Here is a 128,092-nt window from a genome sequence, read left to right as displayed (position 1 = left end):
AAACTGAATCATTGTATAATGCAATTCGAGGGATTTGATTGGCTTAGCGGCCATGGTATATGAGCCATTATACCATGGCCGAGAAATGGCGACCATTAAATTGTCTTCTAGTTATTCTTGCACAGCGAATTCAGTAAGGTCTAGCAACATTTCTTGATCGTTTTTAATAAAACAATTATTCCACTTGCGCTTGTTGGATATGAGATGATTATAGCCAACTCGGCGCTACGCGCCTCGTTGGCTATCTATCATCTCATCCAACGCGCGCTCGTGGAATAATTGTTAATTAACCATTGTATTTGCTATACTTGAAATATTCTGATATTGAAATATTCTATGTAGATTGAAATATTCTAATGTAGATTAGGTTAGTTCACGCTTATACACACGACCACACAAGCTTACAGTTTTGAAAGCCATTGTGTTTAAATAAAGATTATGTATGTATCTTAAAATATTAACCCTTAAAGCCTCAATAGAGACGATATAGACCAGCACAGGTCTAATTTAGCCTTACAATATCAATACTTGTTCAAAAATGCAGATAAAGGGAATAAAGGAACTGATCACCAACTGTACAATGTCGTGATTTTTTTAACACGTTCTCCCAACTAGTACTGTAAAAAATGTAATAAAAACAGTGGGAGATTATAGATGTTGATATTGTAGTTACAGGGTTGAGTATGTCGCTGGGAAACCCTCTACTACACTACTGTGCCTACTTCTCTGCTGTCCTGTCTTACAAGATTACACTCTGTACTTTGGTAAGAAGAAACATCAACCCACATAGATCCTTTGCATAAATGGCACCTAAATTTGAATAACAATACTTTATACATCCTAAGCCTCATATTCATGTGAAAAATCCTTTGTCTGGAAACATAAACACGAGGCTTAGGATGTATCAAGTGTTGTTATTTAAATTTGGGTACCATTTATGCAAAGGGTCTATTGTCTGTCTATAGGTTTAGGTAGAAATATATTGAAAACTGGTATAAATAGGTTTCTTGGAAATCTCATCAAAGGTTGAAAATATCCTGATTTTTTCCCCTACATATATGGTAAATTCCCTAAATATGAGAATGATGCATTCTCAATAAGTGACACATGCATACTCAGAAAAAAAAATCTGAGCGCTCCTATCAGGAGTCAAACCTAAGACCTAATTACTAGTTCGGATGCTCTACCACTGAGCTACATTTATTCACCAGACTTAAAATATTCCATCATATTTATTCCATTCCCTAAATTATATATTTGTAGGTATCTTAATTTGACAGCATGTAAGTCATTAACTTCACTTAAAGATAATTTTTAATGTAAATTTAACGACCTATATGCGATCAAAACAGAACATGCAACAAGATACGGTTTCATTATGTTCATACTGATAGTCAAATATTGACAACTGGTACTTTACAGTAACAGTGCATACAATAATATTTTCAATCCTGACAGACAAAATTGCTGACTTCCAAAACTCAACAACAAGGCTGATAAGACATTTTATGATTTTCTACAAATTATGCATTTAGTCACCGAATAAATATACTCAACTGCCCTTTCTGCTCTACAGTGTATTTACCAGTAAATGTAATTTTAATGATCAGTCTCAAATTAATAAAGTCTACTACACTGCTGTGCCTAATTCTCTGTTGTCCTGTCTTGCAATAATACACTCTGTACTTTGGTAAAAAGAAACATCACCCCACATTGTTTGTCTGTAGGCTTAGGTACAAATATATTGAAAACTGGTGTAAATACATGTAGGTTTCCAGAAATTCTCATCGAAAGTTCCAAATATCCCAATTTTTTCCCCTTAATATCTGGTTGAATTCCCTAAATATCTTTGTAGGTATCTTAATTTGACGGCATGTAAGTCATTAACTTCTCTTAAAGATAATTTTTAATGTGAATTTAATGACCTATATGCAATCAAAACTGAACGTGCACCTGATACAGTTTAATTACATTCATATATGACTCACAGTACTTTACAGTAACAGTGCGTACATGTACAATAATATTTCCAATACTGACAGGCAAAATTGCTGACTTCCAAAACTCAACAACAAGGCTATAAATTTTATGATTTTCTACCATGCGATTAGTCACTGAATAAAATATACTCATAGCTGTTTTTTCTGCTTTACAGTGCCTACACTGTATAACAACACTTTACTTTTAGCAATAAGAATGCAAGAAATATCTTTAATATAATTTTAATGATCAGTCTAAAGATTAACAAAGTCAATGCCTTAAAAAGTAGCCACCAATGTCATAAACATTTTTCTTCTTGTAACACGTGTATATCTGCCTCTGCCATATTGGATTACTGGACAGCATTAATATTGTGGGATACATTGTTCCAGAGCAAGACCGCTAGATAAAATATACTATTGCTGGCTTGGACCAAAGCTAAAATGCTTGAAAAAGGCTGAAATTTTGGGCAAATCATTGAGACAAGTCAGAAAACCCATGGAGTGTGCTCTAACAGTCCTGAATATTCCATAGCAATATCCTGACATTTTCTAAATATCCCAGGAACTTATAAAATAATATCTCAAAAAACATCTGGATATTTGTGTCTAAACCTACATGTATCTGTCTGTATACAAAAGTAAAAACGAGTACCACCAAACAGCTTCAACACAGGATTAATAATAACAATATTATTATATCAACAACAGTATTTAAATAGCTGGCTGCAGTTGCTCAAAGAGCGGATAACTTTATCCAGTGGATAAATCACTATCCAGCAGATAAAATGTATTAGTTTGAGTATATTTTATCAGATGGAAAGTGACTCATCCACTGGATAAAGTTTACAGCTCTTTGAACATCTAGGGCCTGGGGTGCATTTCTCAAAAGCCCCTAAAACATTTCAGGCCCAAAAAACTATTTTACAGGCTGTTGTTGCCTGCCAGAAATTTGATGTTTAATTATTTTGAAAGCTAAAAACATAAAAAAACCACATGGCGCTAGTTTGTATGAAAAACTAACACCATTCAGTAACAAGCAGATTTGAAAAAATAGTTTTATAGCCCGGAAAATTTTCAGGAGTTTTGAAAAACCGACCCCGTGAATAAAACATACCATGGATTAAATCTAAGAAGTGGAATAGGTATACACGTGAAGAATACTGTTACAAGGAGAAAGGATTTGCGGCCCCACACATCAGAAAGAGCTCCAATTAAAGGTGCACTAAGAAATGACAAAATTCCCTGAGAAATAAACAAAAATAAGTTCCACTATTAATAATCAGACTGCAAAAAAAAAAGGGAAACTTTCAAATACTTTGTGCTTTACAGCCAATCTATGTCATGCAAGACTGGTATTTTTGAAATTTGAATGAGGTTTTGAAATTTACATGTCAGTTTTGAACATTGCCAGTGAGATTTCAGAGTTACCGTAGAAATTTCCCTAGTTTACTGATGGTGTAAAGCTGTGAATTTTTCTTTATATTACAGCATTAAAGTATTTCAAAAATGACAATAATTGTTTGCAAAGTATTTTGAACTTTTTTTTTTTTTATTAAAGTGTCTTTTACGGAAAGATTTTCAGAGAAATCTTCAAGATTCCATTTCAAATGCTGGACATTTACAAAGAGGATTCTTTGAATGTAAAACAAATTATTATTTATGGCTTGACATTCATATTTTCCTTTGCTCCAGATTATAGACACGAGTATGTGCAAAATGAAAAAAAATTAACATTAACCTGGTTTGATAATTTCCAAGCCAAATGCAAATTTAAACCACATCAAAAAATAACATGTTATGTAAACAAAAATGTCCTACCTTGATCCCTTGTATTAATCCATTCATTAAAAAAGTGTGTTCTTGGAAAGTAGTATGTAAAACCTGGGAAAATAAATTATTGATGTAGAAGAATTAATTAATGTATGTCTTGCCAGTGTTTTGGATGATCTTTGTGGATAAGTTGAATGGCTGGGAGCATCTCCCACCCCCTCAAGCCAATGTTTTGATTTGTACCCATGATAATAGGCTGTTTCTCTAAGATAAATTAATATGGCATAAACCTTATTCCAAATGGCCACCATTTCAATATTCTTTTGTTTGCATTCAAAAAAGCCCTTCTTACTTCATTCGTGGTTAAATATTCTTTTGATTTTTGAGCTTAAGAATGAGATAACAGGATTTAAGAAGGGCTAATTTGAATACAACCAAAAGAATATTAAAATGGTAGCCATTTTGGAATAAGGTCTATGTTTTTCAGTTGTTGAACTTGGATGCTCTTGAGTAAGAGGTTTTATATTTTATATTGTTCTTTAACAGCAAATTAATTTTGTTGTATTGACCCAGAAGATCAATATGTTCACTGTAGCTAAGTTTCAGCGTAAATATTAACAACAACAAAATAAATAGAAGTTGACAAAATCAATTGACAAGGTGATAACTTGAAAGAAATGTGTTTCAAAATTGTGGGCAAACCGTCCAAGATAAAAGGATTTGAGAGGTCAACCAAGGAAAGGATATTCTCAACAAAGGTTTGATTCTAATTAAGGTGTTACAGTCAAATAATTCCAACCTTGGCAAATTATTTGTCTGCATTTATTAAGATAATAACAAGCAAAACACTAATTTATAATGATAAGCGCTCAACCTCCCAAGGCTAAATTAAATACATTTCTTGTAAACAGTTACCGCCAAAAGCTGCATGATCTCTAAACAAAGGTATTTTCCCCTCTCATTAATAATCCGAAGTAGAGTAAAAGGTGTATAACAAACATTGCTTATGGCACTGTTCAACTGCTTTCATCTGAATTTTCATGCTAAAAGATTTCCAATTGCAGACTCGAAGTTACAACTTACAATTTTTTACTTTACAATAAGGCAAAACAGTACTACAGCAAAGCACAGTCTGATAGCTTTCATCTGAATGATACACGTTTTCAGGATTTCATCCACTGACTCAAAAGTTGGAACCACCTAGTACAGCATAACAAACAACACCACAGGAAAGTACTGCTCAGTAGCTTTCATTTGAGTAGCCCCACACTTTGAAATGAACATTTAAACATTAAATGAATGCACTGCTCAGTAGCTTTCATTTGAATAGTCACAAGGTATGGTTTTGTCCACCAGTTCAAAAGGTTTTCTCAAAATTTCAACATTTGGCAAATCACTTGGTAATTCTCAAAGACAGAATACAGCGTGGAGAAAATTAGTATGCATAACTGTGGTAAACACAGCTGGGGGCAAATGGAGTCCTCTAAAGTGATGACATCACAAATTGTTATTTTATCACAGAGATATCTGATAAAAGAACAATAATTATTGAAAATGTCCACTTGCAAAAAATAATATAATCTCATTGCAATAATTTGGGGGATGAGATACTGGCATTTCTTTCCCCTGAAGAGTCTACACAAACCCTTCCAAATTTGCTTCAGTTCTAACCTTGGTTTCGAACAAACTAAAGGTAAAATTAGATGGGTTGGTATGGAGTCAACAGAGCATGAAAGTGCCAAATATCTCACCCCCAGATTGCACTTAAGTACATGTAATATGACTTTTTGTGACATCACACTTTTATGCAGGAAGGGGTGCATAGACTTTGAGCCAAGAAGTGGGGGTATTCCAAAGCAATGAGATAATGCAATTATTCAAAATTCCAAAAATTCAGTCTGAATGTGCGTGCTTTTGATTAGACGCTGCATTACAAGACCTCAAATGGGACACTCTAGAAGGTCATTGAAACAAACACATTCTCAAATTAGCAAGGAAATGTATTTATTAATCAAGTACCATAGTTTTTACTAAACTATTTTAAATTTAATAAGGAAGTAGTCCCAAGGTCAACCTGGCAGAGCAATTTTTTACATGTACCTTTAGTTAGCACTGAATCGATGAAGAAGAAATTATTTTTATTACAATGGTAGTATCGTAATTTCTTAAAAATATTTATTTTTAAAGCAGATAGGATGCAGAGCTTCTCAGATAAGCACAAATTGCAGCGAGAGGATGTCCGTGATACGGATTTGCTCGTTTGATAATGGACCATTTGATTGTGTAACTGGCGCCATTATCCTTCTGGTCCCAGATGTATTTGGAGAGAACAGTGTCATGTTAAATTATAACTCTACAATCTCCAACAGTACAGTCTGATGATCGCTTAGTGCGTGAAACTCGAGTAACTGTGTTACATTTTCTACACAGTGTATCTTAAATTTATATTTCCCTCTGCATGTTTTTGCACCGAGGACTTTTGTAGTCAGGGCTTCCATTGATAACAATATTTTGTTGGGATCACCCTGACTAAAAAAAAAAGTATTGGTTCCGTTATTTTTTATTAACCAGGGAATTTTCATTTAAACACAACAAGCTTACAAGAATATGATCACACCCCATCTTCAACTTACTGTTAGCATTGGTGACGTAAGAAGGCCCCAAGCAAAAAATTCTAGAAAGATGACCACTGTTGCATGGTAGACACTTGGCTTTCCAAATCCCTGAAAAATTAAAATCGATAGGCATTACATTGTATTATGAACAGATAAGCACATTAATAGTGTTACACTAATCAAGGTCATTTTTTATACAACTTGAACTTGAATATTTTTTTAGGTTGCATTTACAGAGTGTGTGCCCACCACTTCATGAAAACACGCGACCTACTGTACATCTGATTTTGTATCAAATATCCCATTTTGTCAGTTTGAATGAAAGTTAGGTGACTTTTCATAGCTGTAACTGTCGACCAGAAACAAGTTTAATTTGACACATTTTTTCTAATACAGTGTAACCTAAATTTATAAATACAGTACGGACACCTCTCTATATCAGACAGTTCACTTGGTCCTGGAGCGACCAAAATCCATATAAAGCCTACCTCTCTAAAACGGACACCTCTATAATACGGACACTTATTCCTGTCCCCTTGGTGTCCGTAATAAAGTGGTTTCACTGTATACTAAAATGATTTATCTCAGCAAAGACTAAGGCCCTGTTCAGACTAGGTGCCCTTGCCGGAGCTCTGTGCCCAGGCACTAAAAAGGACGTCGTTTAGACTCCCAGGTGGCCAAGGAGCAATCGTTTTCTCCTTCGTCAATTTAGCGCCCGCCATTTTGTTTGCTGTATCGTAAGGAGGCATGAGGGAAAACGTGGGAACTGACAAAATCCTAATCACACCAGTGCCTGTGCCCAGGAATGGTGCCCGAGTACTAGCTTTGGAGGTAGTGCCCGTGCCCGGGCACGGTGCCCAGATTTTTGCTTGGGCACCGACAAAAGGCTCTGTTGAGACTTGTGACCGTGCCCGAGAACTGGGAACCAGCACCTAGTCTGAACGGGGCCTAAGAACAGTTTCATTGTTTTATTCAAACTCTAGTTGCTGCTGCAGCGAGGGAGCCTGAAGCGACCGAGCAAGGCAGCAACTCTAATCGGCACAGAAATATACTTATGGGGCCTTGCGAGAGCTTTCTTGCAAAATGCAAAGGATTGTGGTCGCGCAAAGATCAAAGGAAAAAGGAATTGTGGTTAATTTTGTGGGCACCACAAAGCAACGCGCTGCTTTGCTTTTTCCAGTTTCGGACAGAGCAAGGGAGAGAAATCAAGGTGAGTATTTTTTGTCGTTTTGAATGCCCCTGATTTTGCGGAATGTTTCTACTTCGTTTATATTTTCTAAACTGAATCTCTTTTAATTTCAGAACGCAATATATTTGCAATTTCAGCGTCAGGTATATCCTCGAGAACCCTCGAGGTAAAAGTGAAGGCAAATTCTTGAAAGTTGTGTTGTTGATTACGTAAGCTTATCTGCGTTGATTATTTCCAACTTTGTTCATTTTTAAATACAAAACGTAGGCACTCAAGCTACGTACTTACACTATAATTTGAACACTACCTCATGCGAAAAGCAAATAATGCATACAAGGACTGTATTTGTAGAAGAATCATTCATGTTTAGCCATGTTTTAGAACTCTCGAAGCCGGCCGCACCGAAATCGCTGAGACAGCGTATTTAATTCCAATCGTGCAATCTTCTGATTATATTTTTTTCAGCAGGGCAAAACTGCATTTTAGCTCAGCTTAAGTCATGAATATGTGAATAACAAACGCATTTCAAATGTTTTACTGGATGTTAGTCGTTTTCAATGACATGCTTGACATGTAAACAACATTTTATTTTCTATCAGATTTTTATTTACTCGAACCATTGTATTCACTGCAAGGTCAGTAAACTTTAGTTTTCCATTGCTTCGTTTAGTGTGAATTTTCACACTTCGTTCTAAACTTGATCACTTGGTGCATGTTTATACGCCTCGTTCCAAACTTCATCTCTTGGTGTTTGTTTATACGCCCCGTAAAACAAAAGCTAGATTCATTATCTCACCAAATAAACAAGTGCAACAGGAAACAACATTTCAAATGTCCGATATTTTTAGCCTTGTATGTCACGCTGTTTCACGGGTTTTATGTAATCACTCTAATAGAGGGCGTTTTAGAAACGCTCACTACTTAGTAACAGTAAGTATAACTCAGAAGTCTGTTCCACCGTTAAGTAAAATCACACTACAATTTATTGTATATTTAACAGTTTCAAACAAATACAATTGTAAGTTCTGTTTCCTTTGTACTTTCAACATGTCATTAAGTACACATTTCCGTTGTTTTACACGTTTCTTGTCATCACTCTGTTTTCCGGTTTCAAATGAGCACCATTGGTCATTTTCAACTCTTTCAACCTCCCCTTCTTATTCTCATCATAACAGCAGTCACCTGCCTCCCCAAGGCAGCATTCACTGCCGTTCCGGTATACTAGTTATAAACAATATTTACTTGAGCACTAAAGCTTATGTAAAGTTCAGTCTTTCAACTGCAATTTTTGTTTTTTTCTTTACAAAGCACCAAATGACTTGCCATACTTTATCACAAATTAGGCCAAGGCATGTTTTTTCCCGGTGTGGTCATGCTTAACCACAGCTGATAAAGCTTCCTAGAAGTGGTTGCTTAGGGATGGTCAGTTAGAAGAAAACTCAGCAATAATATTTGACTGGGAAAAAGGGGAATGGGATTATGGACAAACAGCTGCTCACAAGAGGTGGTTATAATGACGATGATGATGATGATGATGATGATGATGATGATGATCACTGATGATGATGTTTATGATGATGATGACGATGACGACGACGACATGATGATCATTTTAGTACCACCCAAAAATTGGGGACATACTAAACAAACTGAACAAAAACATTTTTAAAAATCTCAACTGGCAGGAGGCTTGCCAACTGGCTATTTACACAGTGCAGCCAAGGATTTGAACAGGGGAAAGTTAGGAAAAAAGTCCATTTGGTGGTCAGAGAGGGGATTGAGCTCGAACGCTCTAGAGTATAGCTGCACCTCACCCACCCCTCCCCTCTTCGTTCTAGAGGGGTAGACTAGATATAATACACACTAAACAAAGCAACAACAAGATGAGAGCATTAAATTTACAAGTAGGAAGGCTTGCAATAATTTCCTTAAAGGGGAAGTCTCATGGGGTTTTTGACCTGTTTGGTTAAAAATGGTGAAATAAGACCTTCACAATGACATAGCTACAAAACAATTTTAGAACAATGAGAGGAAAGAGATCAAATCAATTCTTGAAAAGAGCAACTCATTATCTGTTCTAGCGCATTTTGAAAACAAAAATGCAAGAAGTTGGAAAACTCTAGCCTAACACATTCAAGTTTCAATTCATTACTACCTACACTGTCTCTGGCCAGAGGCACCAATCAACAGTTTTATTGCACTGGGGTAATAATTTATAACAAAACTAGACAATTATTTTATGTTTCTGTTGACAGATGAACATTTTTGAGTTTTGAAATGACATCAAATTCGCATGTATGCTAGATAACAGAGATTAGGAGTTTTGGACAATGATAGCTGCTTTAATAAGCATGAACAAACTTATAATTCTCAATTTGTAACACTGGAAATTGTCTTGTTTATCAGAATTTGGTCAAAACACCAGACACACTGCTTTCTAAATTTAGGTTGCTGAAATTTTTGCTCTCAAATTACTAAATTTTTGAACAAATTCTTCAAAATTGTTAATCTCCTTTATAATTAAGAAGATAAGCAGAAAATCCAACAGATCTAAGAAGATCAGTTGGAGAAAATTATATAAAGAGATAAGAAAAAGAAAGCACAGTAAGCATATAAGTGAATTTCAAAATAAGAAATGGATTGTGCTGCTAAATAATTTATGACAAACTTTACAATGAGGGCCAGAAGAAATGGAACCTTTAATTTTAGCTACCTGTGTTAAAGAGCAACAAAGGAAAGAACACAATGTACATGGAAATTACCTCCTAAAATGGCTGAAACGCCGTTAGAACTATTAAAGATGATCGATGATAAGTGACTTTAAAGAGCTATCGACTATAAGATTATCTGTATGTTGTTTACACAAGAATCTACGTAAGCTTATACGTTAACGTGAACTGTGCTTTTTCTCGTCAGTATAGACTTTTTATGTCAGGTAAATTGAAAGAGAGGTCTTGATGGGATAACTATCATACTAAAACAATATAAAATAATTTCAATAAACGCTCAGTTACTCTGAATGTTCACAAATTAAAGGAATATTTAAAAACACGCAAGTATAGATTTCATTTCATTTCGCTGACTTCGTGGCTTGTAGATTTTGTGAAATATTTCTTGACAGCAAGTGCAGTACAAAAATCTCACTATGATTGACGTTAGCTTATAGAGGTTACGTTATATTTCCAATGCAAAACGTGTTACACAACAAGATACAACATTGAAACTCAAAACGATTGTTGTAAAACCTTACCGAACCAGTGCCCTCTCTGGAGTCTTTCGATCGCCATTTCCTCGCTCCCGTTGAAGGAAGAGAAACGAGTCTCTTTAGGCGTTTTTTTCCAATTATCACCTTATGCATCGGAGGAACATTTAGGACAAACTGTTTCTTTCTAATTACAATAAAATAAGAAACAAATTATGCATATATTCCTTGGCTTTTTTTGGTGATGTCCCTCTTTCATTTACAATCAGGCCACTGCGCAGAGCATATGTTACAATGAAACACCGCTGATACGCTTTTCGTATCCTGGGCTCTATTTTCCCAGTGTCCCTTGCGCACGTCCGTCTCTGAGCAGCCGAGACCAACAACATTCGAAATGCATGCACCAGCATTTTGATTAAACCTGGAGATCGCGCGCGGCAATGTCTTCTTTTCCTTGCTCTTGGGTGACAAGAGGAGTAAGTGGACCTGTCCCCGCACCGAGGTATAGTTGAAATATATGTTTTTTTTATTTTACGCGACCCACTGAGATACATGTGCGCGAGCTTCGGAATTTGCAAACTAGGGCACGAGCTTCTTAATTTGCAAACTAAAGAACATCACATATATATCTAATGCTAGATTTATAAGTTTAATGAGAGAAGTAATAAAAAAATGGGAAAATATTTGAAGTAGTGGATGAGAAGGTTACCTGTATCTATTTATTAATTTATTAATTAATTTATATTAATTTATTTATTAGATTAATTATTTATCTGACCAATTATAAAATTAGAGAAAAAATTGTTTCTTGATCCTGTCATATTATATCAACAAAAAGGTTTTGTTTTCAGGATCGAAAATTTATGTTCAAGCCCAAGCTTTTGATTCCTTCAAGGAATCATTGTCAAGTGGTGTTGGACGTTTTTGTCTCATGATAAAATATCATGCGAAAATCATTTATTTAATGTCATTTCTTAAAACCAATTCCTATTATAGACTTGGTCAATTTCCTCTTTTTAGTATAACTTTTACGTTTAGAATTTTTTTGTTGTGGAGTTGTTCTTGTCGTTGTTTAGTCCTTCACTTCATCATCTTTTAAACAAATTTTAGTTAACTTTAATTCAGCTTCCACTGATTTTCCAGGCAGGGCCATGCAGCTGCTGTTGTTGATAAGAAGGTGTATATTTTTGGTGGTAGCAGTGGTAGTGGTTTTGGAGGACAACATTGTGATTCCACCAGTGAACCAGTGTACTTGAATGATCTGTACCTTCTTAAAGGTGTGAAAGATGTACTGTCCTATGTAGATTTTTTTTAAATAAACTGTCAAATTACTACCTGCTGATGGCTGGTAGCTTTTGTTTATAAGAGTATACAGACAAAAAAAGTGACGTCAAATGTAAATATGCACACACTTTCTCAATGGAAAATAAAGCCAATTTCTGTGATACTTTTTCCATATCAATGTAAAAACCAAATTGACTGCAGTTCTCTATGGTCTGTACTCTTAAAGACCAGAAAATTGCTGTCAATTTGTTAAAAGTCTTATATTTTACATTTGGTCTTCTTTTAACTTATTACCAAAACATACATGTCACCCATTGTTGATGGTGGTGGCGGTGGCCTTTTTCCTGGTTTCTTTTACTTTGTTTGCTTGTTTTCTGTCTGTTTTTTCTTTTTGTTTTGTTTTCATGGCCAACCATTATGTCCTTGAAGATGTCATAAATAAGCGCAGGTTCTTTTCCTCAAATACATGCATTACAGTAATTACTGCTCAGCTGTTTGTGTTACATGCCATCATGCTATTGATGTGTGAACAAGCACATCATGAAACCAGCTCATCTTGTTTTAAAATATGTCCCTGGAAGTAATTAATATGATTAAATGGTATATGCATATCTCATTTCATTTAATCCCCCATGGAAGACCTAATGGGGAATATTTTCTTTTCTTAGTTGGATTGCAGGTAACTTGGGAAAGAATTCAGCAGCTGGGAGACATTCCATGTGCCAGAGATGGACACACCTTAAGGTTTTAAGTTGACATAATTGTCTTATCAAAAATGATTTACTAGCTAAAGGCAAAGACAAGTAAAACCTCGCATTAAAAACTGATGTTTTGGAGTCATCATAATGCCATTGTCAAGCTGATGATTATTTTAAACAAGTATTCTGTGAGTTTAAAGTAGCTTCCGCTAAATTGACAAACCAACCTTGACAATGGCATCCTGATGACTCTGAAACTCCATTTTTTACTGCTGATTTTTAACTTGTCTTTGACATTAATTTTGTTTCTAAAATAACATTGTTTGTTGTTATTTTATAACAAGTGTAATGGGATGCCACACTTGTGACAGAAAGTTATAGTAATTTATTTACCCTTTGACTCCCAATATCAAATAATAAATTCTCCTATCTTGTCCCCCTATTTTTCTTATAAAAGTACTGGGGAGAAGTTATTAAAAAATCAAGAAAATTCATCTTGGGTGATCATATCCTTAATTCTCATGACCTCAGGGGTTGAAGAAGCATTAATATTACAAGGAGAAATTTGATGCTGATCACTGTTAGGGCTCAAAGGGTTAATAGATAGTTGTAGCAAAAGGCAACCCTCAATCCACTTTACGACAACTAGTACAACTATCAAATGTTTTTATTACAATCACTGCATGAGCCTTAAACATACACTTCACTTGCATCTCTCTTAGATCTCCCCATTATAAATACATGTAAGCCAGACTAATACGTTTTTATATCTTAATCAGTTACACTAACAGTACATGCCAACTATTCACGACACCACAAACTGTCATGTGTGTTAGCTCATGCACTTACACTGTAAGCTTGTGCAACTTACAAAACGTTTTACTAGGTTTGTTAATTACAGTATCGCTGAACTTACATTATATCAGATAATTTGTGATTTTTGCGATAATCCCTTTGCCATGCAACACCAGGTCCATCTTTCAAGATGTATGGATGCCAACAACCACCTCTTTTCTATCCTAAGAAATTCCATCACTGATGGTTTGTTTAATTTTCAGTGCTGTAGGCTCTGTGCTTTATTTATTTGGTGGAACAAATTATCCAGAGTCTGAGGAATGCTTAGAAGGACTATATGCATATGACATAGGTAAGACTTGCATGCTAGAAAACACCTTGCAAGAAGTTCAGGGACTGAAAATTATACATCTTTTGTTAATTCACCAGTGCCCAGTTGTTCAAAGCCAGATTAAGCTAATCCTGTGTTATCATGAACTTTGATATGAGTACTATTTAATTACTAATCGGCAAAGGGTTTTCTCCAAGATTTTTACCCCTTCAGTTTTGAATGACACTTTGCTTTAACAATACGTTAAAATTAGCTTTCTAAAACAAAATTTTAAGAAGTGAGATGGTAACCAGTTAACTTTTAATCAGGGATTAGCATTAATTGGCTTTCAAACAACCATGATCACATTTCTTTCATTGCTAATGTATCACATGTGAACATTAAAATCTTAGCAGTTATGATATTTGTCACACAAACCTAGTTATTACGGACACCCCGATAATACTGACAGCATCTAAATCCCTGACAAAAATAGATTACAGACGTTTGACTGAAATAAGTTCCCACTACTACGGACTCTCGCTATTAAGGACACTAACTCGCAGTCGCGAGGGTGTCCGCAATAAAGGGAGTTGACTGTATTAGTTGTGCTTCCTATGTTGTACTGACACTTAGCCCTCACTACAGGAACTGTGTCCTGGGAATTGTGCCCCACGCAAGGTCGGCAACCCAAAGTACTCGGACATTCAACTGCTGTTGTGGGAGACACGTTATATGTATTTGGAGGGATTTATCGAGGAGATGCAACTAATTCTCTTTATATGCTTAATACAGGTAAATGGTTTCCACATCATGTGCTAATTTTTTAATAGCATCAAGGACGGTGCCTACTTTTTTAACTGCACATGCGTTCTGCGCATCTCAAGATACTTGGGTTTCCTATGGGTGTTGCCTACTAATACGGGGATACTTTAGGCGGTTTAAAACTATGCAGAGAAAGCAGAACTTAGCAAGTGCTTTTCGTATCCAAAAACATGTTGGGGGTGACCATGCATTTTTCAGAGATAATAAAGCTTAATAAAGCTTAATAATTTATTGTTGCTCGATAAATATAATATCTCTAAAAAATGCCCCGATACCTCCAATTTTCTTTCTGGATTCCAGTAGTCCACACTAAGATCTGTTCTTCTCGTATAGTTATAAACTGTGCAAAAATACTTTGGTATTAGTAGGCACCATTCTTATTAAATTACTGCTAACATGTGATGTTAAATTAGCGATTTTGTCTGGATGGAATGGAGGTCTTGGGCAGGTGTAAGAGGGGTGTACATGTACATGCACACGTGTGTATAATTATGTGTATTTTGGTATAAAAGGGGCCTAGCTAGGCCGTTCTCACCTTCAGTTGTCAATCAACCATCAGAGTGTAAACAATTGACAAACAACATCTGCCTTTTTAATCTGCTTTTACTGATAAAATTGGCTTAGTTCTCAGAATAACCCTTGTTAAACAAACTACATCTTATATTGCTGTGGTGATATTTAAAATTTTGAGACATATATATTTCAGAGGACGCTTGAGTCAAAAACTTGCCACAACTAAACAGCATCTAAATTTGCATCTCTTGCCTGCAAAGGTGTGAAATGAATGGGGGGCTTGCCCTTTTATAGTGGAACTTCTAAAGATTAAAACTAAGCCACTGCAACGTGACCTGTTTCTCCTCCATTTATATGACTGTAAGTTATAAAGTTTGGTTTCTTTCATTGTTGTAGGGAACTTAACTTGGACCCCTCTAAAGGCTTCTGGAACACCACCTCCACCCAGGTAAAGTATTAATGGTGTACACTATTTCACTCTTATTATTTAAGGCTCGATTTCTGCTGTTCTCTCGGACGCAGTTTTCTTGTTCATTTTCCCCAAACAAAGTTGATACTGTAAAAAACATTGCGCATTAGTTATTGGAGGTACCTCTCTTAGTTCTTGAAAACAACCTCACTTAGTGGTTCTTAAAAAAAAACAGAACAAAAAGTGCATCTCATGACTTAATACTTCAGTAGTCAGTGCTATTAAGTTACTGTAGGGTTAACCTAGCATTCAACACCCACGACACCTTTACTGACCACAGGTAAACATTCAACATCATGAAAATATGTAAATTGCAGTTGGTAGAAGTGCTTGTCATGACAGTTTTTTTAACATGTAATAAAAAAGTAAATCACTACAATCAATAACAGCCTTGGATCTTTCTTTTTTTATTAGTCAAAGTTATTTTGTTTGTCAACTTGTTTGCTACTGTTTCATTTATTTATTTATTTATTTTTGATGTATTTTTACATGTATGGTTTCAGATGTGACCACGCTTGTACAGTGACTGGTGAAAAGTTTTACATCATGGGTGGAAGTGGAGGAGTGAAGTTGTGGTTCAATGACATGCATATCTTTGATACCGGTGAGAAATTTCAAATGATGTTACAAGTGCATTTAAAATAATTTACCAGTCAAAATTTTGGTTTAGATTACTGGTATTAGGGGTAATATTACCCTTCGACCTCCTGCCCTTCTGGGTATATGCTATCTAGACAAAGAACATGGATACAGCACATGTCATACCTAGAATATGACAGTACAGTGTATTCTGTTGGACAATAAATGTTTACTGACTGCAAGCTACATAAACAGCTAACAGGCTAGCAATCACAGCCTTTGAGAGAGGATTATTGCTGCCCCAGTAGAGGGGAATGATTCATTACACTATTACAACACTGTGTGACTTGAATTTTGGCAACCTGCAAAAACAGCCTATTGATGACATGATAATTTTGTTGGTGTTGATGATGATGATGATGACGATAACGATGACGAAGATGATGGTGTTGGGGGTGATGGTGATGATGGTAATGACAATGACGATGATGATGATGATGATGATGATGATGATGAGGGGTGGATTTTGTTCTATCTAACAAAAAAATTATTGCAGTCTGCTAGCCTGGGAATCCACGTTTTTGATAATTTTTTTTTTTTTTTTTTACAATTTCCTGGGGGTAACATGCCTTCACATTAAGTAGCCACTCGTAAATTCTGGTTAGAACCATATGTATCCTATCCTATTCCTGACTACCACCTTCATCCTTATGCCATGGACCAACCAACAATAAAATCCATCAATTTTGTATTGTAACCTATTTTAAATAACATTACTTTATTTTCCATGTTGTAAATTGAATGCAGTGACGCTAAGATGGGAGGCTGTCAACGTGCAGGGTCATCTCCCTCATGCTAGAAGCTTACACACAATTTGTGCTCACCATAACAAGGTACTAACACTAATAATTAATGCAAAGATATCTGCCACTAATTTTTGTCAAAAACAACAAAAAATACATTCTGTTTCCAGTGAGATCAATAATAATTATTGATTAGAGATTTGGACTATAATTATTATAGTCCAAATCTCTAACCTATTTAATCAGACCAAAGACTACAAAAAAACACAAACCCTATGGAGGTGTTCACACTTGGATATAAATTATATAATTGTCTATGTAGGGCTAGACTTCCCAGTAACCTCCTCCCCTGAGGCGTTTCATTAAGCCCCAGGCTCTCTGAAAATTGACTGTCTGAAAACACAACTTTGGCCAGTTGTCTTTAACAATAACCAACTTTTACCAGTAAATGACATACCCAAGTCAATTCTCTTGTCCAGGTGTACTGATTCTTGCCTTCCTGTTCAAAATCATAAAGAAACCCCTGCTCCCCCCCCCCCCCCACCCCTTCCACAAGGTGATATCCATGCAATTTTTTGTATACAGTCAAACCTCTTTATTACGGACACCAAGGGGACAGGAACAATTGCCGTATTATAGAGGCCTGTCCATTTAGAGAAGTAGGCTTTATATAGATTTCGGTCTCTCAGGGACCAAGTGAACTGTCCGTAATAGAGAGGTGCCGTATAATACGGCAATTATTCCTGTCCCCTTGGTGTCTGTAAGGAGAGGTTGCACTGTAGTTTCTTTATAGTTAGAACTTTTATCTGTTTCCTCATTAGGATATTTACTTATTTGGTGGATCAAATGACAAAGCAAAGGTCACCACACCATTTGATGATGTGTACAAGTTAAGCCTTTGTGAGTTGCTTAGTTTGGAATGTGTTACCGACCCTTTTTATATATTATGATAGCAACTTAGATATCAGTTAAATTTTAATTAAGAGCCAACTACAGCCCTCGGAGAAGGGGTTCTCTTGATAATTGTACAGTTCCAGAAAAAATCCATACCCACCCCATGGAAGATCATTGGAAATGCTAGGGGGAGGGGGGTCTTAGGAGTCAAAATTTTAGAAGCAAAGTATGAAGCTAAATTGGAATTACCTGGAGGGAGGGAGGATGCAAAACAAAAAACCTTCCATGGGGGGAGTATGGATATTTTCTGGAAATGCACATTTTTAGTTTTGGTCACAGTGCGGCTCGCTTCTTGAAACCCTGACCCTATTTCTGACCAGAATATGCAATTTTTTTTTTTGGACAATATAACACGATCCAACCCAGGACACAAAACAAGCACAAAACAAAACTGACAACACAACAGCAGGGCAAAAAACTTCCACTCGTCCGCCCGTCCGAGACGAGTACTCTCGTATCTCGGACGAGTGGATTTCCAAAAGCACTTGTCCTACGGGACGAGTAGAGTTTGCCTAAAAAAGATGTTCTTTTCTACTGAGGTCTGAGTTCCCAAGCATTTTGGACATTGTAAACTAGCCTGAGATCCGCGAAGTTTCGTTTCTTTTCACGGCAACTTTCCCGTTTTCGCTTCTGTTTTCCGAGAATATCTGGTTCTGTTGTTTCGATGAAGACTGGGATCCACATACCATATATGGAAATGACGACCTCGTTTGAGACAAGGGGTGCTTTCCATTATACCAAACCGACCGGTCCCAGACCAGTGGGACTGACCAAGGTAAAATGGAACGGCGTCCGAACGATCCAGGGTCCGACCGAATTGATTGTTGGGCAATGTCGTTCCCATTCTCTCGCGTTCTCTTTCCGACCATTATGGCGGACGAAGTGTTGCTTCTTCACGAATTTGAGGACTCTGAAGTCTTACTTGACTTGTTAGAAGAAGAAGAAGACTTTCCAATTTTGGGTGCAGCTTGTTGCTTTATGCGTAGGAATCTAAACAGAGTAGCTGGTTATTTTGAAGCAACAGTGAACATGTATTCCCCTGGAGAATTTCAAAGCCATTTTAGACTCTCACGCGGTTCATTTGAACAACTCTGCCGAGAAGTTATAAATACGGACCGCATTCCGATTACCAATAGAGGGAGAGAACATATTCCCCCTGAAAAACAGGTTCTCGCCTTCGTTTGGATGATGGCAAACCAAGAATCGTCACGATCAGTAGCTGATAGATTTAACATAACCCTGAGCAGTTTGCATAGGGTTTTGAAACGTTGCTCTCGTGGATTGACTGACCTATGTGGTACCTACATCAAATGGCCAGACGGTAAGTCTTATGTACACGGACCGTCACCCTCGGTATTACGAACATGTTTTGAAAAAGTGTTTTAAAAAACAAATTGGTAGCTAAAATTAGAATACCCTGCCACTAACTTTTTAACTTTCCTTTAAGTCCCTTCACGTTACATTTAAACTTTTATGTAAGTGTTGTGGTTCAATTCACATGCTGAGGACTTAGAAAAACAGTCAATTATGCTTTGTTATTGTTTTACACCAAAGCTCAACGCAGACAGGAGATATCCGCTGCAGTTGAAGGAGCAAGTGGAATTCCAAATGTTATGGGAATGATTGATGGTACCCACATTTCCATTAGAGCACCAGTAAAACATCCAGAAGTTTATGTGTGCCGAAAGAAATTTCATTCACTAAATGTACAGGTTAGTTCTAACCTTAGTGAACAAACAGAAGCCCGCAAAATGCTCCAAAATTAGCTGTTAGAACTATCTTAATGCCAGATTTCCTTTAACAATTCACAGGTCATTTGTGATGAAAATATGGTCTTACTGGATGTCCTAGCAGGGTGGCCTGGGTCTGTTCATGACTCCAGAGTGTTGCAAAATTCTTCAGTTTTCCTTGAAGCAGACAACCGCTTCCCCCATGACACTCACCTATTAGGGGATGGAGGTTATCCCTTGCATGTGTAAGTTTAGTTATTCACAAATATCGGTTGGGCTATGTTTTTTAATGATGAACAGGAAAATATACCCTGTGAAAAGTAAAATGCACAAATGGCAAATGGGTTTGTCAGACTGGTAGACTTCTTTTAGTATGTGTGAAACCACTGCTCTCTCTGTCTTAAATTATACAGAAAACCAGTGAAAAGAGTTGGTCTTGTAAAGGAGAACCATTTTGCTGGCATTGAATACCACTGAAACAGCTACAGCTGTAGTCCTCTACTGAGAGTGCTGTGCCTTTGCATCTCACCATCCTACAGACTTGTATTTTAGAAATGTCTAGACATGCAGTGCATTTAAAATAAATATCAAGTGAGAAGCAGTATAGGGAAAGTCTACTTTTACTGCAGTGTTGTAACAAATGGCATCTTATAAAATTTATGATCAAAATCTGACATCTCCCCCTCCTCTTACATGCACCAATGATTCATCGATTGATCTTGTGTAGTTTTCAACACTCTGCATTTAGTTTGTAAATTTGTAATTTCTTTTCTCCAGGTGGCTAATGACTCCATTTAGAGACAATGGCCATTTGACAGCAGACCAACGCCAATTCAATTACAAACTTTCCTCTGTACGACAGACAGTGGAAAGGTGTATCCGGCTGCTAAAGGGAAGATGGAGGAAACTGACATTTCTTGATCACTTAGACATTGAACTGATGGTGTTGATAATAATTTCAGCATGTGTCTTGCACAATTTTTGTTTGATTCATGATGACTTTGATGAAGGATACTTTGGTGATCAGGATGAAGATGATGACGAGGATGACGATGATGATGATGATGATGATGATGGAGGGCATGGTTTGGCACACCCACGCTTAAGGAGAGCTCAACAAAAGAGGCTGCACATCATGGGAATGTTGCATTAAGCAACAACAGACTATTGTCTTCCTTTTCATTAAAACATTATATTTTATTTTACTGAACGAGCAAGTTATTTTAGTGGATATTGCTTTTGCTGTTTCCTAAATGCAGCTGTTTGAAGTGAAGAACAGTACTATCATGAGCAAAGTCCCTTGTGTAATTAGAGTTCATTCAGTCTACTATACATGTCACCTTGCAACCAAGGCCTCTTTTATTGAGCAGAGCCTTTCTTTTGCTCACTTGATTCTGCCTTATTGAGTAAGCAAAAGAAAGGCTCCCCTCACAGGGTGTATACATATACAAATAATTATTATTTGTATAGTCAGATTGCAATATACTCAGATGTGTGCCAGATTAGCATCCTAGAAAGAGATTGAAAACCAAGTGAAGAAAAGACAGAAAAAACAACATAATTTCAGTTATAAATTTCATTTTATTTTGACAAACACAAGGTGACGCCAGAGTAGATTATTTTGGTATGACCATTTTCCTTTCTTTTGAAGGTTGCTAGAAAGACTTTTATTGTTTTAAACATATTAAAGAGTTGTCTGATTAAGAGGTCTCATTGCTTTATCTGTATCAGGAGACAGTATTCTGTAAAATTAGGGTGTAAAATGCTGTAAGTCATTTTCCTGTTGATTATTGCCAAATTCACAAAAATCAATTAGGAATTTCTGCCACACACTTCTTGGCTGCCCATTTAAATATAAACAGTTGTCTAGTTTAAAATTTTTGTTCTTTATACTGTTAAGGCTAGGCCTATAAAGAGTTTTGTTACCTATCGCCCAAATGACCAAAAAAAAAAAGACAAAAATTGCATTTTTAATAGTTAATTAAATGGCACAACATCCTTTCTTCCCCGAAAACAAATGTATTTCAATAAAATTTATTTCTTAAACAAAGATTAATATTACCTGCTGTAATTATCATTGTAGATATGGATTTAATGTGTGTTTTTGAAGCCTTTACTTGGACCCAGACTCCCACCTGGTTGTGACATTTATTTATTTTTTTTTTTTATTTTGACCAGCCGACCCACTTTTAAATTGGAGTTGATGGGAAACAAAACACTTTATGGGCATGGCCTAATATGAATAGACTGTTCATTTACATGTATTTCAGGTGTCTTCAAATACTTGCCTTTGAATGCTATTAAAAAACTTTCATTACAATGGTTGGGTTACTTGTAATACCAGAATTTTAAACATTTTTGTAAAAATGGGTTAATAACAAGAAAAACACAACATTGTGGAGATCACCAAGGAACCCATTAAATCATGATTCTGTGATCGTGAAAGACTTCGCTTAAACAAACTTAGACAAAGTTTAATACAGTCACTGTACAAAGTATTGTCCTATTTCTTAGAATCTTTAAGATAGGAGAAATAATCTGCAAAAAACTGCTTCTTTTCTTGTTGCATGGACTTAAGGATATTTATTTTTTCTTCCTCCACCTTTTCCCTTTTCGTGCTGTAATCTTTTAAAAATTCAATCATTTCAGCTGCTGAGGAGCGGGATTTCCTCTTCCTTGTCACCCTTTTCTGCTGACTTTTTCCCTTTGAATTAGTTCCGTCCCCTTCTCTATCTTCAGAGTCAGAACTGCTGAGATTTTCATTCACCTGTGACGAACACCCACTCATTGACGAGGAACTAGAGGCTTCATAAATGAATACGGGCTTTACGTTTGGGTTTTCACCTACACACTCCTCCATTTCTTGGTAATACTTCCATGTTTTCTTAGCTCTCCCTGTTTTACTGTTGTTTTCCTCTACTTCTTTCTGTTTGGACTCTAACTTTTTCCATTTCCTTAAACATTGATCGACAGTAACAATCAGATCGGAGTGCAGATTAAACTCCTGGGCAATTTTTTCGAAAATCTTCTTCTTTGATGACTTTCCAAATTCGTCTTTGAACTTCATGTAGCTTGCAATAAGCAAACGCACGTGTTTGTCATCCCATCTTTCCAGGGCCGAACTAGTGGACGGTGTTGGATTCAGCTCGCATTGACTATCAAAACAGTAAGGGTCACATACTGCAAAGAGAAAAACGCGGGAAAACATGTCAACATTCGGAAAAGTCAGTAGTATATCTGTCTTCAAAAACTGATAGAAGGCAAAAGACATAACAAATAAAGGTGCAGTGCTGTACCTGAGCCTTGTGTGCAACTATGCATGAGGAGACTGTTCAGATCTTGCGTCCTAAACTTACAAATACTGCACTCGTACATATTAACTTCATTGCCATCCGCCATTTTGGCTTCTGGGTGGTGAGGAAGAGCGGGACTGGAAACAAGAATTTCTGAAAATGGAACGCCAATTTTCGGTCGGACCGGACCCAGTGGTCAAAGAGGACCACCTTTTGAGGTGGACCACTTTGACCGGAAAATTTCCACAAGGACCGAAGCGTTCCATTTATTTCTCGACCGAAATTTCCGGAAATTTTGGCATAATGGAAAGCACCCAAGGTGAACGATGCGATTACCGTTGTGGCAAGTTTTGTGATTATTAAAGAAGTAATAAAACCTGTGAAAAAATATGAAGAAAGCTCGAAAATTCCAACCAACATGGAAAAAAGAATTCCCCTGGGTTAAAATTGACGCGGAGAAGAATGAAATGTTCTGCATTGTGTGCCGCAGGTATCCAACAGTAGCCGATAAAGCGAGCCGGCTGTATGTCGGCATCAATGGATCGTCCGCCACTGATTTTCGCCGTGATTCTCTTGTGAGTCACGAGAAGAGCCATTCTCATTACTTTTGTTTTCAACGAGCTAAACCAGTGAGAGCAGACGCCGCTACAGTGAATAAGCCGTAAAATCGACGAGTCATCTTAGATCGCAGTTTTAATGCCTCATAGATCTCCTGCATTTTCTCACGTCGTGTATAAAGAACGTGAGTGATCCCAGATGTGTCTGTATGAAATGGTGTTGTATTGAAAAGTGCAAAGAACAACATAAATTGAAATAACTCTTAAAATAAATACTCGAGATTTGGTTCAAAACAGATTACAAAATTTCTACGTTTTTTTATGACATTTTGTTATTCACTTTAATAATTATTTCGGACTAGTAAATTTAACTTTCGGACAACCAGAATCTGAACGTTACTCGTCCAATGGACAAGTGGAATAAAAAAAAAGTTTTTTGCCCTGCAACACAAGAAAACACAAGACAACGCAGCGCAAGTTTCCATTTCTGTAAAATCTATGCCCATTTTCAGACTTTCGTACCAGAATGGTTAAAATGTAAACCCTATTTCAGACCAATGTGGTTCACAAACCATAATCTTTGGCATCGCACATACCTATGTAGCTTGTACATGTATAGGAGAGAAGCCCCTGGACCCCTGGACCCCCACCCCCCCCCCCCCCCCCAGGACTACAGCACTGTGAAGGGTTGCACCAGTAATGTTACTCAATCTCTTACTTCTGATTTTCAGTAAGTTTATTGACAGTGATGTTTCAGAAAATGCCCACATTTCCACCCCACCCCCACCTCACCCCTCTAGCTTCATACATTTCTTTAAAATATTAGGCTTTTTAACCCCCCCCCCCCCCCCACCCCATTCCCTTCTTCCCATGGGAATTTCCAATGACTTTCCATGGGGGAGGTGTGGGTATTTTCAGAAACTGGGCATTCTACCAAATCTAATATACACTTCATTCAAATAAATGAGCCATTTTGCAATATGGCAAGGGAGGAGCTGACAAGGTCTCAGACAAAACTGTGGTGGCTTATGTAAAATAACATGTTGAAAGTAAAATAATGCAGAAGGGTTGTTTGCTGATCAAGATGGCATTTTGTTTGCTTTCAGCCAAATTAAAATGGAAGAAACTCCAATGTGGAGGCACTGGACCAGAGAGAAGACTGGGACACACTGCAGTGTTAATTTATGGGCAGGTAATGACTTCACCCGGCCTTGAGTTGAGCTGGGGACTAATAACCTAAACAGATGGTGCAGGGGGATAGAACGCTCTGAACCCAGTTTCTGCCTCCATTTTTGCTGGCTCCTGCCATTTTCCTCCTCACTAGTTTGCAAAGTTCAGTGGGAATCTCGATTATTTGAACCCTCGATTTTTCGAAACTCCTGATTCTTCGAATCAAAATTTTTTCCCTTGGATGTGCTACGATCAGATTTTTACCCCTAACGGACGGACGAATTTTTCGCGGCGAAAGAGGGTGGCAGCCTGCTTCGTTTTCCTTCAGTTGCTAGAAGAAATAACGGAAATGAATCTAGAGAGCGCTGGTGGAAGAGGAGAAGGAAGAGGGAGCGAAGAGAGCGGAAAACAGCTGACCGACAAATTTATCATCGACTATCATACGCGTGGTCAAACGGGAAAAACTATCATCAACTATCATGAAGAATTTGAACACGCTGAAAGTGAATGATAGTTGATGATAGCGCATGATAGTTGGTGGTCAAACGAGTGCGCGAGTTTTAACTATCATCAACTATCATTGACTATCATGCGCCGTTTGACCAGAGCTTAAGTAACATTGGTTAATGCTGGAAATAAACTCAGAGAGTATGAGGTTAGAGCAATGTATGAATTTGTGAAAGGTGGTCACTATTTACCTTATTTCTTCCGCAGGCTCAAAAATTAGAATCAGATTCAGGCATTTGTCCAAAAATCTGTTTCGCGTTTGCTTTGGTTTTGCTTTACTACGCTCTGTGATTGGTTAACACAACTCGCCCCACTTTCTCAACCAATGAGAATCCAAACCAAAACCAATCGTGATTTGGCCGCATGCGTTTTCCCGCGCTTGGCGCCAGTTACATGTATTTGCTTCGAATTCGGATTGGCTCGTTGTGTTGTTTACATCTGTTGCGATTGGCCAGAGCAATTACTTTGGAAACCGCTCTATTATTATTATTATTATTATTATTATTATTATTATTATTATTATTATTATTATTATTATTATTGTTGTTGTTGTTGTTGTTGTTATTGTTATTATTATTATTATTATTATTATTATTATTATTTAATTATCAACAGCAAAGCATACAATGGCATTTTTACAGCGGTATAAATCCGTTTTTTACGTTCAAATAATTTCTATTGTTTTTTTCATGATAGAAAGTCGATTTTCCTTTTCATTGCCAAAAACAAGGTTGTGTATAATAATATTCGCTGTTAAAGTGAAATTCTGAAGTAGCAATGTTTTAACAGGATTATTTTTGCTACTTTCCAGCTCGTAATTTTTGGTGGAATGAATGACCAGAAGGACTTTAATGATGTGTGCATTTTACAAACACGTGCAGCCTTAAAGCATCTTCCTCCAGAAATGACAGGTAATTTAATGAAATGTACGTACAACAGAAGCGTGAGGTACGAAAACGTTTCCTACATCCAATCAAGAAACCTCACTACAGCGGTTTTCGATTGTGTCGAAAGTAATTAAGCGTTTGCTTTGGTTTTGCACTATTACGCTTTGTGATTGGTCAACAATGCAAAACTGGCGCCTCTTTCTTGACCAATGAGAAGCAAAACCAAAACCAATCTTGACTTGTTCGCACGCGTTTTGCCTCGCTTGGCGCCGAGCATTTGCCTTGAGTTCTGATTGGTTCATTGCGCTGTTAAAGTGTGTTGTGATTGGCCAGAGTGGTAACTTGGTTTTACGACAGTGTCAATTGAAAACCGTTCTACTGTGATGTTACACGTGACAACTTTTAGAGAGATTTAGCATCGCGTATACGTGAAACGCGAACGGCCAACATGACCACATGACCACGATTTTCCCGCCATTTTTCGCGTTTGCCGGTTGCCGTTTCTACGTGAAAACAGGCTATTTCGCGTTTGCCGTCTACGTGAGAACTACGTAAGTATTTCTTCCTTTTTTTCTTATACATATAAGTCGTTAATTGTTGAAAACAAGTAGGACAAATTAAGTTTCATGTTTAAAAATCCGTCATAACTCAATCCTTACCGCACTTTTCTTCGTGAACTCACCACAGTGAGTCGCAAAACAGCTTCTTCGAAACTCGCAAAATTAAAGGCCTGGCTAAACTAGGAAACATTGTTGCAGAAACACTGTTGCGGAGGCAAATGTTTACCAGTTTAGCCGCGCGGGAAACATGTGTTGCGGAAACAAAATTTGCTGCTCGGAGACAAGAAAATGTTTTTGCCTCAGGTCAAAAGCATTTTTGCTACCCGGACACAAATTTTGCTTCCGAAACATATGTTTCCCAGTTTAGCCACCATGAAAGCAATGTTGAATAGTTTCCAGTACTGCTCATTAAAAATGTTTCCTAGCAACAAAGCCAGCTTGTTATTATGCGCATGTGCGACCGTCTGTTTTCCGAAACAATAGGGCCATTTATACGGCGCGTCTTATTCAAGACGCGTCTCAAATAAGACGCGAGCTGATCGTATAAACGGCACAAAATAAGCGTTCGTGTCTTATTTTAGACGCGACTAAAATAAGACGCGTCTAACTCTGGAACAGGAGCTTGAGCTCTTCTTGTCTTGGTCGCGTCTTAAATAAGACGTGAACTTCCTCGTATAAATGGTACACGCGTCTTAAATAAGACGTGAACTACAAATGAGCATGCGTAAGAGCGAGTGACTCGTCATGACACACGTCACTGACCGCTCTCAGCTCTGCAAAATGGCTTCGCAGTGTTCACAGTCCGCTTTGCAGTGTTCAAAAACACCAGCAACACCGGCAGCAAAAAAGAAATACGTGGACTACCACGGAAGAGAAGGAGTTTCTGCTTATTTGCAAAGAGAGGGCAATTGCCAAAGAGCTGGACAATTGTGTTACAGGCGCCGGTGTAAGTTACTTCTGTTGTCACTCTTGTTTACATTCAACGTTTATCCTTTCGCAATTGGTACAGATGAAAAGTTGTTGCAAATCATTGCTAATTAGCATGGTTGCTAATGGTAACGTGGCATGTAAACGGGGCTGTATCAAAAATAAGACGCGGGTCGTTTATACGTGATTTTCATGTCTTACGCAGGACGCGATCGTATAAACGGTACAGTTCGCGTCTTATTTAAGACGCGTCTTAAATACGACGCGTCTTATTTTCTCCCGTATAAATGGCCCTAATGTTTCCTCGTTTAGCCACCGGGGCAGCAAAACATTTTGTTTGCTTCTCGCTAGTTTAGCCACCTCGGAAACATAACAAAAAACAATGTTTCCGCAACAATGTTTCCTAGTTTAGCCTTAAAACTAAAGTCAAAAGGTTCACGCTATTTTACATGAAACGTGAAACGGTAAGATGACGTTTGCCGTTTGACGTAAATGCGATGCTAAATCTCTCTTTTATCGACAATTTTTGACGCAACATTTTGTTGCGGCGACGCGTTGCGAGGTTTGAAGACAGGTTAAAAAAAAAAAACTTGCAATGTGTTGCCGTAACACAATTGCTTGGTTAAAAGTAACTTGAAAACCTGTCCTTCGTAAAATTCAGCTGTTCATAAACTATTCAATAAATTATAGCAAAATTTATTTCCACAAAGAAATATCAATTTTTCTTTAAAATTTCCTGTCTTCAATAAAACCAACGAAAATCAAACAATACAGTAGTGATTCACTAATTCACTGCTACAAAAACTATTCAGTTCAGTTCAGTAGGCCATTTCCGAGTTGCTGTGAACCTCACTATGAAAGCGAGGCTAAGTGCAAAGCTTTTCATATGAAAATTAGTTTTGTTTGCGTATGAATGAAAACTAATTTTCATAACAAAAACTTTGCACTTAACCTCGCTTTCATAATGAGGTTCAAAGCAACTCGGAAATGGTCTGTTCAGTTTATTGTTTTGCCATAAGTTGTACAAATGCAAGAAAAAAAACTTGTCTAATTATTTAAACACTAATGGCGAGAAAGCCCAAGGGAAGCCACCAGGCTTAAAAGGAATGGGCTCCCTCAGTGAAGTAATTAGAACGCAGTATTATCATAGTTACACATGGGACCAAAATCAATAGCAGAGCTACAGTAAATCTTAAAATATATTACATGGTCATACTAATCATAGTTAGGCTAGAAAAAGCGAAAATGAAAGTGAAAAGCAGAGGTAAATAAACAAAATGTATAAATGTATATTTATGTTAAGAGGAATGCTTTCAGCTTACTACAAAAGGAAGCGATACTTGTTGCATTTCGAATTGCAAGGCTAAGAGAGTTAAAAAAAATAGGACCTTGGAATCTGATGGAAAACTTTCTTAATATTGGTCCTGCCTTGTGGTAAATAAAAAAGCTCCGAACTTCTAGTGCCATAGGAATGCACTTGGCGTGTCACCAAAAACATGTTATTGAAGCTACAAAAAAGTAAGCCATATTTATATTGAAACATAAATTTTCCTATTTGAAGTTTGTAGATACCCTTAAGATTCAGAATTCTTAAGTTTTATGATTATTATGATTATTATACCTCGTTGTTAGGGATATCGTTGGATCTGAAAATATGGCCTTGGTAAAAGGGCGGCCGTGGTGAATCGGTTTAGTTTTAGGCGAAAAAGAACCGAGATGGATATAGCAAGGTTTCCGTAAATTAGATTCTTTTTTCGCTTTTGTCACTGATTAAAACTTTACATGACGCGAGTTTTAGAGCAAACCGTGGGCTGGCTGTCTTTCAGGACGGAATGCTTTTTTCTTAGAAACGTTTCTTTAAGACTCTGACAAAGGTTCGTTCAGCCCTTGTGATGTCTGTTTCAAAACACATCCCTTGCTTTCTTGTACGAATCTGGCCACTTACGTTGTCTTCCTGCCTTCCAGTGCGATGGTTACTTCTTGGGGCCTTGCCTTTACACTGTCCATGGAACGTACTCTCCATCTGAGCTATCGCTTGCACGCGTGTTTCTTTTGCCTTTAGGCTTGAGCTTTGTTGAATCACTACTGATTCCGCGGGAGATCCCGAGATTTCTTGAATTCTTCCCGCTCTCCTTTCTGAACTCTTTTCTCTTACGGGGTGCCCCGAGGTTTGTGCAGTGGGGTGTGATCTCATTTCTCTGTCCGGCTCTCCAGAGGTTTCTATAACCAGTGTTAATCTCGTTTCCTTCTCGAGTGGGTCCGAGGTTTCTTGCATGGGTGGTCGTCTCCTTTCCCTTGCGGGTTTTCTCGAGGTTCCTTCAGTTGGTCCCGATCCTATTTCAACTGTGGGATGTGGCGAAGCTTGTTCAATCTGCCGTGATCTAGGTTCTCTTGCGGGATATCCTGATGATTCCTGAATCGGCGTTGTCATGCTGTTTGGATAACTCTTTTTGGTGTTCTTGTTGCCTGTCTTCCCGGTAATCTTTTCTAAACTCGCTACTTCTCGATTTGGTGGCGAAGGGCGCGCCGTTTTCCCCGCTGATCGCACGGTGATGTTTTCAGAACCGCTCTGCATACACCGGTCGCTGGCTTTTCGTTCCCTGCAATCACCATTCGCCGTTTGGGAATTTAACGCGCATTTTGGCCTGCTATCACGGTTTAAGCTACATTCAGGATTGGCGGATCGACTCTCGGCGATGTTTTCTGAATCTTTTCTCTTACTCGGCTCACCGCTTCGTTGCTTGCTGTGGTCACCGTGTCCATCTGTGGGACATCCCGCCATGTGAGAGTGGAAAGGACGTCGAGGCATTCTGTGTGGTCTTGAAAGGCGTTCAACTTTGGCCGACTGGGTCCTCTTGTCTCCACAGAATGGCAGCTGTTCTTGAGCGGAATGGTTTGTGCTTTCTCTTAACGCTACGTGTTCATGGTCTCGATAGCGGTTCCTCGCTAATATTCGCTGATAGAGAGGATTCTCCTCGAACCTGTAACCCTTATTACCGTTCCACATGTATTCACGTCTTTGCTGAAAGAATTCACAAACCTCTAGCATTGGTGGTGGTTGTCGTTTTGAGAGCATATTGGCAGCACAGAGAAACCAACTGCACTCGTCGTTACAATCATGAAAATGGGATTTCAAATAGATAGCGACGTTTTATTTTCAAAAACGTGAGGTGCGGTTCTCTTTATATGTCCATAGATGGTTAAGGAGCGAGAACATCTCTCAATTGCGCGTTGCTTCCAGTTATATAACCTTAAAAATTGGTTCACAAACTCAGAACGTTAAGCACTCTATGATCTCCAGTTATATAACCTTTTACTTAATGTCCTCTCCACCCTACCCCGGTGCGGTGAGCCTTGCACCTGACCTCTCCGGTAGAACTATTCAATGCAGCTTGCAAGCACTCCTCCATTTAAATTTTCAGAAGTCGCTTCACGTTTAAAAGATTGTACTGTATACGAATTATTTTAAACCTGAAGAAAAACTGAAGTAGTTTTGTCGCAGAGAGCATCTCTCAATTGCCCGTTCTTCACCCCAACCAAGTTCACAGGTGTGAAAAAAAAAAACGTGATAGTATAGTCACGTTGCTGGCCCAACTCAGAATTTTCTGAAGCAGCATATTTCAAAGTCATTTCAATCTCACGTTTTAAAAAATTGTACTGTACTTGAATTATTTTAAACCTTAAGAAAAACAGAAGTAGGTGATCCTCACGGTTCCCTGTTTATTTTCCAATATTATTGTTGTTTCTCTTACGTTTTACAAGCTTTGTATGACGGTAGATCAAAGATGAAAACAAGCTAATTTATTTATTTGGTAATTGGGTTAATTATTTGGTAATTTCAAGGGGTATTTGGGAGTTATACCTCAAGTAATGTTTTAAAATTAATTGTCCCGAATTTCGCGCAGGAACCATGGATCAATTATCTGTTTGTACTACAAGGCTGAGTTTGTGGAATACAACACTGTCTAAAATGTTATGTTATGTTAATCTGTACTGGTTCGATTCAAATTGTGACGTCATGAAAACAACATCACCTTGTGTGGAATAAATATGATTGGATGTTTTAAACAGGAATTTCCGGTATAAAAGGGGCCTGGTTGGGCCATTCTCACCTTTAGTTGTCAATCAAACAACTGACAGATCCTGACAAACAACATGTACCTTTTTCTTCGGCTTTTACCGATAAAATTGGCTTAGTTTTCAGAATAACCCTCGTTAAGCAAATTAAAAAATTGATATCTTATATTGCTGTGGTGATATTATAAAATTTTGAGACATATTTTTAAGATGACGCTTGAGTCAAAAACTTGCCACGATTGAACAGCGTCTAAATTTGCATCTCACGCCCACAAAGGTGTGAAATGAAGGAGGAGCTTGCCCTTTTAAAGCGGAACGGCTCGTTTATAAAGCCTGGTGTACTCGGACAAAGAAACTCCGAGTGCCCCTATTAGGAGTCGAACCTATGACTTCTGATTACTAGTTCGGATGCTATACCACTGAGCTACAGGAGACTTAAGGAGCTACGCCATTAAACTAGGTTCACCTGACAAATGTCCTGCATACTGCTAGGATTTGAATGTCGATGTGTGGTGTATGTGAAAGAAATGTGATGTTATGTTTTAAGCCGGGTGAATAAATGTTAGATGTGTTTTATTACTTTTTTTAACTGACCGAAAAAATACATCTAACATGACATAAGTCTTTGGCATTTTTTATTTTTTATTTATTTGTTTTGTTTATTTATTTATTTATTTATTTATTTTCATAGGAACTGATAGTTTGTCATTATCTCAATCGAGGTACGTTTGTGTTATCTCGTTTTTTAATCACTCAGAGCTGAAAATAACAATGAGTTTTCTGAGTTTTGTCCGACCCAAATTCGTACATGTTTTACTTGAAGGCTGTGTCAAGGGCCCGCGTCAGATAGTTTAAATTCTCCTATATTGTCCCCAACCTTTTCTTATAAAAGTACTGAGGAGAAGGCATTAACATATCAAGAAAATTCAGCTTGGGTGATCATATCATTAATTCTCATGACCTCTGGAGTTGAATCCCAGGAGGGAACGAGGCTGGGGTTGAATAAGCATTGATATTTGCATGCAACCGCAATCTGAAGGATTTAGTCCTTAAGAAACACATTACACTAATATATTTGACTTTGTAGCGCGGACGTAAATGTACTCATCGCAACCATCTTGTTCGTGTTAGTTCCAGCGACATTCTAGGTCCACCGTCCATTTATGACTTGTCAATACCAGTACCTGCGCCATACAGGCCGATCTTCCCTGCAGTAACAGAGGTATGAGGTTCTTTTAGTTTCACAATGGTACTCCACTTTAAAAATTTCGTTGTTAATAAATTAAGCAACATTGACTATAAGCAAATTTGAAGAGAATGTTCAGGTGGCGTCGCCATTAAATTTTTGAAATTTTTTTTGCGGTTGCCTCTATTTATCATTCTGTTTATTATTATTTTTTGTGGGGGGAGAGGGGTTATATGAGAGATTTTCTTGAGGGACTTGTGCGAAAGTTTCGGAATTTTACGGTATTTTGCTGCAGTTGTTAGAAATCGGTCACTGGCCTGGAATAGCACAAATTATATATTACCTGAGCATATTTTTGAAATATGAAATTTTTTTCAAAATGGCGAAAATTTGAACTCCAATACCAATAGGACATTTTCATTATGGCGTCATTTTACTACAACTACCAGAATCCTTCTGGTTTTTCTTTTCTAATGCTAATTAGAGCTATTGTTTTTTGCTGTCCACTGGGATTACAAAATTTAAATTTGAAAAGGAAAACGAAATGAATTCTGGTAGTTGTAGTAAAATGACGCCATCATGAAAATGGCCTATTCCCAAACAAAACTCCCTTAAAAATGTCATGTCGTGTCTGTTTGTTTCTTGCAAGCCGGTCAAGCCTCAGGACTTCGACAATATAAAGGCGTCGTTTGTCAAAAGAGTGGAGGAGTTATTTGAAGATTTTTCAAATAAATTCGCCGAACTGGAGACGTAAGTAACATTTTATCTGCTGCCCGACTGACTCAAAATTATAGCGCGTATTATAACTGTTATGAAGGTTGCAACACGCGAGTTTTCCTATTGGCTAAATGCCTTGTTAATCAGAGTATAAGACATCCGAAGTCGTGGTTTATTGTTTTCGAAGTCAGACGTGCTTCCAGGCAAAGCTTAGAACCTCAGTTAAAAGTAGGCGACTTTGGCGTATAATTCTTGTGTGGCAATTTCGTGTAGAATATCTCCGAATGTACGCAGTTGCCAATGATTTTGTTCAAGAGAGTCCAAGATGCAGCGGATTTTCAATTGAATGCCGAGAGTAATTTCGCGTTTGTTTTGATCAATTTTTGGTTTTGCTTTACTACCTTCTGTGATTGGTTAACAAAACTCGTGCCATCTCGCTCGCACGCGTTTTCCCGCGCTTGGCGCCGGTTACGCGTATTTGCTTCGAGTTCTGATTGGTTCGTTGCGCTGTTTGAATCTCTCGTGATTGGTCAAAGTAAATACCATTGCTTTTGGTTTTACGACGCTCATTCGAAAACCGCTCTAATTAGTATTGCCGTTAGTCGACTAGTCCTTTTACTCAATTTTTTGCTTTAAGGCAAAAGGAAGCACTGAAGAACGCCGCAGAAGCATTTCGCGAGGAGAAGAAAGCTCACCTTGAATTGTACGAGAAACAGCAGAAGGTAAAAACTGGTTTGCCTGCTTAAAACTCACGTTTTAAGGTCGCGCTTGTCCCTTGCCTATGAATAAATTCATGAGCCAAATTTCTGTCGGAGGTGTTTACCTTCACATTTCTGAAGTCGATTGCAAGCGCTGGAAATTTGTAGGTATGTTGGAATGGCAGATGATGGAATTATATCATTATTGTCACTTTGCTGACGGATCACGCTTTACATTGATGTGTTAAGCTAATAAAGTTGGAATTTCCGAAAAGCAGATTTTGTGTCCAAGTTTTCAGCTTGAAAAGGGTTCTAAGTCAAATGATTGTGTTATTCTACATCTACATCTACATTTATTAAGTTGATAAAATCTTGTAAGACATCACATCAACTGTAATAAAAGCTAAAATAAAATATACATATATATACACATATATGTACATATGTGTAAGATGAATAAAAGTAAATGTGTCAAATAACAAAAAATAGATGATAATTCGAAATTATAATTTACTATAATTTACTTCACTCATTTCACGTGCTTTCCTAAATTTAACTTAAAATCAGATAATGACTTGCAATTTACTAAGTCAGCGGGCAGTGAGTTCCGGCACTCGGTTATTGATCTAGGAAAAAAGGAAAACTTAAAGACGTCCTTAGAAACTTTTGGCATTCTATACTTAAAAGCATGGCTGTTGCGTGTTCTTACTTCACTGTTTGGTATTAAGTGTTCTTCTGTGTTTATGTCTACTAGATCATGACTAAGTTTGTACATTAAAGTCAATCTGTTTTTCTTTCGTCTTGTTTCTAATGTGTCCCATTTCAGATCAGGTAACATGTCTGTCACACTTGCTGTTTTGGAGAAGTTTTGAAGGCAAAAACGAGCAGCTTTTCTTTGAACTCTCTCCAAGGTTGAGATATCTTTTTTGTAGTGTGGGTCCCACGAGGCACTTGCGTACTCCAGTTTGGGTTGGACGGTGCTGGTGTAGGCCGTTTCACGTACTTTCCTGGGGCAGTTCCAGAGATTTCTCTTGATCAACCCTAAGGATCGAATCGCCTTGCTTGAGATAGATGAGATGTGTTCAGACTACTTTTAGTAGTGGTAAATCATAACTTCTTTTGTCACGTGACAGCAGCAAATGTTGCAGTTTCAAGACTATTTGAAAGTTATGAGCTTCTAAAGGAGTGAAAACGTGAAGGTTGGACTTTCAAGCGTGCGAACGTCTTCTTGAAAGGTTTTTTTGCAATTCCGTTTCTGTCACACCATAATAGAATACACTGGCTTTACCTCCCTCGTGTATCATGTCTGAAATTCTATATCCGCGACAAAAACTTGGACCCAAAATTGCCGTTTTTGCGTCTCCGACGATCATACGAGTTAATAATATATTCAACATTGTGCACCTTAGGAACTTGAAGAGATGATTGACAAACACAGAATCGAGAACGAGGAATGGATAAGTTCACGGAAAGAAGAGCTTCAAGAAGAAAGGAAGCAATTGGAACTGGAAAAGGTATTGTCACCATTTCACACTTAAGACCAAGTAATAAGGGCAACATTTTTTTTGCAATTTGTCGCGCAACGAAGTTTGCGTAGCAAGTTGCGATAGTTTGTTGCCCGTATCACCAACCCCACGTGCAACAAATTTTCATGTTGAAAAAAGTGGACGTCGTTTCTACTTTTTGCGTGCGGATGTGGTAATACGTGGAACAAACAATCGCAACTTGCAACGCAACATTTGTTGTGTAACAAGTTGCAAGAGAATGTTGCCCGTATTAGTTGGCCTTTACACCATAGAGCGGTTTTCAATTGAGTGTCGAAAGTAATTTCGCGTTAGCTTTGGTTTTGCATTACTACGCTCTGTGATTGGTTGACAAAACTCGCGCCACTTTCTCAACCAATGGGAATTCAAACCAAAACCAATCATGTTTTGGCCGCACGCCTTTTCCCGCGCTTGGCGCCGGTTACATGTATTTGCTTCGAATTCTGATTGGCTCGTTGTGTTGTTTACATCTTTTGTGATTGGCCGGAGTGATTACTTTGGTTTTGGTTTTACGACACTCAATTGGAAACCGCTGTAATAAGAGTGTGAAAGACGCCTTACTAGTCGTTGTGCTTTCCCTCTAAAATGAATTCTTTTGAAACAAAACTCGCTTCACGCATTCGCCCCATGAATGAAGAAGAAAGGAAACGAAAGTCCTATAGCCTCGCTAATACGTTATGAGATCTGTTGCTTACATGGACATTTCTCGTTTACATTTTGTTTTTCTAAAGCTGTAGGAACCGGATTGGGTAAAGCTGAAAACTGAGATTTTCAACTGTGGTTCCTCCCCTTCCCTTACCCCCCCCCCTCCCCATCCCCCTCCCTCTCCCCTCCCCCTTAGGAAAGGGTCGACACTCCGGTCAGCATTGAAGAAAAACAATTCTGCAATTTTTCAAGTATTGTTTGTCACGTTTAGCCAACGATTTTCAACTAACAATTATCTAAATTTTCCAAGCCTCGTTGTAACAATAGACAGATTTAGAATTACGTCAGAAATGACCACGGGACCATGTTTATCCTTCATTTGCCGCTCGCTGTTCTCAGTTTCTCAGTAAAATCATAGTTAGTTGAAGGCCATGGTTATGAAACCTGACAAACTTCTTTGTTATACGTTTTTGTTAGCCTTTTTGTCCTTGACCCTGCACAAACAACAATAGAATTTGGAATGTATTGGGGCAACTGACCAATCGAAACGTTTTTGTTAAGATATTCAACTGTGGTGTGAACGTTAAAACAAAGGAATGTGCAGGATCGCGGCCCTTCCAACATAAACTGCAGCACCATTGTTTTCATGGCAAGGTTTCATAACCAGTCCCTCAAGTAACTATGGTAAAATTGAGTAGTTTTGCGCTAGCATCAAAGGCCAGAATTATTTTGCACCATTCTCATGTATGAACTCATTTTTTTTAAGAAAACGTAAACGCGAACCTCACGTTTACCGTTTGTCGTAAACGCGATTGTAAATCCTGAAATCGTCCTCTTCTCCTCAAGTTGTAGTTTCTTCTCTGATGGCGACGTTTTATCCTTTACCCTTTTTTCTTGACAGAGACAACTTCATGAAGCTCGAGAAAAACTTCGAAAAGAAACACAAGAATTCAACGAGAAAATTGAAGCCATTGAAAAACTCGGCAACGGAGCCAGTCATCTAATGAACGGCTCCAGCTAAATTGTACAAAATTCAATTCCTTCCCAGATTTCTCCTAACTTATCCCCGCCCCAACCCCCGTTATTGATATACCCCGGGCAAAATATATACCGAAAGGAATCTGGAAGTATCGAAGAATTCCACGTGCGTTACTGCATTTGGTAAAAATGGTGTGTTCTAGTAAACGTGATTTTTTTTGCATGGCTGTAAACGCTAACTAATACGGCAACGTTTTCTTACTACTTGCCGCGTCACAAATATTGCCTTGCAAATTGTGATTGTTTGTTCCCCGTATTACAAACCTGCGCGCTCAACAAATCTTCATGTTGCAGAAAGTAGACGCTGTTTCTACTTTTTGCAAAATGAAACTTTGTTGCGCGCTGAGGTGGTAATATGGGCAACAAACTTTCGCGCGACGAGTAGCAAGAAAATGTTGCCCGTATTACTTGGCCTTCACGTTTTTTTTCTAAAATAAATATGAGAGATTTGAAAATGGAAAGAAGAAGTCCTTAGATAATTATAAACCAGATTAGATAAGTGCATTCCACTCTCGGAATACTTCTTCTTAGAAACCCAATGCTGACTGTGAGAATTCAGTTACATCTTTAGATAGTTAACAATAGGACATTTTCACCATGGCGTCATTTTACTACAACTACCAGAATCCTTCTGGTTTTTGTTTTCTCATGCTTATTAGAGCTATTGTTCTTTGCTGTCCACTGGGATTACAAAATCTGAATTTGAAAAGGAAATCGAAATGAATTCTGGTAGTTGTAGTAAAATGACGCCATCATGAAAATGGCCTATTATTCCACGAGCGCGCGTTGGATATGGGATGATAGATAGCCACGAGGCGCGTAGCGTCGAGTTGGTTATAATCATTTCGTATCCAACAAGCGTGAGTGGAATAATTTTTTTATTAAAAACAATTGAATTATTGCTTGATCTTGCTGATTTTACTTTGCAAGAACAAGTAGAGGACAATTTAATGGTCGCTATTTCTCGGGCATGGTATAATGGCTCATATTCTATGGCCGCTAAGCCAATGAAATCCCTGGAATTGGATTGTACAATGGTCCAGTTTTTAATAATTTCAGTTAATATTGATGCATCAATTACACCACAACACATCCAGTGAGTTCAAAATAAAAGGCTCATAGACCTTTATCATAAATGGCGGCCGATAAATTATTCTTTTGTTTTCATAAAAATTAGCCTTACTAGCCTCGTCAGCGTGTGCAAAATTCAAAAGAATTTTTACTCTGAAATGAGGTTAGTAGGGCTAATTAACATATATTGAAAAGAATAATAGATCGGCCGCCATTTATGAAAAAGGTCTATTGTGTCAATTTTCGGTCTTGTGTTCCGAGTGGAATGCACATTTTTAGATATCGATGACATATGAATTATTTTGGTGCTTAGCACAAAGACTAACGTGTTCATTAAACTCGGAAAAACAACAAGAAATGGAGCTTCTCTCATTGCTCATTTTGTTGTGTCTTCTTGTACTGTGTTTCTGTAAACCTCATCGATGACCTGTGATTTGAGCAACGATCGATGTACCTCTACCGAGGTAATGAGCTTAAAGTTGGAAATTTTTCCGGTTGCAAGCAATTTTTCCGGTTGTACTGAAAGCACCACTACACCAGGCACCTTCACGCATGCGTACAGCCTATTACCCGTGCATTGTGTTAATACATTAAGACTTACATACTCGGTTATGAGCCTTACCGAGGAATTCCAATGGAATTCCATTGAAGAGTCATTAAAATTCAAGAATCGTACCTGTTTCAAAGTCCTCTTAAAAGAATCGCTTATCTCCAACTACTGACTGGCTCATTGATGTACTTTATTTTCCAGTTTTTGCGGGTGCACTTCCCCTTGTTTATTGTTATTTTTGTGTGTGCGTGTGTGTGAATGGTAAATCGTGTCCTTAGTTCTATTTTAATGTAGGGTATTTGCAAATTTTTCCGCTTGGCCCAGCCACTTAGCTCGATTAGCTTGCTATTTCTAAGTGGCTGTGCCCTCTTCCTAAGTAATTTTTCTTTCTTGTATTAATGTAACACTGTATAATTTCTGGGCACGAATAAAGATTGTTGTTGTTGTTGTTACCCCTAGCTAAGTAAAGTCTTGGTCATTTTTCACGACGACATTGCGAAAATGCATTCCCTTTTTGAGACTACAATGGTCAAAATCTGAAAACCATTAGACTTCAGACCAAGAAGACGAGAACCGTACAGTTTGGGGTTGTATAGAACGTTTTCATTCACGTGACTACCGGCCATATGCATATTGGTTTACTGAAACAAAAGAAAGTATTTGCATAAATATAGAGTTCAATTCCCAGAGGTTTAGTTTGGGACACCAACATGGCCGCCATTTCTTTGTTTTGGGACACCAACATGGCCGCCGTGACCTCATGTAATTAGGCAAAGGAGTGGGGGGGCGTACTGTTAACTTTCAAAAGGTACTTCACGAAGACATCAATGCCCCTTTGCAACCACTCGTAAAAACTGCATGGGATTTTTACCTATCCTAATGAGCGAGTTGTTCCATAGGATATGAGATTGAAAATGTGTCGAGGAGATCAGCACATGCTCACACCAGAGTCCCATGTTACTGCGCATAAGTTCTGCGCATCTGGAGATACACAGGTTTCCAATGGGTGGTGCCTACTAATACAAGGATATTTTTGCGCGGTTTAAAACTATGCGTAGAAAGCAGAACTTAGAAAGTGCTTTTGGTATCCAAAAAGAAAATTGGGGTAATCATGCATTTTTCAGAGATAATAAAGCTTCAATTTGAAAAAAAAAAGAACGCCATACATTGCTTTGTATTTTACTTTTTTTTTTTTTTTTTTTTTGCTTCATTATCTCAAAAAAATGCCTGGTTACCCCCAATTTTCTTTTTGGATTTCAACAGCCCTTACTAAGATCTGCTTTCCCCGCATAGTCATAAACCGCGCAAAAAAACACCCTTATTAGTAGGCACCGTCTTTAAAAAGGCGTCAGAAAAATTAAACTGCTGTTTAGGTCTTCCCTTTTTGGAATACATTCCGGGGATCCGGGAAAAAGGCCTCCATTTGTCGTGATTGTTTGGATCAAGATATTCCTTTATCAAAGTGGTTTAGAGCGAGTTTTTAAATGATTGTACAGCTATCACTTTCAAACGTCCGTCTGGCTGTCATCCCTTCCGTTCCCCAAAAAATTGTGGAAGATTTTGTTGATTTCTCCGAAAAAAGGTTCACAGGTTGGTAAAGTGATTTAAAAAACTTACTAAACCAGCTATGACGCAACTGATTAAACTTTTCAACACCGTAGTTTTGCCCATTAAGCTTACACGCTGAAGTTCTCAGCAATTGAGGCAGTTGTCAATAAATTCTCCAATTCTCCTCGAAATTTTTTAAGTGTTAATAGTAATCAAGGGGTCAGTGGTGAAACATATACCTATTAAAAGCCTCCACTTTCAATTTCGGCCAGTTAAAAGCCTTTTCTTGGAAAAGACTACTTCCTCACTTCAGTTCCTATAAGCCTATCCAAGTACTTTTTTTTTGTTGTTTTGTATTGTTGAGCTTGAAACTGCCGAAACGCCGAAATCATCTAAGGTTTCCAGTGTTGCTGAAAAGGAAGATTTTCAGTTGGTTTCAGATAACTGAGATGTGGGCATTCATTTTTTGAGTGTGTGTTGACGAAGTTCCTTAGATTTGTCATAGTTTTAAAGCTTCAGGAATTTGGACGATATACGACAGGTCTTGTAACAACAACAACAACAACAACAATCTTTATTATTCGTGCCCAGAAATTATACAGTGTTACATAAATTCAAGAAAGAAAAATTGCTAAGGAAGAGGGCACAGCCACTTAGAAATAGCAAGCTAATCGAGCTAAGTGGCTTGTTCAGTAGTATTACTCAAATGTATTATTAAACTGAGAAAAGGAAAATGCTATAAATAAATGTGATATTAAAGCATACTATCCGCACCATATGACACCCTGGATATGACGAAATATGAACGTCAAAGTGGAAACTGACAGATTCCGAGAATCCGGATTGTCATAAGAGCAATGTTCGAACTGAGCAGTCAGCCGTCAGAAGCGATCATAATTTTTTTATCTTGGACATGTCCCAGACTTTCAAGGAATATCTGACTAGAAATTTTCTGATTTGCAATCGGGTAAACTGCAAAGTGATTTTGTAGGCAACAGAAATCGAAAAAAAAAAAACAACAATCGCCAACAACAGCTGAAATTGTAGACAGCGGATTCCCACACAAGAGAAAGAGGCAAGATGGCGGCGAGTAGAGCTGTTGTCACAAACGGAGCAAAATGTTTTCACGACTTCATACAGGAAATTGCTCCCAAGTTCACTGGGGAGAATCTCAAAGCGATGAAACGCTTTATGGCCGATGTAATCTCGTTGGAAATTGGTGTTGAATGTGACGCTGCCAGCGAGTTTTTAGCGGAACTATCAAATTATCACTCCATAAACGAACATGACTTGGATTTGCTCGAAGATCTGCTCGGCGTTACCGGAAGGAGTGACATTTTGGATCTTTTGAGCGAGTTCAAAAAGAAATGTCCTGCAATTCTGGAAAGTGTGTCTCTTGAAGCAGTCGACAACTTCGTCCTTGGTAAGTTTTGATCAGATCAAATTTTTTTAAGCTGAAGCTTACTTTTAATTGAGCTTAACCCAATAATCAGAGCATCAGAGCGCAGCTTAATATTTGTTAAAGATGTCAGCTTTAATACATCTTCCCCCTAGTTTTATTAAAAAAAAAAAACGAAAGGTAGAGTGTCGCAACTTAAGTACCTCACGCCTTTTCTCCGTAAAATTTCGAAATCTTCGATCTCGTGACGTGCTGGCCGGTCACGAATTATCACAGCCGGAAATCACTCGACGTCTTGACAGAAAAAAGGCAATCGTTATTCCGAATTTCACCTCTTTGGTTAAAATTTTAAAGCTAAATTTAATTTCATGGCAACATAATACTGTGATTTCGGCCAGGAATTTTTCCTCTGTTGTTGCTACCGTGTCTAATAAGTTGCTAAGCTTTACCATTTTAGTTTACAGGCTATTTAAATTTAAAGTTCTAAGCTTAATTAAAAATTTAAATTTCGCGTACCTTTTACATACTGCAAGGTTGAATAAGGGGTGTTTAGGTAGAGTCTCCCCTTACACACCCCCTCCCCCTACATTTTCTTTAAAAACCTTTGCTTTTGAGTGACCAACCATGGGGTATATGGAGCAATTCTCGAACCACACATTGTTAAATAAATATTTTTGTAGTGAGCCATTGATTGAGAGTTCAAACTGCAAGAAATTTCAACAAAGAATCAGTCGCAGTATCATTTCCTGCAAGGCGGTCTTAGGTTCAATCCCCGGCTGGACCAGCACCCAGGGTCTTTAAATAACTGAGGAGAAAGTGCTGCCTTTTCTCTGACATCTGCAAATGGTTAGACTTTCTAGTCTTCTTGGATAAGGACAATAAACCATCGGTCCCGTCTCATAACACTTTGATGTTCATATCCCTGTGGGATGTTAAAGAACCCACACACTAATTGCAAAGAGTAGGGCATGGAGTTCCTGGTGTGCTGGTCTGGTCTTTGTGTGCTATTTCATGATTTATGGGTTGGATGGGTAGCTAATGGACTGATAGCGGCTGCCAGCGGCACCTATATATGCTGATGTCCGATCTCACCCTTGCACTGAAGTAAATGTAAACCGCATTTGAATACGTATATAGAAAATGCTGTATATAAATACCATTACCATTACCAATATTATTATATAAGTTCAACTGTATATACCTCAGAGCTCCCCTGGGAATAACTGAAGGTGGCAATGATGTCTGTTACCTTCATGTCAAATTTTAATGAAAGTTGTTGTTGTTGTTGTTGTTGTTGTTGTTGTGGAAGTCAATCTCTTATAAATTCTTTCTCTGTTCACACCATTGTGTACAGCTCATGCAAGGTCAATGGTTTCCTTCATTCTATGTGAAAGTGAAGATCCAATCACCATAAACAAAGTGAATACCTTCAAGAAAATGGTTTGTAAAAATTTGAAGTTGGTACGGGCTGAGGTCACTTTTGTTGCTGCAGTCAAGCTTCCACAGCAACAACTGGTGTTCCAGCTGCCATCAGAGGCTCTCCCTCTCCTGCGTCATTGCACTGGTTGGAGAAAAGACTGGCTGTTTTCTCTGGATGTGAGTGGAGTACAGGTCTCCAGTGAGGATGTGATTTCAGTGCAAGAACTGAAGATATCACAGCTAAGACTTCAAGAAGATCCAGGTACAACACAGTCATAAGATAATTCGTAGAGTTATATGATCACCTATGAAATGGAATCTTTTTACCAGTAATATTTAAAAAGGCAGTGAGGTATTGCACTTCTTTTCTGATGCTGACTTGTATCCTTTCTTACTTTCATTACTAGTCTAATGCTTTGAATGGTGTAAGTGAGATAGGACTTGATCCATGAAGTCAAGGTGGTGTTAAAAGACACTTTTCACAAGATACTTTATTGTACCGCAAGAAAATTGCTGCTCAGTAGCTTTCATTTGAATGATCATACTTTAAGGATTTCAATCACAGACTCAAAAGTTAGAACCACCTTGTACAGCACAATAAACAGCACCATGTGCAGGAAAATTACTGCTCAGTAACTTTCATTTGAATGGCCACACTTTAGGATTTCATTCATAGAGGCAAAAGTTAGAGCCACCTTGTATAGCATAATAAAGAGTACCACAAGAAAGTGCTGCTTAGTAGCTTTCATTTGAATGGTCACACTTTAGGATTTCACCCACAGACTCAATAGTTAAAACCACCTTGTACAACAGGGGCACTAAATAAAGTTTGTTTTCTCCATTTCCAGTTCTTGTGTCTCCTGTTCTGAGAGTAAGCGAGGCTGCGCGAACAGGTGACGTTCCGGAATTAAAAAGAGTACTTGATGGTGTATCAATACCAAAGCGAGACTTCTTGCTTAAAACCCGCACTGATGGTGCGACCCCCCTGATCATAGCTGCCAGAAATGGAAACACTGCTATAGTCCAATGCCTGCTTGATGAGTATGATGTCGACCTGGAACAGGAGGGTACGGTTAAAATTGACGGTGACCTCATAGAATGCTGTACGCCCCTCTGGATGGCTTCTTTAGGGGGTCATTTGGCAATTGTCAGGTTGTTGTTAGAGCGAGGAGCAGAGGTGAACCACACAACACTAACTAATTCAACTCCGCTGAGAGCAGCATCATTTAATGGCCACACTGAGGTAGGCACAAAAATCAAGTGTACCAAACGTAAAGTTATATTGTGTATGGGAGGCAGTATCCCTGTCTACAACTTCCACATTATGGCTTTTTCAATTCCCAAGGCCTTATTTTTTGCTTCACAGTAACCTTTTCTGAGGTGTTTTTGTAAGATATTACTGCCATGTAGAATTCTTGTAATCCTTACAGTGTGACTACTGTTACCTTGGTCACTTAAACAAAACTGGCCAATCAGATTGTAGGACAAGAACAATGAATTTCAACCAAAGCCGATTGAACCAATCATGAGTAGACAGAAAACAACAATTAAAACCCAAAATTTTGGAATTAGTCACTGTTCGTATAAATAAATAAATAAATCAACTTTGTTTAACGAGGGTGACACTTAACAGTCTGACGACTGACAAACCTGTGGTCCTCAGATTCCAGATCAAGTTGGAATTTGGAAATGTTGGTTTTTGTGGAGGGAGGAAAACCGGAGAACCCGGAGAAAAACCCTCGGAGCAGGGACGAGAACCAACAACAAACTCAACCCACATATGTCGCTGAGTCCGGGAATCGAACCCGGGCCACATTGGTGAGGCGAATGCTCTCACCACTGCGCCATCCCTGTTCTCTCCGTATCATACTGTGATCTGATTGGCCAGTTTTAAGTGACCCCGGTCATAGCAGTCGAGCTGTAATGACAATGTTGGGTCTATTGTACGAATCTCTTGAGCATTTCTAAATGGATGCTTATTTGATTTGAAGGTTGTACGATGCCTGATTAATCATGGTGCAGATGTGAATAAACGGAATCAAGATGGCAATACATGTATAATGGTTGCCTGTTGGAATGGGCATCTTGGCACATTTACAGCACTGCGCACAGCCGGAGCAAAGATGGATGTACATGATAGTCAAGGTTTCTCAATGATTCATTGTGCTACCGCTGCAAATAACCTGATGCTATTGGATGAGCTCCTTCCAGCTCCAGATGCCGCTGTCGTGAATGCAAAGACCTCCGAAGGTATCACTCCGTTGATGCTTGCATGTGAGAAAAACCACCCAGATGTGGTTCTGTTCTTGTTGAAGAAAGGGGCTGCCATTGATGAGAAGTCTGACAAGGGTTTGACAGCAGTGCATTTTTGTGCTCTGTCCAATGATATAGCCAGTCTGCATCATCTGATAGACTATAAAGCAGATTTGGCCAAGGCAACTGAACGAGGGAGCACTGCACTGATGCTTGCCTGCGCCAAGGGGTATGTTTCCATAGTAACGGCACTTCTTCGGAACACTTGCAAATCGAAGCTGAAGAGTGAGCTTAGCTCAGCACTTAAGTTGCGTGGTTTGACCGGACAGCAGAGCTGTCTTGGGCTTCTCTCTGCAGCATCTAAAGTAATGAATATTAATATTGGAAATGAAAATGGCGAGACCTGTTTGATGATGGCATGTGAGAAAGGCAGCTTGGAGATTGTTCGGATTCTGTTGGATGAAGGTGCCGATCCTAATATTGCAGACAAGAATGGGGTAACGCCTCTAATGATCAGCTGTAGGCGTGGTCAAGATCGAATCATACCTCTCTTGTTGAGGAAAGGGGTACAGGTGGATCAGAAGAATAATGAGGGTGACACTGCTTTGCACATCTGTGTGCGGCATTACCGGGAATTCAGTGGACACAAGAAATGTCTGGAACAGCTTTTGAGCACTGGGATATACACGGAAATCAAGGTAGGTTTGTGTCAATTATTGGGCAGTTAAATCCTCCATTTGAAGTTACTACATTATACACTTAATGTATGGTCCTGAGGGAAACAGTTAGTTTTGTTTTCCTGAGAGTCCTGATGTTTCCCTCGATGAACATCAAGACTCTCGGGAAAACAAAACTAACTAGTTTCCCGAGGGACCATACATTAAGTGCTTCGTTATATATTTAGATTTTCCCTTCAACAATCACAGCAAAACAAACAAACAAACAAACAAACAACTGCGAGGGCAACAACTGCGGAATTGTATCCCGGTCGGGATACATTTGTATTAGATCTGGGGCACATGACCAAGAATCAACCAATCACAGTGCTCATGTTGTTGAGTGAAAGTCTAGGTATATAACAATCTGAATTGTCTCTGCTCTCTTTTCTGCTCTCTTGTAAACCACTGCATTTTTCAAAGTACCAAAATGACGAGAATGGTGTATTATTCAGTGAGTGACACAAGACCTCAAAATGGCATATGCAAAAATGATGTCTCTGTGTTCCCTTCTAGGATTGGAGGTTTACTGAGCAAAAGTGGTGAAGAGCAGAATGGCTGTCCATTTTAACATGCTATATGGGGTGGTGTTTCACTGTGTTTTATTGCTTTAAGCTTCATTAGTGATCAATATTATTACTTAACCAAACAAACTGGTTAAGAGAATACAGGAAATCATCAAGGATTAAAGACGTCGAGATGTTGGAACAAATTCTTCCAACTATTACCAAAAGAATGTGTGGAGAACGGTAAGGAGATTATGGATGTTGACACTGGGGTTTAGCAGGTTGAAAAGATTTGGAAATGACCAGAAGCACTGAACAGCAGGAGGGGAGCTAATTATTGTTCAGTAGGGAGTTTAAGAAGCTACTGCGGCGACGGCAACAAGAACGTCTCAAAACAATAGGATATAATGAGAAAAACAAAGGCCCTGCTCGTGCGTTATGAATTTTGGCACATTTCTCTACCGTGCTCGGCCAAACCACAACGTGAAACGAGTAAATTCAAGGCTTTGTGGAGAACGCGAGCGCATGACGGTAAATCTTTCAATCTCTGTCTCAACTTGAACGCCGTTTCTACCTGTTCTGTTACTGGATAGTTCGGCCACAATGTACAAGTTGAACGAATTGGAATAATCGCGAAGTAGTGCAAGTAACGCGAACTTATATTTTCAAGCGACGTTTTCGTTGGCGTTGCCGTTGTGATTTCTTAAAGTCCCTAGTTGCTTTCGAGATGGGCTTTATAAAGGTAGCTTTCGTAGCAACGGTCTCAGAAGGGTTTTGTTTGTTTTACGCCAATCTCCACGCGATCAAAAAGCACAAAACCCCACTGAATTGCTTGCTAGGCAGGTAGAGAGCTAAATAGAATAAATAAGGCAAAAGTCATTGATAATTTGCCTTGTATTTTTATCTCGCGCAGAATTCATCAGGTGACACGCCTGTCGCAATTGCTTTGAGGAGTAAATCCTGGTGTGGACAAGTCTTTGAATTGCTCCACGGTAGGGGACTGGAACTGAGCACCTCGGTCCAGGACTCCACGGGCGACACGGTATTCCACAAGTGTGCACGCTCGGGGGACCTCTTGTCGTTGACTTACCTGTTAGCACTGGACAGCAAGGGGCCACTTCATAAGAACCAAGATGATGATACCGCGCTTAGAGCAGCAGCGCTGGAGGGCTCCGAGGCCATGACACGCACGCTGATCAACACGGTCAGCGGATTCTCAGTGAAGGACAAAGTTGAAGCTCTTGAACTGCTAGGCGTCGGCCTTTTGGCTAAGGAGATATCACGTGACTGGGATATAACTGCCGTTGTTGGATTCTGGCATGAATCTCTTGTGCTCCGCCGCACGCATTCTCATCCGCTTCCAAAGGTTGCACCGCGCGAGTTTCCGCTTGAGTACTTCTTAGAAGCGAGGCTGCCGAGTGATCTGACGTCATTCGAGTCGAATCCGAGCGCTGTTACTGCGCAAGCGCTGCAGATTTGTGATCGAGTGTTAGGTGACAAACATTCGCGCCTCCCCGCCCTACTGGGGACCATTGGAGAAAGGTTTGCGCAGATTGGCGAGTTTTGCCGTAGTTTGAACATCTGGCTTTACGTCCTCGAGATACAACTCAAATCGCTTTCTTCATCACCGGAGGCAGTGGAGGACGTTCTTAATACGTTCCGCTGCTTCGCTGACGCTTTCGGTTTTGTGCTAAGCCGCAGTGGAAGCGTTCTTCATTTTAAAACTGTGCACCGTGTCATTAAAAGTGTACTTCATGGCCTCCGAACTTATTCTGCTCTTTACGAGGCACGAGACAAAATGATGGTCTATCTCCTTCACTATTTCTCGGCCATGTTGGAAGTTGCGTCAGCAGAGCACGATCTGGCGGTTGCCATGGAGACAGCTAAGGCAATTGCGCGGGCAGGCCTGCGTAGTACAACCGGGTCCACTCTACTACATCTAGCTGCAAACTCTAAAACAGAGGTGATAAGTTCTCTGAAGGAACATCTTCATTTTCCGAGCCTTCGCGTCTGCGAGCTTTTACTAGACAGCGGTATCGACATAGGTTCCGTTGACAACGACAGAAATACTGTACTTCATGTACTCCTCACCAAAGGTCACGCCGAAAGAGATGTGCTGTCTTGTCTTCTGAAATCCGGGGCGCACTTGGATGCGCGGAATTCCTTAGGGAAGACAGTTCTTGACCTCGCGAGGTGTGAAAAGGTTCGGCGTGTTATCCGCGCAGCTGATCACGTGCCTAGTCTCCAGTGCCTCGCGGCCCGCATGATCGTGGAAGAAAAGATCGAGTATGAAGGAATTGTACCCAAAAGATTAGAATCGTTTGTGCAACTGCACTAGGTGATGTGTTACTCAACAGGGTTGGAAAGTACTGAAAAATCGGTCTTCAAATATTTTCCGAACAGATGGCGTGTTGTAATTGTGCTTCAAGCGTTTAAAATGCACCCAGTCTTGGTCACTGGGCAAAAAATTGTTTGTTAAGCCGCCGTTACACGTTGAAACTTTCAGCTGAAACTTGTGTGCAACGGCGAACGAGACCAGTTTCACGAAGCAGTGTTACACGGTGAAACTCTTGTTTTTTCACCACTGCGACCGTTGCGAGCCGTTGCAGAAGTAGAAAGCGGTTCTAATTTTCGTGAAACTTGTCTCGCAACGGAAGTTCGAGAAAGTTTCACGAAACCGACCATGTTACACGGTGCAACGCCTGCTGAAACTTGTTTCGCAGCGCCGTTGCACACAAGTTTCAGCTAAAAGTTTCAACGTGTAACGGCGGCGTTAGGGAGAAGTTGTGAACCTCATGTCCGCATTTATAACAATATATTTTTCATCCATGTAGGCCAGGTCAACAAATATATAGCAACATAATAGAGCATGTATAATTATATATTTATTAAACACTTGATCATTGGATAACAAAGTTGTAGGGTTTTGATAGGTTTAGCGGCCATGGTATATGAGCCATTATACCATGCCTCACAAATATACTCTTGAATAATGCAAATCCAAGAGAGTGCGTGACGAACCAAAAGAGCGTCTGCGAGGTGAGGCTAGTTGGTATCAGTTTCAAATTAGCCTACTCAAAAAACAAAAACGCTTGCTATTAAGGCTCTTTCTGGCAACTCAAGACTCAAACAAGAAAATTGATAGAAAAGATTGTTTAACCTTTGCACGATCTGAATCTCCGCGTGACACTACTACTTGTGTGACTTGATGTGGTAATATAAAGTACAAGTAACGCAGTTACAAGCACGCGAAGCAAAACAAAATAAATTATCTGATCTTCATCATGATTGGTTAAAATAGAAATTTTCCGAGGCAATTTCATCTCAAGCTGAAAACCAACGTAAACAAACAACTGCTGTCTGTACTGATTAGTTCTAAAAGCTAGCTATTCTGTCATGTTTGGGGTAGCGGTAAGGTTGCTCCAATATGGACACACGCGATCGTTGGAAACAACAAAGATTTTATCGCCTCCCACGCCCTCGGCTCTCTCTGGTCCATCTCAAACGTCATGTACACGATCCCCAAGTGTCCTACCACTAGTCCAACGCATTCTATCTCCCGCATTTTGTCAAATTTCCTTAGAATCTTTAGAAAACCAGTGAGCGGTAGCCATTTAGTGGAAAGAGAGTTGTCTCCCTTGCAGTGGAGGGTGGAGACTTTCGATGCCTGTGTAGCGTATTGTGGCTCTGTAAAGGTATGTTCTTTTCATGCCGATTATCACAAATTACATTTTTTTAGGGTACACATACCTACATGGCATATGTAGGACAGTTTCCCCGAAGATCACGTTCAACCAACAAACTTGATGCATTTAGGATGTTCTGTTTGAATACTTCATTTATTGAACATTTGTCTGCAAATTTTTTTACATCGTTCACGTTCATCACAAATAAACGTTTCTGAATTTACAATTAATATTTTTTTAGTATTTTTTTTTATTCACAAATCAAATTCTGTCCATTAAAGTCAATTTGTAAGTCATGTTCACTAAGTAGTCCCTTTTGCGGTGGGCTCATCGTCGGGTTATTGATTTTGGGATTTCCGCGCGCATTATACTCCTAGGTCCTTTTTCCGAAGTCAGTTGTCGGCCCTTCTTTCCTGAGTACGTTCTAATGTCCTCACTCTGTAGTCTTTACCAGCGCCCATGCAAACCTCGAGCGTTTGGCGGCAGATACTGTCAAGCGCCTGGTGAACCTGGAAGCAATCAAAAGGATGCGATGAGTATTTCGTAATATCGTTTCTCTCGTAGACCGAGGTAAACCTCCTTCCAAGTGATGTTGGTCCAGCATACGATTCTGTGGATCAATCTTGAAGTGTGACCATTCAAATGAAAGCTACTGAGCAGTACTTTCCTGTGGTGCTGTTTATTATGCTGTACAGGGTGGTTCTAACTTTTGAGTCTGTGGATGAAATCCTAAAGAGTGACCATTCAAATGAAAGCTACTGAGCAGTACTTTCCTGTGGTGCTGTTTATTATGCTGCAAAAATATCGATTCTCGCCAGAAACATCGGTTGGTTATCGATACCTTTCGGTACTCTTCACGTGACTATAAGATCCACACTGTATTCGAATGAATTTAATTATATTTTAAATAAAAATTTTTCTTATGCTCCACTCGTTGTATATATAGTTTGAACATGAGCTCTTCCTTGAGTGATGACATCACAAAACAAATCATGAACGATGACGTCGTCATATCGATTCGAAATCCATATCGAAAAATTCTAGATATCGGTGGATATCGTATCTAGTATCGGGTCGATTCGAAACCTGGTATCGGTCTAACAAAGTGGATATTGCGAGGCAGCTGTGGTGTTGTTTTAATTGCGTGTGTGTATTAAATCCTAAAGTGACCTGAGGTATGAAATGACAGCTATATTGAACAGTGAAAAGTGTTTTTTAATTTTCTTTTCCCCGGCCTCAGTTTTCAACGTTCGGTCTTAAAGTGAAAGTGTGAACAATTTTTTAAGTACCCTTCTGGCGTCGCTAGACCAAACTACAATCGCGCTTCTCTTCAGCCGATATCATTTTTTATCTTAAGTAGCCCGAGCGATTTTTTTACGACGAGGGGAAATGATAAAGCGAAAAACCTGAACTGAAACGTCCTACAGTGATCTATAAAAGACAGCCGAGCAAACTCCAAAAGATTTATGAAAGGGATTTTGTAACTTGAATTTTGCGTGGCCAAAAAAGTTGGCTGCGAAGAAAATGGCAAAAAAAAAAGTCTGGTTCATATATTCTACATACATTTAAAAAATCATATTTGTGTCAACTCTAGATAATATTTAAATGAATGTAAATGAATGCACTTCAGAATTGTGCTGCAGCTAATTAAAAACAATCCCCAAAACACCGCAAAAAGTTCTGACTTGGATGGGATCCGAAAACACTGCTCTTTGTTGTCACTTGTCTTTCCTGTATTGGCCAAATATTACAATTTTCCTTCAAAACAACGCCTTGTTTTTCTTCCAATTTTCTTTTCTTTCTTTCTTTCTTTCTTTCTTTCTTTCTTTCTTTCTTTCTTTCTTTCTTTCTTTCTTTCTTTCTTTCTTTCTTTCTTTCTTTCTTTCTTTCTTTTTTTTTTCTTCATTTGAAAAACACGATAAAGGTAAAAAATGATCAGAGTGACTTTGACTTTTATCGAATAAAAAATGTAAGTTTGACGTTCTATTCTCAGGCTTCACGTTCGCTTCGAAATTTGGATTTTTCAAAGAGACCGTTCGGCTTACGAAATGAAACAAATCAAACACTTGAAGCCAAGGAAAGTCAATCGCCTTTGAAGTTTATTTTCACACGATGCCATTTTCCTGTTAATAAGAGCTAGAATTTAATACAGAAACTGGCGGCTAAAGTTAACAGAAATCGAGTGAGTGTTAGTTTTCGTTTCGCTACTAGGAAGAAAACGTTACACCACATATTACGTGGTTCTAGCTTTTGCATCCGTAAGTGTGAACTTTCAAATGAAAGCTACTGACTTTCCTGTGGTGCTGTTTATTATGCTGTACAAGGTGGTTCTAGCTTTTGAGTCTGGGGATGAAATTCTAAAGAGTGACCTTTCATATGAAAGCTACTGAGCAGTACTTTCCTGTGGTGCTGTTTATTATGCTGTACAAGGTGGTTTTGAGTCTCTAAATTTGTCTGGCGATGGCGTGTGCGTTTTAATACTTTATGAAGCAAATTATTTAAATTGTTTCAGTCTTAGTTTGAAATTTGGTCACATCAGAATTGAAATAATTATGGACTTTTCTCGCGAATTCCCTCTCAGTTTATTGTAACAATCGATATTTCGTCCTCTATAGAGTTATGCAGTTACGCCGCCGCAATCTCGAAAAGAACTCCTAGGAAATTATAAATTAAAATTTCAGCTGCGTCGTTTAGGGAATTAATATCTAATATTACATTTTTTTTTAAAGGCAACAAACTAGATTGAACAAAGAGCGTCGAAGGCTATAACAGAATTCTAACGTGCCGTAGTTAATTTTTTTCACATTTGACTCAACTGTTTAATTTTGTTTTAGTTTTTGGGCAGTTTGGAGTTTTGTCTTGAGAAAATTAACATTCCCTCTTTTCCCAAAGTGAGAGACTTGGACATGAAGCGCCGAAGGCGAACAGACTATCTGGACATACCTTAAGTTGCCTTTTCCCTACTCCAACATTTCCAATTCCGGCCGTAAAGCATTCTGTTCTTTGAGCAAACAACGCCACAGAAAGTAAAAAACCAAGGAAAACGAAGGAAGACTTCATTTTGCTGTTTTGTGTTGTTCTCTAGCAGCTAAAATGGTTCAAGGTAGGTTGGTCGAGGAGATGTGGAGCTTACCAAACTTTGGTGTCTTTTATAGTGATGTTTTCGAGATTTCACTTGGTAATAATTAAAATAAAATTAAAATTCTGTTTGCTTACAATTAAACTTTCTTGGTAAAGAAAGGAAAAACAAAGGCCAAATGTCGTCACTTAGCCGTTCAGGTTTTGTATTTCCGTAAGCTTTCTTAATTCTGAAGGCCATTTGAATACCTCAAATGACCTCCGAATAGTAAAAGCAATGGCGTTTGATTGGACGATATGCCACGCAGACGCAATCACCGGTAACAGTAATTACAAGATTACAAAAAAAATACCGCATGGGCCTTGCGTCGAGTTTGTAGCCGACGGAAATTAAGGCAGCGCGTAATGACTGTTCTGACTAATGTTAGCAAACGAACATAATTGAAAGCATAAACATTGGACAGCTCTCTTTTGTATCGTTCCGGAAGGCTCTCGAAGGTATCAGTGCAAAAAGCCTTTTAGTCGCGATATCCCAAGTCAAACTTTAACACTGATCCGAAATATCTGGTTGAACTAGTTGCGCGCGTGGTTAGGTCTTGGTATTTTCAACGTTTTCGGCCGTGCAGTTTACGTGGAACATATTTTAAAAGAAAAACGTTTTTTAAGGTCTTTGTGTGGGCAGCTTTCTCTTCAGTTATCTTAGTCTGCTTTTTAAAGCGAAGCTGTTCAATCTCTGAATCTATTTATCATATTCAAAGGCGGCTTGCCCACTAATTACTTTTTCATTTACAGCGCTTTTAATCGCTCGCTGCCAACAGCTCTTGAGCGTTTTTTCGTATTATTTTCGGTCCTTTTATGAGTTATATTTGAACCATTTTGAGAGAGCAATTTGCTAAAAAACCCACCTCCTTCTTTCCTCTTTATGAACTTCTTAACTCTTTTATTAATCAGCGCCTTCCTTTCTACTTCAGATTTGTTGCAATCATTACGTTTACAGTTTCAAACTCTTTTCAGAATACGCTCTTTCCACATCATTAGTTCCTTTTCATACACTGAAAACTAAAAAGTATTCTATTGAGAAAGCAAAACAACCTGATAAGACTTACCGAACAGTGCCCCAAAGACAAAAAACAAGGTCAATTTTACCTCAAGGTATTCATAAATCTCGCGTCATTAATAAATTTAGTTTTTACAAAATAGTAGTTTTCACTTATGAAGGAACTGCAGTCCCGAATTAACGTGTGAACTTTTTCCAACATTCTCAGCCCACGACGCAAATTACTAAAACTCAAAGCTCAATTGTACCTCGCCTAGTTAAACAAAGGTAATACAAAGACAACTATTTACACCTGTGCTGCAATATAGTGGCGCAATTTCAAAAATCAAAGTCCTCTGAAAAAGGGCAAAAATCCCAAGCGTCCGGACTTCTTTGGACAAATTTGGCAATTTTCTTCCGTCAAACTTTAATCTTGCTGTATTTTGCCGAGTGTACGCAGCTACCGAACTTTTTGATATATCTCGACGCTTATCACCTGTATATCTATTTATTTTTCTACGGATAAAAACACAGCAAAATTTGTTTAAGAAGTTATTATTATTATTATCAAAACATTTTCACCATTGGTCTCTTATCACCAATTTTCAAAAATCAGGATTTTTATAATAATCAGTTTTCTTCAAACACAATCCCGCCCTTGGTGCGATAAATAGAGTGTCTACAATTGATATGATTTTATCGGTTAGAAAAACGGCCTTCATTTTTTTAAAAAGTTTTTTATTTTTATTTATTTGATATATTAAATCAGAATGTAACACGGTATCCACTAATAACTTCTAGTAGCAATCCAAATTTTGTCACGAGTCAAATAATTTTTCGTTGTGTCTAAAACTTGTCGTCGGACGGCGGAATAGCACAGCCTTTGTTAAAACATTTTTCTTCATTTTAAATCGGATTACAAAATCGGCCGATAGATGAATGTTTATCAGTTTTTAAATTTTGCCTCAGATCAAAGGATTACATTGGATTGAACAATGTCGCAATTCAGATGAGATCGGCTAGTGTTAACGTGGTCGTGCAATTGGTTTTATTAAATTGCTTGGCGTTAAAAGCTTGCGAGGTACGTTCGTAGTTCAGCGTATAATTACCTCCATTTCTGAAATTCGCCGCGTAAAACGACAGCTTTATAATATCCACCCCTTCGTGAGATAACCAACAACAAAGAACATCGAATGAACATACAAGCTGTCCTTCCAGTGAATTACCCCTGTTAGGAAAAGCAAATGAAAAATCAATCACAATTTTGCGCGTAGCACTTTAATGGCTGTGAATATATTTAGCTTTTTCTTTCAACGTGGCGCATTTTAAGTCTACAGTGTGCACCGACCAAACGTTACATTGTTTTCGTGAACAAAGAGTATTTTCCTCATAAATCGAGTTTGCAGCTGTTGAAAGCTGTATGGGTAGCAAGTTTTGAATGAATGTGCTTTGTAGTCTGAGAAAGGAAGCGACGTTTTGTCGCGGGACCATATATTCCTCCAGTTTTGAGAAACTGAAATTTCAACTTGTTCAGAAATCTCCATTTTGAGAAATCTGGGCTGATCCGAAGGTTCGTCATTCTTTTTAAATCTGTCGGCAAAAGTAGAGCTTATCGACTCTCAGCAATCTTTAAAAGCCAAAAATTCACATTTAAATTATTTGGTCTTCTTGTCTTTCTCTTTAAAAAGACGATAAAACGATTGAACCGTTTCAACAACCATTTGCACAATTTATTTTGTTAAAACTTAGACAGGCACTGTCTTTACCGATCGCTTTTCGTTCCTTTTCGTTTCCTAGAACGCAGTACTCTTAAGCTTCATGGAATAAAGCTATAAAGCAAACCACGTTGATTTTTGTTCTTTGAAAAGCAACTATGAGCAGAAGTTCAAGATATTTTCCAAATTGTATGATTTGGAATTTCGGCTAAAAAGTGGTGTTCGTATATCTACGTTGGTATATCAGTAGCTGGCTTTTAATTTTTCTGTCGTCACGGCGTGGCAAAAAAACCACACACTTTTAGATTTGTACGACAAGTTTCTTTGTTACATTGTTCTTTAAAAAAGACAATTAACAACAACATGTTCAACCGAAGTTCGAGATTTATGCAATAGGGTGTTTTGGAACTGATTTTGGATGTAAAAATGTTAAAATAAACTGGAGTGAGCCCACGGATACCTCGATAACTCAGAATACTGAGTTCGAATTAAAAGGCTGCCGAAATCGGTTGTTAATGAAGGCCAATAAACACATGTAGGGTTTAGCCAAACATTGATTCAAACAGGATTTCATAAAGGAAATTGCTTAATGGTTGCTTAAATAAAGTGTTTCGCTACAAATTGCTTCAAACGCCATTTTCAGATGTAGGTGGGGTCACCTGAGATGGACATTTAATAAGACATTCTAAATATATTGTTTGAATTGTGATTCAAAAAAGATTTTATCGAAGTAGTCGTGTTAGTTAGTAAGCAAGCAAGAAAGCTTTATGTAAGGAGCGTTTGTTGATATAAACGTTGGTTTGACACTTAAACATCTTTGACCGGCTTTAAACAAAACACAGATTAAATCTATAAGATTGCCGATATACCTGTAACCACAAGTAAACTTACGGTCGAGATGTTTAAATGTAAGAATCACGCGTATTTCCGAAGCAACTAGATATTCTGAATTCGTGCACATGCTTGTGCGGCTTAAGTCTTTGACTCGCTCGGAGCGATGGAAATAACACAAGTTATCTTGAACGGCTGGGCTGTGGTTGTGAAATGTTCAGAGCTATTCGGGTTCTAGAAAGTGAAAATGCACTAATTCAATACGGATTGGTTCGAAAAGATTTCGTAAGAGTTGACGGTTAGTCGAGTTGGTCGGTCACTAATAAGAAATTTTAAGAAACAGTGTTTACTAAGAACAGATTCAACTGCTAAGATTTCAGCATCAAGTTGCTGGCTTATGAAACCAAATAGCTTTATTGAACAAGGGTTGTGCGCAGTGGTTTGACAATTTAAAATCTTTGGCCCCTAACGATCTGTCAAAAATAGGTCAATATATATAATAAAGTGATGATCTAAACTGATGATCTAAATGGTTAAGGGAAATGACCTCTCTGAGTAAGTGCTCGACTGAGAACTAAATGGACTGCTATAGCAATGCCTTAATACTTGATGATCGCCATTGCGCGGGTGAGCGAACGAAGAGCGCGAAGGAGCCGCAAAAATCATTCGGGAACTGATTCTGCGATACAAATGATTGTTGTGCCGCTAGCTACCCTTCACATTCACGACTAGCTTGTTCCCGCTCCTGGCTTCGTTACTCAGGTTACTCAGTCAGTAGAACAACGGACGATCAAATCCGGAGTTCGCGGGTTCGATTCCCGTCGAGGTCGGAGATTTTTTTTCTCGTGCGATCTTCCATTTCTTTACTTAGGTTAACGCTCTTAGGAAATTCATAGGTTTACTTACAACATACACTGTAGACTGGAGTTAATTCTCTGGCTCTGCCGTAGCCGAGTCCATTTAGTTTTTTCGCTGAACTGAATCGGGTTAGATTCTAGCTCCGCAATACTCAAGATAAAGATCTGCTGAAGAACCAAAGAAAACTTAAGCAATTGATCGTAGCATCAGTAATCGTACAAAACGTCAAAATATCGTTCAACGTTTGTTGATCATGAAAAAACTTGAAATATGTTCCAAACGTCGTTGAACAGTGTTATTTTAAACTTTTTTGTCATTTATTTCACGAAATTTTCACTGAGACTCTTCAATGAGTTACATTTTCATCTTTTATTACTTTCACTATATAAAATGATGGAATAAATTATTCAAAAGTTCATTCGTATTGTTTCGTAATATCCATTTGATTTCGACTGCCTTTCGCTGCTTCATTCCGGCTGTGACGTCATACATCACAAATCTCCCGTATGTACAATGGTGGTCTCGTCCCAGTCCTTTCGTGCGTCGAAGTACTTCGCACGTAGTGACACACAAGTTGAAGTTCTCTTCGAGTCTGCAAGAGAAAAATGAGTGTCTCAAGTTAAGTAATAAGTCTGGAGATCATATAGCCAGTGAACGTAGCTTTGTCCTTGTTCTAAATTAGCCTGAACTGTAAGCCTTTTCAAAAAGCTAGGCCGTCAGAAATAAAAACAGGGGGGATGGGGGAAGGTCACCGGCTTCGTTTCGTGGATAAGATATCTGGAAGACGAGCCCGCTTTTGTAAGAAAGTTGACTTCTTTATTGATCTTTACGTATTTCTTCTGACTACGTCAACTTTTTCAGAGAGTTTTACAATTGAATGTTTATCTTACTTTATCAGGGTCAATTTATCTTAATCTGATTGTCGTAATGAGAAACTTGACTTTTCGCTGATAATCTGAAACACCGCAAACTTTTTCAAAGAGATTTACAAATGAACGTTTGTGCATAAAGCCTTTTCAAGAGGGTTCTGCACTTAACTGTTTATATGTTTATAGAGCTTTATAAGGGTCAATCATGGTGAAGATTCCCACGATAAAAGATGTAGATATAGTTTGGTTACGCACAGAAAACAGGCAAAATAAATGTTTGGTTTATCAGCAGAGTCGATAACTTAAGGTAAATTGGCCACTGTAAAAAGATTTGAGGGTTAACTTTCCGAGGATTAGGCCTTCGTCAGAGCGAATTTGGTTTCGCTCTGACAAAGGGCTAAAACTCGAAACGTCAGCACTCGAATCTCTTTACAGTGGCCAATTTACCTTTAGATATCAACTCTGTTGATAAACCAAACATTCGTTTCTACTCCCCACCGACGCAGCACCGCAGTTTCTTTAGAGCCTAACCCCCTTAAACAGGCGAAATAGTTTAGTTTTGTTCTGACATTGTTTCTCAGGCGATCAGCTGTTGACCATTGTCAAACCGCGTTTTCTGACGTTCTCTTCTATGGTTCAGTAATGACGTTGTTTTGATTCCTTTATATCCGCGTGCTAGGAAATCTTAATTTGTTTCCCCGCATATTTTTTGTAAACAATTCACTTTTAATTGAGTCTACATTAAATGAAGTATTTGTTCGGAAAAGTTCGTGGGACGAAACTTAATTAACAGCTGGGTACAAAAGTATGTTTTCTTTTTGCCAAAATGATAATAATAAAATACAGTTGTAGGGAATTTCAACAGCTGAATCTCACCCCCGCTCTCTAACAGTCAAATAAACGTTGACAGGTTTCTATACCTCTTGAGTTTGTGTATGAATTCCTAAAGCGAAGTGTGATCATCTCAGCGAAAGCTACTGAGCAGTATTTTCCTGTGGTACTGTTTATTATGCTGCTCAAGGTGGTTCTAACTTTTGAGTCTGTGGATGAAATCCTAAAGTGTGACCATTCAAATGAAAACTACTGAGCAGTACTTTCCTGTGGTGCTGTTTATTATGCTGTTCTAACTTTTGAGTCTGTGGATGAAATCCTTAAGTGTGATCATTCAAATGAAAGCTACTGAGCGGTACTTTCCTGTGGTGCTGTTTATTATGCTGTAGTTGAAATCCTAAAGTGTGAACATTCAAATGAAAGCTACACTGAGCAGTACTTTCCTGTGGTGCTGTTTATTATGCTGTACAACGTGGTTCAAATGTTTGAGTCTGTAGTTGAAATCCTAAAGTGTGACCATTCAAATGATAGCTTCTGAGCAGTACTTTCCTATGATGCCTTTCGGTTTTTCGACTGATAAATTTTAAAATCAGTTCAGTTTTTCGATTCCAAACTATTGAACTTTTGAAATTATTGAAGGTGAAAATGATTTGAATACTGAACAATCACTTAACGTGTCAAAAACTAACTCACGCCCTTAAATTTTTATTTAGCGTTCTGATTAGGCAAATCAATTAAATCCTTAGGAGGATTAAATTCCCCCAAATGATTCGAAGCTTAATGGTGAAGTAATCCAGTTTTGCGCATCGCAATTCTGTCCAAAATGTAATATTTTTCTTTTGTAAATTTAAATCTTTATTTTTGAAACTTTTGGAATTTGCAGTGGTATAGGAACAGAGTTGCTCTTTATTGGAAATGAAATTTTAAGAAGGTTGGTTTTTGTGGTAAAACAGAGGTAAAACTCCCGGAGCAAGAGCCTAGAGTAAGTTAAACAAAATCCTATCTTTCTCTTCAGTTCCAACCAGAAGCAAATTTTAAGATCGTTTATCACTCCTTACACGAGAGAAATAGTATTGTCTAGTACAAATATCTTTCGACACATAAAAAAGTCCTTTGGGGGAATGTTTTGTTAGATCTTATTGCCCTGGTTGGAATTAATGTCTTGGTATTCAGTATCACCAATTCTCACGGAGCAAATCATTTGCGTCTTACCTTTACGACAAGCTCTCGTCTTCCTTTGATACCCATATTTCCAATTCCAGCTGTAAATGAACTTGACTCTTGAATTACGGCAAAGACCAACAGAAAGGCAGTGAAAACTATTCTTTGATGCATCGCGGCGATCTTCAGTGTTATCGGCTGTTAACGTCTGATTGAAAAAAAGCTTGACAGGTCTTTTCTTCCAAAGGGTTGGCTTCGAATATCTGATGCTCGATGATTCCATCTGGTAGTGTTATGCGGAAACAGTGGGCGCAAATTACTCTTATTGTTTACACCATGTTTTTGATCGAAATCTGATTTACGATGCAACTTTAGTGCAACCGGCACTTAAAGCGCTTTGTGCGTAATTTTCGTTTTGTTCCCACTCGAAACAGAATTGTAAATACACTAAATTCATTGCGGATACTAGTAATAAAAAAATGTAAAAATTGTATTTTTATACTTGTCAATGTTTACTTTAAAACTATTTCAAAAACTTATTAATAATTGATAAGCCCATTGACCAATCAAATGGCCGATAATACATCACGTGCATTGACTTTATATCGATAAACCTCCTCCTTATTAGTATGCGGTGTTTTATCAGCTGATAAAACACTCCTGATTAGTATGCGGTGTTTTTCTCGTATGCTAATTTCCAACGTTGACAAAAGCATAATTATTATGAACTCTATTGACACACGCTTTTCCAGGAATGTTTTTGACTGAAGCCGTTCAAAAAACTTGCAGCACGTGTTTTATCGGGTCTAAAACCACTCGGCTGCGCCTCGTGGTTTTAAACCCGATAAAACACTCCTGCTCGTTTTTTAAACACTACTTGAGTTTATTTTCTTCGAATATAATCCGCCTTCTCATTTTTTATAGCCAGAGCAAGGCCGTATCTTCCTTTTCACATAATACTCTTTCACAAAGAAAATTGAATTATATTTGTTTCAATATTCTGAGCTGTAAAATTTGAAAGTGCCAAGCATTCAAATGAGACAAAACAATGTTAAAGCACGAAATCACAAGTTGCATTTTCATCGAAAGGATATAAGTTTAAATTGATTTTAATAAACTAAGTCGTTTCTTTGTTAAGGTAAGTATCAAAGAACAGCAGGCTATTTGAAGTGGTGAAAGAAAATGTAAACTTAACACGAGACAATTAAAAATTTAGTATCAATTCATTTTATTACTTCCATACTGCCTGAAAACAGTGCTTTCAACTCATTTATTGTTGTATTTTTAATTATTAAGATATCCTTCAAAGCAATAGCTTGTTTGCCACAGACTGGGAATAACAAAGAAGGAGAATTGACTGTATTTTGGCCAAAACTACGCAAACCGTTGACAAAGAACCTTTTTCTCCGATACGAAATTGCTGTTAGATCACTGTGAGAAAAAAATATCAAGTGATTTCACTAAGAAAGAATAAACTATTATAATTTCTTAGTGATTTGTCCAAAATACACAGGAAGAACAATGTTTTCAAGTTACAATCCATTTCCATCCTAGCCATCCGCAGCCAAACATAATTTATACTAGTTTCTGTGCACAAGTAGGGTTATTGTTAACAAAACTGAACCGTTGGTTATTTTAACATTTCCACCAATACAAATATATTTCTTGCTATTCAAAACGACACCAAAAGAAGTTGCCACTTTTTCTTTAATCTTTGAGGTATATTGAGTTGAAAAAAGGGAGTATGAAAGTATTTTAATTTACAAGCTACCTCATTTAACATTTCTGTACCCAGGTGGTCTCATTTAAAATTTATCTGACTGCAGAAAGAATATTCACAATGAAAACATGTGGTGTGGGTGACGGTTTGCCTACATAAAAAGCTGTTTCAGTTAATTTTTTCGCTTCTAAGAAATTAGTTCTCTTCTTTTCGGATGTTAACCCAAATTCAACGGTGTTATTTATAATGGAAACGAAAACTTAGAAATCATGGCTGGGTTGTTCGAAAGCCGATTAACGCTAATCCACGATTAGAAGTTAATCGAGGTTTTCATTTCGCTCGTTAAAAATGGTTTTAAAGGCTCATTTCGAGCTAAAGGTAAAGAAAAGTCTAAGTAAAAACTGAGGGCCAAAAATATTTTGGAAGTATTTTTATCGATAAGCAATTAAACTCGAATCAAAGTTCACGTTAATCTAGGATTAGCTTAATCGGGCTTTGAACAACTGGACCCAGTTCTTTTCTTGTCGGATGTAAACCCCCCAAGTGCCGACAAGTGAATTACAAGATAGCTTCTCACAAAAACTCTAATCTAACAGTGTTGCCATGGAATCGAGTCTCACAGACAAACGAGTCAGCGGTTTTGCAATATATTTTTAGAGTCATGTGCACCAGCAACCTCTTCAGCTTTGTCCCAGTCGTCTTCGGAGCGAGGCCGATGCGCTATCAAGCTCGGTCCCAAGCCTCACACAGGAAGCTCGACTCGCTCATTAAGCGCGATTTAGGTATGGGTACGAGGCTACAACCTCCTACCTTTCCCCAGTCTCGTACCCATACACCTTAAGCTCTTTGGCCGACGGTTGGTCGCCAGGAGAGACCCTGGCGACCAACCGCTAGCCAAAGAGCCTGAGGACTCTGGGTACGAGATTGACCTTTACAATCTCGTACCCAGAGAAATTTACCGTAAGGTGCCCCCTCACAATATGCTTTATATTGTTATTATTATCGTAGTTGCTGAATAATATCGCTGGGAGAAAGTAAGTGGCCATCACTCGTTTGAATTCCAGGGAGATACTCTTTATTGCGTTATCACAATCATGTTTAAGACAGAGATAATTTTAGTTCAGTAACATGAAATAAAACATGGCTTAGCGTTTTAGCCGACACCTAATTTACATCAAATCTTAAGTGAAGCACTTGTCTAGGTTCGGGTTCGTCAAATCCAGTCTTCATTCTGCATCACCTCCTCGTTGCAAGATTCTCTGAATAGTCAATGTCGTCTTGGCTTGAAGAGCAGAACTTTTTCGTGGCTTCACAAATGTTCCTCTTCCTTTGCAAGAGTCGAAAGCTCTGAAAAAAAAAAATTATTAATATGAAACGGGTCTCTTGAATGTTTCATTTGATGCGCTTAAGGTGGCTGTCCCCGGCGTCCATTACTTTCTAACTTTTACACTTTAACAGCTCGACACTAGCACCAACTCTTTATCATTTGATTAAACAATAATGATATAAAAAAGCGTTAATATTGGTGAACAAGTCGTGGCCATTTTCTCCACATAATGGGTTATCATACCAACAGTATTACCTGTTAAGAACAGCCCTAATTTTACCTTTAAGTGGTTGTAACTCCAACGCGAGCTCAGTGATCTCCATTTTTATTATGGAACTTTAATCAATATGTTTAGGTACAAGTTTTTGCGGGGTTTAGAAAATTTTACCAAAGAAGTTCAGTGCCACCTTAAATTTTCAATCTGGTGTGGATAGGCCAAAGGTTTCAGAACCCAAACAAAAATCCACTGAGTATACCCCCCGTGGGGGGGAGCAATATTTCACAAGTTAACTTGGCGAGATCTGGATGCTTCCAGTTAACAAACGTTGACACTGATACACTGTGGAAAGTGTATGAACATCCCAGGGAGGGAGGGGGATACTTCTCGGAATTTTGGGGGGTGGAGGTGAGCGGCTTGTTTCTCCAATCCCTGATCCTATTTCTACCCATGATTTTCAGACCTGGTCTCTACAATCCATACCCGTTTCTGTAAACTCGACACCTGTTTTCAGACTTTCCGGACCAAAATGGTTAAAATGTATTCCCCATTTTAAATCAAAACGGTTCAAACACCATACCCTTTGGCGCTGCACATACCTATAACACTGTATAGCAGATAAAACGAAGAAAACTTGTAAAAATACTCATTCATTCCCTAGGAAAGATTCCTAAAATGTTTCGAACTTATTCTCTTCTCGGGTTATAAACATATTTTTTTTCTTTCCAACGTTGGGGTATAAGATCGTTCGAAGAATCAGATGAAAACCACTCTTTACTGACTTATAAAATACAGCTTTCAGCCACATTGTTCACAGTTCTCAACGGAATCGAAATATTCATTTGTTAATTTGTAATGAGAACCTTGCCTTCTTTGTGAATTAGAACTGAAATCTTGGTACTTTTGAAAGATAAAGGCGATGAACTTGTACAATTTAAGTTCCTGTATCAAGTTGATCAGACGCACGACCGAAGCACGAGGTACTTGCAAACTTTAATACATTGAACGCAATCGGTTTTAATAGAATCATCAAGTTATCAAAAATAAATATTAACGAATCTTTGTCAAATGGCAGCTGAAAAGCCCGCGCGGCAGTCACAAAGAAGATCATATAATTATCATGTTCAAGACGCTGTTCTAGCAATAGTGCTGTCAAAAAGAACGGTTCGTGTTCTATAGTGAACCAGCTGAAGGCATCCCATCCATAAAGTCAGTTTTATTTATTTCGATTGTGAGTTATTTTATATTGCTTCGAGGAAGCTGGGTTTAAGTTTTAAATGTATCAGTTTTGTAGAGCAGGGCTGGGTTGCTGGAAAGCCGATTAACGCTAATCCACAATTAAAAGTTAACCGAGGTCTTCATCTCGCTCGTTAAGAATGTTTTTAAAGGCTAATTTTAAGCTAATGGTAAAGAAAAGTTTAAGGCAAAACTGAGGGACAAAAATCTTTTGGAAGATTTCGTATGGGTTAGTAAATAAACTGGATTCAAAGTTCACGTTAACCCAGGATTAGCTTAATCGGGCGTTGAAAAACTGGACCCAAGTGACTCAGTTACATCCCTGGTCACATTCAGGGTCGCCGACCCGAAACATTTTATAGGCAAGATCTTCCTTGCCGGAATTCTTCGATTTTTCTCTCTCTTATCAAAGTAATTTTTACAAGCCATTGTAGCTAACCTTCCTAACGTCAGAGTCCTCAAGTGTTCGATTTCTCAAGATAAACTTTCTTGCTGTGGTTCCTGTGCCTAGCCAAGAGTAGTTTATAGGACTTGAAATCGTGAAGATGGATTGTTTAAAACCCGAATGCTCGAAATGATCCTTACTGATTTTTCTCTTATTTGTTTTTTATACTACATCAAACGTTCACAGGTTTAAACTGAAATATCCTCATTCCGTTTTCAGAATGTTTAAAACAAACAGCACCACAGGAAAGTACTACCCAGTAGCTTTCATTTGAATGGTCACACTTTAGGATTTCATCCCCAGACTCACAAGTTAGAACCACCTTGTGCATCATAATAAACAGCACCACAGGAAAGTACTGCTCAGTAGCTTTCATTTAAATGGTCACACTTTAGGATTTCATCAACAGACTCAAAAGTTAGAACCGTCTTTTAGTACCACAGAAAAGTAGTACCGAAAAGCTTTTGTGTGAAGTAATTTATTTAAAGTCAATAACACTGGGAGTGCTTGCGCAATCTCCCGAGCCAGAGGTTCATATGCATGATAAAGTGCTTGACAATAATCCAGAAAGAATTGGAATTTGCCGGTATCGTTGGTTTTCGAGGACAGGGAAAAACCGGATTACCGGGAGAAAAAACTCTCGGAGCAAGAACGAGAACCAACAACAAACTCAACCCACATATGACGCCGAGTCCAGCTGATCGAACCCGGGCTACATTTGTGGGAGACGAGTGCTCTCACCACTGCGCCATCCCTGCTCCCCCGAATACTCACACTTTAGCAAAAAGTACCTACTTTCCACAATAGTAAACAAGTAAACAGTACCACCACAGACAGAATGCAGCTTAAGAGCTCAGTTCAATTTAAACGACTCAACTTAATGTTTTTCTCTGATCCACAAACTCATGTAACTGGAGTAAGACTCTTAGATCGTAAGGAGTAATTAAACAACATCACTACATCCATACCTCAATGCGTCTTTTGCCATGTTGACGAAGATCCCTGGCAGTACTGAGGCCTTGACATTCGACAAGAAACAAGGCTAAAATAAGAACTGCGAGCGTCGGTTTGTAATTCATGATAGGAGTTAGATGATAAGCTTACACGCTGATTCGGAATCTAATTGTGAAGTAGAAATACTGAAGCTCTTTTATCTTGTTACTTGCCACTTCCTGCATTTGAGTTGCATTAACAGCAAAATGACAATCGTTGTTGTGAGATGCTCTCAAGATCATCAACAAAACAAATTAAGTGCTCTGTTTCCTGGGGTGGAGAGCTAAGTGATTCTACCTGAGAAAGCTTTAGCAAACAGCTATGAATCGAAGACTATTTATATTTCAAAGTACAAATAAGTTTTGTTCCCAGTTCTTTGTCGTTAATCCACTTCTGATCACATTTACAACTTTGTTGTGGCTTGGCTTGGATCTTTTGCGTGACATTACCTATTTCTGTTTATATGCTTGATGTAAAACAGTTTACATTATAACATTCTCTATTTAAATGGAAGGTGTGGTCACTACTCCACAGGAATAGTAAACAGGTTCTCTGAGTTCAACTAAATTGTTCATATTTCTACTTCCTTTTAATAGAAGAAAATATTTTTCAAAAAGTTCCCAACAACAGATCTTAAAACTTTAGTGAAATTGGCTCTCGATTTAGTGTTAAATTTTGTAACTATCGTCTTGATTTGATTTTGTAAAGCTTCCTGTTTATGTAAAATCGCAGAGAGTATAGAATCCAATTTAACTTACTCGGACGTCAAATGCGGGAGATAATTATTTTAAGCTAAGATTATGGATTTAATAAAACCACGCTTTTCAGAATTTTCTCGATAAAAATTTCCGTAGCATGAAATAATCTCTGCCAAGGTTAGTCTATTTTTAGTCATTGCTTTACTGACACTGTTTGTAGAGGCTCTTTAAAACAACAAAACATTTCTAATGTTTGTTTAGCTGTTGTGTGCAATTGTTCGGAACGAGTGGACAAAGAAAAATGACGCCCTTTTAAGCGTGTTCACTAAAACACATCGGCGTCTTAAAACTGCATGTAAACCGTTTCTTTTGACAATCACCCCAGGCAAAAAGAGTTAGCCTTTCTCTCAAAACCAACTGACCTCCATTCCGTTTAAACGTGTTTCGAACTTTTGGCACTGCGACTGTAAAAGCTTAAGATTGCTGCTAAACATTTCATTCATATTGTCGTTTTTGTTTGCTTGTAGGGTAAAACGAAATCTAACAATTGTATTTAGCTTTAAGCTCTGGTACCATGCACTTAGAAGCGAAATTTGTTAAAGCAGAATGCTTTATTTCCTCGCCTTCACGACTAAGCACGTAAGCAAACCGCACAAAGTATGGATTTCCTTTAGTTACAGACTGGTTTTTAAAATACCCTTGAGCCTTTTTCTAATGGCTATGAGAGAGAATAGTTCATTTAAACGATTTTGTTCTCATCGCAAATGTACATCGGACGAAACAGAGGAAATTCATATCTATACAGCAAAAGCTTTGTTCCTGGTTCTTTAAAAGCCTTTCTAGTCATTTGTATGGCTTTACTTATCAGCTGAAAACGGAAGTTTTTATCATTTCAAATTAAAGAAATGGTTATATCTAAAATGGAATTGAAAGCAAACGAAAATGAATTATACTCAAGACTTGATCATTCTGTTTTAATACATTTCCTAAGCCATGATACAGCTCTTATTTCACGCTGAGGGGTGAATACGAAATTTATTTAACGGGCAATAGTTATACAAATTTAGCGACTCGAAAAAAAGCTGTTTCATAAAACGTATCGACAGCTTTTATTTTCTAACGAAATGGAAAATAGGATTTCGCGCTTTCAGATCCTTTATGAGCTATGTTTGACAGCAATTGTGCTAGACCTCACGGAACACAGTATGAACGATTTTAAAGTGAACTTTAAAACCATGAGATCCATTAATTTCATTTCAATATCAAGAAACCTTAGTGATACCAACGAGACAACCCGCAGAGCTGGGTTTAACTGGGCCGTAAAAAAAAATTAAACACGTTCCTTTTGGGTTAGTTTATTTATTCACATTAACGCCACTAAATCTATTTGTACATTTTAAAATTAATTACCAAATAAAGAACCCAACTGATCTCCCCTCCAAAGTGCCTCTATATCCAATTTAGTTTTTCCTCTATAATTCAAGGATAAGGGAGCTCGTTTCTGAAGAAATTGCGGTTCTGCGTCGGTGGAGACCAAATTGGAAGCAAATGTTTGGTTTTATCAATATAGTTAATACGGTAATTTGGCAACCGTAAAGGGATTCGAGTACTCGCTGACGTTTCGAACGTTAGCCCTTCGTCAGATCGAATCCTCTATAATTTAGTTTGTCTTGCGTCTAGGATCAGCCAGTTTAATAAACAATCTCGTATCCATCTCTCAGGAACTTATGCCAGAATGTAGTTCTTTCTTGGAGCGCATGCAGAGTCGAGTAATTCAATATCCACTTTAGCTAAAACGTTGCAAATATTTCCTGCCACGCAAACTGAACAAAAACGCGTAAATTTGTCTTTTTTCCTACGATTTCCTACCAAGCAATTTATCCCCATTTTTGCAAATGATAAGCGGACGAAATTCCCTTGAAAATGACAACCACCCCCATAGACCCTTATTACGGTAATTTAAAATTTTAATGTAGGCCAGATTATGAACAACTATTGACACCCAGGAAAGAGGACATTACAATTAACGAAAAGGCCAAGTTTGTGAGGCTTGTCTTTTAAAACAGCGAAGACATAATTCTGTTAATACAGGAATTTAAGCAGACCATGACGTTTGTATGACGACGGCGGGCAAACTTGACCGTTTCCTCACAAACGCCACGGTCAATACATTTTTCAGACTTAACGAAGCCGTATACACTGTATCTTCGCTATTTCAAAAGATAGGTCCCTGAAACTTGGCCCTTTTTATTAAATTTCAAGATGCTCTTTCTAGAAGTATCAGTTGTTTTGCTTTTCTGGGACTACATCAAAATTTTAAATTATCTTGATAAGGAAGAATGGCATGCGGACATGAGGCGTGGAGGAAGTCCGCTCTGAAGACGCGTCATGCAAGTTCGAGTTAATTAAACTCGCAATTAATTCTTGGATGTATTCTTGGGTCACGTTCGATTGACCGTATTCCGGAATAAGAATAAGCGGAATAGCTGTTAGATTTCTCTTTTTAAATAAATTTGGGAAGACACATATCTGCAAACTTTCGCCAATACTCGATCATTTAAGGGCTATTTTGTACTCCAGCAACCCAAAAAACCTCTTATAAAGGATTTCTTGTCATCATCGATTGTATGCATTCCTATTCCGGAAGAGAGTCAATCGAACGCACCCTTGGTTGGCAATTTTTGTTCTCAAAAATGATGGCAGCCTTGAGTAATCAGCCAATAGTTCAATGTGAGCTACAGTATTTATAATGGCAATGCTTGCCTGTGTACCTTAGTTTTCCGAGTTAGTTTTTTTGGGATGAAGGTTCGCATCAGTTCTTAGTAACTGAACCTAATTACCTGTATCTCTTACTCTGATAAAAAGAAAGTTTGAGAAATTAAGATCAGTTTTAAATTGTAACAAGTTTTTCTTTTTAACTATAAAAGCCACGAGTAACAGGAGATTGCCCATTTAAAATACAAACATTTTCAAGAAAACAACTTGGTCTTCCACTTTTTTCTGTGCAAAGGACAGCAATTCTCATTTGTTCGAAAATTTCAACTGCTAGTGACGTTTGGGCAGTTTAAGCTTTCAGTCTAATAGGACTGCCGAATTTTTTTTCCACTTGTGAGACATTTAAAACTGAAATTTCACTTATAACAAGCTTGACTCGAGCCCCAATCACTTCCCTGGCTAAAACAATTTGAAAACCCAAGCGGGTTTCGGCTGCCTGAACAACAGTCTTTGAAAGGTAGATGTGAACTTGAGTTTAAAACATTTTAATCTTCGAAAATTTAGTATGTTTCGGGCAGTCAAAATCTGGGATATTTCTCATACTTACAGGCGCGAATCTAACTCGCCATTAACTTTTATCATTAAACGAAATGTCACTGATCATGTGGAGTCGGTTGAAATGTTACTGTAGAAAATTTCAGATTTTCTAAAAATAATTTAATTTTTAGGCGAAAAGTTGTTAATGGCATCTGCTAAAGATTAGACTTTCTAGTCTTCGCGGATAAGGACGCTAAACCGTAGGTCCCATCTCACAACACTTGTTCTTAATAATCTGTGGGACGTTAAAGAACCCACACACTGTTCGAAAAAAGTAGGGGACGTAGTCCCCGGAGTGGTGCTCTATCTTTATCTCTGATTTCATCTGTCTTTCACGTTCATGCGTTGGTTGGGTGGGTGGGTGAGATCAAAATATGGACTGATAGCGGTTGCCAGTGGTGCCTTTACATGCTGACGTCCGATCTCATCCTACAGAAGAATTGTAAACCACAATGAGACGATGTGATATGTGCAGAAAATAAATACATTACCATTACCATTCTTAATCGGTAACCGTTTCACTTTCAAAGCTAATTCTGAAGTCCAGAAAGGGTTGTGGGTTGAAGATCAGGACCCGGCGTTTTTCAAAAGTCCCAAAAAGTTAGCGAGCCCGGTACGTAAATACATTCTTAATACGTATTTTTTAAAATCGATTTGGGGTAATTTTTAGTACAAACTTGCCCAATGTGTTCCACAGTAAGTAACTTACTAAGTAGAGATTTTAAAATTTAACTATCAAAATCAACGATCGAATCTTTGTCATGGACTCATTGCGCTAAAGGGGTCTTCAGGTCCGCTTACGGTTCTGTTGAACGTCCCGGTAACTTATCGGGACCGATAAGTGATTTTGCTGATAAATATTTCTTAACAGAAGTCAATTTTTGTCAGCTTTGAATACTAAATTTTTAAAATCTAACAATTCTATGAAAACATCGCCAAGTACCATGTCTGTAATCATTGTGTAATCGGCGAAAAAAACATTAAAAAAAAAAAAAACCTATTGGGCCCGGTAAGTTACCGGGACTTTTGAGAAATGGGTCCCAGGTCCACTTACGATTCTGAGATCCAAAGAACTCCTTTTTACCCCTTGTTCATAATTTTTTCATCTTAATTCAAAGTTAATGACTCTTGCATATAGCTTCTTCTCTTTCAAGGGAAGGTTGAGTACAAAGTAAAGTCATTCACCTTGAAAGGTCTTGCTGTGAAATAGGAAATAACTCAATAAATTAACAGATCTTGTAATACGCGATATTAAAACAACGAAGGATCTCATGCGAAGGAACTTCGTCATTTTTCTTTTAACAGGGCAGCCCTACGAGAACATTTAAAAGAAATACTTCAAATATTGTTTTCTGTACCTGTACGAAGATCATTTTATGGCCTTTTCACGGCATACTCTATGTAAGCTAACACCGTTTCATCTGTTCCAAATTCTTCAAATCGTAGAATATTTTACGGAACGAATCTTACTCCCTGAACTTTTAAGCTGATAGCTTTTCCAAAATGCTTATTTGTCCCTGCGAAAATACGAGGATTTATTTTTGCATGCAGTTGCACGAACGTTTGATGTGACGTTTTGCCAAAGAAAATTACAGTTTTTCATCACAATTTAATCCGAATTTCCTAGGGGGATAAGGACTTTCAATCAGATATACAACCAGGAACGAATCTCTGGGTGCCCTTGTACACTTTAGTTAACAGCACTACAATTCAAGAGAAAGTAATGCTCAGCAAGGTAGTACCCGCGTACAAAAAGATTCTCACAATAAAGTATTTGGATAGAATGATTCAAATGAAAGCTACTGTGCAGTACTTTCCTGTGGTGCTGTTTATTATGCTGTACAAGGTGGTTCTAACTTTTGAGTCTGTGAAAGAAATCCTAAAGTGTGACCATTCAAATGAAAGCTACTGAGCAGTACTTTCCTGTGGTGCTGTTTATCATGCTGTACAAGGTGGTTCTAACTTTTGAGTCTGTGAAAGAAATCCTAAAGTGTGACCATTCAAATGAAAGCTACTGAGCAGTACTTTCCTGTGGTGCTGTTTATTATGCTGTACAAGGTGGTTCTAACTTTTGAGTCTGTGAACGAAATCCTAAAGTGTGGCCATTCAAATGAAAGCTACTGAGCAGTACTTTCCTGCGGTGCTGTTTATTATGCTGTACAAGGTAGTTCAAACTTTTAAATCTGTGGATGAAATCCTAAAGTGTGAAAGTTACTGAGCATTACGTTGCTTTAGTGCTTTTTTTCTTACGCTGAGCAAGACAAATGGAACTTTCTACGACTTGTTGAAATCACCAGGGTGACCAAAAACAAATCCTGTGTGCTTTTTCGTATGATCTAATGAAACGATCAAACTCCTGAGAGAGCCTGAGTTTTTCAATCAGTTTCTCAAAGCACTTAAACTATTAACTTTATATTTTATTCTTAAATGTGGGTGTATAGAGGTGTAGGGCAGATGTATAAGTGAATTTGTGGGTGTTTCGAAGGAAATATATTACTCTGCATTGGACGTTTTACCTCTCTTCCGCCCAAGAATAGAAACATTAAGAAAAAACAACGGCAACGCCAACGAAAGCGTCGCTTGAAAAAGAAGTTCGCGTTTCTTGTACAACTTCGCGATTATTCCAATAAGTAAAGTAATTGTATTTAATGTCAATAACACGGGGAGTGTTTGCGCAATATCTCCTGAGCCAGAGGCTCATGATAAAGAGCTTGACAACAATCCAGAGCGAGTTGGAATTTGGAAATGTAGGTTTTTGAGGAGAAGGAAAAACCGGCGTACCTCTCGGGGCAAGGACGAGAACCAACAACAAACTCAACCCACATATGACGCCGAGTCCGGGAATCGAACCCAGGCCACATTGGTGGGAGGCGAGTGCTCTCGCCACTGCACCATCCCCGTTCCCCCAATTCTTTCAACTTGTACATTGTGGACAAACTATCCTGCAACAGAACAGGTGGGGACGGCGTTCAAGTTGAGACGAAGAATGAAAAATTCACCGTCGTGTGCTCACGTTCTCCTTTAGTAATTTCACGTTGTTGTTTGGCCGAGTATGGCAAAGAAATGTAGCAAAACTTATAACACACGTGCAGGGCCTTTGTTTTTTTCATTAAATCCTATTGTTTCGGATGCAACGTCCTCGTTGCCATCGCCGTAGAGCCTTCTTAAACTCCCTCCCTTTCACCTCCCTTGTGGTGGTCAACTAGAAAGCCTGTGGTGGACAACTAGAAAGCCTTTGCTACTTTGACCACCACACACATTTTATGATTTGTACTGAATTTATTTTTATCTTGTAATCACCTGCTGTAATACTTTTCTTTCTATGTTAATGTTGTGTAAATAGTGTGAAATAAATGAACCATGAACCTAATATTGGGAGTTCTATAAAGGGTTTCTACAGCAACCCCGTTCCCGTGGGGACAACCTTGGTATCTAGGGCTCAAAAAGTTTGCAAAACAACGAGTTATGATGATAATTACAGGTAATTGAATAAGAACTTATATTGGTTATCAAACAACCATTCTTTCCCAACCCCATCTCTTTAGAAAACAAAATGTTAGTAAATAAAAGCTTCGGCGGTGAGACGCGTGACACGGTGTGATGTTACATTTCGACTATTGCGTGACATGATGACGGTATGACGTCATGTTTTAAACAGATATGATGTCACTGATTTTGTGTGCAATATAATTGCGCGTGCGCTTAATGCACGACTGGATTACCTTATCATAAAGGAAGAAGTAGTTTGTCTGAAACTAACGGTATTTTAAAAGGAAATTTTTAAATGAAATTTAATTAAGACTTTATTGATTGGTTTAGAACTTGGACAGGAAGGAAGGAGAACGTGATTGGTTGCTGATATCACAATAAAACGATTACGTAACATTTCCTCCCAAATTTCTTTCAGTTAGGTCTAAGGGAAATCGTCCTGAATTCCCTCGATCTCAGCGAGATGAATGTAAAAAGAAATTCCAACATTGCTGATGACGTAAAGTGTCTCGTAAAACATTTTCTAGAATCACGAATGTGGGAACCTTTTCGTGACTTCCCTTTTTGAAAGGCGGACGTTCTCAGCTTGAAAGGCGTAAAAATAAAAGAATAATAAGCAACTATTGACGTCAATTAATCGCTCCTACACAGTATATTCATAGTAACTGTAAAGCGATTAACTCTAATGTAATTTCCAATGCATTCGTATCAGTATGAAAACAAAGCTTGCCACGACAGCTTTACACCCACATACACGATCAAGTTTTTGAATCGCCTTAAAACAGATAGCAAGAGAAAAAGTAAAACATTGCAGGCAGTAGATAACTTCTTTTTTTCAATCCAATGTAGAAGAAAAGCGTACCTTCACGGAGCATCAGTAAAACGCCAAGTCTAGCAACTGTTTTTCCAAACCGTGAGAAAACTAACTTTCTTGTTATGCACGAAATACGCAAGTATCCAACCAAGAAGTGGAAACCCAACGTTGTGTCTAACAGCATCCGGCTAAGCTCTTGATAGATCGATCATCCACTATCACAAGCAATTTAAACGCCTTGGCTTTGTGAAATGTTTTGTTTCTTTAAGTATCATTTCCACAACAGCAGGTATCGTGTAGAGAAGAGGCGTCGCAGCAGTTATATAAGACTACAGGTCACGAATCCATCCAAGCCACACTCGATTTTGTGGAAAGCAAAAGTAAAGTAGTTGTCGCCGTTGACTCTTCAGTGAACATTATGCCGGAATCACGTTCTCCAACATTTTTCAAAGTGGCGATGACTATGGTTCTTTTGAGCTTCTTGTTGGTTGATGAAGTGAGTTCCGCGTTCAACTGGGACCCCTACTGCTCTCATAACCCGCAAAATTGCGTTGGTGGACGAAGAAAACTTTCCCCGGTATGTTAACTTTGTATCAATTTCTGCTTCTTAAGACTGTGCTGGCTAAATCTAGTTTCGAAGATTTTGTTTTTACAAGATTAGTTCTTGAACACGCAGATAGAGCCACCTTGGTGGTAAATTCACAAACTCAAATTAACGGAAGAAACACCTTGTCGAGCACAATGGCTGATTCCATCAGTCGAAACCACACTTTAGGATTTCATCTACAACTCAAAAGTGAGAACCACCTTGTGCAGCATAATAAACAGCACCACGGGAAAGTGCTGCTCAGTAGCTTTCATTTGAATGGTCACACTTTAGGATTTCATCCACAAACTCAAAAGTTAGAATCACCTTGTACAGCACGATAAACAGCACCACAGGAAAGTGCTGCTCAGTAGCTTTCATTTAAATGGTCACACTTTAGGATTTCATCCACGCACTCAAACGTTAGAACCACCTTGTACAGTATAATAAACAGGACCACAGGAATGTAATCTCGTACCCCGATCTCCGCGACTGTTAAATGTGGGACACACTTTAACCACGGTTTCAAAAAAGAAAGGCACCTTAAAATGAAAACAACAAACACGGTGAAAAAAAAAACAACGCTAATAAATTTCATATTCAATTTTTCCAAGTTTAATAGCATTTCATTGTGAAAGTGAGATTTCAAAGTGAGAACTTTCTCGTACACCGTAATAAACAGTGCTATATCGTGTTGTTTTCCGAAGCTTCATAACTTGACATTTTTTGAATTGCAAGCTCAAGATTTAGTAACTTTGTTTATAATTCGTATCTGAAATCCATCTTTCTTCCTTTCAGAAACGGAGGTCTCACTTACCGGACGTACGAGCGAAGACTGGGTCAAGGGACTTTCGGTTATCGCGCCGAACAATAGAAGACTGGTGACGAGTAAAACCAACCAATCAGCGATCAAAGTCAAAGAGGCAGAAATGAAAAGATATGTGGACGCTCATTTACGCAAAAAAGGATTATTTTAATTAAAACTGCGCAGACGTTTATTTTTGCAATCACAAAAACAGCTTTGTAGGGTTGTTGGAGGTTAATAAAAATTTGTCGCTAGCATTTTCTGTGCGCATGTGCAGGATTATACCCTGGGTCCCAGGGGCTTTTCTTACACCGTTTCCAGTTCCGGTCGAATACTAACGTGTTTTCAAAAGTATCCGTTTTCATCGCGGCGAGAACGAAGCAAAATATTTTCATCCACACTAGCGTTTTTGCATCGTTTTCACCAGTCCACACTAAAACGCTCGAAAACGATGAAACGAATGGGACCTGGGATTGCGCATGTGTTAACATCACAAGACCATCCGCCATCTTGGATAGATGCACCGATTTGGACTGGAACCGATGGCATGTGACGCTTTCTACGTCAGCATTTTCAAAAGTCTCCGTTTTCACCTGGGGCGGGTTGTTCGGAAGCCGATTAACGCTAATCTACGGTTGAAAGTTAATCGAGCTTTTCATCTCGCTCTTTAAAAGTGATTTCAAAGCTTAATTTCAAGCTAAAGGTAAAGAAAAGTCTAAGTCAAAACTGAGGACCAAACTCTTTTGGAAGAATCTTTATTGATATAATTATTAAACTCGAACCAAAATTCACGTTAATCCAGGATTAGCCCTGTCCATACTAGAAACAAAGCGTTTTCAAACGTCTCCACTTTGGAAACCGTTTTCAAAAGTCTCCTTTTTCATTGGCGTTTTTGGGTGTTTTAGTGTGGATGATAGGCGAAAACGTATCAAAAAGTATGTGTTTTCAAACGAAAACGCATCAGTGTGAATGGGGCCTTAAAAAGAAGCTTTAGCAACAACGACGGAGACAGCAACGAGAACGCCAAAAAAGCATTAAAAACCAAAGCAGCAACGCTGCACGTATATTACATTTTTTGGTACATTCCTTTGCCGTCACTGGCACGACTTAGCCTGCGAACGCAGACGTGTTTCCCAAGCGACAGCCGGAAATACGTCTGCGTTCGCAGGCTATGCACGACTAGGGCGTAAAATGTATTGAGGGGACGTTTGATGGAGGACGTAAACACACGACAACGATTTTTTCTTTCTCTTTTTTAAACTTGGGTGTGGTCTCCAAGAGTTCAACTCCAGAAAATTCAATCTGCATTTGACATTTAAAGCGAGTTGGAATATTCGCAACGACGTTTGAAATAAAGCGAAATCATTTTAATAATGACGTTTTCGCTGCCGTCGCCGTCGTCGTTGCTAAAGCTTCCTACTGTCTCTATTATGACCCGCACAAAAAGCTTCGCTTCGCTGCCCGAAGACGAAAACCTCTGGTACCCTTTGTCAAAAACATCTTGCATCTTCAAAATTCTTTCTCATTTTGCGTTGGACACGAATTTTAAGACTTGTTTCAATATTTTTTATTGTTTCTACGTCGCTTTTTGAACTATCTAATTAATTACAAGAATCGTGCATCGTGTACTGACCAATCAGAGTATCAAATCATTTTTAGCCAATCAGATTCACGGTTAAAAGCTAGCGTGCTTTTTCTGCGTGCCACGAAAACTGCACGTGCCATTGAGGCTCACGTGTATTGCCTCGTTTGCATTTTTATACGGTTCCGTTGAAAGCAGACAAAGTTTCAGAAAGAATAATCTGAAAACATTGGCGACACAGGATAGGCTTCGACATTCGGCGTTACTTTGAATAAAAGAGACGAAGAATGACGATATATCAGTTTCCCTCTGACTGGATGACACGATGTGAGCTAAGGTAGGAATAAAACGATGTAAAGTTTTTATTCTTAATGCGATTTAAGCAGCGTTTAGTGTGCTTCAAATCACCGCTTTTTACCACCTGTGACTTTCGTAATGATTTTGTGACGACATGATTTGGATTTTAAAATGTACTCGATTGAAGAAACGTCCCATGCAAAGTGTGAATCGTAAAAGATGCGACCTGATGAAATTACGAAGCTCTAATTATTGCGCCTATTTCGTGTTTTTTCTCTTTGCCCGCGAGAAATATGTAAAAAAAAAAAAAAAAAAAAAAACCACACGTGCTTTTATTTTTTTACAATAAGAATGTAAATAAGCTTACAGATAAAACGCTTCCCATAAAGTGTTAAAAATATCAAATTTTGCGCCTAATATCTAGCCAATGGACATTTTGGCCTACCTTCAGAGGAAACGAATTAGATTATTTTGTTGAATATCTCGCTAGTACTGGTTAGGAATAGTTTTCAAACAGATTTCACATTGAAAATGATTTATGAACATGGAAAAAATTCTATGAAATGAGCCGTTAACTGTTCTCTTCAGAAAATTATTCTTGTCTTTGGCAAATGCTCTATTATAGTCCTTTTAGTCCAAACATGAAAAAAATTACCATATTTCAATGCTTCGCTGCTGAAGAACAAGCATGTTGACCCCCTCTTTTTATTTCATTTAGCAGTTTACATATAGTGAAACACACATGGGCAAAGTTTGGAGAAAATCTGACTGTAGGTTCTATTTTAGGGGAATGACCTTAAGATCACTTTTCCAAACCTCCTTCACGGTGGTGATTTTCGTTGTTTTGTCTTTACGAGTTATTACTGAGTTCGAGAGGATCTGTTGTGTACTGGCGAGAGAGTAGTGTACGAGATGTGGGCAATACGCCAAGTTCTCTGGGGGTGGGGTAGGGGGGGTGGTCCACAAGTTCTGCCAACGGATGAGCTCTACTCCTGAAATCACAATTAAATTGCTACGATATCGCCCTAATTGTCTACCCTTGAGTCGTGTGCCATTTTTCAGCTCTGAATCTTCTCTCTGGTATGCTCGAAGCACGATTTCAGAGTTGTCAAGAACTCTCGGAATTTCAAAATCGACTTCTTTCGCCGATCTTCAGAAAACTCTTGAAACGCCGGGAAAACTGGAATTCGAAAACAAAACTGACCAATGCTTTATGAAGTGCGGGAAAATTTGAAAAGATTTGCAGAACTACACCACTGCAAAACTTTTCGAGGAGTTCTCTAATCGGGCCACTTTTTCGGTCGATACCGAAACCTCTTTTAGCCACACGACGGCTTTTGTCGTGTAACTTACAACGGTAACACCGCTTTGAAATTAAAAGAGTATTCCATGACAAGTTGTAGAGTACATGTTACACGTTACTTTGCAGAGTGTAACGTTTCGGAAAGCAGAACTGAGTCTGGCCCCGGTTGTTCAAAGAGTAGACAACTCTATCCAGCGGATAAAACGCTGTCCAGCGGATAAAATGTACTCCAACCAATACATTTTATCCGCTGGATAAAGTTATCCGGTATGTAGCATAATAGTTTTCTTGAGAAATTTAGAATTATTCGGAAAGTCTTCGGAAATCTTCGGGCGTTTTCGGAAATCGGCACTCTTTTACCGTAGATCTTTTTAGATCCGATATGCTGTAATTTTTAAAATGGTTTGGTCATGTACCTATGAAGGAAAGTTTTGCTTTTCTCATTTAACTTATTGCGACAGCGACATGATATTTCAGTTCTTTTGTTCATTCTTCGTAGTCACGCGCTATGACGTGGACGGATGTCTGAATTAATTTGGGCCCATCCGAAATCGGCTACCACGTGCATTTGGTAGACCACTCGACTCGCTTTGGTGTTCTACTTTTTGCTGTGCTACACCTTGCTGACGAGAACCAACCAGCTTGAAACAGCCACGCTGGGGATTTTTTTAGTCAAATTCGGCCAAGAAGTTTCTTCTCCTTAGGGTTTTATTGTACGAATCTCAATTTTTGCAGGAGAACAAAACATCGGTTTTTCTACAACTTGGCCGATTCGGATTTTTGAATTTTATTTTTTTTAACGGTAAAATGAGGTCATTAATTTGACGCGAAAATTTTTTTTAAAGCTTCGACATGGTCAATCACATTTTTTAAATAAACATACCTTAAGGATTACAAAACTGAAAAAAGATTTGAAATATTTAAACTGAATCAAAAGTTTTGGGCTTCTGAAGTTTGAATTTTCCGCCATTTTGTTACTAAAAATAGCCTTAAATTGAACGCTTAACTTCCCATAACTCTTGACTCCAATGAGGTATTCCAAATTTTTTTTCAGATTTGTTATTCTCATTTCATGTTGTTTTTTATGTTAGGAACAACTGTGTCGTAGCTCCAAAATAAAATTTCCCGCCAAATTGATGACGTCATTTTACCGTTAGAAAAATGAAATTCAAAACTCCGAATCGGACAAGTTGTAGAGAAAATATTGTTTTGTCTGGTTGCAAAATTTGACGTTGCTACCACAAAACCCTAAGGAGGAGAAACTTTTTGGCCACATTTGACTAAAAAAATACCCAGCGTGAGCTGTCCACGGTTGCCGCATTCTGTTGATTCTCGGTTTGGTCTCTATCATGTCGCTGTCGTGTTAAGTTTTCTACACAGTCCGATCAGCCTTGCAGAAATTTGACTCTTTTAACAACTGAGGCCTGGGGCCCGTTTCTCGAAAGTCCCGGTAACTTACCGGGCCCGTTAAGTATATTTTTAAATGTTTTTTCGCCGATTACACAGTGATTACAGGCATGGTACTTGGCCAATGTTATCATAGAATTATAAGATTTTAAAATTTAGTATTGAAAGCTAACAAGAATTGACTTCTGCTAAAAATCCTTTTATCACCAAAATCACTTATCGGGCCCGGTAAGTTACCAGGACTTTCGAGAAACGGGACCCTGGTCTACTTCTCCTACAACTTCTACCGTAAGTTTTCGTTACGAGAAAAATTGCGAAGAGGAGTGTTACACGTGCAATTTCGTCCGAAAATTGTTCTGCAAGTGTTGTGTTGCACGCTCTGGAAACGCGCGGAGGAAGAGGAAGTTCTCAGACAGAACTAGTAACAACCTTAATGAGATCACCGCGAGACAAGTGGCAGAACATATCCATGTAAAATCTCTTGCAATAGTACGAAACAGAAGAACCTTATCTACTTTTCCTACAGTTACCATCGAAATTTGGTATAGTGAAAAAAAAAAATCTTAAGTTATCAATCGTTCCTAAAAGACGCTCCTTATTAATTCCAAATAAACAAACGTTCTTGGTTATAAACTACATACATCGCTAAAACTGTAAGTATTTAGATTCATATTTGGTTAATAAAAAAGCGTTAAACTTGCCTGACATTAAGGCTAGCTCTAAACTGTGATATTTTCAAGTTATTGTAAAAAAAAAAAGAAATTATCATTTACATGTTATTCTTGTAAATAAGTTGTAATTCGTCTTAAAGACGCGGTGACATTTATTAATAAATCATCATCATCATCATCATCATCAACATCATCATTATTATTATTATTATTATTATTATTATTATTATTATTATTATTATTATTATTATTATTATTATTATTATTATTATTATTTATACCAAAAAGGAAGTGAAAAATTTGTCAAATACTTGTGAAATGTTCGTGGCTAGTCTGACGCGGCGTTTCGTCTCGGCCAAAAGACTCTTCAGAGACCTTCAGAATTTATCCCGTTTGCAAATTCAGTCTGGCCCTCTATCGTAGATGGATTCTCAACCGCACGTACACGAGTTGAAATTTACACAATAAAGAAATTCTGTAGGTCTCTGAAGAGTCTCTTGGCCGAGACGAAACGCCACGTAAGACTAGCCACGAACATTTCTTAAGTATTATTATTATTATTATTATTATTATTATTATTATTATTATTAATTGCTTCGTTTAACATGTATTTCTGAAACTTTTCTCGCAATAAATTCATCGGCGTAGCGTTTCAAGAAAAACTTCTCCCGTAGATTGTCTCTCTATTCAAAAAGCACACAGTCAGGTTATAATGAACGAGAAAGTTGCGTTTTCCAAAAAGTATTTTAATGGCAAACCCAGAATAAACTTAGATAAATATATGTATATAACAAATGTGCATAACTTGTTTAAAAGTACCCTTCAAGGAGTAATTGCACCCCAAGTGGACTTTTTAAGTATGCATAATTTATGGCCAAACAACAATGTTCAACAAGAATTCTCAGCGAATCATTATAATTCGTACTCTTAACAATAGATAGTCCTTGAAAGGAACACGTTCTACTGAATAAATATTATTTGAATTATAGACAGAGGGTAAACAATGATATGGTAAGGCTCTTTTTTACTAAGACAAATTATATATTACATCTTTGTAAAGAGCGGTTTTCAAATGATTGTCGAAAGTTATTTCGAGTTTGTTTCGTTTTGCTTTACTATGTTCTGAACCGCACGCCACTCTCCCAGCAATAAGAAGTCAAAGTTTTCCCGCGCTTGACGCCGGTTACACGTATATGCTACGAATTCTGATTGGTTCATTGCGCTGTTTTCGTCCGTTCTGATTGGTTAGAGGTTTGATTTTGCGTCACTCAAACTTTACTACGCTCTGAACTGCGCGCCCTTTTCTCAGCCAATAAGAAGGAAAATCAAAGCCAGTCGTGACTTGTCGCACGTGTTTTCCCTCGCATGCATCGAGTTCTGATCGGTTCATTGTGTTGCTTACGTCTCTTATGATTAGTTAGATCAATTACTCTGGTTTTGGTTTCACGACAGTCGATTGAAAATCACTTTAACACCCGAACAACACAACACCATTTGACGAACTTCTGTCAATGAATGAAAACCTGAGTATAACTATAAAAAAATCCGCAAAATCTCACGATATAGCGTTTTTCGACTGAGTGTCATGAAGCAAGAACCAAAGCAATTACTCTGACCAATCACAACAGATGTAAACAGTACAATGAACCAATCAGAATTCGAAGAAAATACATGTAACCGCGCGCAAAACAAGGTTGAATGCGTGACTGGAAGGAAGTCACCTTTTGTGTTTAATTTGGCTAAACCATTGCTTGAAAAAATGGCGCAAACTTTGCCAACCAATCATATAACGAAGTAAAGCAAAACCAAAGCAGAACGCGAAATTACTTTTTACACTTAATTGAAAACCGCTCTGACTTCCCAAGGAAAAAGCTCTAAGGGCAATTTGAGGACTTATTAAAGCTGAACGCAGGATTGATCCTTTAACTTTCCTCAACACCCATTAAACCACTAATTTTTTCTATCAGGTCCCCTCTAGATACCGTCTACTCTGTTAAAGTAAAGTCATCTATCTATGACTTAATTTAGCTATTTTTTCCACCAAGACTGTTTTTACCGACTTTAAATTTAATTCAATCAGAAATTGAAGTCCATCACAAAAAAGATCACATTAAAATTAGTAAGTTTACCAAGTTGAGGCTTCTATTGTTAGATTGCGACCATGTAGAAGGCTTTCAAAGATCAGAAAAATTAGAGACTTTGTTTGAATTTGGGGGACACCATCTCAGAATTAGAGACATCATTTTTTTATTGAAATTGGATGACCTTTGACAGGTCATAGCATGGTTACTACGCAATGAAGCATAACCAAACTTGGTAAACTTACTAATTTTTATGTGATCTTTCTGGTGATGGAGTTCATTTCTTCATATGACGCAATTTGAACAATATGTAAACTAGGGCCCAGTCCCTTCATGAACTTTGGAACAAGCAACTGAGTTGTGCTTTTTGCTGTAGGTTTTCTTCCATATCCACGTTTCTATCCCATGATACTCCCTGGTCGTCCTGGGCCCAGTCCCTCGGTGATGTCATGTGACCTGGCCTGCATTGGTGAGCGGACAATTGTTTTATGCCTAATTTGCTCCTGTTCTTTGGGTCTAGGCGCGGCAACTAAAGACAAATAGTTAGCAGTCAATTTTCTAGGTTTGGAGTCTATATGTGTACCAGGAAAATCAAGACGGGAGAACACATTTCTTAGCTGTGTTTATCACCCCTTGTAATAAGTTTTGGTTGTCAAATTCAAATCAAATCGACAGCTGTATAGAAATAAAACACTCAAACAAGCAATTGCAAAAAGGTTGAGATACTCTCAGTATTTTCCTATTTCCTGCAAACAACGCACTTTAAAAGGGCAATCAACAATGAAATACACTTTAAGGCCCCCCCCCCCCCCTCGCCCTTTCAATGTTGAGGCTTGCTTGGTTGGTTGAATGTCATTGCGAACTTCATTCAACATTGATAAGGGGGGAAGGGGGGAACAAGCAAGACAATGGTGAGTGTCTAAAATGCACCCACTAACAGTGGGTGAATAAACTCTTTTCGCAATTGCTTGTAGACTAATACTATTCATAAGGGGCTGCCCATAGTCTAGTAATGAGCAAGCATGTAAAAGCAAGATACAAAGTACTGCACTATGTATATGTTAGATGTTTACTTACTTCATTCTATTCATATAACAAACAGATCATTACAGTGATCCTATGTGAAAATATGGCTGATTCACCTAGCACCACGGATAATTAACAATTATCCTGCAAAATTGCGCGGAATATCACTTGATACTTTGCTGACGAGGCTGTAGGCCAAGTTGGCTAAAATCAGGGGATATTTCAGAAGATTGAGCAGGATAATAAATTGTTTTATCATTCGACACATTGATAACAAAGCACAGTTTTAATGCAGAAAATCTGGAGACGATCTTCCGAGGACGTTACTTGTTTAAAGCGCTCTGCCATTTTTCTCCCCGACACACAAAATTATGTAGATCACAAGATATCTGTTGTGACGGACGACGAATATTGAGTGTACGTACCATGATCATAATTGGGCAGTGTTGCAATGTGTTGAATCATGATATATCCTTGTTGTTTGTTTCTAGTCTAATAAGCCCTTACTCCAAAGGGTTTAAAAATATTTTATATCCCCTTCCCTTCTAACATTTTTTCTACAATATAAATCCACTGCAATTACATGTGTGAACCATTTTCCCGTCACTAAACAATTCCTGAATCTAGGTAATGCCTGGAAGCCTACCCCTGCTTCCACCTTCCAATTATAAAATTACTCCTTGAATCATTGATAACTATAAAAACATACTCATTTGTAAAAAATATCTATTCAATCATTGTCAAGTATAAAACAATATTTTTAACAATTGGTTTTAAACTGATATTCAATCCCCCTTAAAAACTAACCAATACTCAACAAGTACTTACTATAAAAATATTATTATTGAGGAGCTGGGTTCATAAGAGGCCTATACACTGTACCCTTCTAATTAAGTGAAAAATATGACCAAATTCTGGGGGCAGGGGATGGGCATAAGGTTTCTCGATTGTACTGCCATAGGCTTCAAGTCAAAAATGAGAGCCATCTGAAGAAAATAAGGCAAAATCCAAAATTCAACATTTTGGTTTTATTTAGGCTCTTACAAAGACGTTCTTTGTCTTGTCACGTCACGCACTGATGTGACGTGACAAGCCAAAGAATATCTGCATAGCAGGTTAGGTTTTCTTTGAATTGCTCTGATTTTTACATGTGGCCTGTCACAGTTCACTTCAGAAACACAGGCCCACAATTTCCTGTAATCTGGTTGTATGTTTAATAAAAACCAAAAAGTCAAAATAAATAAATTATATATAAATATAGGCCTTTATGCCTTCAGCCATTCAATTATTATAATTGTTTAGTTTGAGAAAAAATCCATACCCACCCCATGAAAGGTCATCAGAAATTCCTAGAGGGAGGGGGGTCTTAAAAGTCAAAATTTAGAAGCAAAGTACAATGGAACCTCGATTTTATGATATGGCAAGGGGACAACAAAATCATATCGTTAAATCGGGATATCGTTGTAAAAGAACCCCCGATTTATAAATAACTTTTGCCGGGACACAGAATGTTGATTGTTAAATCGGGAATATCGTTAGGTCGACGATCGTAAAATCGGGGTTCCAATGTATGAAGCAAAACTGGAATTTCCTGAGGGGACTGGGGTGCATTTAACAAAAATCCTTCCATGGGGGGGAGTATGGGTGCTTTCTGGAACTGCACATTATAAGGTCCCAACCAACTAGTAATTATTTACAAATATAACATAGATTGCTTGAGGAGAATCTTTCTGTGTCATACACTGGAAACCTGTTGTGTGTTGTTACCATTGGATTTTGCACCTTGTGTAGAAGGGTCTTTTTCTCTAAATGTGATGTACGAGTAGATGACGCTCCCAGTGACACTGCGAGAACAAAATTAAAAGGAGACAAGTTAATCAAATCTCCCATATGAAAAGGATCCAACAGTGGGGTAGGATAAGAGTGGGGAACTTGTCAGCAGTAAAAGACATGTGATGTTTTTTTTTTTTTGAAAAAAATAAGCCTGGTGACCATGAACAAATGATAGATTTTTTTCAGTCAGTGACAAAGGCATATTCTTAAAAAGAAAATCTGAGTTCTGCCAACAGAACTCGAACCCACGACCTTCCAATTACTAGTTTGGATGCTCTACCACTGAGCTACAGGAGACTCGTGGGTACTAAGGCCATTAAACTAGGTTCATGGGACAAACATCCTGCATAGAGGATGATTATTAAAATCAATAGTATGATTACAAAACGAATCAGACTCCACTCAGTCCTATAACCATTATAAATCATTTATTGAAAACCATACATTGTAGTCAGAATGACTGAATGACAAGTTAATACAATATCAACTACAGCTGATGAAAATAAGTAAGAAAAACTGTTTATAAAAGAACTTGTTCTGATCTCACCTAACATTGAGCCCAAGAAAATTTGTCCAGCTAAAAACATAGTCTCCTCCAAGAAACATGCCCAGGTATGTCACAAAAATATTCTGCAAACCAGGAAAACAAACATGACAATATTATTATGATCACCTTTCAGCATACACCTTTTTACATAATCTGCTAAATAATGTAATCTGACTTGTCATGTGCAGTCATTTACCAACTTAACAAATAAAATTTTTTTGTTAAGTTGGTAAATGACATACTATAAATAAGTTTTATTATAAATAAAACATAGTTGATTTTACTGTTGTTTATGACAACAAATATAATTTAATCAAAGCTAAATGAAGTTGTTGTAGTATAATAGGCCTTATCATGGTTTTTGACGCCATTTTGACGAGTAGGCAAACACGTCTGAAATAACAGTGTTTGTATGGGAATCCGATGTCAAATAATTTTCATAAAACATTGCTTCTGAAAAAATCATGAATTGGAAACTGTTGGAACAGGGGAAAGGATTTTAAGGAAAAAATTGGAGGGATGTAGCTGTGCCAGAAAGCGCCCAGTCATGTTTTGAACTTTCCATACATTTCCCTGTATTTTTTTCCCGTGAACTATTTTTAGTAGCAGTTCACGGCTGATTCGCAATACAGACAAATGTATGGAAAGTTCAAAACTCGACTGGACGCTTTCTGGCACAGCTACATCCCTCCGATTTTTTTCGTAAAATCGTTTTCCTAGTGCCAAAAGTTTCCAATCCATGAATTTTTCAGAAGCGCTGGTTTTTGAAAATTATTTGACATCGGATTTCCATACAAACACTGTTATTTCAGACGTGTTTGCCTACTCGTCAAAATGGCGTCGAAAACTGTGATGAGGCCTATTAAAGTGAAAGCGATTTTAAGGGTTACCTTCAGGCATCCAACAATAGTTGTAGTGAGAGCAGAATTTGCCTGGGTACACAGAACTATGGAATACATCAGAATAAACCTGTAGACAAGATGAAAGGCAAACTGCTAAAAATGGGGACATGACTGACATCATTTTTCAATATAATTATTCAAGCCGTGAACCACAATATGGCTAATCGAGGAGGGAATAGGGAGGGGGAGAATTCATGAATGGCCAAGGCTGAAAAACTAGACTGTTTTTCCATTGACCATTGCACAAACGGCAATACGTTGTGAGCTGTGTTAAGACTAAACTTGTATTCAGTACAACGGGTGTTTTCATTCATGGGATATTTCATCTTCCGTTCAAAAGTATTTTCAAAAGTCATTAATAATTCATAAGCCCATTGACCTATCAAATGGTCGATAAAACATCACGTGCAGTGGTTTTAAAACCGGATAAAACCTCCTCCTTATTAGTATGTGGTCTTGACACACACTTTTCCAGGAAAGTTTTTGAAGCCATTCAAAAAACTTGCGGCACGTGTTTTATCGGGTCTAAAACTACTCGGCTGCACCTTGTGGTTTTAAACTTGATAAAACACTCCTGCTCATTTTTTAAACATTACATAAGTTGCCTGCTTTACTGCCAAGGTCTTTTATTATACTTTTACAACACAAGTGTACTCTTGAATTGGTTTTTTTCATCTATAGCATGTGAACAAAAGAAAAGAAAGTATGCCAGGCTATAATGCATCCGACATTTATACACTGTTGCAGCATATCTGTTATCCCCCATGACATTTGCACAGTTTCACAACCTGGCCCAAGTTGTTCAAAGCGCAGATAACTTTTTCCAGTGGATACGTCGCTATCCAGCTGATAAAATGTATTGGTTGGAGCACATTTTTATACGCTGGATATTGATATAGAGTTATCCACTGTTTGAACAACTGGGCACTGGCTTTTAAATGCGAAATTCTAGTTCTTAATTCTAGTAAATGCTCTACATTTTATAACTCACCCCATCACACAGGAGAGTGCAAAGTAAAAGAGAAATAGGGGTTCTCCCCAGCGGTCATAAAACAAAACCTACAAAGATATCACAATAAAATCAGAGATATTTATTTAATTATAGTATGTTGTTGACAGCAAGTCACTTTTGGTCCAATCTTGTGGGGCAAAGACCTTTTGCCCATCACATTCAATATACATGCAGTTTAATTTATGATTGAAAAAATAACGAGGATACATGCGTCTGTTGAATTTTTTTTGTCTGGTAAAACAGTTTGGCTTTGACTGCATTGAGGTACAGCATGTGGCTGGCTGAAGTCACCACCGCCACGAACACGAAAATTAAAAGCCACAGGATGAATGCACTTTTAATTAATTAACAACAAAATATGAAGATGAACAGATGACAAGTGACAAGTGTGATTCAACTGAAATAAGATAAAACCGAAATTAGAAATTCACAAACTGAAAAAAGCAATAAGAAACTACACGAAATGAACAAACTAAAATATACAAGTAGACAACTAAGAGCAATACTTCCAAAACTGTGGCAATTAAAAACTTGAAAGTAAAATGCAATGGCGAAGAACGCTAAACTCAACAGAGAAAATAACAGCTCGTAGAACATGACGCAATCCAAAAAACTTGTAGCAAAAAATTAAACCACGTTTAAAAACATTCAGCTTATATACCGACGCAGTATGCAAATGTAATGAAAACTTTGTCTTAGTAGTTCCTTGGTGAACTCCCTAAGGTATCAATTGAATTCTAGGTGCAATTCATGGCACGTGAATACTCACCATATCGAGTTCACCAGTTACATAGGCAATAGCAAAGGCTGGAACCAGCATAAACATAGCATTGTAAAACAGCAAGCCATATTTCCCAAGTTCCTTGAAGAAACAGAAGTGTTAACAAGAATAAAAATTTAGAATTCTCCTTTAGAGTCTAATTAACAAATCAACGGCAGTTTTCTACGGTCTATACTCTTATAGACCATAAAATGCTCAAAACTCAAGTGGAACCATGAGCTGCAGGCCAGTGGTTTCACTGCCAAGTTGTTAAATTGTTGAACACCTTAATTTACTAACACAATCATTAATTTCCTATAGATTGTAAGGTTATTGTGGTAGGTGAATATTTTCACTTGTTTTTAACTAAGAGTCAAACAAACTAGGGATTCATTACACCAAGAGTCAAGGGCTCCTGATTAGACGGTATAAAAAATTCTCCAAAATGTTTGCTAATCATAAGTTTTCAATTACCAGACAAGTTATTTCTTAGTGCCAAAACTGAGATAATGCAATATAATGTAGCTACACTGTATCTAACAGCAGAACATACTCAAATTGTTTTTTTTTTTCTGGGGGTGGGATAAATTGACTCCTCCATGAGAGCATGCATAAGATATACAAGAATGAGATTTCAAATGAATAACGTATTTATTTAATAATTATCTAAAAATTATTTCCCACATCTTACCATACTGTAATTAAGACAAAATACCTTAATTAGTTAATGACTTTCTGTATTGTCAGTAAGTATTTATTATTAATAATAACTAAGTAAAATCCTATAAATTAATGATTTTTACCTTTGAATCTAGCTTTTTCTTTACGTAGACCCCTACATGAACAGAGACAAAGTGTTGTTACAATTTTATTTTTATATTAACTATTAAGGTAGAGCTTTATAATGTTAAAAACACAGTACATTGTTTAAGAGCAATTACAGTTGTATTCTGTGTAGAAGTGTTGGAAATGGTAGCTAATGATATCCTGTCATGGAAAATAATGTTCTATGATAAAAATGCAAATTTAAAAGTAACCAAAATTCAGAAGAGAAAAGTCACTTATTTTTTTATCTTTTGGAGTGTGAATTTTTGCAGCCACTTTACCCCAAAGTCTGAAGCCTTGGTTTACTATAGATAAAAGTCATCACTCTCTCTATTCAGTGAGGCTTATGTTTGCAGTGACTTATAATTATTTGGAATTTTGTGGTACCCTGGGACAAACTCCAAATGATTTGTTTAATATTTATTTAATATTGATTGATTTAATTTTGTGATTATCTTTTCTTACCATTGGCTGCAGTAAGAACATCATTTATCAGGATAAATGTATAACCAGTGGCATCGAATGCAAGATCATCACTAAGAGAAAAAAATATGATCGGATTTGGTGAAAACACGAGTCAGTATCCAATGAATCACTTTGCAGAACAACAACTTATAGTGGGGAGTACAACGTTGGAGCAGCGTTTCCTGCAGAAATACTGAAGGCCACATGCAAACACTATCAATGGTGAATCTGAACAAAAACAACTCAAAGCGATCTAAATTGCGATTTATGTTGGTTATGAACTCACTGAGCTGTTCTATTAACATCTGACATTACTTTTAATATTACCTTGCTGCAACAAGGGCTCCAAATATCATAAGAAAAACAGTAGCTTGTACTTGCGGCTTGGCTGCTGACCTGAAGAAAAAAGGTCTTCATTTCGCAAATTAAAATTATTTGTAACTTACAACAATTCTTTTCGACTCAAGTTGAATTTGACAGGAATAGAAAAACAGTTTTTGAGAGCAGACAATTTGCAATTATATAACTTTGTTATAAATGAACAGTATGTTAGCTTTTGACAGATTTATTTGAATACTGCTCATGCCAATCTTTATTTTTGTACCAATGGTGAGTCAGAGATTAACTCTGCAGTGAATGTTAAACCGCTGAGGAAAACCTATGAATTTACAACTAAGCATTATTCCCAGGAAGGAAGTGGAAAACCACACGAGGCAGAGAAACATTTCTTAATTATAATTATAATTAAAACAATAGAGTTCTTTATACAGATGGTCTATATCATACAAGGTGGTTTTTAATAGGGCACTGGAAGAAAATAAAAATTGCTAAAATACTAAATAAATATCAAGTATCACAAATGAAATAAGAAAAGTTTCACTCCTAAGTCTACTAAATCAAAATTATAACAAAATAAATAAAAGCTACTTTTTAACATTAAACCTATTATGTAATGATTTTCTAAAAATATTAAAAGGTAGATTTCTTATCTTTCCAGACTGGTAAGGCACTATAAATGGATCTAAGTGCTCAAACCCCAATTAGTATTTGATTTAATAGAGAGATTATTAATAAGCACCACGTTTAAGCCAAACAGCAAACGGGAGATTCACGTTTTTGTTTTCTTGAAAAAATGAGTACATACAGTGTAGATGAAAAAAGTACAAGATAATTCTGGCCTTTGATGCTGATGCAAAGCTGCTCAATTTTTTCTGAGAAACTGAAAACAGCGAGTGGTAAATGTTGTGTAGACATGCATGGTCTGTTTGCCATTTGCCGCAAACGTGGTGCTTAAACTCTCTGATGACTCGAATACTGTCCTTTGAGCGAGTGTTATGACTGTGATAGTCTTGACCTCAGATAATCATACTGTTTCTGTGATTGTCGTTAATTTTTTTATTAGACCTTGGTGGGAATCTAAAGAGCAACCTCAAGATCAGATCAACTGTTACTCTTGACTACTGATTGAGCTATAAGGCCAGATGGGAGCAAGTTGTGAGTGATAAAGATGAGAATTCACGGAAAAGACAATGTGAATGGTACAAGGGTGACCCTAAAAGCCGGAACGGCAGAACGGTGGAAAATCACGGGGGTGATTTTCCGCCGTTCCATGTTTTAGGATTTGGGGTGATTTTGCGCCAAATTTCCGCCGTTACACTGTTCCGGCTTTTAGGGTCGCTGGAAGGTACAATGAATGGACATTGTGCCACAAAGCACCAGTGATGCAATTGGTGAAATTATCTGAGGATTAAATCTGAAGTGAAAGTTAAGTACCGAGGCGACCCATGCATTTCCAACTGAGCATTAATAGCCCAAGGAAGGGAAGGGGAAACCAAATGAGGCAAAAAAGAAATTCTTAGACCTCAGTGGGCATTGAATCCATGAACCCATTTTAGTTTTACACTCACCCTAACAGCAATGCCTCTCCTACCATTGTAAATAAAATTGAAAACCTTCTCAGGACAGTGAACATGGGAAGGCTAACATTTAAAGGATAGAAAAATGTAAGATGTTAGTGAATGAACTCTAAAAAGAGTCCCCCCCCCCCCCTTCTCACATGCTATTTATAATTATTTTAAATGATTTTTTTTAGCACTGTGCTGGTAGAAGTCTTTTCATCCAATCCAAATTATTTTTATCTGCTCCACCCATACCTTAACCCCCCCCCCCCTCCACTTTTCTTGGATGATCCCCTCCCCTAAAATCAAATTAAAATTATTAATAAATTAATACTCAAGAGTTGGATATTATTGGATATTATTATTATTTGCAATGACCATTGGGACATCAACCTTCTTTATTTTTTCACATAGCTGTTCCCCCACCTTTGAAGTGTTTACATTTATTTCAGCTGTTCAGTTAGTCAAGTATAACAAGGAAATAGACCATGTAACACACATCCAATGTAGCCATAGATTATTAATAATTAATTTTATCTGATTTGATGCAAACTGAAATTTTGTTTTTCACATGAATTTTTGTTGCTGTTTCCTTTACCATCAGTTGCTTAAAGTCAATGTAATGAAGTGTAGGTACATCCTACAGTATGTTTAAATTTACTGAATGATGTTCATACTTACTTGAGTCTCTTGGTGCTTCCCAATCCAAACACAAGATTGCCAACATACAACAGTGGAAGAGGCCATACCTGGGGAAATGTTTAGTAAGTTATTGATTGATCTACAATTCTGCAGTTCCAGAAAATATCCATACTCCTCCCACGGAACGTTTTTTTGGTTTGCACCCCTCCCTCCCCCCCAGGAAATTCCAGTTTAGCTTCATACTTTGCTTCTAAAATTTTGACTTTTAAGACCCCCCCTCCCCCTAAGAATTTCCAATGGGTGGGTATGGATTTTTTCTGGAACTGCACATTCAGACTCCAGATTCACAAAACCATCTTAAGTTAAGATGTATCATGAGTTCAGTGTTCAAGCCTGATCTTTTTTTCAGGCTTTCTTTTTGCAACTGCTTAAGTTGCGTAGTAACTGCGAGGATCTTCCTTATTTTGATCTTTCATCCGCAGTTCAAATATATGTTTCATATATTTACATTTACCGGGTATTCATTCATCGTCCACTGGTATATTACAAACTCACAATATGACCAGCTCAGCTCAGTTGGTAGAGCACTGCACCGGCATCGTAGAGGTCATGGGTTTGAATCCCGTTCAAGCCTGATTTTATTTTTCAGGCTTTCTTTTCGCAACTGCTTAAGATGCGTAGTAACTGCGAGGATCTTTCTTCTCTTTGATCTTTCATCCACAGTTCAAATATATGTTTCATATATTTACATTTATTCATTCACCGTTCACGGGTATATTACAAACTCACAATATGACCAACTCCCAGTTGGCTTGAAGCTCATTTGGTAGAGCACTGCACTGGCATCGCAGAGGTCATGGGTTCGAATCCTGTTCAAGCCTGATTTTTTTTTTTCAGGCTTTCTTTTCACAACTGCTTAAGATGCTTAGTAACTGCGTGGATCTTTCTTCTCTTTGATCTTTCATCCGCAGTTCAAATATGTTTCACATATTTACATTTATTTATTTATCCTTCACCGGTATATTACAAACTCACAATATGACCATCTCCCAGTTGGCTTGAAGCTCATTTGGTAGAGCACTGCACCGGCATCGCAGAGATCATGGGTTCGAATGCTGTTCAAGCCTGATTTTTTTTTCAGGCTTTCTTTTCGCAACTGCTGTGTAATAACTGCAAGGATCTTTCTTCTATTTGATGTATCCTAAGTATTGCCTCTCCACAAAAGTCTATTGTTGGACTAACAATATCCAATTGTTGAGAAACAATATGCAAGATATACCTTAACTTTGAAGCTCAGTCAGGAGAGTGAGGATAAGCAGGACTGTGGCGGTAATACAGGAATGCTAGTCTTGTGGTTTTTCTATTCCTCAGTTCTTTGAACAGTCTGAGTATTCAATAATCCCATTCTGATTTTTGTCCACACAGCTTTCTTCCTCTGCACATGAGACAACTGGGGCATTGATTATATCATTGTATTTTTTGTTCTCATTTTCATTATTAATATATTGTTTATATTTTGTATTTTAAAAATTTATGTTTTCCTTACCTAAGCCTTACCAAAACTAATTTTAAACTAACCTTACGGAAAGTCGACAGTGTGTAATCAGGAAATGTGACAATACCACCCATCTTCAGGCTGTAGAGGACGATAACCGTGGCTAACATCTGAGAAAAAAAACCAACAGATCTAGAATTCAGTTTTGAACTCAACTTTGCAAAAAAGAATGAATAAGAAATGTATGGCAGTCGGCAAGGAGAATTAACACAAAAAATCTTGGGAGTGAAAGGGTTATAGAAATAATGGTACAAGCAGGTAAACACTTCAAAAGTATTGAGTAGCGGGTATTAATTTACACGTGTAAGACATATTTACACAGCTTACCTGCCCGAGGCCGAGAAATTGAAAAGATGGAAATCTACAAAAAAGACGATAAAAAAGACGATCAAAGAGTTTCCAAAAATTAACACTGTCCAAGGATATTTACATTAGCTTCAAGTTCTGCTCAAATGAATAATTATTAAAGCTACATATTTAATTTTACAACTGCAATCATTATCAGAACGTATCAATCTAAAGAAAGAAACTTTTAAAAATGTAGTGGAATCCTAGGAAACATATTGTAGTCGTTATTTCATGATGAAATTTTCCGGTATGAACTTCCCAGTAATAATCAATTGCAATTACAATGAAATTCAATTGTCGAACCGCAATGCAAACACAGATTAAGTTCAGATTCACAGTCTTACAGCTTACCTGAAAGTTGTTAACACTGTCTTGTTCACGACGACAATGAAAAAAGAACAAATCGCGTAAAAAAGCGCAGTGGCTATTCTAAACAGAAGCGAATACGATGCGTGTTTTCCTTCTGCCATGATGTTAACTGTTTGTTAATCAGCTGGCCACTTCAATTAACGTACGGTGCTTTTCAGTGAATATAATTTACATACATGTATTCACAGAAATATTTCTGCTTCCCTTGTCCGCCATCTTTGTTTTCCAAAGAAACAGAGAAACCGCTGACCCCAAACCTGTTTTCCTTGTTAAATCACGTGACTATGAAATGAATCGATATTCCGAAGAGAAACACAAACAGAAAATGGCGAGTTCGTGTCCTTTGTTTTTCGTGGTTTTGCTTTCGATCTCGCATCAGAGCTTTGCTGATGAATCTTCAGGTATCCTAGAAGGCTGCAAAAATACTTGCGAACGAAGCTACTCGCTACATACGTATCCTAAGGTGGGTTAATTTCTCGTATAAGCTCAAATATTGTCCAGAAGTTGTGTTCGATATAAATAAGCTTAATATCGAGTTCTGTCCTTCGTTGTGAAAACTCGCGGATAAACTTCACAAGTAAAAGTTCCTTTCTAACTCAACAAGCCAAAGGTTAAAGTTGTTATCATATTTTCCTATGTTTATTACCAGGAGCAGCCATTGCAAGCGTGTAAACAAGGGTGTCGACTTTCAGCCATCGAGCAACTGCAAGCTGGCGTCAGTTCGAAAGGGGCCAATTTTACCCAGGCATGCATAACAGGTACATTCTTTAATTTAGTGATGTTGGTTGTTTGAATTATTTGGTTATTTTTAATTGTTCATGTTTTGCTTCGTACCAGAAATTTGTTCGAATTATTCGTGACCGTACAAGTTTGACCAGTTCAGAATTTCATTTAAAAACGTGTATAAGGTTCTATACATGTTAATTATGCGTACTTCGTTTCATTGTCAACTGGGTTTCTACTGATCACGAATTTTTCATCGTTAGTTTCTGTTGCTTAGATATTGTTGTGGCTGAAATATAAACATTTTTTTTTTATCATTTCCCCATTCGCCCATACACCACTTTCGCTTTCGCTATTAATGGATATTTCCGCCACCAGCCTCCATGTGTTTGCGGAAGGAATTGAATCGAACGTTTCATCTAAAATAAATGTTGGTTGATAGAAACTACTCGTAAATTTCTGTATATGGACCCTATTTCGTAGCACATTTCAAAATGAGCTGGTCTTTTTTCTAAATATATAAAATCGGACTGCGTACAATCCCATATTCTAACTTTTACGTAAAAGACAAGATCGCTTAGGGGGTCGATGTTACAATTTAAAAATATATTAAGATTATAATATTAAATAATAATAATATATACTAATAAAACTGTCAAACTGTCATAAACAAGTTGAACTGCAATATTCATTTGTAAGTGCATGTAAAACTCAGAGTTAAGCAAATTTATAGTAATTTTTTTTTTCTGTGAAGCATCCCTAACTTTTCACTTATGTGATCATCATGCAATTGCCAAAGAGAAAAGAAATTAGTGCTGCACAATATGTTAGCTTGGAAAAAAGTCTGAATTCCACACCATCAAAATATATCTAGCTGTTTCTACCTCATTAAAATTCCCTTTGCCACCCTCTAGCCCTCTTAAAATTAATGACTGTACCACCAGATGACAGTTTTGTTATCTACAGCTGTACAGTAAATTATTCGCTGTTTGTGTTACTCCGGGCTTTACCAGCACCTCCCTGAGAAGCAAGAGGGCTTGGCCCTTGCCACTCAGTACTGCAGTTATGTTGCATATAACAGAAAAGAGGACTCTCTTATGCATTATATTATTAGCATACTTCTCCAAGATGTGAGCTCTCTATAATGGATACTTTGTGTTTGTCTCTTTCATTGCTGATTCACTGATCTTATTACATCTGAATGGTCTTCAAGAAAGACACCTCTAAAATGGATATTGCTGTTCTCAATGATGACAGTGCATTTTAGAGAGGAGTACCCTTAGTATATGGGGAGGGAGGAAAAAGGGAACCCTTTCCCTTGTTTCTTCACCCTCCCCTCCCCTAATCCTTCTCCCATCATGAAAAACTCATTATCCAAACCAGAGAGAGAATTGACAGTAATGGCAAAAGGTGTTTGTCTTTTTTCTTTTTTTAGGCTGCCAGGAAAGTTACAAGGACAAAGAAAGTTGCTATGCTTGTATCGTTGGATGCAAATCTCAAGATGTAATCCAATTGCCTGATTCCTACCTGAAGGCAAGTAATTAAATTATTAGTTTGCAAGGTTATTATTTAAGCTTAAGGGCAATAATTCATTCTTTAATTTAAAATCATAAGCTAAGCCTGGCCATCCCCTTTTTGCTTTCCCTGTTGATTTTCATCCTACCAACCCATGTTTTCGTCATTGTGTGACTTAAACATTTTTTACCGCTATCAGCTCTCAGAGTAGCTTATACAATTTGTATACCTGCCAACTCTCACGCATTATGCATGAGTCTCACGCCTGCGGACTAAAGACATCGATCTCACGCATCAAGGACAATTTCTCACGCCTGACTCACAAATCCGGACGAGTTACTCTAAAAAAACTTAATTTTATCTCAGATTTGTTATGTATTATTTCTTTGCTCCTTATAACAATCACAAAAGCTTTCAAGTGTCTACAATCCGTTCGAATCGTAAGTGTTCAAAGGTCGTCAGAATATCGTTGGACATTTTCGGCAACGCTCAGAAGTATTCGGAAAATCATCGGAAATCTTCGGAAGTGGCTCGGACGTTTTCGGAAATCCTGGTCATGACGAGACAAAAATCTCACGTATTTGACTCAGCAAAAGTTGGCAGGTATAAATTTGGTTACTAAAATATCAAATAGACAAAGCTTGAAGAAAAGTGTAACATACAGTTATGTTGTTATTTTAAACAAGTAACGTAATGATGAGAATGATCAAGGAATACATGTAATATTCCACAATCTATCATTTCTAATGTTGTCCCTTTGAAAGTGGGGTTACTTGTGCCAAATGTTGATCTTGCAAGATTAAGCTTTGTCCTATCAAAGAAATGTCAGACAGCAAGTTGACATTATTCTTTTGTCTCTTAAGGAGTCTTTTACATGTATATTTGCACAGTAAGAGATACATGAATTGTACATGGACTTAGAGCTCTATTAATCTAATCTTACACGTGCTCAAGTATGTCACAAAAGGCTGTCAACTTATATTTGACAGGGCTTCCGATATTTCGCGCGGTCGCAGAGCCGCGAAATTCAGGTATATCCGCGGAATCCCGCGAAATTCACATAAAAACGCGTAATACCGTGAAATTTGTTAAAAATCCTACCAAATACATGTCGGTACAACATATTTGAAACTTATCTTGGCTACTGGGGCTGTTTACTTTCCATAAATGCAAATTTATCTTGAAATTTCGTCACTGCCACGGGTAAACATAACGTACCATAACTACCAGGCATTCTTAGGTTAATGTTGCGAAAAACTGGGCACAAGAAATGAGAAGACTTTCCAGTGACACTATACGGAGTGGAAAAGGAAACTGCTGTCTGTAGTAATGCAGGCACATGTTTAATCGTACGTGCAGGACACGATCGAAGACACAACAATGTTTTGACTTCACAAATGGATTTGAACCTTCGATCACGAACAATCTTGCCTTGTAAACTGCAAAGCAACACAAGAGACCAAGGAGAGAAAAGAAATTTATTGCATTGCTGTGTTCAGCTCTTAATTGCAGCTGAAAAAGGAGGTTAACCGGCTGGGCGTTTCGGTAAAGCTTAGTATGTTTTTCTTGTAGCTCGAAACAAGTGCAATTGCCTTGAGGCCTTCCGCACGCTACTGGTGTACACGAGCGTAACATGATGCGTACGCACGAAATTGGTGCGTTGGCGCATGCAAGATTTTGGTGCGTAAGCGCATTTTGATGCACAGTTTAGGCACATTCTAGGCACAGTTGTGGCACAGTTTTCGGAAAGCTTAGGCACAGTTTAGGCACAGGTTAGGCACAGTTTTGGCACAGTTTAGGCACATTTTGTGCACATTTTTCAGTAATAAAGAACTGGTCTGTGACCGACGCGTTTAATTTGAACTTGAAACATTATATTTAACACTATGTAAAATTTTACGGAAAATAAAAACGCTTGCGGTTTATCAGTTGTTTACATTTTCGGTACCTAGCAATAAATTTAGTGAAAGCAAAAAAATTCAGCTCTCGATTTTTCTGACAGTTGCAGGGATTTAGTTATAGTTTACCATTAACCCTAAAATAACGGAAAGTGGAAGAGTTCTTAATTCAGCACGAGTTTGTTCCCACAAGTACAACTTGTACATGTACAATGAAATGAACAGCACATTTTGTTTTGAATAGATAATTTAATTTGATGAAACAGCGATTTGGAACTCGATCGGATTTGTGTTTTTCCATCAGTAAAAGCATTTTACATTTTTGTTAGAGTCCGAAACACAGCTAATTTAAGAAGTTTAACACTATGAACCCGAGCGGTATAAATATCTTGTAATTTGTTTATTCACAGGACAAATCGCGTTTCATGTAATCGGACACTTGTAAAAAAGACTAGTTAATTAATGCGTCTTCCTGAACCGCGGAAAGGATTGTCAAGTTTTACGCTTGAAAATTGAAATTACCTATACTGAACTAAAATTTTATACTCACCAAATGTTTTCTTTCGTGTGATTTAAATGTTGTCTTGAACGGTAAAGCTAAAACAAATTATTGCGGGCCGCCCCGCGTGCGTTGCGGTTTCATTTTTCGGCTCCTCAAGCGACAGTACACTATTTTGATTGTCTTTTTGCAAGGTTCTCCTCGCTTATTCTTGCGAAGATAAGAGGATTAAAAGGTTTTTGAAAATGCCTCATCAGTCTTTTAACAAAGGTAGCATTGTAGAATGAATCAACAAAAACACACTTCACGAAAGCAGCAAAAGGTCGACCACAAGGCGAAACTCGTAAGCTCAACTTTGGCACAACTTAGGCACAACTTAGGCACAGTTTTGGCACACCCAGCGCACAGTTTGGCACAACTTTACGCACACTTTAGGCACAACTTATGCACAGGTTATGCACACCTCTTTGTGCTGTGGCACATTCAGGATTTCGTAATTCGCGCTAAGGCACGCCGAACTGTATTTTCGGTCTCAAAAATCACAGTCTGATCTTGAAAACTATATTGCAATTTAAGGACAAGTTCTCCAAATTAAAAAACAATACCCTAGAATGGAAGCTCAACTTATGAGCATTTGGAATGTCTTTTATTTGGATCTCAGTAAGGACTAAAAATTCAGCAAAGACGGTCTGAAAAAAGTTGACCTCGTCGCTCACGATGAAGGTAAATAATCAGTTCCCTTGCTGTTTGTTACTATAACTTACTTATTTTTTCATTCTTAGACACAGTTTTGGAGATAATGAAAACTCATAAGTTGTTTTTACTTTGGGAGAAAGCAGATTTGTTTTCTATGACTTGAAGCGGAGAAATTAAAGAATGTGCCGATCAGACTGCAAATGTTACGCGTGGCCTTCAAAATAGTCGTATTTTTCACCATTGTGACGTTATTTTCTCTTTTCACAAAACCTTTCAATGAAAACACATTCCTCCAACCGGAAGCAGTCTAGAAACTTGAAGTCTGTGCCAATTTTCAATTTGATCCGAGTTCAAATTATTTCACAAAAGTAAAATGAAGCTCGATTTTTGGTAGTGTACACCAGTAGCGTGCGCCAGGCCTTGAGAACTGTGTTGGATGAACTTTTGTGTTTTCTTTCTTGCCCTGAATTTGACATCCTTTCAATATATCTTTTTTTTTTCTAGAATCTTTCTTCTTGGCTTTCTTCTTTGTTTTTTGGCGAAAATTTGCCCCGAAAATTCCCGCGAAATCGGCCGTTTTCACCGCGAATTTGTCTCCAAAAATCCCGCAAAATTGACTTTTTTTCCGCAAATTATCAGAAGCTCTGATTTGAGAAGTAACTGTGATTTATTTTGATGTAATATTTTATACATAAGAAAGAGCGGGATTTCCAAACACTGAGAAGTGGATTTAAAAAAGTTTTTTTTTAAACTTACTTTGAGGTGTTTGGAAATCAGGTCAACACTCTTTCGAGTGTTTAATAATTATGTAACTTCTCAAAAAGTTCTTGGAGAAATTCAAAGCTAAAGTTCACCAAATTTTATGATAATTAAGATCACATTTCCAAACCTCCTTTTGATAGTGATTTCCTTTGTTTTTTGTTTAATAATTAATAAATATTGTTATGATTGAAGGGAGCAGGGATGGCGCAGTGGTGAGAGCACTCTGTGGGTTGAGTTTGTTGTTGGTTCTCGTCCTTGCTCCGAGAGGTTTTTCTCCGGGTACTCCGGTTTTGCCCTATCCTCAAAACCGACATTTCTAAATTCCAATTCGATCTGGAGGGTGTCCCCAATTAGTGCTCTGTGCTAAATACATTGACACTCACAGATAAATAAAGGGATTTTTAATGAGTTTGAGACCCTTGTTTTTCATATTTTCAGGCAAGTATGCCAGATCAGTGGAGTTTCCGTACATACATGGTGTATCTCTACCCTGTGCTAGATGTCAGCAAGTACTGCCACGGTTTTATGAACAGAGTGGGTTATTATTATAGGATGTCATCGACTTATTATTATAGCTATGGCGATGGTGATAGCATCATAGTGGAAGTTAATGAACAGCCGCGGGAGTTCATCAGTGTTCCAAAATATGATGAAGTAAATTTTGTGGAGAATGACGAACCACAAGGAAGCAGTAGCTATTACACTGGTAAGATATGAAGAACTTTTGTTAGCTTGTGATTTGATCCAAGGTACAAAAATTGTCCCTTGAATACCTTATCACCCACTCCAGAGTTCAAATGGAGAGGGGGGATGAGTTTTTAAATTTTCATTTAATTCGAAATTAGAGTCCATCACAAGAAAGATCACACTGAAATTAGTAAGTTTACTGAGTTTGAGGTTCTGTTGTTTGATTGCAACCATGTAGAAGGATTCAAAAATCGGAAAAATTACTAAGAAGCTTTGTATGGCTTTGGGGGACGCCATCTCAGAATTAGAGACATTTGTATGGAATTTGGGGACTTTGACAGGTCACAGCCTGGTTACTACGCAATGAAGTGTAACCAAACTTGGTATGTGGGTAAGGTACTCCAGTTTCCCCCCTCTCCTTAAAAGCCAATATTTCCAAATTCCAATTTGTTCTGGAGAGTGTCCCCAAATGGTGTTCTGCACTCGATACATTGACACTTAAATAAAGTGATCTACATGTATATGCATGTGCATTTTCCTTTCTTTTCAGATGACGATGAATCCTATTCAAGCGATGTTGTTCACAAAGGGCGTCAGTGGTTGCACTGTGTTTCTCAACGGTCCGGTCTTCCTTTCTGGCTGTTGACGTCAACTTTGTTCCTGTCCATTTTCTTCTTGATGTGGCTCTGTTGTGCGACAGCAACAACAGCTCCTAAGGAAAAGAGCAAGGTAATGATTGCTATGTTTTGAATCCCAACATCAATGTCTATATTCTCCTTACAATATCAATCCATAGTTAAATTAAATTAAATGCAAAGAATTTTGAAAGTTATAAGTTGAAGATCCTTGCAATGGTTTGAGCAGCTAAAGGACCTCTGAGGACTAATTCACCTGGATGATCATAGTTAATTTTACCTACTTATAAAATGACTCAAGACTGGGTTCAAACCATTTACTAACAGTGATTAATTTTATGTTACAAACATCCTCAAGTTTCTTTCAATCACTCAAAAATTTTTCAAGGTTCTTTTTTGGCACAAAACAGAATTATTTTTCTTTTCACTGTGCATCCTGGATGCTTTGAATTCATGTAAAAGAATTTATTAGGACCACTGCTTGTTAAAAGTGCATCTCAATGCAACAACTTTGTGATGTGAATTGCTTTTGCTAAATTATTTTTATGTCGGAAATGTGGAATCTCTGTGTGGATGGTATCCTTGCTAATTTTCCAATGATTATGTTTTTTTAAAGGCTTCTATTGTTGGTGAACTCATGTTCTTGGATGAAGACGGTTTGTTGGAGAAGATGCCGCTAGTAAAAGCTGATGAGAAAGATGATGCAGGACCACTCCCTGTGAAAGTGCACATTGATGCAACAACTTTGTGATGTGAATTGCTTTTGCTGATGAACTTTAAGTATTCTTCAAGGGACGAACATGTAACTTAAGGGTATAAGCAGGTTTTTTCATGTAATTATACTCAGGGTGCACTTTTTGGGACATTCCAAGAATTTGCCAGAAAGGTGTGTTTCTTTCAGTATCAAGGAGAGAACGATATTGAAATGGTAGGGTGGTACAGTAAGAACATGTATGTACAGCTTCCTACCAGTAAATTTCACCACTGAAAAGTATGAGCATTTTACAAGGTTGCCACACTCAGGGAAAAACCATGGAAAACCCGATTTTTTTTTCAATGTCAGGTTAAAGTCAGGGAATTTTGTATCAATTTGGGGAAGTTCTTTTGATCAACTTATTAAATACCCTTTGTAACTAGACTCCCAAAAATGCCAAAAGTTAAGTTAGCAAGTTATGTCAACTTCTAGAGAAGTACATGGAATGTGTGCAAACTTTTGGGGCAACTGATTTTTCTCGGTTGGAATAACTAATTAAAGTTTCTCTCAATAAAATGCATGTTTAATGTTTACCCAGGGTTCTTCACTCACTGACACATTGTTTATGCCTGGGATTTTCATTGCTTGGTTGTCAGCCTCTTGCTTTTCTCTTGGAAAATCTCTAATATGGAAATTATTCTCATTTTAGTAACAAATTATTATTTACAGTTGTGTTAAATTAATTTTATAGTACATTATTTGCACGGACTTGCACTAGTTACATATAATTTATATCATTGTAGTGTAGCTTCATCTTAACTGGAACACTTAACAATATTATTCCACGAGCTCGCGTTGGATATGAGATGATAGATAGCCAACGAAGCGCGTAGCGCCGAGTTGGCTATAATCACCTCATATCCAACAAGCGCGAGTGGAATAATTGTTTTATTAAAACAAATCAAGTAATATTGGTAGGCCTTGCTGATTTCCTTTTCAAGAGCAACCAGAAAACAATAATTATTTATGGTCGCTACTTCTCCGGCATGGTATAATGGCTCATATACCATGGCCGCTAAGCCAATCAAAACCCTGGAATTGCATTATACAATGATCCAATTTTTAATAATACCAATTACCCTGCAAAATTTTAATAGGTTGTGGTGTAATCTAACTGTTGGAGAAAGTAAAAAGTATGATGCATAGCAGAATATCAAAGGTTTCTTCTGTAAATAGCTTAAGTTGACACAATTGCAAATGAATTCCACAAAGCTGAGTCAAGTCTTGATTTTCATCAACGTGGGTGAAGTGATTTTGGGGGGTGATTACTGCATAGGAAATTCTCAACTGTAACGTGGGGTAATAGATTTGAAGTAAGTTTAAGGCATAGACATTAAATGTCTATAAAAATATATATATTTACCTATGAGCGAAGTAACAGAGTAATGTGAATGTGGATTCACTCTGACATAGGGCTAATGCTCGAACGTCAGCAGTCGAATCTCGTTACAGTGGCCAATTTACCTTTAGTTGTCAACTCTGTTGATAAACCAAACAAGCTAAAAGTTAGGCTTTCCAAACTGGGATTATTAATGACACAAGTTATAATACAGGGAAACTTAATGGAAAAAAATGTGTTTCTTTCATAATGTAGCTCAATTGAAAGCTTGTATATAGGAAATGATTGTTTTAACTTTTAAGTACTCATAATTATATTATTCTTATTAATTACCGTAGGTTTAGCAGATGCAATGTGTTTCTGGGGCAGTACCATAAAATTCTGAAGATAAGCTCCCAACAATTTTGCCTTCCTGAATATACCGGTGTGCCCATAGGCTGCTAGGTTCACTGTTTTAAACTGTTAGCATAGTGGTTACGCAGTTTTTATTGTCAAACCTGACAAAGTTTGAAATGCAAAATTTTCCCTCCAATGAGAAGCCCTCCTTGCAGGGTTACAGCATCAGGGAAACACAGATTTTTTTCAAGGTCAGGAAAAAGTCGGGGAATTTTGTGTCAAGTGACTGAGAAAATTCTAAATTCTACGTTTTTCAGCCTTTGAGACAGTGGAAAGTCAGGGAATTTTAATTTTGTCTAGCCAAAAGGTTTGCAAAAGAGTTTCCTCGTTGGTAAAAGTACAGGTAAATTATGTCTCAAAAAACATTTTTCAAGGAATATTTCTTTCTGCGGCTTCATCACTGGCCTTATTGCCAAAAAGGATTTGTCTGGGGTCAGTTCAGCAAAGGGTCAGATTTTTTTGTCCTGGTGAATGGCAGCCGTGTCCCTAAAAATAAGTCCTTGAAAAAGGTCCTTTGAATGAATAGAAGTGCAGGGCTAATATGAACCTCATTTCCAGGGCCTCTATCCTCTTTACATCCCAGAGAGAGTTGGGGCTGGTCACGTGCCTCCCAGAATCTGGAAACGAGGTTGAGAATTGTATTTGGAATTTCATGGTACATAGAAGGTGGTTTTATATTTATGTAAGGTTCAATAAACCTTTATTGACCAGCAGAAATAGGCGTTGTCTTTTTCGTGAGTTGTTCCCCTTGCAATAAAATGTCTTGATACACCAAATCTTGCAACTGGACACGAGAAGATAACCCAACGAAAATTGCGCTTTGTAAGTTAATGCGAATACGAGCTAGCGGAGCATGGGGACAAGCGCAAAGCGGGGGCTTATGGGAAGGAGAAACGCGAAGTGGTGGCAAATGAAGTCATTTTTTTCACCTTCCCGTCTTTCCCCGCGCACCCTCTACCACCCGCGACAGTTTCGAGTGAGCGACTGGGGACAAGGCAGGCTCACTGTACTGTATAAAAGAGCAACTATGGAATATTTGAAGGGGGGAGGGAGGGGTAAAAACCCTAATACATCAAAAAAAAAATTCTCGATCCCGAAAATGTAGTTTTCAGGAAACACGATGTAAGAAAAAGGTAATTCAGTGTAGAGAAAAGGAAAATTCAGTGCGAATTACAGCGATTTACGAAGTCAAAATACGAACAAACTCTAAAACATGGCGACGGTCATCCGAGGTATTGCGAAGATCGCCCAAGGTCACCCGATGCCTTCCGAAGATAGCCGAAGAGTGTTTGAAGACTTCCGATGATTTCTGAAGATTACCCAACGACTTCCGAAGATTTTCCAACATAACTAGAAGGTTTGTGAAGTACTTAAGGCTTCTGCATAATTATGATAGGCTATCTCGCAATTTTTCCATAAACGCTATTAATAATCACATGATATTTCTCTTGCAATTTGGAATAAACAAGCACGGGCTCATGCAATTTTATTAGGCTTTGAAAATATTTACTCGTGCTTATTTACTCGAAATTCCACCCGAAATAATGTGATTACCTGTACAAATGTTGTACAACGATACTGGAACGTGTACAGTGACTCATTGCGCAAGCATTCCCTCCACCCCCCCCCCCCCCCCAATCCTCTGCTGTTAAATGCGCACCCACTCCCCAGGTTTTTAATCTTCGCCAAAGTCTCAAAAGCTGGCTACAGTTACATTGTGCGCAACTTTGAAGCCTGTATCCTGGACCAACATCAGTCCTAACAGAATTATGCGCACTTTAGTCAGTACATGGCGCAGCGCGCTGAGATAAGAGAATTTTGCCAGTTGGCTAGGATACATTGAAAAAAAGGCGAAGATCTCATCGCCTATTTTTAGTTTTTAAGTCCTTGAATGGTCTGATTGATTGGAATTTTAATTTTAATCATTTTAAAGACATCCATGATTGTAACACTCGTTTTAGTAATAACATCTGTAAGCCACAATCAAAGCGCTCATGGGGGCAGCATCGCTTTATTTGTCATGCGGTAGATGACTGGAACGCTCTCCCAGACGGCATTAGGAACATTTCCAATTTTTTAGTTTTTAGACGTCTTATTAGAAACATGTAGACTCTTTTATCGATCTTATCCTTTTTACTTTTTATTTTTCAGATAGCTATATTTGTAATTTTTTTTCTTGTATTCTTACGTTAGATTTATGCAGGGCCTCACTGAAAACCACATTTTGTGACGTGGGCTCCCTGTTAAAATATCGTATTTATTATTATTATTATTATTATTATTATTATTATTATTATTATTATTATTAAAAGTCTGTTGGCTGTTTTAATATTTTTCTTTGCGACTTTGGTCGGCATATTAATTTTCTCTTCGGTTAAAGATTGGCACATACTACTGAAGGCAGAATGGTTACATGGGATCAAACGATTTCTCGTATGCTTTTAGGAATTTGCGCACAGGATTCCAGCGCGCGCTCAAGTTTTCGAACAAATGACGTTTCTTTTTCTTTATGACAAAATCAAAGTTACCGCGGTAACAGTTCGTAAATAAAACGGCTTTGGTCGAGTTTGCGTTATTTGCAGGCGAGATTATTTTGATCGTTTCGAGCGAAATTTTTTTGTTACTGATCAAATCAGAGTAAAATGGCGAGAGTTCGACATTTACCAGTCCGAGTTCGGCAGCGGATCGCTAAGAAGTAAGTATATTTTGCGTGTAATTTTCGAGATTTCGCTGTGGTGTAATTTACGCGTTTGCAAGTTTCTCCCAGGAACATTGCAGAAAACATTGTGCGTTTTGACTCACTAAAAAAGAACCAACACTGTTGCACTGCAATTTGCTGCAATGCTTGCAGCCTTACTTGCAACGTTTGCAGCAAATAATTTATTCTGTGCGCTTTTGTCCATTGCGCATTTTATCGTACACCGCATGCGCGTTGTTAAATGTATGTTTTGCGCATTTGCGTCGAATCGAGCAAAATGGCACTCAGTATGCCCCCCCCCCCCCCCAAGATTAAAAAATTGTCGGCTTTTGATGTAGAAGTTAGCGTGAAAATGGAGACAAGTTTTCGATCAAATTATTCATATTGATTTTCTTTTTTTTCTTTTTTTTACAGAAAAAACCCCATCGATTTGAAAGAAATTGATGACATGGTTTTACAGCTACCAGCAGAAGACAAACGCGATGACGCTGGAGTTTGGAGATTGCAGCGGAAATTTACCAAAGATAAATATACTAAGTTGCCGGTGCCTTACATGGAATGGAAGGTATTGAACTCGTTTTTTGGTGTCTTCTTTATCTTCCACCTTTGTAAGAGTCTTCGGGCTCCTCGGTCAGCGGATTGTCACCACTTTATCCGGCTGGGAAGTTGGGAACCACAATCCTCAGGCTCTTTGGCCAGTGGTCGGTCGCCAGGAGACCAACCGCTGGTCAAAGTGCCTGAGGACTGTGGGTACGAGATTGACTAGGAACCCGCACACTCTGAGTTTGTCCCCAGCCCACTGGCCCAGGTATAGTGGCTGGTTACTTAAAGCCAAGGTAGAGGGCGCGTGGGCGGAGGGGAAGGGAAATAAAGCAAGAGGGTGGGAAAATTGGGGAGGTGGGCGGGGAAGCTGGAAAATTCACACTTGAGGCCACCGATTGCGCGCGTAAAAGGCGACAGGCACCGAATCGAATGTTCTGGAATGATAGTAAGGTTAATTAAAGCGAGGTTGGTCTCGCAAGGGGTGTCTCAGTAAGGTCTTGAAAACGAATTTACTACTGATTCTTATACTGCTTATTTGAGGGGGAGGTTGGACAAGTCGGACATTTATAGGGACTTTTGGTTATTTTAGTGGACTCTCTAACGGATTTAGTGACTCTTTTTACCATCCACAAATGCGCATGCCCCACAGTGGGCCATTTGAACAGAACCGTGTGAGCTTACTATTCCGATGTTGGAAGAGAAACCGATGACAGATTATTACCAGTATCTAAATGTTTAAAAGCAATGAAGTACATGGAAAAAAAGCTTTTCCTTGTTATTATTTCACCCAATAGAATATCACCGACAACCAGGCGGATATCCCAGAATACTATGCGGACCCTGAGCTGAGAGAAAGAATGAGAGCGCAGTTACAGTTGAGGGAAGGTGAGTAGATTGTAGGACCAAAATAAAATGGACGGGGCGGGGGGGAGGTGGATTTTGCAAGACTTGAAATGGGGATCAGTAATTTTTGGAACTCATGGGGGGGGGGGGGGTGTAATTAGTATTACTAAGAACGGGTAGGATTGTGAGTAATTTGTTACTAAGGGAGGGATGGTGGTCAACTTAGTCTTAATGAATTTCCTTTCCATTTACATTTACAGAGCTTATCGTGGATCCTGTGGGGGAAGAGCAAGCACGAAGAGAAAGACAGCTGAGATTGTGGATTAAAGTAGAGGAGAAGAGGCTGTGTTCCTTGTAAGTAGCTGAACTCTAAAATCGTACGGACACATGTCACTGCAGGTTTGGAAATGACCGTGGGAGATCTGGGCTCGAGATTAACTGACCGCTCCGTTGCTCGTTCTTTTCTTTATCGGTGATCGCGTTCATTTTGAACAGTAGTAGTAACGTTGAAAGAAGCGTTTGTTCTCTGCTAGCCTAAGATTCGCGAGATCTGTGAATGAATTATTTACAATTATATATGAGTTATAGTTTATTCCATGCGCTAAAACAAAAGAAAAAGTGGAATTAGTCAGCGCGTCCCAAAGTGCGAATGACAGTGCAATACAAGTGAGGGAACAGGACGGTAAGACCTCCAAGTAACATTGAAGAGAATAAAATGCGTTCTGTTTCGTATATTCACAGGCTTGCACAGAATAGATTTGACTTTGGTAAAGCAGCTGAGGAGATGCATGGAAAGGTAAATAATAAGAAAATTGACCTAAAATCCTAATTGCCCGGCAACCTCTGGTTTCTCCTCTTTCCGTCCCCTGGGAGACTTGGAACGAGACCGACAAGTGACCTTGATTGAGACACCCAAAAGGAGAGTTTTTTTTATCGAGATTAAGCAATTTTTATATTGCTTTTGAGTTTAAGGAGGTCTGCAATTGGTTACCAAACAACAACGGGATCTTTAAAAGGAACGGCGCGTGGTTAATATGTAGCGGAGAAGTGGGGTAGGGGGGGGGGGGAGGGGGGGGCATAGTAGGTTCGCGATTCCCAGAAGTATTAATTTGGTATCGATCAAAGATTCCAGACCCCTTTATGTAAATGAAATACTCATGCCACGTTCTTTAGTCAAAATACAACAGTTATTTCAAAACAATGAAGCTCAGACCAAAATAGAAACCTGTTAAATATGTCTCACGTGATTTCAACCTTGTTTTGATTTCAGACTCGCGCTGATTGTATTGAGCGTTGGTATTCTTTCAAGAAGGATGAACAACACGTTGCGGTAAGAAGAAACACGTGTTCTCACTTACCTTTCCGGGAACAATTTTAGACATATTTTAGGGTGAAGGCCTGAAACAAAGCATTAGAAAATCACACATTTTTGACTGACATATCGTTAGCCGGAGATTCTAGTTATGGTCCGCATATCAGTTAGATAGCTGGGTATCCTGTTTAACTCTAAAAATGTTAAAACGCACTTTCATACAAGGTGAACAATGCGACTGGAGCTTAACTTGCTATTCCATTGAAACATCCACCAGTCCATTAAAAGGTTATCCCCAGCTGCATAGGGAGCGATAAAGGGCAGTAACGTTTCTTGTCTAAGGAAACAAATAGCTAATGTAGACACCACCCTAACCTCGACTCAACAGTGGCTCTAGAGTCTTTCGATCGTAGTCTAGCGTGCTACACGGTACATCACCGCGTCCTCGCACTGTCAAGGTTAAGCCAAGTTCTTTGTTTCTCGTGGTGAAAAGTGGAGCCTTAGCTTTGAACAGGTTGATCGATCACCATCTATACATTTTCTGTCTCATTTGAAGTTATTTCTGTTTTTTTCTACAGGGCTGCTTTGCATGCAAAGATAAGAGGGAGAAGAAGCTTAAGCGTAAGCGAGCTGCGGCTGCTGTTGCGCCGGTAGCGACACCTGTAACACCTGAGGATGGCGCTCCTTCCCGAAAACCATCCTGGTCTGAAACCATCGTCTTGGTGACACCCCTAACACCTGAGGATCCAGACTGGGAAGATGAGATTGAAATTGACATCTTGGAGGAAGACAACGAGAACGGTGCCGGTCCTTCTCGTAAACGATCCTGGGCTGAAAGCAACATCTTGGTGGAAGGCAATGAGAACGGTGGTCCTTCCCGAAAACGATCCCGGTATGAAAGCAACATCTTGGTGGAAGGCAATGAGAACGGCGGCGCACCTTCACGAAAACGATCCCGGGATAAAAGCAGCATCTTGGTTATGCCCCTAACATCTGAAAATGAAGAGAAGGAAGACAAAGAGGAGAGCGCACCTCGTCGCAAACGATCCCGGGTCAAAAGCAGCACTGTAACGTCGCCCTCAACATCTGAAGACCTGGAAAAGAAAGACAGTGGGGAAGGCACTTCTTCCGGAAAACGGTCAAGGGTTGGAAGAAGGATATTGGTCCCTCAGCGGTTCAGAGATGGACCCGAGGGACGCCAGCACTAAGCCCATTTCGGGGCTCACGGGGATGGGGGGGATTTTTACTGACAAATGGACACAAGAAATTTATAGGTGAGTAGGTTCGGATATTCATGAACTATCCTAGCAGTAGTTACACACGTAGATGGAGTCCTTTGAAAAATGATTCCGTGGAGTTTAGTTTATCGAATCCATATTTCCCCTACGCGTACCACCTACAGCCCCGTAAGTCACATGAACCCTTTTTGTCCCAAAGATTTTATCCTCTGGGGGGCCTGGAGCGAGATCAAAATTGTTAGACTACAATGACACCTAGTCAGCGGAAGCCCCCAATCCAAAGGAGGAGGCCTGGTGACTAGCAGCTTTCTCTTTGGCGTCCTTGACAGCAAGCTTTCTTCTGAGTTTGTGTAGAATTTCTTGTTAGTTTTTGCACCTTCAAGCCCTCAATATGCCACGAAAAGCTCTTACTTGCACAGTAGAATTAGACATTTACCAGGTGAGAGGTCAAACAGTTTTAAACGCAATTTTAAGCACATCATTGCAAGTGTGGAAACTGTACTAAGCGTAGAGGCTTTTCGTTATTGTGTATATAGTTTATTTCTCAATTTGTTGTACTTTTTTCTACAGATAACCTGTCCAGGGACAAGACATTTAAACGACCGGAATATGCTCTATTTGTCAGTTTGTATTTTGGGCCAAACAAAGCGGACCAAATCGGTGTTTGCAAGCTTTCCTCTCGCTTTGAACGAGCGAATGTACTTTGAGAGGGTACGTGTTAAATAGATTAATTAAGTCTTATAAACGAAAGGTTTTAATAGAGAAGATTCAGGTTTGCGGCTGTTTTTGCCATTGCTAGGAATCAATAATTTATCGTGGCAGACAAGACTAATTTATTCGAGCTTCATGATCTATCATGCTGCGCTGTGATGCAAAAATAAATATAATAAGTATTCTTTTTTTCCTCTCTAAATACAGACTTTTGTGAATGCTCGAGAACCAACACATGTCATGGGGATTTTAGAAGGCAAGTAAAATTTGAAAGCTTTTTATTGTATGTTAGTCTGGTCTAGTTTTAGAGTGATTCTACTCAAGTCACTGTCTGTCTGTCACATATCAAATGTGTAGTTAGTAATCATTGTCTGTTGTACCAAAGCTGTCAAATTAAATTGACAAAAGACAAAGGGATCAAAGTAATGGTCAGATGACTCTAAAAATCTCATAGATAAAGTCAAGCTGGTTCTCAAAAATTAATTTTTGTATTTCTTTAAATTTTGTAGATGAACATGTGTTGTTTGAACTGGTACAGTACTCAGACGTGTATCGTGGTAAGGCTATTTGTACAGCTATATTCAACTCTGTAGAGTGGTTTTCAATATTTGAGTACCATTCCTGTGATTATCGGTTACATGGAAGTATGTGGTCAAAGGCCATTAAGCAGAATTATTGAGCTACTGATGGCTTTTCACAGCTGCTGTAATACCTGGTGGTGAAACTCCTGACTGGTGTTATGGTTTACAAACGAACTGTTAAGCTTGCTGCTGTTGCCCTTTCTTTAAACAATCCCACCCCCTTTAAGGGAATGTTTCAGAATAATGATGATACTTAGAACTTTCCTCAAATAATTGATCAGAAATAATTTAATAGCTCCATTAAATTAATAATTAATCATTATAATCCTTCAATTTTGGAACAGAGAAATTCACATGAATGCTCTAATTTATTTGGCTATTGTGTAACACATAAGAAGAAAATCTAAGTAATGGCTGCAAAGAAGACTATCGCCAGTGATAATTATTTGTCCACTCAGTGAAACTTGCCAAAAACTGATACATAGTAGTCATCATATCTCCACACAGTAATTCCTAATTTATTTCATTTTGTTTTGTTCTGGAAGGAGGCAAAGTGCTAGCCCGATATGAGATATCGGCTAGAGAATTTCTTTACCCAACACCCACCCTTACAGGCAAAGATGGTGTCGAGCGAGAACTACTGTTAAGCAGAACAGTACACTTTACTGTAAGTTGGTGTTGTTATACATACTGCTACTAAGTATCACAAGGTCATTTTCTCAAAACAGCAACTTTTCATATGGTTTTGTATGCCCACATTCAGCTTCTCAGATGTTGATAATAATTACTATAATTATTATAGTGCAATAACTTTATTGCTGAGTAACAACTGAATCGCTTTGTGGAGGTTGGGTGCCAGCCCCTAGATAATAACACCCCTATGGCTGACACAACCCCATAACCCAGCCATGAGCCCCAATGCAAAGGAACAGGCACCTGTCACACTAACCGGACAGTAGAAGAAATTAAAAGGAGGAGGGGAGGGGGGACAAAACAACTACACTTCAAAATTCTGGTCACCCAACACTGGCACAGAAATTTGCAAGTGTAGAGGGGTCTGAGGTAAAATTAGAGTGAACTAAGCCACAAATCAGTCTGTGGGGTGGCCAAATCACTAGCTTCCATTAGATTTGGAGAGGGCTGTTCTTCCCCAAAATATAATAACCCTCTTCTTTGCTGTTGTGTGAAATTCTAGGGAATCGATCCAAAGCTGGAATTTTCCTCAAATTCTACAATACAAGAAACTACCGTTCCTGGAACTTATGCTGAACTTACCAGTGTCCGATATGATGAAGAAAGTACGGCTGATTCAGAGGTGAGAAAGGAAGATTGAATAGTCAACACTTAACTTAATTATAAGAGTACATATCAAATACAATTAACTTTTAGCTTATCATTAGCCAGCATGCTTCACCTCACTGGTCCTTTCAACTACAGTTGTTAGTCTGGGTCACTAGTCATTCAGACGAATTGAAGTTTACTAACAGTACTTTACTAGGTTATTATGAATGGGTTTGTGTTGTATAGAAAGGTGGGCTGGAGATGACATCCTAAAATGTCTCCATTCACCAACTAAATATAAATATAAATATAAATATAAATTAATGTTATTGACCTGATGCAAAAATGGATGATATTTTAATATTCTTTTCTCTGCATTCATATTAGCCTCACCAGCCTTGTACAAGGTAAAATTTTCTTTTGATATTGAACTCAAGAACAATGTTAGTGAGGCTAATTTTAATGCAGACAAAGGTCTATAAATTATTATAACATTGTATAAAGTTCTTTTTCTTTTTTTTTTCTCTTTTTTTTAGACTGAAGGCAGCTCAGAAACTGAAGAAGAACTTATATTGACGCCTACTCCAAGGCACCATAGTCATAGTCTTTACGCTAAGGAACACCACTGCGTATGCGAGTGTCCACGGCGACCAGAAAATGACGGGAGAGTGACATTAAGGTCAAGGTCTCTGTCTCCAACACGTCGACCAAAGTCGGCTACTCCGTCTATCAGACCTCCATTTAAGGCTGGGAAGGCTGATGAGAAGATCATATCTCGGAGAGACTTCCTGAAGCCTGGAAGATCACGGCAAAGAAGCAGAACTGCTTATTTGGAGGGAAACCCTGGTAAGAATACCATATACAGGGCTACATAAAATCCTTTCCAATCATCTGGGACAAATAAATTTCTTGCTGAACTGGACCAAGTGCCCTTTTGTTCTCACTTGCCCAAGCCAGTAAACCAAAACAAAAATCTAGGTATCAAAAAAGTGACTGGGAAGGGGAGGGGCAATCTGGAAGCTAAGTTTTCCCAGTGTCGTACACAGTCGTTCAGAAGACACAATCAAAATGTGATGTCACCCATTGAGCCATGACACTTGGCCCCTAGATAGCCTCTGTCATAAAGTTCAGTTCTCTTGACATTGGAGTATTTAGGCCCGGAAAATATCAATAATTGTCCAAAATGAGAGAATTAGTGTAACTGATGCATTATTTTGGCCATTATGCTGAATGTTTTTGATGATCAGGAATCCTTCCAAGTAGTCAGTTGCCCCACTTATGCCTGGGTCCTCCCTCCCTTTAAGTGTTAACATTCATTTGATAGCTGCACTTCTAATTTTGTGTCATGTCTCTCTTTTGTAGCTCCTTGCCCAGACTGCCGAGTCCCTCACAAAGACTGTGTAGTCTGCCAAGCGTACCTCAAAGTCTATGGCAGGGACTTCCTGAAGTATCGTTTTGGTTATGGACCACACAGGAGAACCACCTCAACACCTGCCTACACCAGCTTCGCATCTGAACCGCCAAGGCCACGGCCCCATTTACCGGACGATGATCTGTTGAATGAGTCAAGGGCATATAGCGAGCCTATACCAAGAAGCAGGAGAATCTTTCCAAGAGAAGTAAATGGGTACGGATCATACCTGTCAACTTCTAGTCGAGACATTGATGGCCGCGTTGACAGTTTGGTTGGGAGATATACTTCTCCTGTTTCAGTAAGTCTTTCTGAGTCTACAGCTTGATGAGCATGAGGATTAAAAAACAAAGGAACTTCTTTGTAATATTTTAAAACATCTTTTGAAGAATTCAATTCTTTAAAAGTTTAAAGAAAATGACAAAACTTTTAAGTTTGCTAAACATGTTTCGACAGAGACTTCTGTCATCTTCAGTTACTTAATGTACAAAGCGTTTGAAGTTGAATTTATGATAAGTAGACATGAATGGCAAGGAGAGCCGGGCAAATGGAGGAACAACCAAACAAAACAGAAATATAAACGAAGACACAAGCAGAAGAATGAGCAGGCAAAAACCTGGATGAGCAAATAACTTCTTGTTTCTCCTTTTGTCTGATACACAAAAAGATGCACAGCGTAAATTGAAAGGATCAAGATATGGGGCAAAAAGTTGTGCATGTTCTTCAGTCTAGAGGCTCAAATTTTTAAAATACAGTGTGTGTGCCCCTAATTCACCCAAATTACACTGTAGTTATTATTTTGAGTTGGTAAACATGATGGAAAATCATTGTTTGTGTCAGTTTGAAATTTAGCACGGGCAGGATGCCTTGACACCAATCTGGTAAAACCTTGGCTGTTATGAGAATCCATTGACAACTGATTTCTGTACAAATCAATCAATTATTTAAGCCTGCTTGTCAATCCAACATACTTAAAGAAAATCATATGTTAATTGAGCTGATTTCTATTCGATCTTTCCTCAGCCGTACCATTCAAGAAAACTTGTAGAGATGTCTGATACAGAAGACGATGACACTGACAGTCTGTTATCCTTACAGGAACTAAGGTACAGTGAGATCTACAGAGTATCAGCATTGCATTTTAAAGTCGTCCATGCATGGCCATGCATTAAGTACTCTCGATACCAGATTCAAGTTTCAAGGTTCTCTGTTAGTGCTCACAAGTTAACAATTAAGTATACCTGCCAACTCTCACGCATTATGCGTGAGTCTCACGCCTGTGGACTAAAGACAGCGATCTCACGCATTGAGGACAATTTCTCACGCCTGACTTACAAATCCGGACGAGTTGTTCTAAAAAAACTTCATTTCAATTCAGATTCGTTATGTATTATTTCTTTGCTCCTTATAACAATCGCAAAAGCTTTCAAATGTCTACAATCTGTCTATTTCAATGTCTATTTCTTTTTTCGACTTTGGATTAATTCTGTAATCATTAAAACTAACAAACAAAGTACAGACAGGCTAAATGTATTTCAAATGGCCTACACAGAGCTGTATTTAATAATGAGACTGAATGCATCTTGTTACAGATCTGAGATCAATGATGCCCGCCTTGAATCACTTGATAGATCATTTGAAGACCCTGAGCACCCCACACTAGGAACTAGACTAGATAGAAGGTAACCATTAACATCTCACCAACACATAACTCATTAGCAAATACCTATTGATTATTTATCAAGCGGGAGGTCCATATATTGTAGGAAAAAATTGTGCCTGCGTTCTGCCGCAAGGTCCAAGGCCGCAGGCTATGTTCACTAAGTCCTTTGCTCACTAGTTAGCATTTTTGGTTGCCATGACCATGGTCAAAAGATAGCAAATGTTTGCCAGCTCCTGGTACCAATTAGATTGTAGAGTTTTCAGGACACTGTCTGGTCACAAACAGAGAAGAAAACTAAAAAATCTATTAATTTTTTGTGAAAGGTATCTGGCTAGTAGCGACAGAAGTGCAAGCTCGCAATATTAGTGACCTTAGAATTTTGGATTGAGGTTTTGTCCAAGAACTCCCCAAACCCTATATTAGGTCAAGGGGTTGGTTTCTAAAGAAACTGTGGTGCTGCGTCAGTGAGGAGTAGAAAGGAATGATGGGTTATATCAACAGAGTTGATAACTGAAGCAATTCAGACACCAATAGGGTCTGTTCCAACAAGTTACATTTTTCCATTTAGTGAACAAATGGCAGTTCAATTCTTGTTAGGTTCAATCTATCAATTTTCTTTTCTGTGTCAAATTTTCAGCTTGCGCGGTTATTGATGAGCAAGTTGTATGGAATTCGCTGTTGTCCTGCATGAAGGTGAAAATACATGTTATTGATCATAGACCCAGTTTAAACTGTTGATTTTCCTTTATATGTGACTGCAAATGTTGTCTCCTGTGACAGCTCCAAACATTTTTTTTGTGGCTACTTGTTCCAGTACACATCAGTTTTACAAGACTTCAAAATTCTATGTAGGATATTTTTTGTTTCATACATGGCAATCATAAGCAAGTTGAAGATTTGATGATTTGCATCCATGTCATACATTTTGTAATGTATGGCCAGTCACCTGAACCTATTATTAGGTCAATCCTATCCCTAGTAGATATATTTTTGTTTTTTTTTCTTTTCCAGCAAAAGGGTATGACATATCATAATATAATTGCCATTGCTCTTCTTTGATTGGGTATTTAAACTGTGGGCATTCCAAAGATCCCCTGAGATGCATTCTACAAAGAAATCTACTTGAGAAAGGGTTGACTCCAAGACTAAGTATTAGAGATGGAGGCTCTATGTGGCTACTGCCAGTTACTGTAGAGATGTTATTCTAAAATATTCTTGTCATTTTGGGCCATACAGGTATATGCCTTTTCCTGAACCATTAATTTTGACATCAGATTCAAACTTTTACAAAGTCAAGTTTTAAAGATTCAAGATGTTTAAGATTTATTTTATTTTGTTAATGTGGTATAAACAATATCCTTTTATAATTGAGCATTATTTTCATTTGCCTTTTGCAGTGTTACTGTGCCTCTATCGCACGACAAGTTCTGGTCTAGTCGGAAGTCAGAGTTGACAGGACATTCGCACCGTGCTGTTTTTGATAGCTCCTTACAGGAGATGTATAAAGATCTTTACAACAAAGCAAAGAATGTATAACGTTGAGAGGATCTTGAGCTACAAGCACAAAAGACAACTCAAGTGACGGTGGCTCAAAATTGGATCAGTTGATTAGTACTGGTTTCAATAAAGTAGGCCAAGAAAGAGGGCGTGGCTGAAGAAAAGAGGGTATGGCATTGCCCCCTCTACTTTGATTGGTACCTACTCGTGTAGGTTCCTTATAACAGAAGGAAGAGAGTGACATTCAGCAATGGATAGATGCTATTGAGATCTATACTTTACAATACATCTAGGGAAAAAAAGGAAAGAAAAGAAAAAAGAAAAAGAAAAACTAACAAAAAAACCCCCACAAAAATTAGAAAAAAAAGCCAAAAAAAAAAAAAGAAAAGAGAACCAAACAAACAGAATTGGATCAGTTTTTCTCTTTAAACAGGATAAGTACAGTGTAGTTGTCACATTTCTTAATTTTTCACTCCTTGGCAAACTTGTTGAAATCCCTATTAAGCTAATCCTGGATTAACATGATTTTTTATTCCATTTCAATTACTAATTGATTAAGATTCCTACAAAAGATGTTTTTCCTCAGATTTGAATTAGCCTTTTCTTTACCATTACCTCAAAATGAGCTTTTAAAAACTTTTTAATGAGTGAGATCAAAACCTCACTTGATGTTTAATCCGGGGTTAGTACATGTTTTGTTAGCTTTTCAAACAACCAGGCCCTGGCTCGCACACTAAGGAACAAAGTAATTAAAGAAGGTCCTTCCTTGACCTGCTTTACCTAGACTTGCAGCAAATTTGGTGTGAGTTAAAGCATGTCAAGGAAGGAGGTAAGGCTGACTTAGGAGGAGTCTGCAGGAGAATGGCTTATCTCCACTAGTTCTGAATAACACCAATTCATTTTGTTCCTCCTTCTGACACATCAGCTAAAAAACTAGTTTTGTGTGGTCACTTGGCATTGTGTGAGAGATTTTAAATGCTTGTGCAAGAAACCATAAAACAAGTTTAAAACATGATGTTTTGAAAACGAGATGCGCAATTCATTGTGCAGAATGCCTCCTATCTGAAAAAAAAAAAAAGATTTTAATTTGTAATTCTACGGCAGGTTTAATTCTATAAGAATTACTAATATTACATAATTTTTCTAAATTTCTAAAAGTGTGCTGCACGCTCACTTAATAGATTATTTACATTAACAGAACTGGGCAAGCTGAGAATGGGGGCAAGGCATATGAAGAGTGCATGAAAGGATTGCATCGCTCTGCATCTTTTAGGCTCGCAACAGTTCAGCTTGATATGAGTACAGCTGAAGATGCTATAAACAGGATCTTATCTGTAAGAAGTGTAGTTTTAGCCACAAGGAACCGGAAATAGTACAAGAGCAAGTGTACCTTACATTAGGCTGAAAAAGGGGATGATGCTAAAAAGAAGAAAGAAAGTATGGCATCCTCCCCACCTTGCACGGAAATTTTCTTGTTCCTAAGTGTCTTGCATCAGTATATCTATACCATTTTAATTGGTAATTACTTGTCTTGTCTTCTTAACAGAGTGCGGTGCTCTGTTGTTCTTACAAGTGTCTTGTCGTTTTTCTTGCCACTTTCTGTCATTTATGCAAATGTATGGAAATTGTGCAAAGCTCATTTAAATGTATCATGGGCAAATTTTACTCGAGTTTTGGAGTTCTTAAGTGGGCAAATGTAAAGTAGGATGAGAAAGGGGCAAGGCATATGAAGAGTATGTGAAAGGATTGCTTTGCTTCCACTGCTTTGAGGCTTGCCTTAGTTCAGTTTGTTCTGAGTACAGCTAAAGATTTTATAAACAGGATCTTATCCGTTAGTGTAGTTTAAGCCATGAGGGGCCAGACAAAAATGGTGCAAGTCTACCTTAAATAATCACACAAAAGGGATGACGCCAAAAAGAAGGAAGACAGTATGGCATCTTCCCCACTTCAATAGTTATGACTTGCACCAAATTTTCTTGTTCCTTAGTGACTTGCATCAGTATTTATACTATTAAGTGATAACATGTCTCGGTAGGCTAAATTAACAGGGTGCAGTGCTCTGTTGTTTTTACAAGAGTCTTCTGTCATTTATGCAAATTTATGGAAATCAATGCAAAGTTCATGCAAATGTTAATACAAGTTTTTGAGCTAACTATGTCATTTTTTGTCTTTGAATTGCCTACAGTAGCTGCAATATTGAAGTAATGTTGAGGCAACTGTATTCATAAATTAGTCAAAGTAGAGAGGTTTTCTATCTAAAGAGAAAAATCGTTTTCTGAAACAAGGGGGTGGGGTGACTACAGAGTGTTGAATATTGTTACTTTCTGTTTAAGAGATTTTCTGTCTTGTTTGAAAATATCAAGTTAAACAAATTCTGTTTTATTGTTACCATAGGTTTTACTTCCAAAGTTTTTAAGACTATTTATATAAACGTGATAACTTATTATAAAGGGAGCTTTCTCGTTGATTAAGCAACAAAAAAGTAGTTATAATCTTCATATTGTCATTAGCAGTTTTTAATGAACCCCTTTCATTGTAAAAATAAATTAAATTAAACTAATATTGAAAAAGAGTTTGAAGTGGCCCCATATTTTCTTTGACTTGAGAAGGCTTGTTAGTAATTAGGGAGCGTATTTGGTCCTGAATTTCGCACATCTGATAGGGGCATCGAATGGTCTTTGCGAACATGCGAGCAGTGTGTTTATTATTGCGAGCACGAGCACTTGTCAAATTGTTCTTAAAAGGATGCGAGCAGTTGCAAGCGAGCAGATGCGAGCACGAGCAAGCGAGCACCCGTGTAATTTTTGCGAGCAATTCGAGCAAAGGCCAAATTTTGCGAGCACTTTAAAATTGAATGGGACCATTCGATACCCCTTCTGATCAAGTGCACCAATTAGAATGTCTGAGTTTTGCATTCCATTCCAGCGCTATCTTGGGATCCAGGAAGGACAAGGTCAGAATCAAAAGTGATGACGTCATGTATGCAAGGAAGGTGCCTACTATTGTTACTGCGCATACGTTCTGCGCATCTCGTGATACTCGGTTTCCTATGGGTGGGGGCTACTAATACAGGGTTATTTTTGCGCTGTTTAAATTATCCGGGGAAAGCAGAACTTAGCAAGTGCGTCTGGTATCCAAAAAGAAAGTTGGGGGTAACCATGCATTTTTCAGAGATAATATAGCTTCAATTTGGAAAAAACGCTATACATTGCTTTGTATTTTACTGCTTTATTGAATAATTGTTGCTTTATTATCTCTAAAAAATGCGTTTCCCGCATAGTCATAAACCGCGCAAATGTAGCAGTAGGCACCGTCCTTAATATATGCAGTTTGATTTGCCTGGAACATAATATGCTCAATCAAGAGTAAATAAGGAACCAGGGGCGTTGGCTGGGATATTTGAATTTTTATACATCGTCCAAACGGAGGTCGGTTTCCCGGGACGTCCGCGAACGGTAAGTGTGACGTCACGGTTCGTGAGCCACGGACGGCAACCGGAAGTCGAATGTTTCCTTTTTTCGGCGCAGTTTTGCTCCTTACCAGGGACAGGAAAAGCCCTTGGACTGTGGCTTACAAACGCGATGACGTGAAAACGCTCCAAAAAAGGAAAAAAATCCAATTTGATGCCAAGAGCCTACTCACTTCAGGTTGGCCTTTTGTCAGGAGTTTGCCGCCACGTGGTGTCATCGCGTGTTAAATTTTGTTGACCCAAAAAGCCTTGCAACCCCATAATCAACATGGCCGCAGGTTTCTCATCTCTCATCTGAATTTGAAGGTATTTACTTTGAAAAAGTTTCCGTTTTGACGTCGTTATAATTGTGGTTTAAGTTTTAAATGCATTTAAAGTGTGATGAAGAAACTATATTTGCCATTTTTCAGGTGTTTGCATGGTTCTAAGTTTGTGTTTGAATGCGGCCTGAACTAAACTTTACCAGGAAAACATCGCGAAGCGGGAGGTAAGCTTAAGCTTACGGCTGTAGGTCTTCTTGAAACATGAAACATCTGATAACGTATTTACGAGTTGAAAGCTCTCCGAAATGACAGAGTTTTGATTAATTAACTCCTGGATTAAAGCTGTAGAATTTACATTTATTTACATTTACATGGTATTAGGTCGGTAAAATCCTGATCAGATATCACACCAACCGTAAAAATAAATAAAATTAGCAAATGAATAAAATACAGATATATCAATATATAAAATAATGATATAAAAGTCAAATAAAGGAAACTATATAAACTACATACTAATTCTTAAGAAAAGCTAACAATCTATGTTTAAATATTTCTAAAGAGCTTGATGAAACAATGGCCTCTGGGAGGCAGTTCCAGTCTGCTAATGTTTTTGGGAAGAACGAAAACTTAAAAACGTCTTTATTTGCATATGGCACGCGAAATTTAAATTGATGGCTTCCCCTCGTGCGACTCTCGGAGTGTTGAATTAAATATTTTCGGCTATCTATATCAATAAGACCATGAGTTAGCTTATACATAATTAACCTAGACTGCCTTCTCCTCGTTTCCAGCGAGGCCCACCCCAAGTCTTTAATCATGTCCGTAACACTAGCATATCTATTATAATTCTGTAAGCAGAACCGTGCTGCTTTACGTTGAACCCTTTCCAGAGCACTGATATCTTTCTTTAAAAACGGGTCCCAACGCCGCACTTGCATATTCCAGCTTCGGTCAAACTAGGGATGTAACTAGAATTATTTAAAATTGGTGGTGGGTGTACTGCTCGCAATTTTTGGTGATGGGGTGGGGAGGTTCCATCTATTCTCCAAATCCTGACTCAATTTCAGACCAAATTGTCAATAATTTTCCAACCCCATTTTCAGATATTAATCTCTTAAAATCCAATTGCCTATTAATTGTTAAGATTTTCAGACCTAAATGACCCCAAAAGCAATAAAATTATTAGGTGCATCCTTTAAAATTAAAAATACATGTATAGACAGCTATTTCAATTAACGCTGTCAGATCAAAGCACAAAACTACCGGACAAGACTGCAAGGTTATATGGCTAGTTCTTAATATATTTTCAGAGGTGCGACAAGTAGGGTGAAAGAAAACCCTGTAAACTTTTGTTTGCTTGTTTTGAGCGTTAAACAACAACTCACGTATACACAGACTGACAGAAGGGAACTTAAACAATGACAACGACGATGGCAACAAAAACGTCACTTGAAAATGTAACTTGAAACCATTTCATTTGTGCTACTTTGCGATTATTTCAACACCTCCAACTTGTACAAAAGCTGCGAACTACCTAGGAACCAAATTGGTAGGAGTGCCATTCGAGTTAAGAAAGAGAATGAACAATTCACCATTGTGTGTTCATGTTCTCTGCAGAACCTTGAAATTGATCATTTCATGCTGTTTTTTTGCTGAGGGCACAAAGAAATGTACCAAAATTTAAAACGCATGTGCAGGGTGATTGTCTTTCCTCATTAATCCTATTGTTTTGTGGCGTTGTCGCTGCTGTTGCTGTCATTGTTGCTTAAGTTCCGTTGTGTCTTTTCTGCTTCCATAATCAAAAATTTCATGTGCGGGTGCATGGACACACTGTTTATTGGTCTTCCAATGGTGTTTACTTTCGCTTCTCCAAAATTTAATAAGGGTAAGTTATTAGAAGACAGTTTAGAAGGTGTTTAGCCACGTTCTAAGCCATTTTCAAATTTGCCAATAGTCATATCAAAATACTGTCTGCTACTGACAGTAACAAGAAGGCTTGCATTCCAGACTAGAAAACTATTTATCTGCTTAAAATAAACCACTTATAGACAGATTTGGAGGCCTACTGACTGTCTGGCCCTAAAACTTTTGAGACATAACATCCGATAGTTCTATAGCAGCTGCCACCTCATTCAATATTGATATCCTAACCTTTTTTTACCCAAATGACTCACCATCGTAAATCTTCACTGAACAGGCGAAGCATAGCTGATTTTGATGAATTTATTCATAAAAAGATCCCATATAACCTTGCGGTCTTCTCCTGTAGCTTTATGCTTTGATCCGTCAACGTTAATTGAAATAGCTGTATATCTATATTTAAATATGGTTAAGCATGAAGCCAGTTTTTTTAAAGTTAGGACACAGATGTGCTTTGGAAACTGTGGACAGCTGGTGATTTGTTGCTTAAAAAGAGGAGTCTCTCTCTATTCTTGGTTTTCACATGACGTCACCAAATTCTAGAATTCAAAACAGGGAGGCCTACAACATTTTTACCTTCATTCAAGGAAAGATTACCCAAAAATATGTCTTTTCATAATTTCTTAGCTGGATATCATACTTCCTTTTGAAAATAGAGCAGTTTCAATTTCCGAGTTTTCATTGTGCGTGACATCAGGAGGACGGCCGTGACAGAGCTGTTCCATATCTTAAAAATGCCTCTTCGGGTGATTTTCAGCATTCTAAACAATTTAAGTTTGAGGAGAAATATTTATCTAAACATTCGAAAATTCACAACTGAAGGGAAAACAAACCTCTTTTCTGGGAAAAGTGAACTCCAGATGTTTTTTCCTATTTCCGGCCGCCATGTTTGTGCCCCTCTGAGGGGCACAAACACGGCGTCTCCATACTAAGCTATCTAAATTTGAGTGGAACATTTTGTCAGATAACTCGAGTACGGAATACCGCACAGACCTGACACTTGGACAGATTCCTTATTTATTTATCATCTATAACATGTCAATTTCATGACTTCATTCATGGAATGGTTTTGATATTTTTTTTCAATGGCATGACAGTGAAAACCGGCAATATATATACCTCTTTGAATAATAGGAAAATACAACTTGGCTAACATTTGGAAGATCTGGCTTGGTCTTGTTGTTTTCAAGCAGTTTAGTTTGGGATAGAGTGTAAAAATCAGAGACTCTTGGTCTTAAATAGTCTATTATTTACAGTTAAAATTATCAGTGGTATGACGAATTTAGTCAACAAGTCTGAGATAGGGGAGGCATTTTTGTAATCTAATGTAGAACAATGTTGCAAAATGCAGCTTAATATGGTGTTGGTGTAGGGTTAGGTCTTCAGTCAGTCCCAATGGTGTACCACCACCAAAACAATCACTGAGTAACCTCCTTCCCCTTAATGGTAATGCAGATGGCAGGCCATAATGTAAGACCTGAGTTATGTGGCAAAGAGCATGACAGAATGACAACAATATGGGCATGACATGGAACAACAATGCATTAGAGTTGACATTAATTTTTAATGTTTTTGTATACAGGAGCATGTGAAAAATAATACAGTCAAACCTCCCCTAACTGACCACCCAAAATGCTAAGATTTAGTGGTGGCTTACGGGAGGTGGTTGCTTACGAGAGTCAAACCACAGGGAGTCTCTTCGGGGAACAGGTCTGACACATCTATTTCTTTGAAGAGAATTTTTTGTATACATTGTCCAATTAGTTACAATATGAGCAGTGCTAGGTTATCAGTAATTACAATATGAGCAGTGCTAGGTTATCAGTAATTAAGTTCCTTGTAAACTCTGAGTAGGGTAGTACATACAGCGAACGTGGAGATCAGAACGTGTGTCAAGTGGCCACTTACAAGAGCTTACAAAACAATGAAAAACTATAGTGGTCAAGGTCGCTTATCAGAGGTTCCAACTATAGGGCCTTATCTGGGAAGAATTTGGTGTTTTGGATAGGTGGTCACTTACGAAAGGTAGTCGCCTATGGAGGTTCAACTGTACTGTTGTAAGCTGACCATGTGGTAAAGCTGCATTAGATTTTTGTTGATTGTTTCATTTGACGGGGTTAAAGAACTTTATGTAGAGAATAAATTTTCAAATTGGGTGAGTTTTGGTCTTCTGTAATAGAACAGTACAGAAGTCTCAAGGGGCATTTGGAGCATAACCCTGTGATTTGTGTGCCCATTAATGTTTTTTTTCCTAATAAAATCATCTAGCTATCTATAAAACAACAGCTATGCCAACCTTAACATCTGCTTATTTGTATTACAGAATCAGAGGGATGATGGAAGATGTGCACTGCTCAAGTGGTGACCAGCTGGACAGTGTAGATAATCTTTTGTTTTGTTCTGTCCATAGTGAACCACGCATATAAAGGAGAAGTGTTAATTGTGGAAATGTGCAAGCACATTGAGATAGCAGTTCAAAGTTTGTACTGCTATCTCAACAGCTTAAATTGCATTTAGATGTAAAATGTGGGTTGGACAC

At 38.1% G+C, this 128,092-nt stretch overlaps 7 protein-coding genes and 3 long non-coding RNA genes across 13 annotated transcripts in view; 5 read left to right on the top strand and 5 right to left on the bottom strand.

Annotated features, from left to right (window-relative positions):
• Positions 1–11,056, bottom strand: part of LOC146462610 (solute carrier family 71 member 1-like) — a 21,218-nt gene extending 10,162 nt beyond the window's left edge. Inside the window, exons 1-4 of the mRNA XM_085085449.1 lie at positions 10,807–11,056; positions 6,386–6,475; positions 3,801–3,863; positions 3,097–3,224 (exon numbers count right to left, since the gene is read on the bottom strand). Of these exons, the coding sequence (XP_084941575.1) occupies positions 3,097–3,224; positions 3,801–3,863; positions 6,386–6,475; positions 10,807–10,914 (389 nt within the window). The 5' untranslated portion in view covers positions 10,915–11,056. The remainder of the gene's footprint in view (positions 1–3,096; positions 3,225–3,800; positions 3,864–6,385; positions 6,476–10,806) is intronic.
• A 46-nt stretch (positions 11,057–11,102) lies between these two features.
• Positions 11,103–38,953, top strand: LOC146462609 (kelch domain-containing protein 3-like). The gene is made up of 17 exons (XM_085085448.1): positions 11,103–11,260; positions 11,902–12,035; positions 12,711–12,786; positions 13,799–13,887; positions 14,494–14,640; positions 15,580–15,631; positions 16,156–16,256; positions 17,039–17,124; positions 17,856–17,934; positions 24,675–24,760; positions 26,057–26,156; positions 32,388–32,418; positions 32,828–32,918; positions 33,532–33,632; positions 34,237–34,321; positions 35,707–35,811; positions 37,388–38,953. The coding sequence occupies exons 1-17, from the start codon at positions 11,199–11,201 to the stop codon at positions 37,505–37,507; spliced, it is 1,545 nt and encodes a 514-aa protein (XP_084941574.1). The 5' UTR covers positions 11,103–11,198; the 3' UTR covers positions 37,508–38,953.
• A 2,792-nt stretch (positions 38,954–41,745) lies between these two features.
• LOC146462608 (uncharacterized) lies at positions 41,746–49,476 on the top strand. Its single transcript, XM_085085432.1, has 5 exons — positions 41,746–42,116; positions 43,447–43,773; positions 44,360–44,754; positions 45,503–46,462; positions 47,900–49,476. Exons 1-5 carry the CDS (start codon positions 41,774–41,776, stop codon positions 49,322–49,324), a joined length of 3,450 nt encoding a protein of 1,149 aa, XP_084941558.1. The 5' UTR covers positions 41,746–41,773; the 3' UTR covers positions 49,325–49,476.
• A 282-nt stretch (positions 49,477–49,758) lies between these two features.
• LOC146462607 (uncharacterized) lies at positions 49,759–53,819 on the bottom strand. Its single transcript, XR_014857087.1, has 2 exons — positions 53,616–53,819; positions 49,759–51,181 (listed from the first exon to the last, which is right to left on the bottom strand). It is a non-coding gene; the product is annotated as an uncharacterized LOC146462607 (long non-coding RNA).
• A 4,725-nt stretch (positions 53,820–58,544) lies between these two features.
• LOC146462606 (uncharacterized) lies at positions 58,545–61,465 on the bottom strand. Its single transcript, XM_085085502.1, has 2 exons — positions 61,103–61,465; positions 58,545–58,782 (listed from the first exon to the last, which is right to left on the bottom strand). The coding sequence occupies exons 1-2, from the start codon at positions 61,332–61,334 to the stop codon at positions 58,682–58,684; spliced, it is 333 nt and encodes a 110-aa protein (XP_084941628.1). The 5' UTR covers positions 61,335–61,465; the 3' UTR covers positions 58,545–58,681.
• A 2,364-nt stretch (positions 61,466–63,829) lies between these two features.
• Positions 63,830–67,191, bottom strand: LOC146462605 (uncharacterized). Its single transcript, XR_014857115.1, has 2 exons — positions 66,965–67,191; positions 63,830–64,118 (listed from the first exon to the last, which is right to left on the bottom strand). It is a non-coding gene; the product is annotated as an uncharacterized LOC146462605 (long non-coding RNA).
• Positions 67,192–75,592: 8,401 nt separating this feature from the next.
• On the top strand, positions 75,593–76,950 carry LOC146462604 (uncharacterized). The gene is made up of 2 exons (XR_014857089.1): positions 75,593–75,879; positions 76,687–76,950. It is a non-coding gene; the product is annotated as an uncharacterized LOC146462604 (long non-coding RNA).
• A 5,728-nt stretch (positions 76,951–82,678) lies between these two features.
• Positions 82,679–96,450, bottom strand: LOC146462603 (solute carrier family 35 member D2-like protein). 2 transcript variants are annotated; one of them, XM_085085457.1, is made up of 14 exons: positions 96,199–96,450; positions 95,827–95,860; positions 95,523–95,609; positions 93,984–94,051; positions 93,312–93,383; positions 91,732–91,800; positions 91,405–91,475; positions 90,918–90,949; positions 90,124–90,216; positions 89,334–89,401; positions 88,331–88,409; positions 87,441–87,523; positions 86,828–86,904; positions 82,679–84,563 (listed from the first exon to the last, which is right to left on the bottom strand). In XM_085085457.1, the coding sequence occupies exons 1-14, from the start codon at positions 96,315–96,317 to the stop codon at positions 84,433–84,435; spliced, it is 1,083 nt and encodes a 360-aa protein (XP_084941583.1). In that variant the 5' UTR covers positions 96,318–96,450; the 3' UTR covers positions 82,679–84,432. The 2 variants fall into 2 exon arrangements, with proteins under 2 accessions (XP_084941583.1, XP_084941584.1); XM_085085458.1 differs by having other exon boundaries at positions 86,843–86,904.
• A 43-nt stretch (positions 96,451–96,493) lies between these two features.
• Positions 96,494–106,837, top strand: LOC146462602 (transmembrane protein 59-like). The gene is made up of 6 exons (XM_085085459.1): positions 96,494–96,679; positions 96,866–96,974; positions 98,375–98,472; positions 102,748–103,015; positions 103,547–103,725; positions 104,248–106,837. The coding sequence occupies exons 1-6, from the start codon at positions 96,506–96,508 to the stop codon at positions 104,380–104,382; spliced, it is 963 nt and encodes a 320-aa protein (XP_084941585.1). The 5' UTR covers positions 96,494–96,505; the 3' UTR covers positions 104,383–106,837.
• Positions 106,838–113,073: 6,236 nt separating this feature from the next.
• On the top strand, positions 113,074–120,185 carry LOC146462601 (spermatogenesis-associated protein 6-like). 3 transcript variants are annotated; one of them, XM_085085451.1, is made up of 12 exons: positions 113,075–113,193; positions 113,325–113,465; positions 113,673–113,721; positions 113,975–114,022; positions 114,592–114,713; positions 115,242–115,361; positions 115,864–116,173; positions 116,690–117,039; positions 117,762–117,844; positions 118,331–118,420; positions 119,039–119,094; positions 119,799–120,185. In XM_085085451.1, the coding sequence occupies exons 1-11, from the start codon at positions 113,146–113,148 to the stop codon at positions 119,052–119,054; spliced, it is 1,377 nt and encodes a 458-aa protein (XP_084941577.1). In that variant the 5' UTR covers positions 113,075–113,145; the 3' UTR covers positions 119,055–119,094; positions 119,799–120,185. The 3 variants fall into 3 exon arrangements, with proteins under 3 accessions (XP_084941576.1, XP_084941577.1, XP_084941578.1); XM_085085450.1 differs by lacking the exon at positions 119,039–119,094 and having other exon boundaries at positions 113,074–113,193; XM_085085452.1 differs by lacking the exon at positions 118,331–118,420.
• Positions 120,186–128,092: the final 7,907 nt, after the last annotated feature.

This window comes from Pavona decussata, unplaced genomic scaffold, assembly GCF_977016875.1.
Source record: "Pavona decussata unplaced genomic scaffold, jaPavDecu1.1 SCAFFOLD_186, whole genome shotgun sequence".
In the NCBI taxonomy this organism is placed as follows: Eukaryota; Metazoa; Cnidaria; class Anthozoa; order Scleractinia; family Agariciidae; genus Pavona; species Pavona decussata.
Note: the sequence above shows the minus strand (reverse complement) of the source record. Positions and strands in the feature narration are given on the sequence as shown.

Coding starts and splice junctions, on each gene's coding strand:
- LOC146462609 (XM_085085448.1), top strand. CDS start 11,199: ATGTCTTCTTTTCCTTGCTCTTGGGTGACAAGAGGAGTAAGTGGACCT. Junction 12,787..13,798: donor AGAGATGGACACACCTTAAG/GTTTTAAGTTGA, acceptor TTTAATTTTCAG/TGCTGTAGGCTCTGTGCTTT. Junction 24,761..26,056: donor CAGTGTTAATTTATGGGCAG/GTAATGACTTCA, acceptor GCTACTTTCCAG/CTCGTAATTTTTGGTGGAAT.
- LOC146462608 (XM_085085432.1), top strand. CDS start 41,774: ATGGCGGCGAGTAGAGCTGTTGTCACAAACGGAGCAAAATGTTTTCAC. Junction 42,117..43,446: donor AGTCGACAACTTCGTCCTTG/GTAAGTTTTGAT, acceptor CATTGTGTACAG/CTCATGCAAGGTCAATGGTT. Junction 46,463..47,899: donor GGATATACACGGAAATCAAG/GTAGGTTTGTGT, acceptor TATCTCGCGCAG/AATTCATCAGGTGACACGCC.
- LOC146462606 (XM_085085502.1), bottom strand. CDS start 61,334: ATGGAATCATCGAGCATCAGATATTCGAAGCCAACCCTTTGGAAGAAA. Junction 58,783..61,102: donor GACGAGAGCTTGTCGTAAAG/GTAAGACGCAAA, acceptor TTTCTCTTGCAG/ACTCGAAGAGAACTTCAACT.
- LOC146462603 (XM_085085457.1), bottom strand. CDS start 96,317: ATGGCAGAAGGAAAACACGCATCGTATTCGCTTCTGTTTAGAATAGCC. Junction 95,861..96,198: donor ACAGTGTTAACAACTTTCAG/GTAAGCTGTAAG, acceptor TCTTTTTTGTAG/ATTTCCATCTTTTCAATTTC. Junction 90,217..90,917: donor AGAAAAAGCTAGATTCAAAG/GTAAAAATCATT, acceptor TGTTTCTTCAAG/GAACTTGGGAAATATGGCTT.
- LOC146462602 (XM_085085459.1), top strand. CDS start 96,506: ATGAATCGATATTCCGAAGAGAAACACAAACAGAAAATGGCGAGTTCG. Junction 96,975..98,374: donor TACCCAGGCATGCATAACAG/GTACATTCTTTA, acceptor TTCTTTTTTTAG/GCTGCCAGGAAAGTTACAAG. Junction 98,473..102,747: donor TGCCTGATTCCTACCTGAAG/GCAAGTAATTAA, acceptor TCATATTTTCAG/GCAAGTATGCCAGATCAGTG.
- LOC146462601 (XM_085085450.1), top strand. CDS start 113,146: ATGCCACGAAAAGCTCTTACTTGCACAGTAGAATTAGACATTTACCAG. Junction 113,466..113,672: donor AGCGAATGTACTTTGAGAGG/GTACGTGTTAAA, acceptor CTCTAAATACAG/ACTTTTGTGAATGCTCGAGA. Junction 114,714..115,241: donor GCAGAACAGTACACTTTACT/GTAAGTTGGTGT, acceptor GTGAAATTCTAG/GGAATCGATCCAAAGCTGGA.